Raw genomic sequence first — 144,179 nt, 5'->3', positions numbered from 1 at the left:
CATCCCATGAAAGGTTCCTGTTGTTGAAGAGGAGCCAAGAAAAGAGAATGGATTTGAGAGGGCAGGGGGCTTTCCAGAGTTTGATCGGAAAGATAGAGGGAAGAGGAGGCTGGACAGCAATAAGGACAGAGTAGATATTTCGGACAGAAATGGGACGAATGGTGTTATCAGTAGACCAGATGAGTCCATCCTTGGTACCTATTTGTAGGATCCCTCGGCCGGTGAATCTGGCAGTGAAGGTGAGCCAATGGGGGCGGAGGGTGGGGGGGATGGCTAATTGAAGATCAGATTTCCAGAGAGGTTCGAGAGAGGACCAAGAGTCAATAAGAGTGTTCCAGGTGAAAAGGCCCCTGGAGTGAAAAAAGGAGAGCAAAGGCGGAGGAATCATGGATTCTAGGTTGTATAAGGTGGGGTCTATACCAATGAAGACGCTGGAACCAGAGAAAAAAGTCCATTTTAGATTCTTCAGGAAGAAAGGTTGGACTTTTTTAAAGCTGAGCCAGATAGGGGACCCGGTCCTAATTCCAAGAGAAGACCTTCTAAGCCAATAAACCAGGTTCCTGCCTTTGAGGTACTTTTGCCTGATTAATGAACTCCACGGGCTGTTCCCGTAAATACCCCTGTGTAGAGATTTGCAAATGAGAGCTTTTCCGAAATGTTTCATGTTGAGAAGACCCCAGCCACCTTTTTCTTTTGGTCTGGAAATATGGTCCAGCTTGACAAGATGAATTTTGGACTATATAGTTAAATTTAAATTTGGATGTACATATTAGTGTATATGTCAGAGTGTGCATTACTTTGCGATATTTAATATTTACCATTCAAAATTGTGTGATATCCAAGGGGCGAACTATTTGGCGTCTCATCAGATCTTAAAAGAATAGTGTTTGGGTTCTGGTCTTTTTTAAACGCTCTATTCAAATTTCTGCTGGTTTAATAATTTTGTATTTAATTTCCGTGGCATGGCACTGGTTCAATAATTTTGCATCTAATTTGTGGCATGGAGTTTATGTTTCGTCAGATTTATATGTTTTTTTTAAAGTTAAGTTCTAATAATTTTATCTTTACTCTCCCTGCCATGGAATTTACAATCCCAAAGTTTCTGTTGGTTTAATAATTTGGTATTTAGATTTGCAAGGGCAGATGATAATGGATTAGTTTAGGTTCTTTTCTTTGTTGAAACAGTGATGCCTGAAACGAACTTAGTTGAATTTGTCCATGTGTACATTGGTATGGTTAGGTGTTAGGTTAGACATCACATATTATATGATAAAATAGTGGTGTTACACTGCTTTTATGGATTTATATTTAGACAATAATTAAAGCTTATTTAAAAATATTATTGCTATACAATTTAAATAATAATTATAAATTATATTAATTAGCTAATTATTATAAGAATATTTTTTTTGGTATAAATTAGGTAAAAAAATTTAAAAGAATAATATTTAAATGATTTTTTAAATATATTTTATATTTATAAATTCTATGATGGAAGTTACAAAGTGAAAAAAGAAGAAGAGGAAAATGAACACTTACACTATTTTACAAATAATAATAATAATAATAACACCACCAAACAATAGGTTTATTTTAAATTAAAATGTATAAACATTAAAATAAACATAAATATAATTTCTATAGTGAGTTAGTTTTAATTAAAGCTAGGATCTAATGCATTAATTGTCATCTTCAAAGGTTGATCTTGCTACTTTCGAAAATGCAAAACATATGAACTACATGTCTACAAATGTCTTTCTCATACAACTTTTCCAAATTAACAAATCTATTGGCCTCTCTTTGCACCTTTTGGGGCAATTGCTAGTATATATATTTAAATTTTTATTATTTAAATTTTAAAATTTTTAAAATATTAATTTATTTACATATTTAAATTAAATATCAAAAAATTATAATTTAAAAAAAACTATATTAATATAAAAAATTCAAATAAACATTTCAAATAATTAAATGCTTAGAATTCGTTTTTTATAAACTCTCATGTAATAAAATCAAATTCTATAAACTAAACATTTCTTGCTTTTATAAATGTATGAATCGGTAAAATTAGTATCCAATTCCTTAAAACAAGCATCATTTACATTAATAAATATGTGAAGGGTAAAAAGTTCATTTTCTTTGTTTTTGGTTACCATATCATGTATTATTTAAAAGTTCATCCTTTTTTAGTCCTCACCGCAGGTTCGACTGGGACTATTGTAATCGATATCACGATGTTAAACATTAATTTAGTTGTTTGTTAGCTTTCCTAGTCACTTATAAGCAAATTTTTTAAGCACATATGGTTTCACGAACTTATTTGGCCTCTTCCTGAGGCAAACAGAGGCGACCATATATTATATGTGTTTTAAAGGTGTTTTATTAATCATATAAGTTCACAACGTAGACTAATACTAACATTAGTCTCAAGTGTTTAATGCTATGTTATATGTTATACTTGTTTGGGTAATTGGCTATGACTTATACCTTGACTCTGCCTTATAACTGCCACCTGCACACCATGCATTGCCACTTATAATTCCAGTTTCACCTAATGTTCGGTGCCCTTCACTTTTCCTCGCAACCTTCACTTTTCCTGTTCTTTAGGCTTCTTCAAGTGGATAGGCTTCTAAGGTGGATACTTCTTCAGGTGGATAGGCTTCTTCAGGCTTCTTCAGGTGGATAATCAGTAACTTCACCATTTTGGTGCTAGGCTACAAGGGATGAGAAAGGGCTCCTCAGTTTAGTTCTCTATTGATGTAGGCAACTTTCAGCTACTTTCATGGTGGCCCTCATTAACATTCTCATTGTGGGCTAATCAATAACTTCACCATTTTGGTGCTATGCTGCAGGGATGAGAAAGGTCTACTCAGTTCTCCATTGATGAGAAAGGGCTACTCAGTTCTTTGTTGATGTAGTCATATGTAGATGTAGGCAACTTCAACTACTTTCATGGCGGCCCTTTTAACATTCTCATTGTGGGCTAATTGGCTGGCGTGAGACCGGCTTGGCAGTTCTCTGTTCTGTTCCATTTCGATGTCTTGGGCAACCTCAAGCCTCATTTCTTCTTTCATGGCGACCCCATATTTGCTTTGTTCCATTTCTATGTCGTTCTATTCCATTTTGATATCTTAGGCAGCCTCAAGCCTCATTTCTTCTTTCATGGCGACCCCATATTTGTTTTCTGCCTCGTGTGGCCTCTTGTAAGGAAATAATTTTTGTGTCATTTTTGCATCCCTCAACTAAAAACTCCATCATGTATCGTGCTAGATTTTGGTGAAAGGTAAATCCATGTTCCTCAGATTTATGTAATTCTACATCTAGACCATGTCTTCCTCATGGACTTCTTCTACCATGATAGGCACTTGAAGTGCCCCAACTTCTTGTACACTACCTTTTTCTCTTGTTTTTCTCCTGCAGACTACACGGGGTGCGGATTGGAACTGTTTGAGGGGAATAAATGAATTGGAGGCTAGAAATAGAGAACCTCACCTCCAATTTTGTTGGGCACATGCTCTCCCTTTATTGTTGCGCCCTAGCCTTTTTCCCAATATCCATGTATGGTTTCTTTCACTGCAAAAATTATGGTTTCTTTTGCTGCGAAAATAAGAAATTTCGACCAAACGCTTTGGATATGATTTCACGAAAAGTAGTGACAGATCCCATGCTTAGTTGCAGAGATAGGAATTCCATGTCTAAATGAATGTTGATGCATAGATGCGGCTGAGGGTAAGGAGGGCAGAGTTTTGAGATGACCCATAGTATGTTCCAATGCATGAAATGATGAGACACATGCCCTCATGCTAGGTCCCATTGTGTTATGTGTCAAATTAATTTTGTTATGTCGATAATGGTTACTTACTAATAAAAAGATGGTCAATTATAATGTATAAAGTTTAATAAAAATATGGTCAATTGTAATGTATAAAGTTTAATAAAAAGATGGTCAACTGTAATGTATAAAGTTTAAAGTTTGCATGGACTACATGTGCCTCACCGCAAGAGCAAAGGGGATGGAGAAAAGGGTTGGGCTGTCCAAAGGAACTTGAAGGGATTGTTTCCCTGACTCCTCATTTTCATGACTAGTTAACTGGTGAAGGTATGATGTATGTCTTGAGAATGTTGATGGCATGGTGAAGGTATGTTGTATGTCTTGAGAATGAGAATTTTGATGGCATGATTGACTCTTTTCTTTGGTTCTTGGAGAAGTTTTTTGGATTCCCCTATATATATCATAGAAGAGCTAACAATACCAATCACTTTGTGCAGAAACACTTTTAGATCCAATAAAGTCATTGAGGCCTACTGTAACAAATGAAGTCATTGAGGCCTACTGTAACAAATGAAGACAAGGAGATTTCAGAGTTTCAGGAGGAGCTTGTTATATTTGTTGCACAGTTGATTGGGGATGACATGCTCAGAAACTATTCTGAGTTTGGGGAACATATGATAGTGTGAGTTTGGGGAACATATGACAGTGAAACAAGCAAATAATTACGTAGAAGATGTAGTTGCACGTTTCTTCGAAGTTGGGAGTTTGGCCCTAAAGGCTGGGCCAATGAATCGTCGTCATTCAAATGAAACCTACCCTAACAAGCAAGAAGGCAAGACCACCATTTACTCCTGCACAAATGCAGTCTTCTCAACTCAATGAATCATGTACATTTTTCTCAAAGGCATGCTAAAGCATTTGTAGTGGCTCATTGTTTCATAAATACTAAACAAGTATTTTGAAATACCAAGCTTCTCTGTTGTGCGAGAGGTGGGCCCTTGTATTTCTTTCCCATCTTATATTTATCATGTCAAGTAGAAAACCCAATAATATGATGTGATCTCATAAGTTATGGATGTCTATAATCAATCAATCCGGCAGTGCCATTTATGGCTATCTATAATCAATCAATCCAGCATTGCCATTTAGATTGGACGTAGCTTGGTTATCTTCTAATATCCATAGGATTGATTGCAACCATCCCTAAACCATTCCTACAATATGTGTTATGCTCCAAACATCCGAAATAGAATCAAAACCCCGGGTCAGGGCTTCATCAATCGTACATACATACTTTGGGTGCGTTCATCTAGTGAAGCCGCATTGGTCTGAATGTTGCTTGGCCTTTGGCCAGCTATTTTGTTATATACAGAGAGAGATTCAATAATGTTTTCATTCCTAGTTTTTCTTGCTCTTTAATCTTCTAAGTATTTTATATGTATTAGTGGCGTTATCTAATTGGTATTTGTTTCTGCCCTTTGCATGTTATATTTAGACACGAGAATCTAATAGTCTAGCAGAGAATCTATTTATGCAGAAGGTTTTGTTCTAGTTGCAGTTGAATTTTGACAACATAGTCACATAGAAAGAAAACATTAGCAGCAGTAGTTGTCAGCTCATTGGAGTAACTTGCAAGAATCAACACTCTCATTGAATTAGATAAGTGAGCTAGAAATTCAATTATCCAAACGTATTTTAAATCTGAAGGTTTTAATTAATTAATGTTGAAATTTGACTAGATGTGTTGAAAGAATGAGATCTAGAATGCCAGCAAAGCATCTGGGGAATTCAATTGGTACAAAAGACATTATAGCAAGCCTAACAGCTCCCAAACTGCACGACCTTCAAGGTTTGGACTCATCACTTTTCGCTACATATGGGATGCAAATGCTGGAACATTTGTACTTAATCTACGAGCTGCAAGAATTGCTTTGCATGTTCTTTGGCTTGGAATTTTGTTGGTCCCAATCTCCTTCATTATTCTTATGAAACAGTTTCCTTACTCTCAAAGTTTGTGGTTTTCAGATATATATATATCAAAGCAAGCCGACTTGCTAGTTCTATCCTTTGCCAAAATTGGTAGTGCATAAAAGCAACATATTTGCCAATTCATCTTTTGTTGAAATTGATTGTACATATCGTTTTCAATGCGTAAGTTATTGCATATTCTATATAGTGTTGAATATTCTTATTTGTAGCTATATGCATGGTTTCTTAGTTAACAATTAGAATGGACTTATCTTAACCCCACTCTCAATTTATCAAGCATTGAGAGGGATATAAAAGCATCAAATTCAAACCTATTGTTTAAAAGATCTGGTGAAGATGGATTTAGGTGGGTTTTTTTCCCTCTGTATTTATTTTTTAAGCAGTAGACAAGGGACATTTAATTTTTATTTTCCCTATTATAAGTGTTACATCAATATTTTAAAGTAATTGAAACGGTTAGCTCCGTGCAATGATATAAACACAATGACAACTAGACTAACTCTAATTTCTGTCAAATGGCTACAACTATTTTTCTTTCTTTCTGAGTTGGAATGCTTTCATGGTTGATTTTCCACTGGAAAGATCCTGAAAGGTTCCCTTTCCACTTTTTCCCCTTTTAAAAAATTTATTTGTTGAGCTACTTGTACAAGATGATTAAGTGTTATCTGACATGAAAGCAATAATGTAACTAAGTTCATGTTCTGCACCAGAAATATTATTTTTTCCTCTACTCTTCCAATATCATTTTCCGTTGATGTGTTAACAACTAATCTCTTTGTCTGATCCTAACCTGGACCTCCTCCCAAGATGTGGCTCTTTTCTCAATTTCCTCATCTTCTCAAGAATCATGGGAATATGGCCATAAGATTGTTTCTTGGGTAGCATGTTGAGCTACCAATCATGCCTTCTAAATATTCCATCTGCTAATCCATACTCCAACATAGCATGAGCCTCCATCCTTGCAAACACAGAGTTTAAGAGGCCATAATGGCTAATGCACATTGAATAGCTTATAAATATTTCTAGCTTCTCCTTAACTAGATAGACATTGAAACCATATAGTATTGTTTGCTAGGCTATATCCCTGAGCACCAGTCTATTAGGCACGAATTTGGGGAGCAGGTGTGGGGATTTTATGGCTCCATATATTATGATATACATGAAATCCCTTTCAATTTACTAATCCCCTATGTTACTCAGAACTTTCATGGCCTCATCTGAGAATCTTGGAGCAAGCTTGCCAAAAATTAGTGAAATACTTGGGTAAAGAAGGAAGCACAGATGAGTGAATATTTCATCTTATACTTCTTTTCTCCGAGGTCTTTATAGTACACGTGTACGGGAATGTTGGATATGCTCCATGCCCATGACATTCCCAAAAAAGGATTGTGAGGACAAAGGGAGTAAGGGCTATGCTATTTTACTATGATGATTGCCTATCTCAAGGTATGAGAGAGGATGGTTGCCCAATTTCAAACTAGTCCCTCTTCCACTATGGTATATATCAAAGGCACCCAAGCTTCTTTAACATGCATTGCATCTGGTTCTCCATAGATCCTGCTTACCATGGCAACTGCATAGATGTATGGAACTCGAAGATGAATGGAAGGGTAGACGCCATCATTTCTTCCTTGAAACTTTATGCCTTCTGCCCACCACTTACTCAGTCTTTTTAGAGTCTCTCTTGTCTTATTAAAATATTGCACCCAGGCAGTGGTCATGAAGACATCTGGCCTATAGAACTTGTACTACTTCTATAATTTAATAGGTTGGAAAGAGGTTATGGTTCTTCCTTGGTCATTCACTCTTGTCCTAGCATCTGTATTAGGATGATTAAGAATCCATTCAATTCTTTCTGAGCAGGGCAAGTGTGCTGCTATGATATTAGGAAATACATTTTCATCAATCTCTCTATCATCAGGGTCAGCTGAAGGAACCACTCGTGGGTCATCTTCATCTTGAAATATTATGTATATTTCTCCCCATCCAGAGAAGCTTTCTAATCCTTAAATTGGTTGTTGTGTCCCTAAATGCTAGTCTCATGGTTGTTGTTGTGGCCCTGATGACTGCCCAACAATTGGTTTCTTTTTCCTCTATCTACTGCTTTTTGGAGCCATAGGTTACCTGCTTTCTTGCATTTCAAACAAAAAAAACATTTCTTCATTTCATTAAAATTAGATTTCAACAAGTTCAGTAGGTGTTTGGAGGGGTTCCCCGCTGGCATTGATTTCAGTTTTAAACTAATGGCAGACTTGGGAAAGAGAAAAAAAAAAAAAAAAAAAAAAAATCTTTTTAAGGTCAGTCTCCCTGTCTCTAACTGCCCACAATTATTTCATACATATTTCAAGGATATGGCAATGAAAATTTGGTAAAGGGCTTAGCTAAAACTAGCTAGGCAGATGCCTAAATGTGCATTTGTAGGTTATTTAAGAATTAGCCCGCAGGCTTACTTCTGAGTCTCAAATGCTTCGTCATTGTTCATGTGAATATTTACAAATTAATGGCACAGGAAAACCACAAAAAAATGACTACACAAGCATCACCACTATTCCATCAAAATTATGTGTTAATATGCTTCACAGTCATTGGGGGATACGTTGAAATGGGTCAATTCCTAAGCTCAACCAAACAACAAATTCTTTCTCAAAGACACAACGTATTGATCATCGCCATTCCAACTCTTTTCCAAGCTAAAATTCACTATTGTACTTATTAATGGCAGTCATCAAATTTGCACAAAGGCTTAATAGAGGAGTTCTTCTTACCCATGGAAATCGTGGGTCGATGATCCTTTGAAGCTCCCGTGTGACTCGTAGTAACTTCTGTTTGTAGCACTGGCAGTATTTCTATTTGTTGGACCGTGTGCTGTCAATGAAGCCTTAGCTATGGAAGAGGTTTGGCCATGAAGTTAAGGTAACAATGGGCAAGAATTTACTTCAATAATTGTGAAGATACAGGGTGTATGGTGAAGATTTAGCACTTAGTGAAACTCGAAAAATATGTGCATTTAATGCTGAGAATCGTGCTTCGGGGAAGAAGAAAATCTCAGATACAGAGTGTTGAAACAAGTGACAAAACAAAATTGAGTTTGTGTACTCTTCTGATAATCCACCAGTCAAAAGAATAAATTTATTTCTAATCAATATTTTATATGTATGGCATTTCTGGCCTGGATATGTAAAATCGTTAGACTGTCATACAACTCCCAAAATATCTAACTATGTTGTCATGAGGAAAGTTGTAAACAATGATGATTTATGTTGAATATAGTGTTTTACCACCCATTCTCTTGTTTGCTGCAGGCCTTGTTTTTTTCCAGTTGTCTGAGATTATAGTGTTTTACCACCCATTCTCTTGTCTGATGCGGGCCTTGTTTGCTTCCAGTTGTCTGAGATTATATATGAGTTTCTGAATTTTAGAAATGTGTTTTCCCCCAATTTATGGTGAAACTCTACTTAAAACTTGTCTCTTACATTGTTTGACCAACTTTTATCACCCTTTTCTACCAATATTAACTCCTCTCAAGAATCACAAAACATTCAAGGGTCTCAAAACAACTATATTGTGTAATGTCCACTGTCATTGCATTTCACCTACAGGATAGGTGTAATAGTCGTGGTTTTCAATAGGGACGATAGCTAAGGACAAAAGAAATATACAATATTTACCTTTAATATTCATTCGATGATTTCATGATCCCTTTGCTGCATGCTTGCACCATACCTCTGTAAAATAATGTTTCTCTCATCACTTAGCAACAACCAAAAATTGAGTAGCCAAAAATTGAGTTGCCATTTTTAAGCAACATTGGTGAGATTAGAGTGATGAAACCTATTTAACTGCTAAACTATTACTTGATACCAATCACCTAAACACTCATGCTGAAAGGAAGTATGTTTTTTCTAAATATATTGATACCTCCTAAACCATATTGTTTTGATCTCATGAATTAGTTGTCAAGTCAATCTGAAAGGGGATAATTTGTTTGGTATTAACATATAGTTCTTCACCTATATAATCTATGAAGGAGGAGCTTGTTATACTTGTTGCACAATTGATTGGGGATTACATGCCCAGAAACTATTATGAGTTTGGGGAAGATATGACAATGAAATAAGCAAATAATTATGTAGAAGAGTTGCACGTTTCCTAGAAGCTGGGAGTTTGGCCCAAAGGCTGGGCTAATGAATCTGTTATGATTCAAATGAGACCTGCCTTAACAAGCATGAAGCATAGCCACCCTTTGCTGATTTTCACGTTGTCTTCACAAAATAGAGTGAGTTACTCATATCACCCTTTTTCTACCAGTATTAATTCCTCTCAAGAATCACAAAACATTCTCACAAAACATCTATATTGTGTAATGTCCATTGTCATTGCATTTCACTTACAGGATAGGTGTAATAGCCCTGGTTTTCAATAGGGAGGATAGCTAGGGATAAATGAACTATACAATATTTACCTTTAAGATTCATTCAAGGATTTCATGATCCCTTTGTTGCAGGCTTGCACCATACCTCTGTAAAATAATGTTTCTCTCATCACTTAGCAGCAACCAAAAATCAAGTAGCCAAAAATTGAGTTTCCATTTTTAAGCAGCATTGATGAGATTAGAGTGATGAAACCTATTTTTAACTGCTAAACTATTATTGAATACCAATCACCTAAACACTCATGTGTGAAAGGAAGTATGTTTTTTCTAAATATCTTGATACCTCCTAAACCATCTTGTTTCGATCTCATGAATTAATTGTCAAATCACTCTGGAAGGGGATAATTTGTTTGGTATTAACATATAGTTCTTCACCTATCTAATCTATGAAGGAGGAACTTGTTATACTTGTTGCACAGTTGAATGGGGATGACATGCCCATAAACTATTATGAGTTTGGGGAACATATGACAGTGAAACAAGCAAATAATTATGTAGAAGAGTTGCACGTTTCCTAGAAGTTGGGAGTTTGGCCCAAAGGCTGGGCTAATGAATCTGGAATGATTCAAATGAGATCTGCCTTAACAAGCAAGACGCATAGCCACCCTTTGCAGATTTTCACTTTGTCTTCACAAAACAGAGTGAGTTACGATCTAGATTTGACTTTGGCTGACTATCTTGGTGTTTATTATATGCCTGGGTTTTCCGACACTTGGGCTTGCCAAGCCTCGCAGCTCCCTGCTCAAAATAAGAACTAACTACAATCCAACCTCGCCTATTTAATAAACTTATCACATTCTTTATAAAAAGTATTCGTGAATGTTTAAATTTGTATGTTATGTTTTTTTTCCAATAATCATATATATATATTTTTATTATACTAATATGTTATAATAAAATATTTATTAAATTGAAATTTAAAATAAGAAAACAACTTTATTTTAAAATTACTATTTTTATTTGTATTGATTTTTAATATTAAAAATTAAATAAAACAAAAATTTATTATCATAATGCATTGAATCTCTCTAATTTCAAATACACTATATTTGTAATCAATCAATATAGTATCTAATTACCGACCATGTTAAAATTAGATTAATATTAATTAACCACTTCAAAATCTCATGTCAAATACATGTTGTTTAATTCCTATATGCATGGTGTGTTTTATACCCTAGATTCTTACACCTCTAACTTCTTATTTTTTTTTACATATTTTAAAGTACCACATATTCCATGTCACAATTCACAATTGATTCCCAAACTTATCACATTATTATAGTGTCATTGATAAACTATTTATTTCTTCAACGAATAGTACCCCGAGTATTTATTACTGGAACCATTGTGAGACGAGTATTTATTGCTAATCGAAAGTCATGTATAAAAGAGTAAAATCTTAAACAACTATCGAACAGAAAATTTAAAACAATAAATTAGTGCCATGCGTATTTTGTTAATCAAATGTGATGGAAAAAAAACAGATCATAAACCATTATCAACGAAAACTTTAAAACAATAAATTAAGGTGACCTGCATGATGCACATTTTTTTTATGGGAGAACTAATAGTTTTTTTTAAGATAATAAAATTTTTATAAATAAATGGCACGTGATGGATGTTTAATTATAATAATAAAGTTATAATAATCGCGTAGTTTATGGGAATTTCAGTTATATTTAGAGAAAATCTCGAAATGATTTTTCTAAATCCAAGTGATAATTGTTAAACTTCAAAATTTTAGGTGTTTTGGACATTTTTGATGGTGCTAAATCTATTTCCACCATCAAAAACACAATTCAAACATAATAGTTATGGTTGAATTAATTTTATATTATTATTTTTGTTTTTGAGAGATAAAAAATTTAGAAAAATGTAATTTTTAACTTAATTTTTTCTAAAGGCAAAATTAACCTATAATAACATTTTTTTTATGCTTTAAAAATATTCTAATATTTATATAAATTATTACAATTTATATTATTATAAATTGCATTCGCTTTAAAAAATATACTAATATTTATATAAATTATTACAATTTATATTGTTATAAATTGAATTCTTTATATTCATCATAAATATTATGTGATGATATTGTAATATATAACAAATTATTGTATTTTTTATATTTATATTATTTCAAAATTGTAATTTATAAAATATTAAATATATATAATAATTTTTTTGGAAATAAATATTAATATTGATTTTATAAATTATTACCATTTATATTATTATAAATTGAATTCTTTATATTCATGATAAATATTATGTGATGATATTGTAATATATAACAAATTATTCTAATTTTTATATTTATATTATTTCAAAATTTATTAAATAAAATGTTTGGAAATATATAAATTATTACCATATCAATACTTTATATTATTATAATTGATACGAATCAGGTATGAGTTTTTGTTTGTCTGCATCTGACCAATAAGCGCAAGATCTGAGTCCCCACAGCAAGAGTAAGTGGATGGATGCATGAAGTTTACGTGCCCAAAACAGGTTGACGCTTGGTTTTTGCATGCCCAAACATGTCATCCCCACAGGTGCCTGTACTCCCATATTTGTTATGTCCCTGCGAGTATTGTCGGTTTTGGCTCACTCCCGCTCCTTCCAGCCTTCTAGGCAGGAAGACCGGTAGCCTCTGGTCTTGGAGTTTCATCTGACAGCCTGAATTTTTGTCCTTCCGTTTTCACTTTAACAGTTCAGGCTCCTTTTCACTTGTTTAGCTTTGCCTTCTCACCTGTTGTTGGAGATTTTTTCCTTTCGGTTAGCTTTCTGTGTGGGGGTACTGGTTAGCATTTGTCTCCATGTTCCATTACTTCACTCTGCGGTGAAATATTATGTTTTGGTTTGCGAGGACTTTCGCTGCTTGGTTTCGCGGTGCTCTTCGCTCGGAGAAACGCTCGTTTTTAGCAGGTCAGTGAATTTTTGAATATCATAACATCTCATCAAATGATAGCGATTATTTTCCTTTGTGGAATCTGGATAAAAATTTAAAGAATAAAATTCTGATGTGGAGTATATTTTTATCCATTTCTAAGAGAGAATATTAGCATTTATCTAAAGTTTGAACACTGGTTAACTGTTTAAGTCTTAAGTCTGAATACTGGCATTTTGTTTAAAGACTGAACACCTCCCCGGAGGTCTGTTTTGGTATTTTCCTCAAATTCACATGTCAGGGTCTGTTAATCTAGGTTGGTCGTGGGTATCTATTTACAAGTTAAAGAATTATTTTGTCATATCCAAACCTTGTTCAGACATACGTTTCAAGATAGGTCCTTGGTGGTGTGTTTATGAAATATGTTGCTGCTGTATTGTATGTCCCGATGTTTCATCCTGAAACTCACTCCAAAAGCCAAGATAGACTCTGTTTTTCTTTGATGCTTGATGCATGAGGTGAAATTTATCTGATTGCTTGGGATGGTCATGTCATTTTTGACGCGGCTTCCCTCCCTTTCTCCTATAATCACTCCATGTAGATGACTGCACTTCGGAGGATTGGTAGTTTTCCTGGCTGAGATCTGCGTGCTCCTTCGACATCTCCTGCCTCTTGGTTTTTCCGAGCCAGAACCCACTTCTCGAGGACCGGAAACCTTTCCCAGTATACACTTCTACTTTTTGGGTCAGTCTCAGGCAGAGGATTTGAGATTCAAATCTTATGGGTTTCAGGGATAATGGTACTTAGGGGATGATGTCAGATCTTCTGGGACAATAGAAGCCGTCGTTTTTTGAAATACCTTTCATTCTGTCCTATGCTACCTCATGTTAACGTCACTCACCTTTAATTCTTGAAGACAGCTGGCTTTTTTGGAATTTGCTCTCCTCTTGGAAAGGGAGCTTCTTATTCTCGAGGTTTCCTTTTGTCAGTCCTCACTTCAGGTAAAGCCTTGTTTCCTTCTTTGGGTCATTATTCTCTGGGTAATATATTCAGAGGGGGTCAGGTCACATTTACTGCCTGTTTTATTGCCCGATCCGAAAGATCTACTTTAGGACTTCTCAGTACTCCTGTTAAGACAGGGGGTGGACTTTTGAAGTATGGACTTTGCGTCAGACGCATCGGCCACGGAGGCCATGATCCGTGCAACTATTCAAGCCGAAACCTGCCAGGGTGTCGCCATGTTGTCAAATGACTGGCAATCCACGCTGGCTGACGTGATTGTCCGACCTTCATTACCAACTGATGACATGGATGGCGATGGCCTATCAAGGGCGAGAACAACTCGGGAAGGCAACCAAAATGATTTCCAACAAAGGGAATATGTAGATTGCGAGCCTTCGAACTGTTATAAAAAGAACTTGAAACCCGTCAAAACTATCCCTCCGCCAGCGGCGATCAAGTTAGACAGTATTTACTTGACCGACCGCATTGCAAGTTTACAGGAATATGCTCTGGTTGGCCGATGGCACTTTCCAGAGATGGATGACGCCAAGATGCGAAAGTGGCTTGAGCTTCAATGGAAACCTCTGATTGGCTATACTCCCATTGTAGCTAAACTGATGAAAGAATGGTATTGTTTTCATTTTCTGAGTGCTAGCGACCTGGAAGCCATTCAGAATCATCCATGGGTACACGGAAGGAGTTTTCTTGCACTATATAAGTGGTACATTGGTTATAATCCGTTGAAGAATACTCCTACTAATAATTTGATATGGGTCAAACTCCCTGGCCTTCCCTTGGAGTTGTGGTCGAAGGAAACTTTAACAGAGATAGGAAATGCCATAGGAAGATGTGTATATGTTGATCCTAGATGCCTGGGGGAAAAAGACAAACGTGTAGCCTGGATTCTCATAGAAAAAGCTTATAGAGGAGGGTTTCCTGACCACATCGAGATATCTTGGAGGGATTTAAAAATAAATCAGAGATTGGATTTCTGGGGAGTCCCCTTCAGATGTTCAGCATGCCATAGGACGGGACACCTTTCAACTGCCCTTGACGCCCTGTTCTTAAGAACCGAATGCATCATGGAAAATTCCAGTCTGCAACAAATAAACATAGGATGAAGTCTCTATCCCCTAGAATGGCGAAGTTAACACCCACAATAAGTTTATCTCCATCAGAGTCTGGCGACCCGCAAAGGGTTATTAATCTTGAAGATAATTTTCATCAAACCCCACCTTCCTTTCAGAAGTTAAATCCTCAGGATATAACTTCTCCATCAATATACCCACAGAGTCAGAGTATCCTGCCTGAAAGTTCGAGAAGGTCAATCACCCCATCTGATAAAAAGACCTACAATCACTTTTGTATGCCCCCCCTAGAACCTGCTGCTGATAAAGAAATCCCTCTTCCTCCCCCGGTCCCTCAGCCATACAAAGATTTTAATGTGGACTCCCATATTACTTTTATTCCATCTTCCTCTTCATCACCAAAAAAGGAAATGACTCCATCTGAAAAAGGAAAAGAACCTATGGTTTCGGCTACTCCTCTTAACTCCCTCGTTTCTTCCCCAACAAATTCGATTGGTAGCGACCTGGACTATCTCCTAAGCAAGAAATCGCTTGAACTCAGACCCCTAACTATTCATAAACTGGGGAAGCCATCCTCTCCTCAAATAAGCCCAAACTCTGCAAAAAACATTACGGTGAGAAGGAAAAATAACAGGGGTAGTAGACATTTTAGGGGAAGGGTTGATGGTGCAAGCAGAGGAGTACGAAATCTTTCCCTTAACAATGTAAACTTTGAAACGGGAATTATAAACTCAAAACGGGAACTCTGGCCAAAAAACGCCGAAAAAAACATAAAAAAAGTGCTAAAAATGAAAAGTGTTGATGCTGGAATAACACCTTTTTTTTTCTAGGGTAAATTTTCAACATGTTTTAAAAATGGCGGTGGAAACCAATTTTTGGTGCAAAAATTGTCCAAAAAACACCTTAAAAACGAAGTGTTGATGTTCGAATAACATTTTTTTTTCTCAATGATAAATTTTGTGCAAAAAACACCCTCAAAACGAAAAGTGTTGATGGTGGGATAACAAATTTTTTTTCAAGGGTGAAATTTCAACATTTCAAAATAATAGCATAAAATATTTTATCATGACCCCAAAAAACATTAAAATTTCAAAAAAAATAAATAATAAAAATTAAAATTAAAACAATGAAAAAACACAAAACAAAAAAATAAAAAATAAAAATATATACTAAAAAAAAAACAAAAAAAATCAAACATCAAAAATAAAATCAATCATAAAAATGTAAAATGTAAAAAAAAAAACCAAATTAACCTATAAAAAATAAAAATTAAAAAACTAGAAAAAAAATTACAAATTATAAACAAATAAATAGTAAAAAAAACATATCTAAAAAAAAAACAAAAACAAATATGTAAACCATAAAAAAATTTGGGAAAAGAAAAAAAAAAAAAAAAACACATTAAAAAAACTATAAAATTATGTAGGTAACAATAGAAAAATTAAAAAAACATTAACAAAAAACTAAAAAAAAATGAAAATTAAAAACAAACTAGATTTAAAAAAAAAAATGGAAAATTAACCCAAAAAAATTTAAAAACTAATGAAATTAAGATTAAAATGATGATTACTTAAAAAATAAATGTAAATATATATATATATATATATATATATATATGAGACAAAAAATAAATAAAAAATGTTAAAAAAAAATTGTTTCAGAAACCATAAAAGAATTTGGGAAAAAAAAATAAAAAATTTATATATATAAATTTAAGTAAGTAAACATAGAAAGATTAAAAAAATCATTAACAAAAACTAGCGCAAAAAAAAAAAAAAAAAAAAATAACTAGATTAAACAAAAATTTTATTTTTTTATTTTTATTTATTTTTTTACAAAATTGGTTGCTTGATATATTCTAAACAAAAATAAAAAATTAACAAAAATAAAATTAAATTAAAAACTAGTAAAATTAATATTAAAAACATTTAGAAAAAACTAAAAAGACAAAAATAAGATCAAATTATTAAAGAAAAAAACTAAAAAAATATCGAAATTTTAAAAATATAGGTATTTTCCAATTAAAAAATAAATAAAAAATTAAAGAACATTTTCAACTTACAAAAAAAAGTCTTTTTGATTTAAAAATAAATAAATAAATAGATTTTTTTTATTAAATTTTCATTATTTATTTTAAAACAAACAAAAAAATTTAAAGATAATTTTTTTTTTTAAATAATTTTTTTTGAAAGAAAAATTTCATTAAACAGTTGTAATAAAAATTATTAAATTTTAATTTATTAAAAAAATTTAATAAAAATTAAATTAATAAAAAAAATTATTAAAATATTTTAATAAAAATTAAATTTGAATTTTTTTTTTATAAATTTTGTTTTTAAACAATTATTTATTTATTTCAAAATACAAATCATAAAAAACATTTTAATTTTCTTAAAACAAATTCAACTTTTTTATTTAAAATTTAAAAAACTATTAATTTTTTTTTTTAATTAATGTACAAAAAAAATAATTATAAATATGTTTACTAAAAAATTAAAAAAATATTATTAAACAATTTTTTGTTTTTTATTTTTATTTATTAAACGAATTTTTTAAAAAATTATTAAAATTTTTTAATAAAAATTAAACTATAATTTTGTTTTTATTAAAAAAATATATATATATATTGGGCCCCCGGCCACGCCACCACCGGGCGGCGCGGCCGGGGCCCATCGCCCCATGGCCCTCCCGCCGCCCGGTGGTGGCGCGGTCGGGCGCCCATCGCCCCACGGCCCTCCCGCCGCCCGGTGGTGGTGCGGCCGGGGGCCCAGGGCCTGCACGGAATCGCCCCACGCCCTCCCATCGCCCGGTGGTGGCGCGGCCGAGGCCCAATATTTTTTTATTTATTTTTTTTAATAAAAACAAAATTACAGCTTAATTTTTATTAAAAAATTTTAATAATTTTTTTAAAAATTCGTTTAATAAATAAATAAAAAAAGTAAAAATTTGTTTAATAATATTTTTTTTAATTTTTTAATAAACATATTTATAATTAATTTTTTTTGGTACATTAACTTTAAAAAAAAATAATAATAATAGTTTTTTAAATTTTAAGTTAAAAAATTAAATTTGTTTTAAGAAAATTAAAATGTTTTTTATGATTTGTATTTTGAAATAAATAAATAAATGTTTTAAAAAATATATATAATTTTTTTTTAATAAAAAAAATATTGTTTAAAAAAATGTAAATTTAATTTATTTTTTTTTAACATAAAGTGTAGGTTTATTTTTATTTTTTTTGAAAATATAAAATGTAGTTTTAATAATTTGTATTTTTAAATTAAAAAATAATAATAATAAAAATTGTTTAAAAAAAATTAATTTTTTTTAATTAAAGAAAAGATTGTTTAATTTTTTTTTTTAAATAAAATATGTATATTTAATAAAAAATAATTGCATTTTTGCTTTTTTAATAAAAAATAACCATTTTTTTGGTTTTTTTTTTTATAATTTAAATTTATTTTTGTTTTTTTTTTAATATTAATTTTACTAGTTTTTTAATTTTTTTCGTTAATTTTCTATTTTTTTTAAAGTAGTTTGTTTTTATTTATTTATTTTTTCTCAGTTTTCGCTGATGTTTTTTTTTAATTTCTCTATTTCTACTTATATATATATATATATATATATATATATATTGATTTTGTTTCTTTTTTCCAAATTCTTTTATGGTTTGTGAGATAATTTTTATTTTTTTTTACATTTTTTGTTTTTTTTAATATTAATTTTACTAGTTTTTTAAATTTTTTTCGTTATTTTTCTATTTTTTCTTTAAACTAGTTTGTTTTTAATTTATTTTTTTTTTCCTAGTTTTTGTTAATATATATATATTTTTAATTTCTCAATATTTACTTACTTAATTATATATATATATATATTTTTTTTTTTAATTTTTTTTTTTTTTTTTTACCAAATTCTTTTATGGTCTATGAGATAAAAAAATTTAACATTTTTTATTTTTTATTTGTCTTTTTTATATATTTTTTCATATTTGTTTTTTAGAGACAATTATTTCATGTGGATTGAAAATTTAATTAACGATGTATAAATATGTAGAATATCGAAAATGCAAAATATCAACCTTCTTCTTTAAATATGCAAATAAATAAAAACCCCATTACAAAAAAAATAAAAATAAATAAAAACTAGAAAATATGAAGAAGAAGACCACTTCCAAAATTATTAAATTTACGAAATAATTTTTTACATTTCATACATTAGAAAATTTAAAGTCAAAAAATAGATCTTTTAAAAAATGGGTTACGAAATAATTATTTACATTTCATACATTAGAAAATTTAAAGTCAAAAAATAGGTCTTTTAAAAAAAGGGTCTGATGTAGAATAACCATTTTTTTAAATTAGCATGAAAATCACTACCATTCTCAAACACAATGTACATAAAAAAAATGAAAGTGCAAAAAACTATGCTCTAAAAAAAACATGTGTGTTCTGCATCATCCATTTTCAAAATCGAGTCACTTTTTTGCTATCTCTACAAAACGGGTAACAGTATCAGTTCCCATTTCAAAGTTTACATTGTTCCTTATAGATGTTCCTATCATTGATATGTCAGAAGAAGGGCCTCTTAGAGTAAGTATGGCTGAAAAGACTCCTCAATGACTTTCATCATATCTATGAACATAAGGGGTTTGGGGGCAGACCAGAAATTTTTGGCCCTAAAGAATCTTTTCTATTCAGAACAGCGTAAAATCATTTTAATCCAAGAAACCATGCATAACACTCCTGTATCTATTTCCTATTTCAGGAAAATGTTCCCCACCTGGCATATGACTGCTTCAGAAGTAAATGGCCTTTCTGGGGGCCTGGCGGTTTTATGGGATCCTGATTGGATCAGAGCAAAAGCATATAGATGCTTTGCGAGCATTCGCATCTCGGCATCAATTAGGGGGAAAGACTGTCCTATCAACATTCTGAACATTTATGCTCCTTACAAAAACAGATTACCATTTTGGGAGAAATTATTTGCATCAGAAATTTTTGATATTGAGTTTTTGATGGTTGCAGGAGATCTAAATGTCACTTTAAACTCTGATGAAACATGGGGAAACAGCAGGAAAAAGGATTCTCTTGTAGATCGCATCAGATATGAGCTATTACACAGGAATCTTGTTGACATAAGCCCTCCCAAAATGCTTCCGACATGGGACAATGGAAAGATTGAAGGGGCATATATAGCTAAAAGACTTGATAGATTTATCCTACATGTTAGCATAATTGATAGGTTGGGCATGCCATTCTCATCAATTGGTAATGTGTTTATATCAGACCATAGACTGATACTTCTAAGTTGGAGAGAAAAGGGTTTCAGAAAAGGGTATTCATTCAAATTTAACAGGTCATGGTTAGAAGAATCAGAGTTCAATGAAGTCATAATAAGAACTTGGAAGGAGTTATCATCAACAGATAATATGCCCCCTTTTTTGACCTTTAGGGACAAGCTTTCTTCCATTAGAAAGGTTGTTAAAGAATGGCAGTATAAGAAAAGGCAACTGAATAGAACGGCCCTTTGGGAAATACAAATGGAACTGGACAGCATCTCTGGAGTTCTGGCTGCTCATCTACTCCCTTTCAATATGAGATGTCGTATAAAGGAGCTTCAAAGGAAAAAACAAAAAATTCTGGAGCAGGAAGAAGCATTTTGGAGATTAAAGAGCAGGGCTATTTGGCTTAAGGAAGGTGATAAGAACACAAAATTTTTCCACAGGTTTGCAAGCTCCAAACGTGAAAAAAACTCTATATGGAAGATAAGTGATGGTAAAGGGGGCTTTCTATACTCTCAACAAGACATCTCAAATGAAGCTATGAGATACTTTGAAAATCAATGCAAGAGATTTGGGGATTGCATGATACAAGACATTTTATGGGGCATTGATTTATTCCCACAAATGTTTGATGATGAACAAAATGAGTGCCTTTTCCAGCCAATAACAGAGGAAGAGCTATTAGAAACCATGAAATCTTTCAAGAGGGATAAGTGTCCTGGCCCAGATGGTTGGACAATCAAATTCTTCATCCATTTTTTTGATCTTATAAAACATGATCTGCTAAGGATGGTAGAAGGCTCCAGAATATCAGGTAGCATACACTAGATAACTTCCTCCACTCAAATATCTCTCATCCCAAAGAAAATGGAAGCAGAATCTTTTCAAGATTTCAGGCCAATATCCCTCTGTAACATTTCCTTCAAAATCATTTCGAAAATTATTGTTGAAAGAATCAAAGTAACTTTATCAAGATTTTTAAAAGGAAGAAATATTTTGGACGTTGTTGCAAGCACACAAGAAAGCTTGGATGGCTTTTTAAAAGGAACAAATATTTTGGACGATGTTGCAAACACACAAGAAAGCTTGTTTTCCATGCATACTAAAAAAAGTGAAGCAGTCATTTTCAAAATTGACCTTCGAAAGGCATACGATTGCCTTGATTGGGGTTTCATCAGATGCTTACTTGCAAAGATTGGATTGAGAGCCAATATGATAAACTGGATCATGGCATGTGTTGAGAAGGTGAACTATGCCATCATTATAAATGGGATTCCATCCTCTTATTTTCTAGCTGCCAGAGGACTGCGCCAAGGCTGCCCCCTGTCCCCCCTATTGTTTATCTTGGCAATGAATTCTCTAAGCCTCCACATTAACAAGGCAGTTAGTGAAAACAGGTGTCGCCCACTGAAGATTTGCAGAAACAATTATATCTCGCATAATTTATTTGTAGATGATATACTTATATTTGGAATGCTATGCAAACTCACCTGGATATGCTTATATGACATCCTAAAAAGTTTTCAAAAGGCCACAGGACTACAAATTAATGAATCCAAGTCAGTGTTCTTCCATAATGATGTCAACTTGGAAATAGTAGAATGGTTATCTTCGCTGTTCGGGATAGAGGCGCGGTCCATTAAGCATGGAATAAAATACTTAGGATTCCAGTTAAAAGCGAAGGGATACTCTAAAATGGACTGGCAATGGATAATAGATAGGTACTATAAAAAGATATCAGTATGGGAATACAAATGCCTATCAATGGCAGGAAGAGTTATTTTAGCTCAATCAGTTCTAACACAACTTGCTGTATACTGGGCTCACTTATTTTTTCTTCCTGCAAGTATCATTCAGAAGATGAATAAGTTAACTGCAAACTTTATATGGGGTGGCCAATCAGAAAAAAGAAAATTTCACCTATCTAAATTATCTGATATCTCTTTGCCGAAGAATTTTGGTGGATGGGGCCTTCTGGACCTGCGGACCTTTGGAAAGGCACTCTTATGCAAATCACTGTGGAGAGGGATTTATGGAGAGGGTCCCTGGAGCAACACAATAAAAAAGAAATATATGGGCAGTAAGGATATCTCATATTGGTACAGGTTGGGAAGGATTGGATCCACTTATGGGTCAGCAATATGGCTGAGTTTTCGCAAGATAGAAAAGTATTTCTTAAGGAATTTAGCATGGAGTTTTCAGTCTGGTAGCAGGATTCTCATTGGAATAGATCCATTCCTGAGCGGACAGGAGGAAATCACTTTGCCTGAGACACTCCTAAATTTTTTCCATAGGAAAGGTTTTTTCACTTGGGACAAACTTATTGCAGAATGGCAGGGCCCTTTCCCTCTTTGGAAAGAGGCTGACAATATGGGGATGTCGGATATTTTAGCACGGCAATGGAAGAATATCAGAGACTGTTTGAGAAACTGTGGCATATATCGCTCTTTAGAAGCTGATGTTCTTATCTGGAAAGATTCAAAAGGAATCACCCTGGTTCGTGTAAAGGACATTTATCAAATCTGATAGGTTTAAAGATTGCTCTTTCAAGTCCAATATTCCCAACAATTTTTTGGAAATCTAGATGTCCTTCCAAAACAATATTTTTCTCATGGTTGGTCTTCCACAACAAAAACTTATCATGGGAAAATTTGAAAAAGAGGAGTTGGCATGGACCGGGTCTCTGTTTAATATGCAAATCCGCTGAGGAAAGTAACTGTCACATGTTCTTTAATTGCCAAAAAACTCAGCAATTATGGCAAGCTCTGGCAAATATTTATGGATTCCCTCATATTTCTCATGCATCTACAAAAGAAGCATTCCTTTGGTGGAGCGAGCAGAAGGAATCCTGGAGGCCTATAATTATTATCACCCTATAGTGCACATGGAGATGGAGCAACAATATTATCTTTAAGGACAGTAAAGAGCCTTTCATGGAAATTCTACAAAGTATTGTATCTCTTTATGACTCCTTACCAGAAAAGAGACACAAGCAAAAAAAGTTTAATCATAAGGAGCATGCACATGATCAGACAATGCTCCCAAGAGCGTATTTCGATAGTGCTGCACAAAATGGCTCTTGTGGTTGCGGGGTACACATCATCATGAATGAAAATGTACAATATCTCATTTCCTGGAATGGGGGAAAGGGTTCTAATTGCAGAGCTGAGGCGATGGCTCTCGCGGGCCTTCTAACTTTTTGGCTTTTCTTTAACATTTAGTCCGTTTCAATTTTCAGAGATTCCAAAGTCATGGTTGATTATGTATCAGGAAAGAACCATATTAGCAATCCTCACCTTGTAGGCTGGATGGACAGAATCATATTCCTTTGGAGAAGGATGGAAGGATGCTCCATCCAGCACATTTACAGATCACAGAACCAGCAAGCAGACATCTTATCAAAGGAGGGTCTTCTATCGGAATCAGGTATCTGGAACATGAAGGTAAAATCTGACGAGGAAATTTTCTCTATCCAGGAATTTTCCTTCCCAGGTACTTAATTTCAAATCTTGTTGAATCCAGGTATGCACTGTCATTTTGTTCCTTTTGCCTCTCTTCTCCCTACTGAATATTTTGTTTATGTATGGTCGAAGTATAAATTGAAATTTCTGAATAGTGCTGCTTCTCCTCAGAGAATCTTATTCTCCTATTTTCTCCTTTATGAGCTATGTAAAATCTTTTATTTGCAACTTTTTGACAGCGCAATAGGCTGTCTATCTTCTTGGAAATCTTATCCTTTTGCTGGGATTATGCTTCCCATCACATCTAGATATTTCTGGCACAGATTGCTCCAGCTACAAATAGCCCTTATGAAGAACTTCCTGTCAATGTACTATCTGTTCATTATATATCTTATATAATATAATTATGCTTTTTTCACTTTGAAAAAACAAATTATTGTAATTTTTATATTTATATTATTTCAAAATTGTAATTTATAAAATATTAAATATATATAATAATTTTTTTGGAAATAAATATTAATATTGATTTGAAAACAAGCTTATGATAATTGTAATAAACTTTTTTTCACCCTAAAATTTTGAGAAATCAATTGAAAATACATTTATGTGGGTTTACATTTTATTGAATGTAAAATTCTTTAATTTTATGAGGAAAAGCTATATATGGTGGATAGATATTGTCTTTTTCATAAATCAAATTAATATCTCCATGAAGGATGGAATTTAATAGTCAAATTGTTGTTCATGGTTTATTTTGGTTATCAAATGACAATTTTTTTTATTATTGAACATGAGTTGTAAAACATGTTTTTTAAAGTTATAAAATAATATTCCTAAATATTTATTTATAATCTTAAAAAATATAAGATATTATTATAGATTTTGACTATGTATAATTAATTATATTTCCATTTTCTTTCTAATTCCTTGTTTTGATTTTACTTTTTTTCTTCTTCTAATTTTGGTTTCCACTCTCTATATGTACTTATATAAACTTCCATTTTCCCAAATCTTCATAGATATTATATTATAATTGTACGTCATTCATTGAAATTACCTTACATTTCTATTCGAAATTATACTTATACTCTTTATTCATTTAAATACATTTGCTGAGATAAATTGATTTGTATTATTAATTCATATTAGATTAATATAATTAATTTTAATCCACGAAATTTATTGACATTAGAGTTATGAAACTAATTTTAATACATGGTTTTAGCATATAATTCATTTCAATGCACAAATAATCCATTAATATAACTAAATTCAATTTATGTATGGTCGAAATATAATTTGGAAATTCTGAACAACCCTGGTTCTCCATAGAGGATCTTATTTTCCAAATTTTGTTTTCTTTTTGTAAACTTTATTACAGCTCAAAAGGCTGTCTATCTGGATGAACATCTAAACTTTTTTGTTTGGGATTATGCTTCCCACCTCTTTTCAGATATTTCTGCAAAGGATTGTTCATGCTTCCGTTTTTGCCCCAATGAAGTTCTATCTGTCCATGTATTATCTGTTCATTATATACTTTATATAATATAATTACGCTTTTTCGTTCCTGAAACTAAACTCGATTTAGCAAATGACAGCGTAGGAGTTGGAGAGAAATGGAATACCTCTTCGAAAAAAATAAGTGGTCAAAAATATGTTTTCTAAACTTCTAGACACATCACAAGAGGCAGATATATAAAATATTTAAGTGTCAAATACGATTAAAATGCCAAACGACAGGGATTTTGGCCGTCAAATTCCGCGGGCAAAGAATGATAATAAAATATTTAATCACGTTTTCGAAATAAGTGGTCAAAAATACTGCTTCTAAACGCATATCACAAGAGCGGGTTATATAAATATTTAAACGTCAAATACGTTAAAAATGCCGTATATCCCGTCAAATTCCGCGGGCCAATACTGAGATCTTATCTCTGTTCTGTAATTACTCTGGCTTTCATTGGTGACTGTGACTGGAGTTTATTGCTGGTCGAGTTCTTCTATGCTGAAGAGGGGTCAAGATAATCAAGTAGAGGGGTTGAGTTCATCTGAGTTATTTCGTGGGTGGGACCCCAAGTCATTTTGTTGTTCTGGGCCGAGTTTATCCATATAAATTTGCTCGCGGGTACTCCTCTGTAGGACGAGTTATCTCTGCGTATCTGGACGTGTTCACTTCAGAAAAAGGACATATATACACTGCCTTAACAGGCCTATTATCTGCTGTGTTTATCAGCCCTCTTATACAGTGTATTCAGCGTGTCTTTTATTGCTGGCTGAGTGTGAAGATTTATTATTATTGGCTACACATATATGTATACCTCCTGGTCAGCGTATTACTGAAGTTGTGGTTGCTGAAGTGCAGTAACGTGAGGCCTGTATAGGTTTTATTCATGGACTGCTAAATGAAACCAGGTTCCTCTTTTCCTTGTTCTGTGTAATCTTTCAATGGTTCAGTCAATGAATGATCACGCCTCTTATGTTATTTGTCAAATTACTGATTCGATACTAGCGCCAATCTGTTGTTAAAAGTGTGTTTGGAAAGCCCTTTTTTTTTATTTGTCAGCTGTTGGGGTATTATTTGGGTACTTGTTGTTCACTGTTCATATACATTTAAACCCAAACATCAAAAGACATCTATAGCAGTATACTACTAATCTGTTTGACGAAAATCTTCACTGATAAACTCATCAAAACTCAGAAAACACAGTGATATTTGGGGTGATTTCCAAGCGAGAGTCTTACATTAATGGTGCCTCCCCATGCAATGAGGGCGGCCAAGAAAAAATATAGGAAACCCCAAGTGCAAAACGAAAAGCCTAATCGCCAGAGCCAAATTTTGTAAACATATCGAAAGAAAGCTTTTCAAACAAATGATCCTTTCGATTGCAAGTCACATCTTGCATCGCAAAAGCCACTTTTACTACTGGTATTGCAATGTTCATACGGCCGGGTCATCTTAGGAAGGTGAATGTTTCTTTGGTTTTAACAACAAAATTTCCCTTTTCTTGAGAATTTTGTTTTTGTGCGGCAAGTTTGAATGAATGGGTTCTGTTCATGAATTTTAGTCGGTAGCTACAATTTTGTTTTTCATGCTGCATATTTGAATGAATGGGTTGTGTCCATGAATTTTAGGCAGTAGCTATGATTTTTTTTAGCTTTTTTCATTCAATTGTGTTTAATTCAAAAATTTAATTATTTGTTGTTTAAATATTTGTTTTTTCTGCAGTCATCTAAGATATGATCCTTTTGCTTGCGAATTGCATCTTGCATTGCACAATCCACTTTTACTACTGATTCGGAAAGGTTTAGACTTCATATGGTTGGTCTGCAAGGACTTGGAGTTAGGAAGTTGAATGTCTGTTTGCTTTTTAACAACACATGTTTCCTTTTCTTGAGCATTTTGTTTTTATGCTGCATGTTTGAAAGAATGGCTCCTGTTGATCAATGTTAGGTAGTAGCTACAAATTTGGATTTAGCTGTGCTTACTTTGGTGATTGGTTTGTTATTCAGCTTGATGGTAAACTCAAAACAACAAATTTTCTCAAAAGAGTCCACAAAGTTATGTCGAGTCTGCACTTGTTCATTGAGACAAGTGGACAATGTTGAACACATTCACCCTAGCCAAATTACCAGCCAACACATGAGTAATTCATGTGCAGGGACTGGTTATGATGCAAGTAGTTTTCTGGTATAAGAATGTTCTGCATAAGGACTTGGGATTGATTTGGAGCTGCTAAATATCTCCTCTAGTCTGTTTTTGAGGCATGGGTGTTTTTCTTTGCTGAGCAAGCTCTGGTAGACTTTTGGGGCTTGTTTGGCTTTACTGGGTCCATGGACAAGGGTGTTTGGTTAGTTTGTGGACGATTTCAGAATCAAAGTTGTATCAGGACTTTGGAGGTTAATGACCATATGGAGCACAAAGACAGGAGGTGTGAATTGATTTAGGTAAGGCATTTGAGATGACTTATGGGATTAGCAGATTGCCTATGAGAATCTAAATGCTCTTTTAAAACTGTCTTGGATAGCATAGATGTTTAAAAGGATGGAGTTTAGATTGGCGGTACTCTGAAATTTTATGCTCATTTGTGTAGCTTTTTCTCAAGATTACTAAAATGTAGGCTTTGGTATATAGGAAAGCAAGTTCCTCAAATTGTTTTACGTGTATTCTCTTTTTTCTGACCCACCAAATTGCAAGGTCAGATTTTTGTCACTGTAATGCCCAAACAGTGTCTAGTTCATTTTTCAACGAAGAAGATGAAACACTTGTAAATTACTTTAGAACAAGCGGAAAGTGAAATAATAGAATTGATAAAAAATATGTTGTTTTGTAAATGGAACAGTTTGACTCTCCAATGAACATACTCTGATCTGTATTCCCAAAGGAAGGACCCTTTTTCTGAACCTGTTATGCATATTGTAATTATGTGTTTTTGTTTGATGATTAGTACTACAATTAATTAAGAATATTTTTAAATTTGGATTTACATTCAAATATGGTTTTTATCTAACTGCTTGTCGGCTTTGATGATTAAGGCTCTAATAATTTCTGTGTTATCTCACCTACATTTATTTCCTCATTAGTGATTTCTAGCTGGCTTAAATGTTCATGTTTTTCTAAATGTTCTGATGGCTGGACCATTTTATTGCAGATGGCAGTAGAAAATAGAAGAATTTTTGTAATTTTCTAGAGTGACAGTTTGCTGAAGAAAAAAGAGCTTGTTCCAACGATTATTTTGAGATAGCCAATCTTATCCAGCCATGGTGTCTGCCTGTATAAAGCTGTGCAAGCTATTCCCTATCGACATACAAGTTGGTCAAGGAAAGAGGTGATCAGTTTAAACCATTTTAGCTTGCATGATAAAGCCATTATTGCTTCCGCGATCACTCGAGGTTTCAGTTCAGGCACTGCTTCTTTTAGTCAACCTTACAATGAAGTTTTCTCAAAGTTTCTATTAATTAGTTCTCCTCATGCAAAATGGACGAAACTTATGGCCAACTGTTTGACTCTCATGAATAACATTAAATCATAACTTTAGAAAATGATACATGGGCATAATCTACTATTTGATTCTCATGAATAACAATCATAATTTTAGAAACTGATACACGGACATAATATGAAGAATGTCTTAGATATTTGATAGATTGGACATGGTTAAAGATCCACACCTTATGCAATTCTTGAGATTATATGTGACAGTATTGTGGAAATGTGGGAGGAATGAGCATGAGAGAATAAAGGCAAGAGATAATGCGGAGAAATACAGGACAGATTTTGTTGTTCCAAGCTTATTTGACAGCAGGGGTTTCCATTTGCAATCCTGACAGATATCTGAACCCATGACCTGATTGTCAAAGATTAGAATTTCAAATTGACTTGGCTCAAAAGAGTTAACCATATGGATAGAGGAATAACAATAAAAGTACTTTGCACCTAATTTTGGTGGGCATATATATATATATATAGATTAGTGCTGATGGCTATTTAGAAGTATTAGATGGCATTTGTAAATACTGTACATAATTTGGTGTGAGTTTTGTATTTATAAAATACAGGACAATAATTCGATTTATCCACCTTTGTTTATTTTTTGTCTTATTAGTGGTTATTTTGTGATGTAAATTCAAAGTCTAACAGGCCCCATCCTTACTTATTTTTGATCCAAGTTCTCTTTTCCAGGGGGCCTGTGCTGTAGTGACCAGCCTGTTTTTGAAGCCTGGATTAGAGGTCTGGATAAGTTAACTGTAGCTTGTCTTTGCTGGATTAATGAGCCTAATTAGAGTTTAGTGGGGATATATATATATATATATAGATGTGACAAGATCCACACCTTATGCAATTCTTGAGATTAAATGTGACAGTATTGTGGAAATGTGGGAGGAATGAACATGATAGAATAAAGGCAAGAGATAACGTGGAGAAATACAGGACAGTTTTTATTGTTCCAATCTTATTTGACAGCAGTGGTTTCCATTTGCAATCCTGATATATATCTGAACCCATGATCTGTTTGTCAAAGATTAGAATCTCAAATTGACTTAGGTCAAAATCGTTAACCATATGGGTAGAGGAATAACAGTAAGAGTACTGTGCACCTAATTTTGGTGGGCACACACACACACACGCACACTGATATCTATATATATATATATATATTTCAAGTGCTGATGGCTATTTAGAAGTATTAGATGGCATTTGTAAATACTGTACATAATTTGGTGTGAGTTTTGTATTTAAAAAATACAGGACAATAATTCGATTTATCCACCTTTGTTTATTTTTTGTGTTTTTAGTGGTTATTTTATGATGTAAATTTAAAATCTAACTGGCCCCATCCTGACTTATTTTTGATCCAAGTTCTCTTTTCCATGGGGGCCTGTGCTGTAGTGACCAGCCTGTTTTTGAAGCCTTGATTAGAGGTCTGTATAAGTTAACTGTAGCTTGTCTTTGCTGGATTAATGAGCCTAATTATAGTGGGTATATATATATATTAGATGTGACAAGATCCACACCTAATGCAATTCTTGAGATTAGATGTGACAGTATTGTGTAAATGTGGGAGGAGTGAACATGAGAGAATAAAGGCAAGAGATAACGTGGAGAAATACAGGACAGATTTTATTGTTCCAAGCTTATTTGACAGCAGTGGTTTCCATTTGCAATCCTGACAGATATCTGAACCCATGACCTGATTGTCAAAGATTAGAATCTCAAATTGACTTGGGTCAAAAGAGTTAACCATATGGATAGAGGAACAACAGTAAGAGTACTTTGCACCTAATTTTGGCGGGCATATATATATATGTATAGTAGTGCTGATGGCTATTTAGAAGTATTAAATGACATTTGTAAATACTGTACATAATTTGGTGTGAGTTTTTATTTATAAAATACAGGACAATAATTCGATTTATCCACCTTTGTTTATTTTTTGTTTTATTAGTGGTTATTTTACGATGTAAATTCAAAATCCAACAGGCCCCATCCTGACTTAGTTTTGATCCAAGTTCTCTTTTCCATGGGGGCCTGTGCTGTAATGATCAGCCTGTTTTTGAAGCCTGGATTATAGGTCTGTATAAGTTAATTGTAGCTTGTCTTTGCTGGATTAATGAGCCTAATTAGAGTATAGTGTTATATATATATATTACATGACATTTGTAATTACTGTACAGATTTTAATTTGCTTTGGTATTAAAAAATTACAGGAGAATGATTCAATTTAGGTGGTTTGTGCCTATATTTTTGTGTTCTTAGTGTTTATTTTATGATGTAATTCAAAATCTAAAAGGCCCCATCTTCACTTATTTTTGACCCTAGCTCTCTTTTGAATGGGAGACTGTAGTGTAGTGACCACCCTGTATTTGAAGCCTTTATATATATATATATTACATGACATTTGTAAGTACTGTACAGATTTTAATTTGCTTTTGTATTAAAATATTACAGGAGTGATTCAATTTAGCTGGTTTGTGCCTATATTTTTGTGTTCTTAGTGTTTATTTTATGACATAATTCAAAATCTAAAAGTTCCCATCTTCACTTATTTTTGACCCCAGCTCTCTTTTGAATGGGAGACTCTAGTGTAGTGACCACCCTGTATTTGAAGCCTTTATATATATATATATATATATATATATAAAATAGCTGATCGCTATTTGTAATACATGACATTTGTTAGTAATGTACAGATTTTAATTTGCTCTTGTATTAAAAAAATTACAGGGGAATGATTCAATTTAGCTGCCTTTGCCTATGTTTTCATGTTCTTAGTGTTTATGTTATTATGCAATTCAAAATCTTACAGGCCCCAGCTTCACCTATTTTTGACCCAAGCTCTCTTTTGAATGGAAGACTGTGTTGTAGTGACCAACCTGTTTTTGAAGGCTAGTTCAGATGTGTGCATATGTTAACTGTAGCTTGCCTTTGCTGGATTTGATGAGCTTAAACTCTTATGAGCTTTTCTTATTTGTAGTTAATTTTGTTCTGTTATTTGTCCAGCAAGGAACAGTACAGTTATGGAGAGGAATTGTCTCAAAGTGGGGAGAAGTTGGTTAATATCCTATGTATCCCCAAGGATTGTGTTGGGTCCTTCGTTTTGGGGAACTAAAGAACTTAGATGACAAGCTGGAAGGCTGATGACATTTTGCGGAGATAGCCGTTGGAAAGCTGTGAGGGAGACAACTGGAAAGGAGGAAGGAACCCGCTGAGAACTAACAGTTGCGGAGGAACGGCGGAAGTAGGCAGCCACAGCCGAGGGGAGAAGAATACTGACAACCAAGCAATAGAAGCAGCCGAACGAGGAAGAAGGCAGAGCCTCCAAGAGAGAACTGGCAGTCCAAGCAGGTGCAGAAATATAAAGAAGGACGAGCGGAACAAGAAAAAGAGGAGGAGAGTACTGAAATGCTGTTGCGGAGCTGTTCGAGCCGCACTGTGTCTGTTGTCTTGGTTAATGTGGTTATGTATTGATCTCTCATGGTAGTTTTGTGATGTTGATAAGAGGCTCTCGAGCCGGATGTAATACTATACTGCTGCATGGATTAATAGAAAAGGGAGTTTGTTGGGATATTTGTATAGTGTATGGATGGTTACATGGTTTCTTAAAATTTTTAATATGATCATGTCTGTATTGTATTTATCCTCTGTATGTTCATGATCTGTTGCGATTAGATGTCTAATTGATATAGTTCGGGGCTCTTTGACTCCTGCATCCCTCATGTGACTCTAGCCCGATATTGGACTCCCACCCCCCATTTGACCAGGGTCACGACACGCCTCGGGTGAGACTTGTGAAAATGCTGGCGTTATGCTAGACTATAGCGGAGCTTTGCTGGTCCTTGTGCCCGGACCTGGGGTCTCAACCCTGTTAATATTTTTGCGCCCACAAATGGTCTGTTGCCGGGACCTGAAATTTCAAAAAGGGGTTTGGAATATGGTATCGAGGATCTTTAAGAAGGAGCTGTAAGACTGGTGGCACGAACAAGTGGAATGGTTCGTCTCTCAACAAGCTCAACTCCATCGACAAGGTGTGGAGAAGTTGAAGGAAGAGATCCTATACGCGGAACTAACTAGCAATCAATACGAGATTTTCTGGTGCAAATTCCTAGAGGAGCTCTACAACTAGTTGCGGAGAGTGCAAGTAAAAGGAAAGACAAGCAAACAAAACCGATCTTGCCATACCTAGACTCGAGCGGATTTTGTCAAGCTACATCGACTTGACACAGATCTGACGCGAGCTGTGGATTTCTGGGTGCAGACCACGCTATAGGGATACATTATTGAGTTTGCTGTAGAGAGTCATCAATCCTTTTCGAACGCTGAGGCCATGTTCAGGTTAGGATTGAGAGGAAGACTGCTAAGGAAAATCCCGTTGTGGGTTAAGGCTCTAATGGTGGAGGAGAACTTGTTGGTGTTTCAAAACCCGAACATGGTAGCTTAACCGCTGAGTACTGGGGGAAGGACTTAAAGGGAGGGGTGCTACTAAGCGGGGAACTATGAGAATATTGAAGAAATGGACGTAGATGACTTTTGAAAGGCTGGGGATCTAAGGGCGCGGATAATTGAGAAATGGCGGGAGAGTGCTCTACTGGAAATTAATAGACGACAGAAGAGTTTACACCAAGCAGGAGCGGTGTTAGGAGGTTTAAAAGAGGAAGAAAGAGCGGAAGTTGGTTCATCGAGAAGAGCAAAGATGGCCGTAACGACTGTGTGGGTCAGGAGGGTGACAGGAAGCCATCGCCGCCAGTGGAAATGGAAACGTTGGATGGAATGGGATACACAGGCTCCAAGGAAGGCTTGGATGATGATATGCACTTTGCCATGAGGAGATTATTTGCAGAAAATGATGCATCCACTGTAAGCAATGACTCGCCTCCCCATAGCTCAGGTAGGTAGATTCCCCAACCTTCCCTTGGTACTCTATCATAACCCTGATAAATTTTTGTTTAAGTCAATCAAAGTCATAAGAGTTCACAGTGTGCATGCTACCTACAAAGCTGGTGCTGGTAGTAGTAGAACTAGTAATAGTAGTGCTAACTTACAAGGATCATTGCAGCTTGGGTTGCAAGGATTTATACTCCTCTCACAAGTTCAGTCAAATGTGGTGGGATCGTTCACCAAATATCCCAAGTTCTCTAGTAAAGGGAACGATGATGTAGAGTAGCATTGGTATCTGTGCGAAGCCATTTGGAGGGCCTGCCAGACACCTGATGCTGTAAAGTTAATTGAATTCCAAACCACTTTCAAAGAAAGAGCGTTCAGATTGTTCATTAAGTGGCTGGAATTGCACCAAAATCCAACGGTAGATGATGTCAAGTGGGAATTTGTGCAGGAATTTGAGCTTCCTCAGACCAACCAGCAGGGGTTGTTTGAACTATGGGAAATCAAGCAGCGGGAAGGAGAAACTGCTTGGCAGCTAATGCAAAGATTCAAGGATGCGATTGGCAAGCTGAGCTATTCGATAGACCCAAATCATCAATGGCATTGGTTCATTACATCATTATTGCCACTTACCTGCACACTGTTGACTCAACAGAAAATTGATACGCTGCAAGACGCTTTGGAGCAGGTGACTCAGATTGAGGCTATGGCAGGATATCCACATGAGTATCGGGGGGGGGGGGTGCAACACCTCATGACCCGTCCATATTTGGTCTGCAACATCAAATTGCAAACTTGACAGAGAAGCTGAGGGATCTACAACCAGCGCGACTGAATGTATCGTGTACTAATTGTCTGGTAGAGGGCCATCTTGCTACAGAGTGCCCAAGGTTGCGGGGCCCAACCACTACACCTACACCAGTGGGACCATTTGGATCTACCCCCACTGCAGAAGTTGCATAGATAGGGACGCAAGGATTATACACAAGTCGCAACCAATTTCATGTGTTTCCAAGTCAATAGAATTCAACACCGAGTACTGTGAGATATGCAGAGGATATGGGCATCTCCCTCGTCTTTGTCTACTATAGAAGTATTCCAACGTTCCAAACAAAACCTTTTGCAAATTCTGTGCTTCACCAACTCATCATATTGATTAGTGTAGAGCACTAGATGCCCTACCTGATTGGTTGGACCGATTGGCCTACCGAATCAATGAGGCTCCTCGAGGACAAGGAGGAGGAGGAACAAGGGGAGGCAGGATATGAGGTAGAGGCCTGATTCGTTGTTATAATTGTGATCAGGAAGGGCACGTTGCTCGAGATTTCCCACTACCCAGAATACCAAGGTGCTTTGAGTGCAGGGTTAACATGCATGCAACAAAGGACTGCCCAGAGTTGATTGCTAGATGGGAAGAACGCAACCGCCAAAGGGGAGCAAACTTAATCAATGCGGAACCAAGGCTGCGAGAGACAACTCCCCTCTCAAACATCAACATAGTCATTGAGGGAAAAAGACTGGAGTTGACATGGGAGCCACTGAACAACCCAGGATTATAAGACCGACTTCACCAAAGTGCTCATTTGACCCTGAATAGCAGAAGCGATACTACAAGGAAGCTGCAAAAACTTTTAACAATAAAAGATGTAAGTTTTTTTAACAATAGAAACTGCTTCTATTTCTCGGCTGTTAGTATTCTTCTCCGCTTGGCTATGGTTGTGTTCTTCCGCGATTCCTCTGCAACTATTAGTTCTCAGCGGGTTCCTTCCTCCTTTCTGGTTGTCTCCCTCACAACTTCTGAACAATTATCTCCGCAAAATGTCATCAACCTTCCAACTTGTCATCTAAGTTCTTTAGTTCCCCAAAACAAAGGAGCCAACAGGTCCCGACCACAGTTCATTGACTCGTCCTCGAGTCAATCTCTTGCCGAAGTTGTTGATGCTACTGGTGCTACTGATGCTTTTGGTGCTGTTGATGCTTCTATGCTCCTTCCTGCATTGCTTCCCCTTGGCTGGTCCCTTCAAACGAAGGACCCAACTCAAGAACAGATTCGATGGCCGCCTTTTTGAATTGAGTGTAGGCGTTGAGTGCTTCTTGCCATGTGCTTGTGAGAGTCGTTGTATCTGCTTGGTCTTGGCTGATTAATCTTTGATCCGCTGGATTTGGTTCTCGAGATCCTTCACCTGTGCTAGAATCTCCTTTTGCTGGCACTTGTCCCTGGTACCCCTAGCTTCATTGAGCAGGTGATTGACACAGGTGTGTAGAGGGTAGAAAGGCTGGTTCTTCTTTGCTAGACAGCCAGACCAGTCATGAACTTGTTGTAGAAGGGTGAGAGCTTCTTCCACGACATTGATGAGTGAATCTTTGAGGTCTGCTGCATTTGCTAGTTTCTGCTTGATCTCGGCTGGGTACTGGGTGGTAGGGCCTGACAGTGCCCTTTGGGTGTCAACAAGGTTTTGCTTGAGCTCGCAATTTGTTGAGATCAGATCAGCACATGCTGCTTGAATGTGATCACAACATTCGACAAGGGTACAGGCAGAAAAATATTTTGGGGCATTAAGCACTATTTCTGAGATTGAGGGTCATAGTACTTGGAACTTTTCAATTATGTAATCAAGCTAACTCTGGAGATGTTGATTTTCTTGGAGCAGGTGATCACGTTCTGTGGTGAGGGTAAGGATCTGCTGTTGTTGTTGCTCATGTTCGGTTGCTAGAACGTTGTGCAACACCTCTGCTCGGCGTGCAACTAGTTCGAATAAAATTAAATAGTTGGGTTGAGGACCAGTGCTGGAGATCATCGTGGCTCATTGTTGATGGTTCAAGAAACCGACTTTGCAACGACTGTCCACTAGCGACAGACTTCTTAGAATGCCCCTAGGGTGATGTGGCCTGCTGCGAGGGTTTGACTGTCGGCGGATTGGTATGGATGGGGCGGGGTGGGATGGTACTGAGGAAGGGGAATGAAAGGGCAACGATACTGTATGGATTGGAACGGAAAGGGGAGGGGTAATTATCTGTCCCGTGACGGTGAGTGGACCCAACTCAAACAATAAAGATAACATGGACATTGGAGCGACTTCTGTGATAGTAACTGCAGTAATGGACTGGACAACGGAGTCGACCTCCATTTCTGTTTTTGTTCCTAGCAGTGTTCCGGAGGGTAAGGTGTCTGAGATGGTGGCAGATGTGGAGGTTGTACGAGGTGATGGATTGTGTGATCGGGGTGATGCAATGGAAGTGGAAGGTGGATGTTCTTCGAGAATGGGTGCCGCAGTATATGACTGAGGTTCTTCATCTGTAAGATCAACAATTTGGGTGGAGGTGGTCGTGTTCTTTCTCTTGGACTAGGTTGGAGATTTTGTAGGTTTCAGTCGTCGGGGTTCAGGGATTTCCGGTTTTGACTGGAAATGGTGGCCCACTATAGGGAGCGAAGCGACGAGGGGAGCACCAATCACAAAATCATACAACCTTGAACTTTGAAATTCAAAGAAAGTGGGGAACGGATCTATTGAGACTCCGATGCTCACCTTGGTTTCCTTAATAGAGTGCGTTTGCAACATCAAGGAGCCTTATACAATTGGAACCAGTCATCAAGAGGCTCAAAACATATCATTTGAAATGGACAATGATATGCCTTAAATGTAGGGTTGATTGGTCAAATCAAAGCCAATACAAATAAAACAATTTTTCATGAATATAAATGCAACAATCGATGTTGTCTTTAAATGTTTAATTTTCGAGCTGCTTGACCACACACTTGGCGCAAATGTCTCTCCCAGTAGTGGCTGTGGCACTGTCACACCAAACAAATATATATGCTTCCCCTCTCGAACTTCTCCGACGATCCTTGGCTAGGAATTGACCTCCGTGTGGAAAGCTTCTTCAGTCAATATGAACTTTTGGGCCCTCATTTGAAATGTGTCAGGATGGACACATTTCGGCCGTATCCAGGTATTGCCATGACTGATGCCGAACCATATTTCCAACGAGTAATCATCCAATAACATCTTTGGGACCCTTTCCATGGCCTTGACGAGCTCCAACATCTTCTTGTACCATCCAGTAAAGGAGGCCTCGTTGATTTCTTTGTTGCTTGTGTCCCCCGAGGTTCACCAAGGTGTATTCCGGAGGGCGAGTGGTTGGTCTTCCACAATGAGAGCCAATTACTGACCCTCTAGTGGGCACCATTTCCACATGGCTAGTGTAACAACAATATATCCATAAATGAAGTGAGTGGCTCCCTTTATACATCCTTGCAAGCCTCAAACAACTCTTGAAGTAGAAAACTGCACCAGTTCAACTGTGCGCCTTGTACACAGTTCTCCGCCACTGAAATAGTATCCATTGTGCAATCGTTCCTTGAGAAATGTCGCATGAGCTTCCCGACAATAATATAACATCCGAATTTGACATTAGGCGTGTTGATTGGTTCTATTAACACACCCTTGCCCCCTCTCTGGGTATTGTACTTGTTATAGTAGTTATCATTCCCCGTCTTCCTCGCGTTGGAAATTGTTTGAAATGTAGTGGATATAGTGACCCCAACAACAGATAGGCCTGTGAGCCTCTGAAGGTCAACCACATGTATTGGATACTCCTTGTTGAGCCATAACAATCCTCCATGCATCCAGCTAATAAGAAGCTTTGTACACTGCATGGCGGCTCCCGTCGTCCCAAACATAGGAAGACTCCTTAGGTTCAGCAACGTTGACCTTTGAATTCCCTTGAAGTCCTCTGCAACCTTGATGGATTGACTTCCATCAACCTTGACTACTGGTTAAGTGCTAGAAATTGAAAGGAGTCTGAGAGGTTGTTGTCAACAAGCACTGCCTTATCATATTTTCTATAGAGAGGCTCTCTCTTCGCGATTCTTTCATCGAATCCGACCTTTGGGACAAATATCACAACCTTCGTCATTGTTTTAGAACAACATTGATATACACAAAACATAAGGGGCTTGAACTTGGGCTTGAGACAATGGAAATTGGAAACAAACTCCAGATTTGGCAATTCTATCGCCTCAGCTCCGAGTTCTGAAAAACTTATCGTTGCGATGCAGATCAAGTAGAAAAGATCGACACGATGTTTCTAACTAGACCGCTTAACTAATTACTATGACAACTTTCTCCACTAGGTCTTAATTGTGTTAACTGATGACGGTTGAGCTGGACTTGACTCAGATGATGCAAAACTTAAAAAGGAGCGTGTAGTTGATGGGTAATTATGGCGATGTGATGGGAGGCTTTTAGGAGTTGATGATGGGTATTATGGGAAAGATTTAACACAAATTTAAACTGACACTGGGTATTGTTGCCTAATTATTACGAATACGACGCCTGACACATGTGGCTCCCCGACCACAATCAGTTGTGGTGGGGTGGAAATACCTCCGCAACTGGAAGAGACCTGACAAGAGATTTATTCTAGACTGACTTCAACTGAAATAGATGACCAACCAATTTAACAGACACAACTAATACATGACAAAGAACTAATTGCCTCTACCTAATCCTACCTATGGCCTCCTTTTGGAGATGCATCAATTTGGGTGGAATTGTTTGATCCCTGGAACATGACCCGTCCATATTTGGTTTGCAACATCAAATTGCAAACTTGACAGAGAAGCTGAGGGATCTACAACCAGCGCGACCGACGCGACCGAATGTATGGTGTACTAATTGTCTGGTAGAGGGCCATCTTGCTACAGAGTGCCCAAGGTTGCGGGGCCCAACCACTACACCTACACCAGTGGGACCATTTGGATCTATCCCCACTGCAGAAGTTGCATAGATAGGGACGCAAGGATTATACACAAGTCGCAACCAATTTCATGCTTTTCCAAGTCAATAGAATTCAACACCGAGCACTGTGAGATATGCAGAGGATATGGGCATCTCCCTCGTCTCTGTCTACTATAGAAGTATTCCAACGTTCCAAACAACACCTTTTGCAAATTCTGTGCTTCACCAACTCATCATATTGATCAGTGTAGAGCACTAGATGCCCTAGCTGATCGGTTGGACCGATTGGCCTACTGAATCAATGAGGCTCCTCGAGGACAAGGAGGAGGAGGAACAAGGGGAGGCAGGATATGAGGTAGAGGCCTGATTCGTTGTTATAATTGTGATCAGGAAGGGCACGTTGCTCGAGATTTCCCACTACCCAGAATACCAAGGTGCTTTGAGTGCAGGGTTAACACGCATGCAACAAAGGATTGCCCAGAGTTGATTGCTAGATGGGAAGAACACAACCGTCAAAGGGGAGCAAACTTAATCAATGCGGAGCCAAGGCTGCGAGAGACAACTCCCCACTCAAACATCAACATAGTCATTGAGGGAAAAAGACTGGAGTTGACATGGGAACCACTGAACAACCCAGGATTATAAGACCGACTTTACCAAAGTGCTCGTCTGACCTTGAATAGCAGAAGTGATACTACAAGGAAGCTGCAAAAACTTTTAACAATAAAAGATGTAAATTTTTTTAACAATAGAAGCTGCTTCTATTGCTCGGCTGTTAGTATTCTTCTCCGCTTGGCTATGGTTGTGTTCTTTCGCCATTCCTCCGCAACTTTTAGTTCTCAGCGGGTTCCTTCCTCCTTTTTGGTTGTCTCCCTCACAACTTCCGAACAACTATCTCCACAAAATGTCATCAACCTTCCAACTTGTCATCTAAGTTCTTTAGTTCCCCAAAACAAAGGAGCCAACAGGTCCCGACCAACAGTTCATTGACTCGTCCTCGAGTCAATCTCTTGCCGAAGTTGTTGATGCTACTGGTGCTGCTGATGCTTTTGGTGCTGTTGATGCTTCTATGCTCCTTCCTGCGTTGCTTCCCCTTGGCTGGTCCCTTCAAACGAAGGACCCAACTCAAGAACAGATTCGATGCCCGCTTTTCTGAACTGAGTGTAGGCGTTGAGTGCTTCTTGCCATGTTCTTGTGAGAGTCGCTGTATCTGCTTGGTCTTGGCTGATTCATCTTTGATCCGCTGGATTTGGTTCTCGAGATCGTTCACCTGTGCTAGAATCTCCTTTTGCTAGCACTTGTCCCTGGTACCCCTGGCTTCATTGAGCAGGTGATTGACACAGGTGTGTAGAGGGTAGATAGGCTGGTTCTTCTTTGCTAGAGAGCCAGACCAGTCGTGAACTTGCTGTAGAAGGGTGAGAGCTTCTTCCACGACATTGATGAGTGACTTTTTGAGGTATGTTGCATTTGCTAGTTTTTGCTTGATATCTTGGCTGTGTACTGGGTGGTAGGGCCTGACAGTGCCCTTTGGGTGTCAGTAAGGTTTTGCTTGAGCTCGCAATTTGTTGAGATCAGATCAGCACATGCTGCTTGAATGTGATCACAACATTCAACAAGGGTACAGGCAGAAAAATATTCTGGGGCATTAAGCACGATTTATGAGATTGAGGGTCATAGTACTTGGAACTTTTCAATTATGTAATCAAGCTGACCTCGGAGATGTTTCTTTTCTTGGAGAAGGTGATCACGTTTTGTGGTGAGGGTAAGGATCTGCTGTTGTTGCTGCTCATGTTCGGTTGCTAGAACGTTGTGCAACACCTTTGCTCAGTGTGCAATTAGTTGAATAAAATTAAATATTTGGGTTGAGGACCAGCGCTGGAGATCATCATGGCTCATTGTTGATGGTTCGAGAAACCGACTTTGCAACAACTGTCCACTGGCGACAGACTTCTTAGAATGTCGCTAGGGTGATGTGGCCTGCTGTGAGGGTTCGACTGTCGGCGGATTGGTATGGATGGGAGCGGGGTGGGATGGTACTGAAGAAGGGGAATGAAAGGGCAACGATACTGTATGGATTGCAGCGGAAAGGGGAGGGGTAATTATCTGTCCCGTGACGGTGAGTGGACCCGACTCAATCAATAAAGATAACATGGACATTGGAGCGGCTTCTGTGATAGTAACTGCAGTAATGCACTGGACAACGGAGTCAACCTCCATTTCCGTTTTTGTTCCTAGCAGTGTTCCGGAGGGTAAGGTGTTTGAGATGGTGGCAGATGTGGAGGTTGTACGAGGAGATGGATTATGTGATTGGGGTGACGCAACGGAAGTGGAAGGTGGATGTTCTTCGAGAATGGGTGCCGTAGTATATGACTGGGGTTCTTCATCTGTAAGATCAACAATTTGGGTGGAGATGGTCGTGTTCTTTCTCTTGGACCAGGTTGGAGATTTTGTAGGTTTTAGTCGTCGAGGTTCTGGGATTTTCGGTTTTGATTGGGAATGGTGGCCCACTATAGGGAGCGAAGCGACGAGGGGAGCACCAATCACAGAATCATACAACCTTGAACTTTGAAATTCAAAGAAAGTGGGGAACGAATCTATCGAGACTCCGATGCTCACCATGGTTTCCTGAATAGAGTGCGTTTGCGGCATCAAGGAGCCTTATACAATTGGAACCAGTCATCAAGAGGCTCAAAACATATCATTCGAAATGGGCAATGATATGCCTTAAATGTAGGGTTGATTGGTCAAATCAAAGCCAATACAAATAAAACAATTTTTCATGAATATAAATGCAACAATCGATGTTGTCTTTCAATGTTTAATTTTCGAAATGCTTGACCACACACTTGGCGCAAATGTCTCTCCCAGTAGTGGCTGTGGCACTGTCACTCCAAACAAATATATATGCCTCCCCTCTCGAACTTCTCTGGCGATCCTTAGCTAGGAACTAACCTCTGTGTGGAAAGCTTCTTCAGTCAATATGAACTTTTGGGCCCTCATTTGAAATGTGTCAGGATGGACACATTTCGGCCATATCCAGGTATTGCCATGACTGATGCTGAACCATATTTCCAACGAGTAATCATCCAATAACATCTTTGGGACCCTTTCCGTGGCCTTGACGAGCTCCAACATCTTCTTGTACCATCCAGTAAAGGAGGCCTCGTTGATTTCTTTGCTGCTTGGGTCCCTCGAGGTTCACCAAGGTGTATACCGGAGAGCCAGTGGTTGGTCTTCCACAATTAGAGCCAATTCCCGACCCTCTAGTGGGCACCATTTCCACATGGCTAGTGTAACAACAATATATCCATAAATGAAGTGAGTGGCTCTCTTATATACATCCTTGCAAGCCTCAAACAACTCTTGAAGTAGAAAACTGCACCAGTTCAACTGTGCGCCCTGTACACAGTTCTCTGCCACTGAAATAGTATCCAATGTGCACTCGTTCCTTGAGAAATGTCGCATGAGCTTCCCGACAATAATATAACAGGCGAATTTGACATTGGGCGTGTTGATTGGTTCTATTAACACACCCTTCCCCCCTCTTTTGGGTATTGTACTTGTTATAGTAGTTATCATTCCCCGTCTTCCTCACGTTGGAAATTGTTTGAAATGTAGTGGATATAGTGACCCCAACAACAGATAGGCCTGTGAGCCTCTGAAGGTCAACCACATGTATTGGATACTCCTTGTTGAGCCATAACAATCCTCCATGCATCCAGCTAATAAGAAGCTTTGTACACTGCATGGCGGCTCCCGTCGTCCCAAACATAGGAAGACTCCTCAGGTTCAGCAACGTTGACCTTTGAATTCCCCTGAAGTCCTCTACAACCTTGATGGATTGACTTCCATCAGCCTTGACTACTGGTTCGGTGTAGACCTCTCGCTTAAGTGCTAGAAATTGAAAGGAGTCTGAGAGGTCGTTGTCAACAAGCACTGCCTTATCATATTTTCTATAGAGAGGCTCTCTCTTCGTGATTCTTTCATCGAATTCGACCTCTGGGACAAAGATCACAACCTTCGTCATTGTTTTAGAACGACATTGATATACACAAAACATAGGGGGCTTGAACTTGGGCTTGAGACAATGGAAATTGGAAACAAACTGCAGATTTGGCAATTCTGTCTCCTCAGCTCCGAGTTCTGAAAAACTTGTCGTTGCGATGCAGATCAAGTAGAAAAGATCGACACGACATTTCTGACTAGACCGCTTAACTAATTACTATGACAACTTCCCCACTAGGTCTTAATCGTGTTAACTAATGACGGTTGAGTTGGACTTGACTCGGATGATGCAAAACTTAAAAAGGGGCATGTAGTTGATGGGTAATTATGGCGATGTGATGGGAGGCACTTAGGAGTTGATGATGGGTATTATGGGAAAGATTTAACACAAATTTAAACTGACACTGGGTATTGTTGCCTAATTATTACGAATACGACCCCTGACACATGTGACTCCCCGACCACAATCAGTTGCGGTGGGGTGGATATACCTCTGCAACTGGAAGAGACCTGACAAGAGATTTATTCTAGACTGACTTCAACTGAAATAGATGACCAACCAATTTAACAGACATAACTAATACATGACAAAGAACTAATTGCCTCTACCTAATCCTACCTATGGCCTCCTTTTGGAGATGCATCAATTTGGAGTGGAATTGTTTGATTCCTGGAAGGGTTTCAGGCGTGCATCACTCACCCATCCGGGCAGTAAGACACCATCCAGTTGCGCAAGCTTGACTGCTCTTGATTCCTTCACTTCTGCAATAATAAAAGGTCCCAACCAATGCATCTGCAACTTTTCGGGAAACTTCAAGAATTTGCTATCATATAGTAGAACATGTCCTCTGGTCGTAAATGATTTTTGTTTAATATGCTTGTCGTGCCATGCCTTCTCCCTCTGCTTTTCGACCATTTGATGGAAATTTGCCATGAACCTAGCCTCATCCAATTCCCAAAGTTCCTCCAACTGCTTCAGAAGTGATTCTTCCTCCATCATATGAGTGGCCCGCACAATGAAAAGGTTGGGAATAGTTAATTCGGTAGGTATTATAGCCTTTCGTCCAGATACTAGTTGGAAAGACATATGTTTGTGTAAGCGTTTAATAGTTATGTGATAGGCCCATAGAGTAGATGGCACCCGCTCATCCCAATCGTCCTTGTTGGCCGAGCATATCTTGGTTGGTCCCCTCTCTAAGATCTTGTTGAAAGCCTCCACTGAGGGTGATACAGGCTACTCCTATGGTGTTGTAACATGAAGTTTTGGAGTAATGAGGCAACTGTTTCATTAGTGAAATGGGTCCCTTGATCACTAGTGAGGCTTCGAGGGAACCCAAATCGGGTGATGATATTCTCAAAAATAAATTTGGCAGTGGTATCTGTAGTACAATCTTTAACTAGTGCGGCTCTTGCCCATCTGGTAAGGTACTCTATGGGGTGATGATATATCCGGTGTGGGAGTGGTGTACCAACAGATTGATAGGTCCTATAAAGTCAATTGCCCATTTCTCAAAAACTTGTAGCGCTCATATTGGTTGCAGAGGCAGTTCATCTCGGTGTGATGGCTTTCCAACCCTTTCGCAAACATCACACCTTTTGGCATATTGCCTTGCATCTCTGAAAACTCTGGGCCACCAGAGCTCCGTCTGCAATACTTTCCTTGTGGTGGCCTTCCCTCCAACATGACCTCTTGCAACCCTTGAATGACACTCCCACAATACATCTTGCCTCTCGTGGTCTAGGACACATCTGCACAATACTTGATCAAGGCCTAATTTATACAGTTGCCTCGCAATTAACTGATAATCTGTAGCACAGACAACCATGTGTCTCCGTTGTGTTGTTGTGTATTCCTTTGGGCATTTACATGTAGCTAGAAAAACTGATAACTTGTAGCACGGACAACCATGTGTCTTCGTTGTGTTGTTGTGTATTCTTCCGGGCATTTACCTGTAGCTAGAAATGTTGCTATATCCTCCAAGTAGTATGGTACAACTTCAACTCGAAACAAATCGACGTCTGGCAACTGATCATCAATGGATCCTCCACTTTCACTTGACTCTAGCCGAGAGAGGTGATCGGGCCCCACATTCAGTCGGCCTGGCTTGACAATTACTTCAAATGTGAATTCCTGGAATAACAAAATCCATCTGCAAATCCTACCTTGAAAACACTGCAATGAGTTCAAGGGTTTTTGCAAGGAGATAGGAATCAAGAAATAATAATAATAATTATTATCCAATTTTAAGGTCATGGCCAAGCCCGACACCACATTGGTGTATGAGATCCCCTTGTTTGCGGGACAAGGGACCCACCTTTGCGCAGTGATTTGATTGCTAAGTCGACGAAGGCATACATACTCTTCCTCTTCTCGTTTTGAATCTGTGACCTTGTAGGAAGAAACACATGCTCTTAACCATTAGGCCCACTCAAGCTATATCCGTAGTAGAATGTTGTGGCAGAGAGGAAGAACAGGGTTATAGTCGGAGTAACAAAGGCAATGATCCGTGATTAGGATGCCTATGTTCTTGTGGGTGGAGGCTTGTAACACAACAATGTACCTACATAATATGATTCCTCACAAGGCAATGGAGGACAAGACTCCCGAGGAGGCATTTACAGGAGTGAGACCGATGGTGAGCCACCTTCGCATCTTCGGTAGCCTAGTGTATGTCCATATTCTATCAAGAAGAGGACTAAACTAGAGCCCTCATTTGAGCAATGTTTTAAAACTTCGACTCCAACTCGGCCGAGGATCGACTCCTACTTCGACTTCGACTCGGTATCGACTCGGCCGGCTCGATTTCAATGACTCAGTCGTTGTAAAAAATACATTAAATATTTATTTTTTTAATAAAAAAACATAATTTTAAAGATTTTAAACATAATTTTAAAGATTTTCATTCATGTTTCCAAACACACAGCATTATAATATAGATGGAAGACAACATATGATCAAAGTAGGCTCATGAACCAATCCATTATATCAAAATGGCACCCAGTGCACTGTCCAATGGCAATACATAGTCAACTGTCATACATGATCAAAGACTCAAAACAAAAAACACATAACCAAGGAGGCTAGAAATGGCCTCTACAACAAAAGTAAACTGTGACCAGACTCCAGTACTAGTACTACTGGCTAGTAGCTACTGCCAGAGGAGCCAAGATCATGTCAATCAATCTCTGGATCATCATCAGAGTCAGACAGGGGGCCCCATGGCTCCTCCTCCTCATCATCATCTCCAACTGCAACTGTAGAAGTGGTACCACTAGCAGGTTGTGCAACTGCAGCAGATGCAAGCTGAGATAGAGTAGATATGCGGCTGCGCTTCTGTCGTGGCTGAGCAGAGGAAGCACCTGCAACTGGAGTCCTTGCTGGCTGTGAGACTGAGGCTGGTGGATCGGGATCTGCATTCAACTGAACAACATGTTCAAGTTCAACTGATGCCTCGATAGCTAAATCTAAATCAAGATCCTCCTTAGAATCAAACTTTGCTGGACGACTCTCCACTACCCAATCTGATGTTGGATCAATATCTTCCAACACAATGGGATCTGAATCAGGGCTTTTGTTCAGCAATTGGTTTCGTCTGAGCTGGAGGTTGTATTGGACATAAACTAGATCATTTAACCTTTTTTTAATCCAAACGGTTTCTCCTCTTTGTGTGAATCCTCTCAAAGACAGACCAATTGTGCTCACACCTAGTTGCACTGCAAGTTTGACTCAAAATACGAATTGCAAACCTTTGCAATTCAGGACAATGGCCACCAAAGGCCTCCCACCATTGTGCTGCAAAAAACATAGGAGTGTAATGAGTTAGCTCAACAAAATTACAAATTATATCCAACTTTCAAATTATAAACGATTTAACAAACTTTAAAAAAAAAGTAAAACTATTAAGAATTTGAAAATTGAAATTTTTGTTTACCTGGCTCATCTGCTTCTCTTGCAATCTTTGCTAGGTTCTTCCCAAAGGTACTCGAGGCATTGCTGAAGGTTGTGACCTGTCGGTGTATCTCCAGCTGATCAGACTCCAATGGGATCATGCGATCAATGCAATCAATCAGTCCATCTCTGACCTCCCCCCTCAAAGCTCCTGACTCCTTAGCTTTATAATGATACCGTGGGTTCAAAAAATACCCGCTGCATGTATAGGGCGATGGAGTTGATTGTTCCATCTTTCATCAATGATTGCCCAAATGGGCCCATACTTTGCCACTCTATCCTTGTATGCCGTCTTTATTTGCTCATTTGCTTGATCCATCGCCTCATAAATGAAGCCCATAGCCAGCCTTTCCCCATCCACCCACCGCAACACCTTAACTAGTGGCTCAGCAAGCTTCACAATCTCTGCTGCGTTTCTCGAAAAAGTTTCTTCATAGACTTTCTTTTTCAATTCTTTGCCTTCCGGTTTGTTAGATCAATTGCTTTGATTCCATTCATCACTGGAAAACATCTTTTGCAAGTTTCTATGTTGGGAAAGCATAGATTGCAATGTCAAAAAATGAGTAGCAAATCTAGTGATGGCAGGCCTAATAATATCCTTGCCCCCAGTGTGTTTCCTCATGAGGCTCAAAATCAATGAATGATTGTAGATAAATTTTGTTATGCTTTTGGCATGATCTACAGTGTTTTTGACCCAATCTATTTTTCCAATATCCTCAAGCATGAGGTCTATGCAATGTGCAGCACATGGGGTCCAAAAGATGGTCTTGTGTTTTTCCTCTAACAGTTTACCAGCAAGAACATAGTTAGAGGCATTATCTGTGATGACTTGAACAACATTAGCCACCCCCACCTCCTCAACAACCTGATCCAATAGTTGAAACAACAAGTGGCCATCTTTTACCTTATCAGATGCATCAACTGATTTTAAAAACATGGTTTCCCGTGGGCAGAAGACAAGAAAGTTTATGATGGTACGATTTCTTTGATCAGTCCATCCATCTGACATGATGGTACATCCTGTTCTTGCCCATGAATCCTTGAAATCTTTCAAATACTCATTAATGGATTGAATTTCTTTCTGCAAATGATACCTCCTTAGCTCATGCATAGTAGGGCCTTTGAAGCCTTTTCCAGCAGCATGTAGGGCATCAAACATAGGCTCATAATATGGTGAACGAGAAGCATTAAAGGGGATATCAGCATCATACCACCATCTAGCTATGTACTCACAAGCAGTCTCCCTCAATTCTTTCTTCCAATGGTCATCTAAAGTGGGCTGCATTTGACTTTTACTAACTTGAGGACCATGTGCATCTGATGGAGAGGAGGGAGTGAAATAACTTTTGATAGTCACATCACCCTTTTTCATTCTACCCTTTCCCTTATCTTGAACAGAACCAAAAGAGGGAGGAACATATCAGAAAGGGTTGGATGCATCAGTTTGAGGGATAGAGGAAGAACCCTCAAAATCATAATTAGGGTTGGTAGCCATCATTTTTTGTATCTCCCTCTTCCTCCCAATTTCAGCCTCTATTTCTCTTTGCCTAGCCTTATCTTCTTTAAATTTCTCAAAGCTGGCCAACAATTGCTTCCTAATCTCCCCAATTTCTGGTGAGGTACATGGAGTAATTTGGCCTCTAATCCCTGCCAAGTGTTGTTTCAGCCTATTAATGCCCCCAGGACCTTCCTTAATTTTCCTATGGCAAAATTTGCATTGTATTTGACTATCAACCATTTCAACATATGCCCAAGCAGGATCTCTCGCTCTAGGTGCCAATTTTTGACTAGGAAATGAAAGCAAATTCAATGTTCATTTCTTTCACAAAAAACACTCTCTAGGCTTTCTAGATATGCACCTAAAATTTAATAAGCAAAAACAGATTTGTAGAGGTGAAAAAAAATACCTCTAGGCACAAACTGCCTCCTCAAGCTTGCTTTAAGAATCAACTCCTCAATGCTGCTCCAAAAACAAGCTCAAGAACTGCTCACTAACTCTCAAAGAAGTTCTCACTCAAATGCATGAGATGGCTATGAGAGAATAAGAGTATTTGAGCGTGTTAAATAGGGTTTGGGAGGGGGAAATGGACCGCAAATAACATTTAACTAATTCATAAAGCACACTGGAGTCCAAACCAATTAGCAAACACTTGAAAATTTCATGAAAAATATGACAAATCGCTGTTTTAATGGGGTTACAGGTCGCAGGTTATGACTCAGCTGAGTTATTGCGGAAACGGCCGAGTTGGCCGAGTCATGGATAACTTGGCCGAGTCATGCAATAACTCGGCTGAGTCAGCCATGACTCGGCCTCCCGAACTGTTTCCTCCACCGAGTCACAATTTTTTGCATTGAAACGGATCAACTCGGCCGTTTCCATTTCGAATTGTCCGAATTTTAAAACATTGCATCTGAGAGAGAGGTTTTTGTTGCATACAGTGAGATCTCAAAAGACTACAAGGTCTACACTTCAAGGCAAAGGAAGATAGTAGTTAGCCAGGATGTCAAGTTTGAGGAGGGTAGGACCTTTAGGAGTTTGCATGAGACCAATCCTCTAGTGTCAAAGGATTGGGAGAAAGAGGATCCCAAGGTCAAGTAGGGACCAATAACACCAATGAGAGGGTCACAACCTTCTGATTAGGAGGAGCGAGATGTTCCTTTGAGCTCTACTAGGAGGAGGCCAAGATGCGTTGAGCGGACCTTGAGGGATGAAAAGGAACATGTAGAGGCTCCTAGTAGGACCTTTAGGGAAACTAGACCACCAACTAGATTTTCTAGTTATATTGCCTTGATGAGCACCATTAGTGAGTCCCAACCTTCTACCTTTGAGGAGGCAACAAACTAGTAGGTTTGGAGGGACACCATGGTTGAAGAGTATAGTTCTAGCATGAGAGATGATGTGTGGGAGATAGTACCAAGGCTTGAGGGGAAGTTAGTGGTTGCTTTTCGATGGATCTACAAGATAAAAAATGCAATAGATGGCAATGTCGAGAAGTACAAAGCGAGGTTCATGGCGAGAGGGTTCTCCCAGGAGGGAGTGGATTATGAGAAGACATTTGCATCTATCACTAGATATACATTTATTAACACAGGTATATCTATTGCCTTAGAGATGGGGTGGAGGGTTCATCAAATGGATTTGAAGACTGCCTTCCTCAATGAGGCAATTGAGGAAGAGGTGCATAGTGAGTAGCCTCAGGCATTTGAGGTGCATGGGAGGGAGTCCCATGTATGTAGACTGAAGAAGGCCTTATACAGACTTAAGCAAGCACCTCACGCATGGTACTCCAGTATTGATGGTTACGTACTTGGATTGGGCTTCACCAAGAGTGAGGTGGACTCCAACTTGTACTATGTACCTGTTGATGGTGAGCCGTTTATCTTGGTATTGTATGTTGACGATCTCTTTTTGATAGGATTGGAGAGGCTCATAAGGATGTGTAAGGAGGACCTTGCTTCAAACTTCAAGATGAAGGATATTGGATTGATGCACTACTTTTGGAATTGGAGGTGTGGTAGCAACTAAGAGAGATTTCCTTAGGACAGAGCAAGTATGTAGTTGATATCTTGAAGAGATTCAGGATGGAGGATTGCTGGACAATGTTCCCACCCACAATTACCAACTTGAGGAAGCTTAATGCTTCTAAGGGTGAGTTGGTGTATCCCACATTGTACAAGTAGGTGGTCGAGTCGTTGATGTATTTGGTTAATACTAGGCCAAATATATGTTTTGCTATGAATACACACAACCAATTCATGATGGAATCGAGGTATTTGTGTAGTACAATGGACTTTGGACTGAGATATGTGAGTTGGTGGAGTGCAGTTGCAGGGCTTTATAGATTCAGACTAGGCTGCGAGTGCAATGGATAAGAAGAGCACATTTGGATGTCATTTTAGCTTGGGGTCAACATTGATCTTGTGGTTTAGTAAGAAGCAATATCTAATGGCACTTAGCTCAGTAGAGGTCAGGTACATGGCAATGAGTTTGGTGAGTTGTGAGGCGATATAGCTTTGCAAGATACTCTTAGGTTTGTTTGGTCTTGAGATGGGGCCTACAATGATTCATTGTGACAATCAAAGCTGCATCAAGCTTTTGAAGAATCCAGTGTTTCATAATAGGTCTAAGTATATAGAGATCACGTACCACTTCACCAAAGATAGGGTCCAAATAGGTGTTGTGAGATTGTAGTATGTTTCCATAGGGTAGCAGGTAGCATATATTCTCAACAAGCCTCTGGTGAAGGGGAAATTTGTTTTCTATAGAGACAAGATTGGGGTTGTGAAGAATCCCTTCCTTGCTAGGAGGGAGTGTTGATTTTGTATCTTTAGAGGGTATTCTGCATAGTCTTGTGTCTAGCATGCAAGAGAAAAAGTCCTCTTTAGGCGGTTGTTCGAGAGGAGCAACTAATATGATCTCGTTCTTGTTTTTTTAACTTAGGAAAGAGTACATTTTGATTAATTATTTAATTAATGTTGAATTTGCGATAATGTTTATCTAAGTATAAATATTAAATTATTTAAGTGGCTTAGATCTAATCTCCACCATTGATCTAACAATGTTGGGATTTAATCTTATTTGCCTATCACTTTGGAGATTATGGATTTGGCCCATGGAGAAATTATAAAGAGAACCTATGGAAAGCATGAAGATACATTGCTATTATTGAGAGAGCAATTTTATCAAGGAGTGAGAGACTTCAACACTAAAAAGAAGGGAAAAGGATTGCAACAATGAAATTTCAGGAGCAAAATTTAGGGAGGCCGATTCTAGGAGAGTGAGGCCGAAATATCTAGGGGCTGATTTTTCTCATGTGTGACAAGGGCATACAAGAGGAGGAGGGGTTGATTTGTTGGTGAGGGAGGCCGAATTCTCCAAGGGCCAACTTCTTCTCGGAGGGTAGATTTCCAAGGGCTGAATTTCTTGAGGCCGATTTCCAGGTTCCAACCAGTTGTGCTTTTTTGTGTATTCTTTGTGGGACTAGGCCCTAATTTTCTTGAGTCATATAAAGTGAAGGGAGATCGTTTTGGACAGAGTTTTCTGCGATTTATTTCCCTATTTTATTTTCGTTGCAAATTTAATTTTTGAAAGTTAAAATAACATTGAATTTATTCTCCAACAATTTTCAGATTTTAACATGGTAAAGAATAGGGTATAAAATAATTGTTGAGGTATAAATAAATCAAACTTGGTATTGGAGATTTAACATGGTATCAAAGCAGTATAAACTCTATGGGGGAGATCATGCAACACAAAAGTTCTACAAAAAATAAATTAGTTTTCTAGCATAATTTCTATTTTGCAACTAGGGTTTTGTGGCTGAAATTGATCTAGTGAGATGGCATCATCAAGTCTGATATTTGAAGACAGGTTGGGGGCATAGATGGAAAGTCAAGGGTCATTCCCTTACAGTTAATAAGACTTCAAAGAAAGAAAAAGGAGTTATCTTTTTGGCATTGTAAGCTATCATCATATTTTAATAAAGAGACTGTTGTTAGCTTGTATATTTGTACTATCATAGAACTATATTGGTTGCGGAATATTCTTTTCTTTTATGGTTCTCTTGGTGCTTGTCGGCGGGAGCATTTTAACTTGTAGCCATATGTCTTGTTTGTGAAGTTTATTCTCACTTATCTTATTCTTGCTAACAATTTATGTGAAGGAGGGAGTTTCTCGACATTTTGTGGACTATTTTTGGTTCCTACAAGTCTTGTATTTTGCATATACTTTTTCTAGTGGACTTTTTTGCCTATAATGGTATATGCCTAATTATGTTTGAACTTTACTTGGTTAATAACTGGGTTCGTGGCAAAGAAGTGATTCAAAACGACAACATTTCACTTTAGTAAGGATTTGGGAGGTTTTGATTTGGATTCATTAATGACAATGGTGGATATTCTCCTAGTATCAGTTGCATCTTTAGGCCTTGTTCTTTGATCGTCCAGTTAGCTGCTTTTGCATCTCGCATTTGCTGCACTTCACTCTCCATATTCACCCTGTTACTGCTCAACCTAGTAGGGGACCTAAGGGGAATCCCTAAAGGGTAAATGGTAGGCCAAGGGCAACAAATGGAGTCTTAGCCCACTATCACCTTAGCTAAGGCTCCCCCCTTCTATTTACGGACTTTCACCAATGGGAGGAGATCTGATATGTATGGAGTCACTAAGGAAGGATAAGTCAATGGATATGAGTGACCTAGACCCTTTCCAAGAAGGTTTTGAAGGATGAAGCTTGCTTGCTTTCTAAGCAAGGTATTATGTGCTTCTAGGGAAAGGAAGAGGATTTTGGGGGTTAGGTGTATGAGAATAGGCTTTGAAAGGAGTTCCCTACACCCTAAATCCTTGTTAAAGTTGGTATCCTGGATGGTTCTTGAAGAATGGTCTTTTGAACGAGCGGACCACACAGGGCCAAGTGGAACTGGTCTAGGGTATGAGGAAGGTATGAAATAATCAATGATTTTCTTACCCTAGACAAGGTGGGAAGGATCAAAGAAAACATTTCACTCGATGCTGTTTTGACCCTGGGAAGTACTAGCCTTGGGGATGGTAGGGTAAGTTTTGGTCCCGAAGCTAGGACTTGGCCTTTCTCCTAACTCCACTATCGGAATGTCTTCAAGTTTGGAGGAGGGCTAGAGGAAAGGCCAACGCAAGAGACCCTAGGAGATTGAACTTTTTCAGTGGCTAACTTGTCGGGAAATTGATGCCCTAAGCACCCCAATGTGGCTAGACTTGGGAGAAGGTGAAAGAATAAGTGTTTTGGTGACCACCCTTGGTAGATCAGTGCCTTAATCCTTAGGAGAATGGAGTCTATGTTGATTATGTGTAAGATTTCTTGGTTCCCAGTCAAGGAAGCCTCAAATTACTTTACAAACCCCTCTAGGTCAAGTGAAAGCAATCTTGTTTCTTTATACTTCAAATGTACAAGAGGAATGGCTTATCAAGGTCAGATTTACCCCTTGGAGATTTCGCTCATACTACATGGGCCAATACATGGAGAGAATGTTATAATAGAGACAATCTCACAATATTAAGTAACAATTTGCATGCAGTAATTAGCTTTAAAACAACAAAAAACCCATCCAACATATGTGACAAAAGTAACAAGAATAACATCAAAAATTCGTACTTACATGCATTAGAGTATATCCAACCATTCACAAATGAAAATAGAGAAGCTCCAAGAGAAGATAGACCAATAACCATACATCAAAATTCATCCATAAGTGCTCCAATTCTTCTTCTATAAAAAAGTGTGAATTTCTCTAAAGAAGAGAGAGATCCAATCCAAAGTGATGGTGAGAAATGATCTCACCTCACTTGTATTTATAGTATATACACACATAAGGAGTTCAAATTAGCCTCCTTGGCCTACATAAGCCCCAAAAATAAAATAATGTGCTAATAATACAACTTTTGGTGACAAGCCCACTAAACTAGCTCATGAATGAAAAGATAAGCCTCTCAAGAGGTCAAATAATAATATATGCATGTCGTAGGGCCCTCTAAGAGGCCTAATGAGGTCCATGGGTGCCATAATGAAGAGAAGGACCCTCAAAAGCAGTGGACAAGGGGGTGGCCCCTTGTGATAACCTATGGTGCTCCAAATGACATATGGGGGCACACAAGTGTCCTCATGGGTCTCCAAACAAATCGAAGATGCTTGTAGGTTTCCCTCAAGGGCTAGGATGATGGTGTAGGTGATGCCACATCATCGTGGAAGTCTTAGATTATCTGCCAAGTGTATGGTGTAGATTTGGGGCCCACTGGGCATGATGGATCAAGTGCATCCTCCTCATCCAATAGGTGAACCACGAGCAATCTCTGAATGGCTGTGGGGATCCATGGAGTGTACTCTGTTGCTATGGAGGCCCATGGCTCTCAACGCTCACCCTACATGTGCCAATGTCACCCTCTGGAGGATTAGGACCTCGTATAGGAAGACCAAATTCCAAATGGAAAGCATCTGCAATCTTGCATAAGATCTAATGCGTCCCCTAGCCTTCCAGTACAACAAGTCATTAGAGAAATCGAGTAAATGAGCTTACCTAATCATGGACCACAGGTGGGGACTTCATAATGGCCTGCCCTTTCATAATGGGCTTCAGGATGTGCCAATGTCTCCTAAACTTCAAATGGGTTAACCAAGCACCCTATTAGGTGGTTTTTACCTCTAAAGGGGATATTATAGTCAAGGTACATCCTTCAAAAGGTGGTGGCATGTGATAGATAGGTGGATGAAGTAGGGGATGAGAAAGGGCAGCCTTGGGTCACATGTTGGAGTACAAGGGTAGCTAATAAGAGGGAAGCCCACACTTGGGTTTACAATGTGTAGGAAGAAGCAATTGTGGTACATGAGGTGCCTCGATCTTGATTTTTCCACCCTTATTTATATGCCTTTTGCCTTTTTATGATTTTCTTTGATTAATTGCTTGGGGCTCAAGGGGTTAGAGCATGATGTGTGAGATATAGCAGTGGAATCCCCCCTTTTAAGGTGGGGCGGTTCATCACCCACCAGAGGTTGGGATAATCATGGTTTTCTATATGATGAAGAATGCTCATAGAACCTGTAGGAACCAGGGTGTTGGCCATGATAATGGGGTAGAGCTCATGTATTGGCTTTTGCCCATGTGCTAAAATGTTTTTGTCTCGACCATCTTTTGCATTTTGTAGTACTTTTCCTGTTAAATGTGGCCATATATGCTTTTAACTTTCTTTTCAGCTGCATCAACCTCCGAGCTTCATTCTAGGCCATGACCCAAGGTGTGGGCAAGGGTAAGGGGCAAGCTAACCCTATGTGGACCCAATGGAGGGATGTAGACCCAGGCGGGAAAAATGATGAATGGGGAAATAACGGATGCAAAGAGGGTAATATAAGCGGATAAGGGAGCGGGACCACGCAACCAAAATCGGTATTTCCTGTGAAATATCATCCCTGAAACCAAATGGTCAATAAAAGAGATCCCATAGGACTAAAATCCAAGGTTAATCCCTAGAAGGGTTCTAGGGTACAGAAGCACAGACCTAGCCCATTCCTTCCGCTGAATCCCCCCATTAATCCATGCCCAGAAGTGTCCATGATAAACAAACCACAATACTCAATTTCAAAATGACAAGGCATACCTTTAGATTTAGGAGGCCCACCTTCAAACATAGGATCATGGCAGATGGGCGAGAGACCACATGGCTGGCTTAGGTGGCGGAGAAATGGCACAATGAGCTAGCTGATGGTTGCCGACTAAGGACCATCTTGGAGAATTTTTTTCTCCTAGGGATATTACCCACAAAATGGTGGGTAACACACCCCATCCTCATTTCTATTTTAACACTTACATTTGTTAGTTTACATTAGATTAGATAAAGAACATTAGAATAACTTACCTTGCATACAACACTTGGGTCATAATTAGAGGGATTGCCATTTCAATATGGGAAGGTCTACTTGGGCCCTTTTGTCGAGTAAGCCTATGTGGTTGATGAGGGTTATTTTCCCGTGTCTTGTTCGACATAATGATAAATCAGTTTAGAAAAAGACTAATATTTGGATTCCATATTAGCTCTTCTTGAGTGAAAGAGCTTGAGGCATAATTTTGACTAGGATCAATAATATTATGATTATTTTTATTTGAATTGCTTTTAGTGAATGTTGTGGGCTTGTGGAATCAATTCTTATCTAAGCAATTCTACTAGGGGGGAATTTAACATGTCAAAGGACTCTAGGATGTCAAATTTGGCCCCATTCACATGATACAAATCATAGGTGGGGTCAAATCAGCCCATGAAGGGCAATCATGTCATAAGTGGGAGCCGAACTTGGGTGGGGAGGAAAACAATCCCTCACTTTAACTACCCAAGCTAGACCCCTTTGTCAAATAAAATGTATTATGACTATGACCTTTAAACATCTTTTTGCATTTGCTTGCAACACCTCCAAAGGTAACTTATTTGCATGATCATCTTGAGAATCACAACAATAATTGCACAAATGTGTAACCATGCCAAACCATTGGTCAAAGATGGATTATTGGGAGACCCCTTACTTGAATCATTGCATGCATTGAGCATGAAATCCACAACAAGCATTGTATGGCCTAAGGCTACCTCAACCAATTTGCCATTGACATGCATCAGGTTGGAGATCTTAGTGCTTGATTGAATGGCATGTGAACTTGACAAATGTGGAGAAGTCAATGTTGAATGGGAGGCTAATGAGCCTCACTACAAGTTGATTTGGGTTTGACAATATCTATAGACCAATTTTTAAATAGAATTGAAGCCACTATCTCCCTTGAGCTTGGGGAACATGCAATTGTAGCTATTGATGTACTTAATGAATGGGCTAGGAAGATTGCTAAGGAAGTCCATTTATGGTGTATCAACTATGTGACAATGAACCTCAAAGCTATGAGGCCTTCTTAATTGGATCCACCACTGTGAGAGCTACTACCTTGGGGGAGAGATGCGAGCTCTATTTGATCATTGGATGCACCTAAAAGCTTGTTATGTTCTATTGAATGCTTTTTAGTTTTGGCATGTTTGTCAACTCTCCCTAAGGGAGTGCCCATATGGCATCCTCTTCTTGAGGAAGGCTTGGGCTTCTCTCGCTTTTTGAGTGTATTCTTCTTCTTGTAGAATTCACAGATAATATGCCCATATTGACAACAAACAAACATCTAAATGGGATGCCTTCATAGTTGATCTACTTCTTCTGCTAAGAAGCATTGCATTCCAAAAAAATATAATCTGGGAATTGGGATGCCCTCATTTGTTGGCATTAGAACCAAATATTTGGGGCACTGTCCTTTGCTAGGGTTCTCAGGTTATCACATTGAAAAACACCTAATTTGTTGCCGATATTCTTCATTACCCTTGGATTGTAAAGAAGGAGAGGTAAGCTCGAGAACTGAACCCACAAATACAAGCTACCCCTCTAGTTGTGCTTGAGTTAAAATAGTCTTTCTATAGCAATAGAACTTGCTCCAAATAATTGAGAATTCATGTCCCTCCTCTCCAAAACTAAGTTTAGGTTTGTTAGATATTCAAAGAAGAAAGAAAACGACCCGTGATAGAGAGGATGGATTTTTAACTTGCCCTTGGAAATCAATGCCCACATATTATTGATCATATCCATGGAGCGAGCTTAGGTAGTGAAGGTTTTGTTGGCTGAAATATCTAATTAATTCATCTTCCAACGCCTTTATAGATTTTGAGAGTAAGTGACAAATGTGAGCCATTGTTACAAGCTCCCTCCCTATATTATGCTTTGAGAGTTCCTTGGCACCTTCAACAATCCATTCCATTAGAAAGGAACCTTAATTTGTTAAAATTGGCAACTAGGGCCAAAACTCCATGTGGGTCATCTTATTTATGGCAGCTTGATCCCTCTCATTGAGAGGTGTAGGATTGCTCTAAAGATCATCCAATTCCGATAAGTATTTATGAAGATATGAATTTATTTAGATTATGGACAAATTGTTAAGTCGACTAGCAACTTATGTAGGCTCAGAAGCCCAACCGACATGTCTATTCAACCTCTACATTTTTAGTATAAATAGAAGAGGACTTGAAGTCATTTGATACACTAACTCTTCATGTGATCTCCTCCTCTCCACGTCTTTGGGTTTTTGGTGAAGGAGAGACGCATAGAGGATACGCTGGCCTATGTACGAATGATGCCCTAGATCTAAACGCAGAAGCCCTAGAAACTGTCATGGAGAAGTCTATACGCAACAAGAAGGCTCATCATTCCGTCTACAATTGATGCAAAGGAGACTGTGCTTGGGGGCAAAGAAAAGGAGACAAAGCTATCCACAGTGATGCCCTAGCAGTAGTAAGCCGCAGGCTTAACACGCAGAAATCTTTGCATAAGGGAGCCGTTGTTAAGGAAGCCGCAGTCTCCGCAGTAAGGTATTGACTGCACCGTGGTGCAGTCATGGCACTCTCAGCATCTTGTGATGTTCTATGATCTGGCAACATGGTGTAGTCATGGCACTCTCAACATCCTGTGATGTTCTCTGATCTGGCAGCATAGATCAGGCAACGTAGATCAAGCAACATGTGATCTGGCGGAGTAGATCAGGCAGTGTGTATTGAAGTGATGATTCTCGGCATAAGGACGCAGTCACCATGAATAGAATACCCTCGGCCTTCACACATCTATGATATAGCTGTAGCTGATCTATTATAAAGCAGTTATGCTACAACGTGAAGGATCCGTGTTAATGCCACATAGCTGTAGGTGATAGCGTGGTAAAATCCAACGTTGTTTATGGAAAGAAGCAGTTTTGACACCAGATCTCGGTGGTTCTTCTGTAGCTGCTTAAGCATATTGAATAACAGCATGAAGATGATCCAAGTAACGTATCTATTGCATAATGCAAACAGTGATTTGAATTACAATAAGTGACAAGGGTAACATCCCTGCATCTATGTCTTAACATTCGGATCTGTATGGGCATATTACATGGCCTCGACATACTTGTAAGGATCTCGGTTGGATGAAAATCTCGGATGAAGGGACTGAGTTATCTCACACAGCAGTCCTGAAATATAGATCTCGGTGAAATCCTTATGGCAGTACAAACATCTTGTACAGCAGTGACGTGGAGTATTAAATGATGTTCTAATATGCAGTCACAATGATCATAAGCAGTAATGTTTATGATGGTTACAGTCTCAACATAATGAGAATGATAAGGATGAACAGTCTCAGATCATGATGATGAATGATGCAGCATGATGGGCATGGGCAGCATGATGATGGGAGCAGATGGGAGCAGCTCAGTGACTAGGTGCAGCACAGTGACGGGTGCAACATGAGTACAAGCTGCAACACTATGTTAGGTGAAGCCGTTACCTTGGAGAATCAGTTGAAGCAGAATGTCTTCAACTGATCTCATGTATCATCATGATAGAAGATCATCTATGCTCATATCTAGACAAGTCAAAGTGTTGACTTCTGTTGTAAATGTACTATCTCTCTCTCTCTCTACTGAACTTTGAAGAACATAAAAGAAGAATTGATCAAGGGTTTCCTCACATTGGGGTTTGTCCCTGGCTAGTGCCATATCTTGTGTCCTCTTGTCTTGGCTTGTCTTTTGCGATTTATGTTTATGTTCTATCTGCAGTTTACTTTAATGTTGATGTGATTGCTAATCTGGAAAAGATATTGAGCTAACTGTGAAAATTCAAATAAATTGCTCTAGCATAGAACATACCTAAAAGTAACATAATTGAAGTCAAAGTCTATAAACAACATTTTTGCCCCTTGGATGCTGCCATTGAAAGCCATAACATCATGCAATCCTTGCTTTCGTCATCAAAATCCTTAGTTGCTTACCATCCTACTCTTTTGGTTCCATCTTTTCGGAAAAGTTTTGGGCTATGCCTAAAAACAAAGTAGTGTTTGTTCCCAAAGCAAAGGTTACACATGGGCTTGACTTTGATCAAGTTACCTTTGTTTGGGTCATAAGATCATTTAATAAAATTCCTCTCAACCACATTTTTGACCACTACCTCAAAGTGATCCTATGGTTCCCATATATATGTATGTATGTATAAGAAAGAAACTGGGGCACAAAATTTTCATATCATTCATGAATCTCGGACTTGGAATAAATCCAAAAATAGAGTTGCCCTTAAGAGAGGTCCAAGCCCTCTATAAGAAATTAGTGTTAGCATTTTGTTTTGTGTATTTTTTTGTAAGTGTTTTTGTTTTTTGTTTTCATTCATTTTTAGTGACCTTTCACGCCATTTGAAATGATTGGTACGTTAATGAAAAAATCCCACTGAGACAAAAGATATGTTGTTTGAAACGGTTGATATGTTGACCAAAACAACCCATTGAAACAAAAGATATGCTGTTTGAAACAATTGATATAACATTAAAAAATTTGAAATGCCATTGAAATGCTTCAATGATGTTTCTTAGGTGTTTTAGACAAGGATACATTTTCAAAACATCAAAACAGGTTTCCAACACTTCAAGGTGGAGTTTTTAGTAACAGAGTGTTGGAATGATAGGAAGCTTTAAATCATGAGTTGGTGCTCCAAGATGATGCAACTTGGCTTATCGAGTCGCTGTTGGCCAAGAAAACGAGTGGACATTTATTAGAAGCTATGTTCCTTGAAATGAGAAGGAGAAAACAAAAGCCAAAACACCACTAAAATGTTCTAGTCATGTTTCAAAGATGTTTTGATATAGGGAAATGTTTTCAAAATGTTGGAATGAGTTTCCAACGCATCAAGGTAAAGTTTTTCGTAACATAGTGTTAGAGTGATAGGAAGCTCTGATTCCTGAGCAAATAACTCCATGATAATGTGACTAGGCTTATCAAGTTGTGAACAACCAAGACATCTAATAGACAATTATTAGAAACTGTTACTAGAAATCAAAAGTACGAAACAAAAAACATGTTTAGAGCAGGGAACATAAATTCTTCATTTTTGAGATAAGAAATATTTTAGGTATTTCAAATAAATATGCAAGAATAATTAAAATTTGTAACTGGCAATACTCATCATACAAGTTTTTTTGCAAATCATTCAAATTCATAAAATTAAAAAGTGATCATATCAATATTCATAACAAAAGCTAGGGCATCAATAACATGATTTATGTTCACAACATGAAGTTTGTAACAATGCAAATATCAAAATGTTCACTGTGTAGTTCATGAATGATAAATTAGTTTGCGAAGTGACTTATATTTGTATTCCAACTCCTCACTCTTAACAATCCGAGTTAGATCCTGTTCATAGATCAATAGTATTATGGCTAAGATGTTCTAACATATCTTTGCATTTACTTTCAACACATCTGAAGGCGTCTCATCCTCACTATCATCTTAAGAATTGCCATAATCCAGTAAAGTGGGTCAAACCAGGTCTGTCTATTGTCAAGATAGAAGGTGAAGATTGAGTGAGCCTTCCAAATATTTAACCTTTTGGAAGGAAAGGTGATTTCTATTCACATAATGAATGGAGGGATACTCAACCGAATTTTGCTCACATGCCAATGGCTAGTCACATCTTTAGGAAAATGGGAATGGTGTGATTAACATTTAATGATAAAAACTTGAATAAGGAACTTACACTATATTTCTTTTAAATTTAATGAGACTAGAAGCCAATATATTAATGACACGTCTATGGATCATATCTGTCCAACTATCTCAGATAATAGACGCTCTGGAATCCCCCAATTCTATCTAATGTAATGAAATCTTTCAATGTGAGCACTCTTTTCCCCCCCAATATTGGTGTCCTCATTTTCTCAAAAATAGGTGTGTGTAGTCTCTGGGTGTATCCTTGACCAAATTGTGTGCCATATTCTTGTTAAATGAAGTTAGAGGAGGAAGGGTTCAACTAGATTTAGCAGGTGTACTAAATTTGGTAGAGGGACCCACAAGTGGGGCCAAGGCTCACTTTTTTATTATTCCTTGACCTAGGAAAATGTAAATTTTCCTATAGTCAATAGTTCGAGCGATCTCAATTGTCCAAGGAGACTTAATCTCAGCCCTTTGTGGGACTGGTGGGCCTAGGTCGATTTCAAAGAGGTAAAAGGGCACAAACTCAGTAATTATGCACTAGAGAGATTGGTGTTCTGCTCAACAAAGACAAAGGGTTTTCTGTTCAATGACTAGGGCTTCAGATTAGTGCAATTAGACGTAGAAAGAGAGGCCGATTCAGCCTCAGATCTTTTCCAACCAGCGTAGACTTCTTCTAGGGGCCGCATTCAGTGCGTAAGAGGGTCGTATAGGCCCGTGCGAGTTCGTATAGGGTGCAAATGAGAGGTCGAGTTGGTGTGAAGGGCGCTAATAAATTGTGCAGAGGGTTAGATGAGTGAAGGGAGGCTTTCCCTCATGTTTGTAATAATTTTTCTGAAGATCTTTGCTAAGCATAATAAGAAGAACACCAAGTTTGTAGGTTTTCCCCAGTTTGGGTTTCCTGGGTAGATTTGTTGTGTATGTTTTTATGGTGTGTTTGTCTTCATTTGTTCCTTATTTCTGCTGCATGCTAGTCAGTAAACTTAGTATATTTGTGGGTTAAAAGTTAAAGTTCAGATTTCAATTCTTTGCTTTGTAAAATTCACAAATTATATAGCTCGGTTTTAAGAATTTGACCAGTAGAATGTCTTACCAAGATTTGAGACTAGAGCACAGTTTGGAGGGAGCAACGAATTTCTGTTCATGGAAGGAAAAAATTCTGTGGTGCTTGAGGAGCAAGGTGTGAAGGAGTTTGTGGAGAACCCACCAGCCACACCAACTCACCCCCAGTTGGTTCCGCATAACAAGAATGATGCAAGATCGAGAAGGATCATTCTTGAGGGAGTCAAAGGCCACATTGTGCCACATCTTTTCGGCAAGAAGACTACTAGAGATATTTGGACAATCATTTTGAACCTACCAAGACACAAGTGAGGCCAAAAAACTCGCGCTGAAGGACAAACTCAGAAATATCTGGATGGGCAAGTCTGAGCCCATAATTTCTTACCTCTCTAGGTTCACCTAGGTGAAGGACGAGTTGGTCAGTGTGGGAGAGATAATACCTGAAGCAGACATGGTGAGTCTTGCCCTATTAGGGCTTCACAAATCATGGGATAACTTCCAGGACGTAGTGAGGGACAGAGAAAAGCTTCTAGATTGGGAGTCGTTGTGGGGTGACTGTGTTTAGGAGGAGATTTAGAGGTAGGCTAGTTCTAGAGCTCATGTTAAGCATGAGGACAAGGAGAAATTTTCCCTAGCTGGCAAAGCCAAGAGCAAGAAGAGCGCAAGAGGGGCTGAGTCTAGCTTCAAAGGCAAGAAAAAAAGAAGGATCTCAACAAGATGAAATGCTTCTAGTGTCATCAGTTTAGACCAGGGTTACAGGGGAGCACCCACCCCCTAGAGTCCGCTCCCAGAGCGCTCTCACTTAAAAATAATTCGCTCCTTCGTTTTTTGAGAGCGAACAAGGGAGCGATCGAGGAGTGTTCGCTCTCGTTCGTTCCGGGAGCGATATTTTTTAGGTGGGAGCAGTCGGGGAGCGATTGCTCTCGACTTCTCCCGCCTAAAAAAATCACTCCTAGTGGGCGAAAAAAGCACAACCATGCGGAGGGGGGTTTTGGAGGGAGGGGAGGGGCAAAAGAAATAAAAGGTCCTCCTCCCCTCCCACAATTCACCATTTGCATATGAGAGAGCAAGGAGAGGTATTTTGGAATTGAAGCAAGAGTTGAGGAGGAAGATTGAGAGGGTTACTTGGGAGCTTGAGGAGCTTGCAAGGGAGATTGGAGCTTGGGATTGAAGACCAAAGAGGTAGGATCTAGACTCTAATCTAGCATTTGTGTTTTTTATATGTTCATTGTTAAATGAAAATATTCTCTCCTTTCTTTCAAGTTTCCCATTCCCATTCTTCCATTTTACTGCAGGTAAGAAACCATAACTCCACCAAAGTTCAAAGAATCAAAACTTCAAACATCATGGCTACATGGCTTGGTATTCTCTTGATGTTGGTTTCCTTTTTTGTTATTATGGTGTTGGAGAGTAGGAGGGTTGATGAAGAGGATGAAGAAGTAGGTAGTGGTGGATTTGAAAACCCAGGAAAGGAGTACCTTGGTGAGGAGGAGGAGGAGGAGGAGGAGTGTGGAGATGACGAGGGCACAAAAACCAAATTAGACGAAACCCCATTGTGGAAATATGTTTCTAGGCCCGATGGAGGGAAAGGGGGTGGAACCACTAAATTTACATGCCTCCATTGCAAAAAGACTTACACAGGTTCATACACCCATGCCAAAAAGCATCTCTGTGGGAAAATGCCATGGGATGGAAATAAACAAATAGGAATCAAAACTTGTGGAAGTGTGTCACAACATCAAAGAGCCAAATACATAAAGGAAGAGGAGGAAGCCCAATATAAATCTAAAAGATCAAAGGGTGACTTTGAACATGACACCACTAGTCCACATTCACATAGACTAAGAACTCCATGAACATCCTCCCATGGTAGTGGATATGGAGGCACATCCTCCCATGGTAGTGGATATGGAGGCACAGGAACAAACATCCCTTTAAGGCATAGAACCATATAGGATTTCTTTGACGAAGGGTGTAGGAATGATGTGGATTAAAAAATTTACCGGTTTCTCTATGCATGTGGGATACCATTCAATGTTCTTCACTCACCTTATTGGCATGAACTGGTTTCTGCCATTATGATGCCCCTAAAGGATACAAGAGCTCTACGTATGACAAGGCTAAAACTGTGGGACTTGATCATGAAAAAGCAAAAATAGAACATACTTTGGGTAAAATGATAAGCTCTTGGAATGACCATTGTGTGTCCATTGTATCTTATGGCTGGACAAATGTAAAAGGCAAGCCATTGAGAAGTGTTCTTGCTGTGTCTACTGGTGATGCAGTCTTCCTTTCAGCGTATGATTACTCAGAAAAGTTCAAGACTGCCATCAACATTGCAGAACCATTACTTCAAACAATTGAAAGAATTGGGCCATACAATGTCATCCAAGTCATCATTGATACTGCTTCTAATTGTAAGGCAACGCGAGCAATTATTGAGGATAGATACCCCAACATATTTTGGTCTGGGTGTTTGGTTCACACAATGAACCTTTCGATGCATGATATTATTAAGAACAAACACCCTCAATACAAATGGATTGGTGATTTTTACAAGAGAGACAAGAGAATGATAACATTTATTACCAATCATAGCAATACCCATGGGATTTTTCGCAGTCACTCAAGTTTGGCGCTGTTGAAGATGGCGAAGATTAGATTTGCTAACTATTACCTCACCTTCAAGTGCCTTGTGAAGGTAAGAGAGTCATTGACTAGCATGGTATCAAGTCAACATTGATAGGTATTAAACAACAAGGCTCCAACCTTAGTTGACAAGCAAGGTTTTGAAGAGGTGGAGAACACCGCTCTTGATGGTTTGTTTTGGGCACGTGTGAGGGAAGTTTTGCAATTCACCAAGCCCATTTATAACATGATTCGTTTTGCAGATACAAATGCACCAGTGATTGGGGAGGTGTATGAGCAAATGGATAACATGTTGGGGCAAATAAAAGATATTGTTTAGGAAAAAGATCCCAACTTGTATGATATTATTCACAAATTTGTGTGTGCATAGTGGGATAAACTTAATGTTCCACTACATGCCTTGGCATATATCCTTACGCCAAAATACTACTCTCCATCTTGGTTGGGCAAACTTGCACCTAGGGGTGGGGTTAGGGCCAAACTCCATACAAATCCAGAGGTACAAAATGGGTATATGACAACATTAGACAAGTTGGTCCTTGACAAGGAGGAGTGTGCTAGATTGCGTCTTGAATTAGGCAGATACTTCACTAGCACTGGAGTGTTTGGTTCTTTGCATGCAATGGAAGATATGGACAAATTTGATGCTATGACATGGTGGGATGTGTATGGTGGCCAGGGAATTTTTCCAAATCTGGCAAGAAAAGTCCTTTCACAAGTTGTAAATACTTCTTCTGTAGAGAGGTGTTGGAGCACCTATAGCTTCATCCATAATGTGAGAAGAAACAAACTCAATGAAAACCAGGCAAAAAGCTTGGTTTATGTGCACTACAACTTGAGGTTGTTGAGTCATTATTGTGATTGGGCTCGAGATGATACATCATATACAACTTGGGACAACAACCCAGAGGAAAATAATTTGGAGGATGGTGCTCTACATCTAGAAGAATTAGAAACAAAACTTTTGAAAGTTGATGAAGAAGCAACAACAACCATGCCACCCCCATCATCCAGTAGCAGTGCTCGAGTTCGAAAATCTTTGCCTTTGCTGCCGCTACCTCCATCTTACATATACATCTTCATGTGGAGGTATTGTGCCTTCTCGTTTTGGTCATCCGACTATGTGGGAGAGACTCCCAGTAGACCATCACGACCTTCCCAGAAATTAGACATTTCTTGTGGCAAGAGGCCCAAACATTAGCAGTGGATAATGGATTTACCTGTATTTTATAGTTTCTAGTAGTTTTTATAATTGTTGACTCTTTCATATTATTATGATATTTTTTGTAAACAATATATGACAATTTAAGTTTGAAGTTGGCAATTTTAACTCATTCGTAATGAATTATGAATATATTATATGATGCGTCGTGAAAGTTGAAACATTTTATTTCATGTTAGATATTCTTTGTTATCGTTTGGTTACTTGGTAATGATAATGGTTACAAGTTACAACTTTTAGTGATCAATGATGATAAATGTTATATTGAATTTTAAAAGCTTGAAACTTTAAGATTGATGAATCATGAGACTCGATATGTTGTATGCTACTAACTTTTGGACATGGTTGATGAAGATTATAACTTCTATATGATTGATGTTATATGGTTCAATCCATGTTTTTATGCTTTTTATATCTAATTTATCATTCTATATGTTTTTGTTGGCATATATGCATCAAAATATATAAAAATTCTCTCCCAATTCGCTTCCGAACCAAGAGCTTTTGAAAATGTCGCTCCCCGCTCCCGCTTCCACTCTTGCTCCCCGCTTCCACTCCCGCTCCCGCTCCCAAGTAACCTTGGTTTGGACAATACGCCACCAAGTTTCCTTAGAGGAAGAAGGGGTCCAAGAAGGACCAAGTGGTAGCTTCGGTAGAGGTGGACGAGTTTAGTTCCAGGTTGAGAAGGAGTTCTCGCTCATAGCTTGCATGGAAAGCTCAATAGCCAACAACATATGGTACATTGATAATGGAGCATCCAACCATATGGCTGGGAAGAAAGAATATTTCTACTATTTGAAGGAGAAGGACATGCACTTTCACATTGAGCTAGGAGATGATGGCAGGTACTTGACCAAGGGCGTGAGTACTGTCAGATTTTAGAGGGAGTCTGGTAACCCTCTTCATTTCAAGGATGTCCTTTATGTTTTAGGTCTTAAAAAGAATCTTGTTTTAGTTTCAGGCTTTCAGCCCTAGAGTACAAAGGTTATGATGTTATCTTCAATAGGAGAAAGGCATTCCTCAAGCCCTTAAATTATGGAGCCATGAAGTAGATTGGAGTGAAGGTGAAGAACCTCTATAGGCTACAATTTGAGATAGCCATGACCTTGACCAGTAGAGAGGGCCGTGAGCAAGGCCGAGACCTTGGGGTGCTATAGCATAAGCATATGGGCCATATACACCATGGAGCATTGAAAATCTTTAGGGAGATAGCCACAGGGTTGCCATAGTGCAACATGGACATCCTTTCCCAACAATGAAAACCAAGCCAAGGGCATCTTGGACTTGGTTCATTCAGATGTATGTGGTCCATTCTCTTCTCCATCCCTCATGGGAAAGAAGTACTACATCACCTTCATTGATGACCATTCGAGGAAGACATGGATCTTCTTCATGAAGAAGAAGGATGAGGTGTTCTCGAAGTTTTAGGAGTTCAAAGCATTGGTGGAGAACCAGATAAGAAAGAAGGTCAAAGCACTGAGATTAAATAACGAAGGGGAGTATCTCTCCAATGCCTTCAAGGATTTATGTGCCAAGGAGGGCATAAGGAGGGATCTCACCACACCGTATAACCCTCAACAGATCGAGGTGGCAGAGCGCAATAATAGGAGCATTGTTGGAGTGGCCAAGGCCATGTTTCATGACTAGGGATTACCTTATTTCTTTGGGCAGAGGCATGCAACACTATAGTCTTTTTGTAGAACAGGAGTCCACATAAGGTTCTTGGACGAGTTACACTAGAGGAGGCATTCATTGACAAAAAGTTGGATGTTTTCTCACTTATGTATTTTTGGTGGTTTGGTCTACTGCCACTTGCCCTCAGAGAGCCAGAAGAAGCTGGAGTCTACAACAAAAAAAAGAGGCATTTTCGTGGGCTGCAGTGAGACGTCTAAGGCGTACAAGGTGTACGTACTAGCATTGAGGAAGATAGTTATCAGGCGTGATGCCAAGTTTGGGTAGGAAAGGGCTCTCAGGAAGTCCTTAGAGTGTGAGTAGGCTACAACGCAGGTTAAGGAGTTGCAGGCTTAGTTATCCCCTCAGGCCATGCCACATCCAACAATTGAGTAGGACAGACAACAGTTAGTTGAGGAGGCAGCATAGGAGTAGGATGAGAGAGAGGAGCGAACAAGGCCCACTCCAACAATGATACTTAGCACAGGCAAAAGAAAGTCGAAGTGGGTTGATCAGTTGATTCAAGAGGCTTAGGACAGGGTTGTGGCACCCAACTCCATATTTAGGCAGAGCAAACAATGACAAAGATACACAATTTATTTGGCATTGATAACTGAGGCTTTAGACTCAGGGCCTTCTAGTTACAAGGTGGCAACTTCCCAACAGGTTTGGTTTGATGCTTTGGTGGAAGCGTACTCTTCCATCATGCAGAATGATGTCTAGGAGATCATGCCAAGGCCGAAGGGCAGATTCGTGATTAGATCTAGGTGGGTCTACAAGATTAAGCATTGAGTTGACGGGGGCGTGGAAAAGTACAAGGCTAGATTCATAGGCAAGGGGTTCTCTCAGGTGGAGGGCATTGACTACGATGAGACTTTTGCACTCATGGCTCGCTATTTGTCCATTAGGACCATATTGGCACTAACAGTGCAGATGGGGTGGATGATCCACCAAATGTACATGAAGACTGCCTTCCTTAATGAAGTTGTTGAGGAAGAGATTTGCATTGAGCATCTAGAGGGGTTTGAGGCACATAGTAGGGAGACATGTGTGTAGGCTCAAGAGAGCTCTTTATGGGCTTAAGCAGGCCCCATAAGCGTGGTACTCTCGCATTGACAACTATCTTTTGGGACTAGGCTTCACCAAGAGTGAAGCTGACCCCAACCTATACTACATTGTGGTTGGGGGTTAGCCTCTCATTCTTGTGTTGTACATAGATGACCTCATACTGATATGGGACGAGAAGCTCATTAGTGACTGCAAGAAGGATCTTGCAACAGAGTTTGACATGAAGGATATAAGGCTTGTGCACTATTTCCTTGGGCTGGAGGTATGGCAGGATGACAGATAGATTTTCTTGGGACAAGGCAAGTATGCTCTAGAGATTCTCAAGAGGTTTCACATGCAGGAGTGCAGGCCCATGGTCATGCCTCTAGTGACAAACTGGAGGAAGATAGATGCTAGTAGAGCGGAGCAAGTTGATTCTACACTTTGTACACAATTAATTGGTTTGCTGACGTGTTTTGTGAATACATGACCTAATATTTGTTATGTAGTGAACCAGTTGAGGCAGCTCATGATTGAACCTACTAAAGTACAGTGGGTAGCTTCCAGAATCCAAACATATACTTAAGTACCTGTTAAAATTGGCAACTAGGGCCAAATTCCACTCTGGACAACTCATTTGATGGAGATGATGATTGCATTGAATTTCTCTTTTCGAGAGGACCAAAATTGACCTAAAGATCATCAAATTTGGACAAGCAAAAATGTGGTTTTGAATTTATGCCCACACATGTGCAAATTGTCAAGGTCAGCCACATCATCATGTAGGCTCATGAAGCCCAAGAGATATGTCACTTCACCCTCAACGACTTGTATATATATATAAGTGACCTCCAACCTCATTTGGCACCTCACTCACTCACTCATTCTTCTCTCTCCTTCTCTCATTGGTTTGTATATCTATTGGGCATATCTTTTTTCTCTCACACGTGGCAAGGAGGATGAATTTTAGAAAGAATTACAGGGTTGGAAACTTCAGATTTTCTTGCAATTTGACCAGTGTTGACCTACGTTGAATTTGACTTTCTAGGCAAATTTTGACTTCGATCTTTTAGGAGGATCTCTGTCTCAACAGTCCACATTTATTGGCACAAAAACCGAGGCTTTCTGTTGACTTTGACTGTGTGAACTTCAGACCTGCAGCTAGGGTTTCTGCAGCAGATTTGACTTTGATTTTAACAGAGTTTAAGGAGGAATTTTGGGATTGTTTCAAGGCATCTTGACCATTTGATTAGGTCGCATTTGACCAAGGTTGACCAAGCTCTTTTGTGCACTGTTTGCTGCTGCACCATTGACTGGTTAGGGGCCAGGGATGATTTGACAACTGTTCACTGAGAACAACATTGCAGATTTTGACAGGGATGTTTTTGATATCTATTGGCAAGTCAATTTTGACTTTTTGTTCCTTCTCTCTGCTGAACATTTGATATAATAATAAGAAGAATTGATCAAAGGGTTTTCCCCATCTTGGGTTTTTTCCCTAACATCCGCCAAATCTAGTGTCCTCGTCTTGGCTTGTCTTCTGCGTTTTTATTGTTCATGTTCTATCTATAGTTACTGTCAATGCGATTTATGGTTGATGCGATTGCTATTGGAAAACTAAATTGGAAATTGTCATTGGGCGGCTAAAGAACATTGAAGTAATTGTGCTAAGCATAGAACTTGTTAACTAAAATTAACATAGTATCAGAGCCCATGTGAAGACAAAGCCCAAGCAAGAGAGAGAAAAGCAATCGCTAAGAGAGATTTGTTAGACAAACTATTGGACAAGCCTCAATGGCTTGTACATCTTACTTGAAGACTGAGGATAAGCTCAAAGGAAAATCTGACTATTATGCATGGAAGATGACTTTGGGCATGACTTTGTAAGAACATGATGCACTGGACTATGTGCAAGGAAAAGTGGTGGAGCCTCCTTCAAATGCACCTGCTACTGCGAAGACGAAGTATAAGGAAGGTGAGGTGAAAGCTAAGAAAATTATCATAGACCCCATTCAAAAGCATTTGGTTGCCTATATTTTTGATTTGGGAACATCTAAGGAGATGTATGATACGCTGGTTGGGATGTTCAAAGTGAACAATGCAAACCAAATACTCTTTCTCAAAAACAAGTTGAAGAATATCAAGATGGATAAAGGGGAGTCTATTGAAACCTACTTCATGAGAATAAATCAAATCAAGAATCACCTACTATTTATTGGAGAAGTTATTACTGACAGGGAGCTCACTCTCATTGCACTCTGAGGTGTCCCAAGATCATGGGATGTGTTTAACACCACCATTCTCAATAATGACATGATACTTGGTTTCAATGAGTTATTGACTAGAAGCACTCAAGAGGAGATTTGGATGATGGAGAGAGACAAGCCTTCAAATGGAAATGAACTTACTACTTTCTTCGCTCATGCAAAAAGGAAGAATAATGTTGTTCCAAGAAGGCAGGGTCAAGGATTCAAGAAGGGTATATTTATTGGCTACAGTGAAAATTCAAAGGCATATAGGATCTATGTACCTGGTCAAAGAGATGTGGAAGTAAGTTGGGAAAGCTAGAGATCTCCCTATCCCATGGAAGGACAATGATGATGCTATAGAAAAATAAGATGAACCTCCAACAAATGAGCCCATGCCCGATGTTGATGGTTTGATGGATCCTATTGATCCACCTCGTGGTGATACCTATGCTTCAAGGAAACGACCCTTCACTCAAAGATACTCTTGAATATGTTGAAAGACATATTGCTCCAAGAGGGACATTTCGTGAAAGTAAGAAGCCGAACAGGTACCAAGGATATTTCGCTGCTATGAGTACTATTGTTCAAGTCGAACCATGCACATTCGAAGAAGCCATAAAGCACCAAGTATGGAAGGATGCGATGAATGAGGAATATGAATCTATCATGAAGAATGATGGATGGGATGTGGTACCTAGACCCAAGCTCAAGTCCGTGGTCACCTCAGAATGGCTTTACAAAATTAAACATGGCGCTGATGGGAGTGCTGAAAAATATAAAGCCACGTTCGTTGATTGAGGCTTCTTTCAAAAGGAAAGAGTGGACTATGACGAGATATTTGCACCAGTTGCCTGATATACCACTATTTGATCTATTATTGCTCTCGTTGCCACTTAAGGATGGAGCTTACATCAAATGGACGTTAACACTGCTTTCTTGCATGGCTCGTTTAACGAGAAGGTCTACTTAGAGCAACCTCAGGGGTTCAAAGTTCAAGATCGAAGGACACATGTATGCAGGTTGAAGAAATCCCTCTATGGGTCGAAGCAAGCCCCTAAGGCTTGGTATGAGAGGATTGATGGCTTTCTTATGACACTGAGATTTACAAGGAGTTATGTTGATCAAAACCTATACTTAAAGGTTGAAAAGGACATGCCTCTCATTTTAGTCCTTTATGTTGATGATCTCTTTCTGACTGGTGCGAACCCTCTCATTTATCAATGTAAGAGGGAGTTGACTTCTGAGTTCAAGATGAAGGACCTAGGATTGATGCACTATTTCCTAGGCTTGGAGGTTTGGCAAAAGCTAGGTAAGATTTTCCTTTCTCAAGGAAAATACATAGTGAAGCCACTCGAGAGATGTGGGATGTTGGATTGCAAGTTTGTGTCTACTTCGATGGAACTCAACTTCAAGAAGATATGTGGAAATGTTGCTGGGCCCGAATTGGCAAATCCTTTCGAGTATCGACAACTTGTGGGAGCCTTGATGTTCTTGGTAAACTCCTGTACAGACATATGCTTCGCTGTGAATACATTGAGTCAATTTATGGTTGAGCCTCATCACATACATTGGATTGCTGCTAAGAATCTCTTAAGATATCTCTGTGGCAAAATCAACTATGGGCTGAGATACACTACTGGGAATTTGAGGCTACATGGATATACTGATGTTGACTGGGTTGGCAGTGTGGTGGATTGAAAGAGCACGTCAGGATGTTGCTTCTCATTGGGGTCTGCTTCGATTTCTTGGATGAGTAGGAAGCAAAAATCGATTGCTCTAAGCACCATCGAGGCCGAATACATTGCAACTAGTATGGCCTGTTGTGAAGTTGTTTGGTTGAGGAAGTTCTTTAGTGAGCTATTTGAGCACGTGCTGGATACCATCGTGATCTATTGCGACAACCAAAGTGGGATTCGCCTTTCAGAGAATTCCGTGTTCCACGACCACTCCAAGCACATTGATATTAGGTACCACTTTATCTGAGATATGGTACAACGGGGAGCAATAAGGCTCCAACACATTAGGACCGATGAGCAGGTCACTGACATCCTCACAAAGCCCTTGGGGAACGTCAAATTCTTAGCCTTCCGAGAGAGACTTGGAGTCGTGGAAGGACCCTCTCATGAGGGTCTTGCTTGAGTTGGACACTGAGCTCTGGGAGCTCCTGGGGGCTTGGGGTACTTCTTGGAGCTATGAGCGACCATAGGGTGAGTGGTTCACCTTCCCCTATAGGTGCGTTGTGTACAGGGTGAGTGGTTCACCTTCCCTTGTGATACCCCATGATGGTTGACATGTGTGTAGGGTGAGTGGTTCACCTTCCCCTATGATTGATGACACATGTGTGTAGGGTGAGTGGTTCACCTTCCCCTACGATTGATGATATATGCATAGGATGAGTGGTTCACCTTCTCCTATGGCATATGAGCAAGATGAGTGGTTCACCTTCTCCTGTGGATGCCCCAACATACATCCTACCCATGTAGTTCGAGACTCATGGGAAGTACCTCTCATTTGGCCAATGAGTTGGGAAAAGTGGATAGGGACCATATCAGTGTTGTTAAAATCGCGATAAAATCGCGATTTTTTCAGCTTGCCGATTTAATCGCGATTTTTATACGAAAAAATCGCCTATTTTTTTTGCCGATTTTTATTGGAAAAATCGCGCTTTTTTCAAAAAATCGCGATTTTTTCGAAAAAATCGCGATTTTTAACGAAAAAATCGGGGGGGATTGGGACAGCGCGATTTTATAATTTTTTTTTTGGTTTTTCATTTGGTCATTTGGGTTTTTTCATGCAATTTTTTTTGAAAGAAACAAATAATTTTTGAGTGGGGCAGCTTAATGATAAAGTCTAGGCCCTAGTATGGATATGCTATTCATGGTAATGTTAAATTCTTAAAGTAAAAGTGACATTCTCCTTAATCTTCATTTTCATCCTTTTACTTAAATTTTTAACATTACCATGAAATGACTCAGGATGTTTGAGAGTGGTTCCAGCCTCATTGGATTTCATATGGAGAAAGTAGAATTTTAGATTTCATTTAAAATCCAGCAGACTTATCAGTTTTTCAGGATTTCAGGATTGGGAGATTGTAATGTTTCCAGGTGACACCACCTGCTCGGGCTACCCCTGCCACCAGTAGAGGACGTGGTCTATCTCCTATAGCTCCTACTTCTAGTTCTTCAGCTTCTAGAGCACATCAGACTCCACTGCCATCTCCACCAGCACAGGCACCAACATCTACATCTAGAGGGAAAGGGAAAGCTGTGGCATTTTCTCGCAAGAGGGGCAGAGGAAATCAATAGGATTAGACTTCATTTTATTGTCTATGACATTATGACATGATGAGATACATTATCATATTTTTTGTTGATATTTTGAGGCTGAGTTGGGACTCAGGAGTCAGGACTTACTATTCAGGACATGATTCAATGTTATGTGTGATTTTAGCGCTAGAAATGATATTAAACATCTTATATATTAGTTTTTTTATCATATTTATGTGTCAATGTATTTATTTTATGTTGTAGATGGTTTAGATATTAAAAAAATTGAAAAAAAATGAAAAAAAATGAATATTTTTGTACCAAACGATTTTTTCCCGCTTTTTTCCGATTTTTTCCCGATTTTTTCCGATTCGTTCCCCGCGCCGATTTAATCCCGCTCGCGCTTTTAACAACATTGGACCATATCACTACATATGGATGCATTGTGTACTACCGTACTCCCTATGTCTAGGATGCATGGTGTTCAACAACTTGATCTGGGATCAAGTCTGATTAGGGTTCTACTCGTGGACTGACTTTTGTCAGTGGAGAGTGGTGACATCTTGTGATTCACTCTCGATTGATTCTTCTTCATTATCTGTATAAGTGTTCAACAAAGTAGAGATGAGATACAAAGATGATACATGACGATAGGATGGCATGATGATTGATGATGATGGATGGATTGGCAGGTGGAATTCTCCCTAGTTGAGAGGGAGTGTTAAAATTGGAAACTAGGGCCAAATTCCACTTTGGATAGCTCATTTGATAGAGATGATGATTGCATTGAATTCCTCTTTTCGAGAGGACCAAAATTGACCTAAAGATCATCAAATTTGGACAAGCAGAAATGTGTTTTTGAATTTATGCCCACACGTGCAAATTGTCAAGGTTGGCCACACCATCAATTTTGACTTTTTGTACTCTCTCTTTGCTGAACATTTGATATAATAATAAGAAGAATTTATCAAAGGGTTTTCCCTAGCTTGGGGTTTTTCCTTGGCATCCGCCAAATCTGGTGTCCTCTTGTCTTGGCTTGACTTCTTTTATGTTCTATCTTACAATTACTGTCAATGTGATTTATGGTTGATGTGATTGCTATTGGAAAACTAAACTGGAAATTGTCATTGGTCTGCTAAAGAACATTGAAGTAATTGTGCTAAGCATAGAACATACCATTGTTAACTAAAATTAACAGTACCTCAGAGGCACAATTGATTATGGGCTGTTGTCCAGATAGGTAGATGGAGTGAAGATGGAAGGCTTCACAAATGCAAATTGGGTAGGGGGTTCCATGGACATGAAGAGTACTTTAGGTTGCACCTTCAGTGTTGTGTCAACAACTATTTCCTGGTTCAATAGAAAGTAGAGATCTGTTGAATTGAGCTCAGTCAAGGCTGAATACATGTCTGCCAAGCTGGCAGCTTGTGAGGCCATCTAGTTGAGAAAGCTGCTTGTTGGGATTTTCAGTCAGAGGTTGGAGCTATAGTCATGCAGTGCGACAATCAGAGTTGCATTAAGCTCTCAGACGATCCAGTGTTCCATGATCGCTCAAAACACATAAAGGTCCGGTACCACCATATGTTCAGAGGGGCAAGATCAAACTTCAGTACATTCCTACAACAGAGCAGACAACAAACATATTGACTAAGGCTTTGCCTAGAGGGAGCTTTGTCCATTTCAAGGACAAATTGGGTGTAGTTCAGAACACCTTCCTCTCTAAGAGGGAGTGTTAAATGAAGTTAAAGGAGGAAGGGTTTAGTGAGATTTAGTAGGTGCGCTAAATTTCGTAGATGGACCCACAAGTGGGGCCAAGGTGCAAAAATAACTTTTTATTATTCCATGACCTAGGAAAATTTAAATTTTCCTAAAGTTAAGAGTTGGAGTGATCTCAGCTCTTCGTGGGACTAGTGGGCCCAGGTCAATTTCAAAGAGGGAAAAAGGGCACAAAATTGGTCATTATGCACTAGAGAGCTTGGAATTTTCCTAAAGTTAAGAGTTGGAGCGATCTCAGCCCTTCGTGGGACTAGTGGGCCCAGGTCGATTTCAAAGAGGGAAAAAGGGCACAAAATTGGTCATTATGCACTAGAGAGCTTGGTATTCTGCTCATCAAAGAAGGGTTTTCTGTTCAGTGACTAGGGCTTTGGATTAGCAGAATTAGAGGCAGAAAGAGAGGCTGATTCAGCCTCAAATCTTTTTCAGCCATCGTAGACTTCTTCCAGGGGCCCGCATTTAATGTGAAGAAGGGATGTACAGACCCGTGAGAGTTCGTGCAAGTTGCAGAAGAGAGGCCAAGTTGTTGTGAAGGGTGCAAATAAATTGTGCAGAGGTTTAGCTGAGTGAAGGGAAGTTTTCCCTCACATTTGTAATCATTTTTTTGAAGATCTTTGCTGAGGATAATAAGAAAAACACCAAATTTGCTGGATTTTCCTAGTTGGGGTTTCTTGGGTAAATTTGATGTGTATGTTTTTGTGGTGTGTTTGTCTTCATTTGTTTGTAAACTCAGTATATTTGTGGGTTAAAAGTTAAAGTTCAGATTCCAGCGCTTTGTTTGGTAAAATTCACAAATTAGATAGTTGAGTTTGAAGAAAACTAACACTTCCTTCAATAAGAAGACCTACAAACATAGAATGTTATGCGATTTGCAAAGAAAAGCCTTCCAACTGATACATCGACATATGTAAATTGTAACATACCCAATACCCTCCCTACCATGTTGTGGATATGGAGTACTTCCTGAAGCCTCCAAACACACACCAACTTTGTGCTTTGATACCACAACATAATTACACCAATTGGCATCCCCTGTTGGACGTTAGAAGATTAATCTTTCTTTTAATCCAAATCTTTATCTTATGGTCATAAATTAAACATGCTGGCATATTCTTGTCGTCACCTCTACATCAATGGATAGAATTTCTAATATTAACTACCTTGGATGTCTAAATCCATGTTTACCTTTTCACATTTACTTGATACAATTATGAAATTACCATGCGAATTATCAAATAACAAATGGCATCATGTGGATACACAGGTTTATAAAAGGGGAAAAATGATACTGATTGGCGTATATCAACCACATTTGCTAATGTGGTTGTGCTAGCGTATATGATTGCAAAACTAAGCATTAGCCAACTTTCTTACATGTAATTCATGGACAATTATAGAATAACATTGACCATAACCAATTAACACACTTCCCAAAAATGATAAAACACAGATCTTCTCATACATTAAATAAACATAGCTAATACGTGGGCAATTGCAGGAGTATTTTTTGACAAAAATTGAAGAGAACAAAACGTGGAGCAGAGGACTTGCTCTTCTCAGTATTATAAATCACTTAAATAAGATTACATTGGAAACACCAGTAATAAATGATTGGAGTTAAACTCGACTAAACTGGACTTAACTGAAACTGAACTAGGACACTGGGAGGGACGGTTTTGACACCTAACAGGTGGTTGGGATTAGGTTCTCCAACACTCCCTCTTAATTACAACCACATAAAAAATTCAATTAAGATACATGCTAGTCTATGTCTCAGCTAGGTTTACAATTTAAAAATTGACTTCAACTTTTCTTCTTCTCTTTTTCCAGATCCTATAGCCTCTACACTGTTTTAGTTCTTTCTTCTTGTTGTATCCTTCAAACCTCAGTTTCTTCATTTGTTGATGCAGGTCTTCCATTTTCCCAGGTTGTCTAAGCATATCTTGGACTTCTTCAAAAAACGAGTTGTATGTTGGCTGCTGCCACATATTATCTTCTGTTGTGCGTTTTCATCATCAATGCGTTGTAACATGAGACCATAATACAATTTCATCTCTTCAGGACTCCAATACTTGAAAATTTCATTGATGTTCTCATCATCCAAGATGTCTTCAACATGCATTTCTGCATCTTTTATGTAGAGTTTATGAAGACATGGTGTTGCAAGCCATGTTTCAAGAAAATTTAGTTGTTCTTCAAAATCATTTTCTGTACCTGCACATTGACATTGGAAATTAAAGTATTACAAATAACTTAAATAAGATTACATTGGAAACATCAATAATAAATGACTGGAGTTAAACTCAACTAAACTGGACTTAATTGAAACTGAACTAGGACACTTGGAGGGACGGTTTTGACACCTAATAGGTGGTTGGGATTAGATTCTCCAACACTCCCCCTTAATTACAACCACATAAAAAATTCAATTAAGATACCTGCTGGTCTATGTCTCAGCGAGGTTTACAATTTAAAAATTGATTTCAACTTTTCTTCTTCTCTTTTTCTAGATCCTATAGCCTCTAAACTGTTTTAGCTCTTTCTTCTTGTTGTATCCTTCAAACCTCAGTTTCTTCATTTGTTGGTGCAGGTCTTCCATTTTTCCAAGTTGTCTAAGCATATCATGGACTTCTTCAAAAAACAAGTCGTATGTTGGCTGCTGCCACATATTATCTTCTATAGTGTGTTTTTCATCATCAATGTGAAGCAACATGAGACCATAATACAATTTCATCTCCTCAGGTCTCCAATACCTGAAAATTTCATTGATGCTCTCATCATCCAAGATGTCTTCAGCATGCATTTCCGCATCTTCTATGCAGACTTTATGAAGACATGGTGTTGCAAGCCATGCTTCAAGAAAATTTAGTTGTTCTTCAAAATCATTCTCTGTACCTGCACATTGACATTGGAAATCAATGCTAAGTTTAAAAACATCTACAAAACCACATTGGTTTTGTTCTTTCTGCTCTGCAATGAGAGCTTCCTTCTGTTGCACTTCCAACTCTGCTTTTGCCTTTGCCTCTGTTTTCTCTTTATGGGCTTCTTTTTCTGCCTCTTCCTTAGTTTCTGTCTTTGTCTCTTCGACTTCTTTACTAACCTGTGTTGCTGTAAATAGGTTGTCTTCCACTGACTCACCAAATAACATCATGTCAATATGATGTTTTTGTTGTATCACCTACAACCATACATCATTAGCCAATAATTCTTCATCAAAGATTACATCAACAATATTAATTGCTGGATTCACCATAGTATTGACTTCTCCAATGACAGTTTCACTGTCATTAGCAAACTTTGTTGCTGGGTTCACCAAAATTTCATCAGCAAGTTCTGTTGTTGGTTTTACCAAATCTTCATCAGCAAGCTCTGTTGCTGGATTCACCAAACTTTCATCAACAAGCTTCGTTGCTGGCATCATCATATTATCATCAACAAGCTCTGTTGCTGGAATCAACATATTTTTATCAACAAGCTCTGTTGTTGGAATCCCAAGTTTTCATTCACCTGTGGCTATGCACAGTGGGGTTCGTGAGCATCTACGTGTTCCTTCTCTCTTGCTTCTGTGACTTCTTCACAGACGTCATCCACTTGTGGTTAAGCATAATGGGATTCATCTTCAACTTCAATGCTCCCCTTTACACGAAAACATCTCTCAAGAGTATCCCAGGCCTCCTTGGCTGTCTTGGATTCTGAAATCAGGGGAAGAATGCTGTCATCTACAGATTCTTTTATGCATTTCAATGCAAAGGCATCCTTTTGCCTCTTTACTTCCAGATCTAAAAAGATCTCAAACATCTATTGTTGTCGCTTTGACTTTCTTAGCCTCTTGGCTTTTCCCATTTGTTGAGTGTTGGCTCACTACGACTCAACAAGCAAAAAATATGTAGACTCCAAGCAAAAAATTTGTAGGCTCGTTTGTTTGTGGAAGCCAACACTAAACAAATGGGAAAAGCCAAGAGGCTAAGAAAGTCAAAGTGACAACAAGAGATGTTTGAGATCTTTTTAGATTTGGAAGTGAAGAGGCAAAATGATGCCTTTGCATTGAAATGCATAAAAGAATTTGTAGATGACAACATTCTTCCCCTGATTTCAGAAGCCAACACAGTGAAGCAGGCCTGGGATACTTTTGAGAGATGTTTTCGTGTAAAGGGGAGCACTGAAGTTGAAGATGAATTCCAATATGCTTAGCCATAGGTGGATGATGTCTGTGAAGAAGTCGCAAAAGCAAGAGAGAAGGAGCACACAGATTCTCATGAACCTCACTATGCACAGCGATAGGTGAACGAAACCTTGTTGATTCCAACAACAGAGCTTGCTGATGAAAATGTGTTGATTCCAGCAATAGAGCTTGCTGATGACAATATGGTGATGCCAACAACGAAGCTTGCTGATGAAGATTTGGTAAAACCAACAACAAAACTTGCTGATGAAATTTCGGTGAATCCAACAACAAAGTTTGTTGATGACAGTGAAACTGTCATTGGAGCAGCCAATACTGGTGAATCCAACAATTAATATTGCTGATGTAATAGGAATTATTGGCTAATGATGTATGGTTGCAGGTGATACAACAAAAACATCATATTGACATGATGCTATTTGGTGAGTCATTGGAAGACAACTTGTTTACAGCAGCACAGGTTAGTAAAGAGGTCGAAGAGATAGAGACAAAAACTAAGGAAGAGGCAAAGAAAGAAGCCCATAAAGAGAAAACATAGACAAAGGCATAAGCAGAGTTGGAAGTGCAACAAAAGGAAGCTCTCATTGCATAGTAGAAAGAACAGAACCAATATGGTTCTGTAGATGTTTTTAAACTTACCATTGATTTCCAATGTCAATGTGCAGGTACAGAGAATGATTTTGAAGTACAACTAAATTTTCTTGAAGCATGGCTTGCAACACCATGTCTTCATAAAGTCTGCATAGAAGGATGCAGAAATGCATGTTGAAGACATCTTGGATGATGAGAACATCAATGAAATTTTCAGGTATTGGAGTCTTGAAGAGATGAAATTGTATTATGGTCTCATGTTGCAGCACATTGATGATGAAAAACATATTACAGAAGATAATATGTGGCAGCTGCCAACATACAACTCATTTTTTGAAGAAGTCCAAGATATGCTTAGACAACCTAGAAAAACGGAAGCCCTGCACCAACAAATGAAGAAACTGAGGCTTGAAGGATACAAGTTACAACAAGAAGAAAGAGCTAAAACAGTTTAGAGGCTATAGGATTTGGAAAAAGAGAAGAAGAAAAGTTGAAGTCAATTTTTAAATTGTAAACCTAGTTGAGACATAGACCAACAGGTATCTTAATTGAATTTTCTATGTGGTTGTAATTAAGGGGGAGTGTTGGAGAATCTAATCCCAACCACCTGTTAGGTGTCAAAACCGTCCCTCCAAGTGTCCTAGTTCAGTTTTAGTTAAGTCCAGTTTAGTCGAGTTTAACTCTAGTCATTTATTACTGATGTTTCCAATGTAATCTTATTTAAGTGATTTGTAATACTTTGATTTCCAATGTCAATGTGCGGGTACAGAGAATGATTATGAAGAACAACTAAATTTTCTTGAATCATGGCTTGCAACACCATGTCTTCATAAAGTCTGCATAGAAGATGCAGAAATGCATGTTGAAGACATCTTGGATGATCAGAACGTCAATGAAATTTTCAGGTATTGGAGGCCTGAAGAGATGGAATTGTATTATGGTCTCATGTTGCAACACATTGATGATGAAAAACACACTATAGAAGATAATATGTGGCAGCAACCAACATACAACTCTTTTTTTGAAAAAGTCCAAGATATGCTTAGACAACCTGGAAAAATGGAAGACCTGCACCAACAAATGAAGAAACTGAGGTTTGAAGGATAAAACAAGGAGAAAGAGCTAAAACAGTTTAGAGGCTATAGGATATGGAAAAAGAGAAGAAGACAAGTTGAAGTCAAATTTTAAATTGTAAACCTAGCTGAGACATAGACTAGTAGGTATCTTAATTGAATTTTTCATGTGTTTGTAATTAAGGGTGAGTGTTGGAGAATCTAATCCCAACCCCCTGTTAGGTGTCAAAACCGTCCCTCCAAGTGTCCTACTTCAGTTTTAGTTAAGTCCAGTTTAGTCGAGTTTAACTCCAGTCATTTATTACTGCTGTTTCCAATGTAAACTTATTTAAGTGATTTGTAATACTTTGATTTCCAATGTCAATGTGCAGGTACAGCGAATGATTTTGAAGAACAACTAAATTTTCTTGAAGCATGGTTTGCAACACCATGTCTTCATAAAGTCTGCATAGAATATGCAGAAATGCATGTTGAAGACATCTTGGAGGATGAGAACATCAATGAAATTTTCAGGTATTGGAGTCCTGAAGAGATGAAATTGTATTATGGTCTCATGTTGCAGCACATTGATGATGAAAAACACACTATAGAAGATAATATGTGGTAGCAGCCAACATACAACTCGTTTTTTGAAGAAGTCCAAGATATGCTTAGACAACCTGGAAAAATGGAAGACCTGCACCAACAAATGAAGAAACTGAGGTTTGAAGGATACAACAAGAAAAATGATCTAAAACAGCTTAGAGGCTATAGGATCTGGAAAAGAGAAGAAGAAAAGTTGAAGTCAAATTTAAAATTGTAAACCTAGCTGAGACATAGACCAGTAGGTATCTTAATTGAATTTTCTATGTGGTTGTAATTAAGGGGGAGTGTTGGAGAATCTAATCCCAACCACTTGTTAGGTGTCAAAACTGTCCCTCCAAGCGTCCTAGTTTAGTTTCAGTTAAGTCCAGTTTAGTCGAGTTTAACTCTAGTCATTTATTACTGATGTTTCCAATGTAACCTTATTTAAGTGATTTGTAATAATGGATCTTGCTACTTCTTCACAAGCTTTTTGAAATTTCTGCTGCTCTCTCAAAGAGTCTTACGCTCTCTCTTTGCTTCTTCGCAGTAGGCTTCTTCAAACTTCCGCTGCTCTGTCAAAGAGTCTTATGCTGGCTTGCCTATTCTCTCTGCTTCTCTCTCTTCACTCATGTTGTTGCTCTCTCAGGGAGTCTTATGCAAACTACTCTGATCTCTGCTGCTCTGTCAAAGAGTCTTACGCAGTCTAAGCTCTGATACCATGACAAAAATTGAAGAGAACAAAACGTGGAGCAGAGGACTTGTTCTTCTCAGTATTACAAATCATTTAAATAAGATTACATTGGAAACATCAGTAATAAATGACTGGAGTTAAACTCGACTAAACTGGACTTAACTGAAACTGAACTAGGACACTTGGAGGGACGGTTTTGACACCTATCAGGTGGTTGGGATTAGATTCTCCAACATTTTTATACATTTTTACAGCAGCTTGCATTAACAATTCTCTTCCGAACATATATTTACAATCCTTTTCAAAATTATGGCCCCATTTATTGGGGGGTTCATATGCCCAATACTTCTCATTATATGAGGTAGATAATTTTATTAATGTCTGACAAATGACCACAAAAGTAGGTCAGTGGGACTAAAAAGTACAACTAGCATGAATACAATGTGGGAGTGCTAGTGCAACTCCTAGAAAATGCTGAAAATAATACAAGAAAGAAATCTATATAACATCGGAACATATGTATAAACCTGTGACAAAGGTATGGTAATATAAAACACTAAGTGAGTTTGTCCAAGAGTGGAAAGGTGGACAATTCAATCTAAGAACCTGTCAAGAGAGAGTGAGAGAGGGTGATCGGACAATGAGGCTGATGATGTCAAGGTCTCCCGAGTCTAATGGCCAAGGGATAGGGGGGTGAATTGGGCACTGGCTCAGTGTCAGAGTCTTCTGGAATCATCAAGAAGCCTGGCTGCACAAGCCAGTGGGAATTAAAGCCTAGGATCTGAGGTCATAACTGCAAAATGATATACAGTACAGAGACAGAATTAAACCCTCTGTATTACAATTAATGGCTGTGAGTCGTGACAGCTTCCAGACAGCATATGATCTTCAGGAGGGATGTTACATATCTCTCATTATATCCCAAAGATGATCAACTGATGGATGACCGCAGTATTTGAACAACACTACTGCTGGGACTGGCCTGCATTGGTGGGTTGACTGGCAGTTGTAGCAAGAGGGGTTTTCAGTCTTTGAACTTCTTGACAATGTTTTACTAAGGACACCTTATCGGAGCTGGAGCCAAGAACATGGTGGGATATTTTGATTTTCTCCCTTTTGCCAATTGCAATTAAATGCTTTCTGACACATGCAATTCCCTTGTTTTTTGGTTGCTTGCAGTAAGAGCATATCCAATGCCTTTATCCTATTGCCCCAATTGGTCAATTGTACAAATGAGTAGACTATATAGCAGTCCATGATCTAGTTTCAAAGGCTATTCTTTTAAATTGAGATTAGTTTGCCTTCAGTTGGCAGCGCTTTTTGTCTTTTGTGATATTGATGATTTGGGTATTTGGGCTTCCTGCCATAATATTTGATTTGACAGTGCAAACGATACACATCTAGAAACATAAAAAGCCCAAGAAAGAAAGCTTTCAGTTTAAAGCCAACCTGGTGCAAAGATGTCCAAAATTTCTATATTGTAGAGTTTGATGCAGGTCAAAATTCTCAAGCAATATTGTAGAGTCCAAGGCTCCAACTGTGTGACATCCTCTTGTCCAAACAAGTCCAAAGTGGAGGGTTTCTGCTTAGTTCTTACAGCTCAGTTCTGCAGTAAAAGAGTGCCACAAATGATGCAGTTGTAGTTTTGTAAAGGGAACTATAGTGTTTTTCTTTTGCACTAAACCAATTTACTTTTCATCATCTTTCTTAAGTATGTCTTTTTCTTTTCTCCTTTTTGTTTATTTGAGGCCTTTTCTGTTGGCCATTTCTTGCAGGATAGAAACCTGGAAGAAACGACCAGTAGAAATGCAGACTGTTTCTTAGAAATGGGTTCCTGTTCAGAAATGGGAAATCAGAACAATTTTCTGGCATGGGTTCTGTTTTGGGACGGTTTTCTGCCAGAAACAGCCCCCTCAGATGCAGTTGATGGTTAACATAGAATAGGAGGGTCTAATGCACCAAAACACAATGTAATAGTCTAGGGTAATTTTGTACTAGGGTTGCATAGGTTTTCACCCAAATTTCTCTTTTTTTCTGTCAATATGTAGTTAAACGATACTGGTCACTTCAAGTTGCAGAACGATGAATGGACTTGGGTTTCAGGGCAGAGTCTTTATTATCAAACAACAGTTAAATTAATACAATAGTGTGTTGTTTTAATGAACAACATTAGAATCTCATGACACCAGGAATTGAACATCATGATGTAACAGTCAACAGTCGTAATTGGACCCGACAGTATAGTGTAATATCGTTAAAACCATACAAAGATTCTAGAGATTCTTCCAATATAGTTTATGTTCAGACAGAATTCAACTCAGAATTTATACCCTAACCAGACATTCCCAATTGCTGCTAATTCTTTAGATTCTATGCAAAATTCTATATCGCTCAGGATCTGCGTATTACTCCAATCTCGATCCACTTCAACAGGTCGAAACCTGTCTTGTCTGACTCAGCTACAGGTCCCGTGTTGCTTTTCTGAAATTTGGATGCGACCCTGTTCTCAATTCTGCAGACGTGACGGGTTGACAGCCTCAATTCCACGCACGAATTTACAGAATATTATTACTATCTTGCACCGGCAAACAAAGGTTACGATCTGTTACTAAATTCCGTAGACTCGACTGGTTGTGATGGCTCAGTTCCACATACAAGCTTCCCGGACGTTATTATGGTTCCCGATGCTTCCAAATCCAACTTCGTATGGCCCACACCTCTTCAGGTATCCTCGCACTGGGATAGATCACTCGCATTTCTGTCAAGAAGTCTTTGATATTATAGGATTTTTACTGTGTGGCACTCAGGAATCCTGTACTAGTTCAGACAGATGACTTTCAATCAGAAAGGATTGATTAGCACTAAACTCTCTCAGAGTCTTTGCACTGGATTAGCCACAGGTTCGAGTTAAAAACTTAAACCACAGGGTTCTGCTTGCTTCAGAATAGGGTCCTAGATGTGCCCAGAATTGGGACTGTAATGCCACTGCGTCTATGTTTCAGGAAAATAGGACTTGTTCTGTCCACAGTTAGGAGGTCCAGAAGTGCACTATTTTTTATACCCTCAGGGGATCCGAATATTTCAGTAGGAGCTGCACTTAAGATTCTGTCTTACTTTGGTTAACCTGGACCAGAATTCCCTTCACAAGCCTGTTCAAGTAACAACAGAAACCCTTGCTGTTTTCAAATGATGTTTCCTGTGCCAAAATCAAGAAGCAAAATCACACAGAATTCACTCTTTCTCCAGAGGATATTCCTATGCCAGAACTTTGCTGTCCTCCCATAGTATTTACTGTGCCCAGAACAAGATCAATCCAACAGAAAATTTCGTTCTTTTTTCAGAAGTTACTCCTCAGCCAAAACAGAGATAAATGAGAGAGTGTTGTCAACTAGGGTGGAATCTTTCACCACCGAAATTGACAAAAGGAAGGGCGTTTTAAAACCCTCAGAGTCTCAGGCTCAAAGAAAAGCAGAGATAAAATGATTCAATCCAATGATGCCTCCAATGAATTCAACCCTCTTGTATTTATAGATTTCCTGGAGGGGATTTTCTCCTTAATTGATTGAGTAAAATTCACAACAAACCCAAACTTTGGTTTTCTTTGTCCAGCTGCCCAAAACTCACCCACACATTTGGTATTTTGGGGTTTTCCCCTTTATCCAGGACTATAGCCTACGAGGATGGAGAGGCCACTTTGTCTCTTGAACAATTAATTTCTCAGGAACATCACAGCCCCCCCTCCCCGACATTGCTTGTCGACAAGCAATGGCATGTTTGGGAGCTGCATCAATTCCATGCTGTCTGCAGTTGGTGGTATCCAACTCTCATAAATTTGAGTCTGCAAGTTTGTCTCTTCCCCAGTCTTAGTATCTATCACAAAGGTATTATGAGAGCAGATAATATGCCTGCTCTTGTTTTGGAAAAGGTATACAACCTGAATCAGCTTTTCTAATTCCTCTAATATGATCCCGCCAGCATATGATTTTTATACCAGGAGTTTTCATGTTGGCTGAAGAAATGTAGGAGCCTTGTAAAGAAGATGGTTATTATTCACCTCAGCCAAAGGCCTCTTATTTTGGTCTATTCCTACTACTAGGTTACTCTGTACTGTTGGTCTTGAAGATGCTCCAGGGTTCTTAGTTTGCACAAAATGCTGGAATACTGGACCTGCTACCTGCATTTCTATTTGTTTCAAGGCACTTACATGAGGAACCCCTTGTTGAAACAAGTCTGCTCTAAGCATGCCTTCACCCCTAATGGATTCCCTGAGATTTCTCTACAAATTTCTTCCACAGTTGTTTGATTCAACTGTCCTGAATGTAGAGTTCAAACCTGCTGTTGGTCTAAAACCAGATGGTGTAATATCCTGAAAGCTTGTATGAACTGTACTCTTACCATTGCTCAGTAGTAGTGGCAATTGTCCTTGTAACCCCATTTCCTTTACCAGTCATTGCTCCATAAGTGACAGTCCATTGCTTCCTCTACTTGACTGAATAAGGAATGGTTGGTAATGATAACTGTCAGTCCCACCCAAATTTGCTTGTTGTGCATCTTGAAAAGGAAGCATTACCCTTGCACTGGGCAGTGCCCTCATATTTTCCAATATAGCTTCTTGTTCAAAGGCCACTGTAAGGCTGCTTAACTGAACTCCCCTTTCCTGTAACAAAGAAAAATGACTGAAAGCTTTGTTTGACCCACAGGAACTGCATATAGAAGATGATACATGAACCTCAGCCTGCAAGCCTTTGGTCATTCCCAACACCAGAATGGAACCACCCTCTTGTTGAATAATATTTGAGTATTGAATTTATGGTATAGACTGCGTTATCCCATGAAGTAAAGTTCTAGATCTCATCTCTAGTCTGGGCTGAATTCCATGAAGTCTTCCACCCAAAAGTTCTGAAACAGAATCACGTGAAATTGCTCCTACTACATTTCGAAACAACGCCCTTATATGGCTTACAAGCTCTAAATTCTCTATCATAGTTTGTTTGAACCAAGTTGAACAACTCCATACGGTACTGCTGCTGTAAATGCAACTTTCTTTATTCCAGCTGCAAATTGATTCTTCCATTCAGTGGGATACTCTAGATTTGGACACATCCATTCTGTGAACCAAAGGAAAACCCTTTCTGGAAGTAGTTTTCTTGAAATGCCCAACGATGCTTCCCAGTAGATGCAGTATGTCCAATGATACCTTCTCCAAGTAAATACGTCTGGTTTGACATCTGAGTAATAAAGGATTGCACTTGATCCTTCATAGAACACCCATCTGAACCATGGGCTTCATAATCAAGTTGATTTCCTCCAGTATCCCAACCTTTGAGCAGTGAGTCAATCGCCGCTAATCATCTTCCCATGTCAGAAGCAGTTTATCTTTTGAGGGCATCCCATTATCAACTCTAATTCCTTTATACTAAGCTCATCATCTTTTGACAGATTACCTGATTCAGATGCTCTAGTAATCCTACCATTTGGAACTTCCATTTTTTCTATCAATAATGAATAGTTAATGTTTTGTGCAGCCACTGAGATTTAATCTCCTGTTCATATTTATGATTGGAGGCAATTGGTATACTGTCATCAGCAGTTGCTTGAATGAGCCCATATGTATTTACTTCAGGTTTTCATTTATTTCTCATACTGGGTCCCCGGTTCTCATTGGTAGTATCTTTTACCTCGGAAATGGTATCAAGATCAATCTTGTCCTTCACTATATTGGCATATAAAGCTGAGATACTAGCTGCAATAGGTTTCCTAACTGAATCCATGCTATTTTTATTTATCATCAAAAGCAACAGCTGTTTCAATAGTTCCACTTCCACAATCAAGATGTTTTCCCAAATCTCCCTCATCTTCACATCTGGGGGGGCGGGGGCATTCGCTGTGGCAGCTAAAGTTGGCAATCCATCACTATCTCCATCCTTTTCAAATAACTCGGGCTAATTGCATACCTTTCTTTTAGGGGGATATAGCCGTGTCCATGCATTTGCTTTTTCTTCAGTTTCTCTTGTAATTTGATTTTCATGCTTTTGCTGATCATCAATATCACTTGATTTTCCTTTCTTGCAGCTAGCCCAAAAAGCATTCCATTTACTTGCTTTCCGCTGTGTGCCCCTTCAATTCAGATGTTTGATTCGTCTTGAAGGACACGGTTGTGGCAGCGATTACATTCTGTTGAGTAGGTTGCCTTAAGGTGCCCTGCCCAATAATTGAAATTGATGGCCATCGAAACCACCAGAAACAACTGGTTGTGTGCCTGATCAAAATTACCAAATGAAAATACACCCTGTGCCTGCACATGATTTGGTGATTGAAGGCCATTGAACAGAGGAGTTGACTTTGCAAGGCCTGCTGACTTGCTCTGTGACAACATTGTTGGTGTGCTGCTAGAGATCAAGTTGCTCTCTAAAGCAGGAATGTTTTGGCCAAAATTTGGAGTTGAAGATTGATTCATCCCAAATGACTGAGTACTTCTAAGGGGTGTGCCCTTATCATTAGAGTTAGAAGAGTGATCTCTTTTATTCTTTGCCCCCAACTTCTTTAATTCCTCACAAGCCCTTCTGTTCCAATATTGTAATTCTTTCCTGGTTTCCGCATGCTGCTTTTCCAACTTCTGGCAAGGTTCTGCATACTCCTCACCGAATATTGTTTCCCATGGTTCCATCTTTAAACATCCTCCAGGCTGGCAGAAGAGCCAGCTCTGATATCACTGTAATAGTCTAGGGCAATTTTGTACTAGTGTTTCGTAGGTTTTCAACCAAATTTCTCTCTTTCTTTGCAACATGTAGTTAAACAATACCAGTTCCTTCAAGTTGCAGAACAATGAATGGACTAAGGTTTCAGGGCAGAGTCTTTCTTATCAAACAACAGTTAAACTAATACAATAGTGTATTCTTTTAATGAACAACATCAACATCTCATGACACCAGAAATTGAACAGTGATGTAACAGTCAACAGTCATAATTGGACCCAACAGTACAGTGTGATATCATTAAAAAGACCACACAAAGATACTAGAGATTCTTCCAATAAAGTTTATGTTCAGACATAATTCAAATCAGAATTTATACCCTAACTAGACGTTCCCAATTGCTGCTAATTCTTTAGATTCTACACAAAATTCTATACCACTCAGGATCCACGTATTACTCCAATTTCGATCCACTTCAACAGGTCGAATCCTGTCTTGTCTGACTCAGCTACAGGTCCTGCGTTAATTTTCTGAAATTTGGATGCGACCCTGTTCTCAATTCCGCAGACGCGATGGGTTGACGGTGTTAATTCCACGCTCGAATTTCCAGAATATTATTACAATCTTGCACCGACAAAGGTTACGATCCAGTTCTAAATTCTACAGACTCGACTGGTTGTGAGTTGTGACAGCCCAGTTCCACGCACAAACTTCCTGGACGTTATTATGGGTTCCGATGCTTCCAAATCCAACTTCGTATGGCCTACACCTTTTCAGGTATCCTCGCGTTGGGATAGATCACTTGCGTTTCTGTCAAGAGGTCTTCGATATTATAGAATTTTTACTGCGTGGCACTCAGGAATCCCGTATTAGTTTAGAGGGACGACCTTCAATCAGAAAGGATTGATTAGCAATTTAGCACTAAACTCTTTGTTAGTCTCTGCACTGGATTGGCCACAGGTTCGAGTTAAACCACAGGGTTCCACTTGCTTCAGATTAGGGTCCTAGACGTGCCCAGAATTCAGACTGTCCATACATAGGACTCATTCTGTCCACACTTCGGAGGCCCAGAACTCCACTATTTTTTATACCCTCAGGGGCTTCGAATATTTCAGGAAGAACTATACTTAAGATTTTGTCTTAGTTTGGTTGACCTGGACCAGAATTCCCTTCGCAAGCCTGTTCACGAAACAACAGAAACCCTGAACCCTCACTGTTTTCAAATGATGTTTTCTGTGCCAAAACCGAGAAGCAAATTTCACATAGAATTTGTTGTTTCTCCAAAGGATATTCCTATGCCAGAACTTTGCTGTCCTCCAATTGTATTTAGTGTGCCCAGAACAAGATCAATCCAACAGAAAATTTTGTTGTCTCAGAAGGTACTCTTGATCCAAAACAGAGAAAAATGAGAGTGATGTCAACTAGGGTGGAACTTTCACCACCGAAATTGACAAAAGGAAAGGGGCCTTAAAACCCTCAATGCCTCACGCTCAAAGAAAAACAAAGATAAAATGATCCAATCCAGTGATGCTTCCAATGAATTCAACCCTCTTGTATTTATATATTTCCTAGAGGGGATTTTCTTCTTAATTGATTCGAGTAAAATTCACACCAAACCCCAACTTTGGGTTTCTTTGCCAAACTGCCTTAAAAATTGCCCACACATTGGGCATTTTGGGGTTTCACCCTTTATCCAGGACTATAGCCCACTGTGTTGGATAGGCTAACATTACACACAATTAGACTTAAAAGTTGGGGATTGTCAATGAAAAGGTTGCATTCATTGCATGAAGAACAATAGATTTGTAGCTAAACAACTTTAGGTTGCATTGCTGGATGGAGTCTAATAAAGAGGAGGCTTGTATAGTAAAGCCACAATTGGAGTTTGTGGTAGTTTTTGTAGCATCTGATGTGTTCTAGCCAAATACTTGGTGGAGAGGCTAGAATACATGAGATTGCCATAACCCAGAAATCATTTATGGAAACTCTACCTAAAGATGACTTAATTAGATTATTAACTGATTTTTAAATATTCCCCAAGTTTAAACTTTAGAGAATATGGTTAATTAATAAGAATTAATTAAGTCAAGGTGAGAATATTCTAGAAACTCACACGGATCGACTTTAAGATAATCCTAGCCCTTGATTAAGATCTAATCTTGGCCGTTGGAGTCCCAAAAAAGGATTATAAGAAGAAGTTGATGGACACTTGGAGAAGACGCACCGACAGTTCGATTTCCTTGGCAGATCGATTTCCAGAGAGCAACAACAGTTGCCAGAGAGCCTGAGATCGAAGCAGAGTCAATGAGGGGTAGAGACAGTGATTAAGAGGAAGTTTTCCAGATCCGGAGAGGCTGCAACAAGAGGCTGAGTTATTCCCAGCGGGGTAGCGTAGAGGACTCAACAGTTGCTTCAGAAAAGCAACTTGATTTAGCTGGAGGAAAATTTGTTTTCAGTTCTAGAGGCCGGGTAGAGGTTTCAGAAAGCTAGAGAAGCGATTTCCTTAGCATAGACAGACAAAACGACTTCATCAGAGGCAGTTTTGAGCTAGACGTGATAGGGTCTGCGCAAAGGCCAGCGTAAGGGTTCTAGGAGGACGAGTTTCTGAAGGAAAATTGTGCCGAGGTTGCTTGTGGAAGAAGGGTAATTCTCTTAAATAATTTTGGCCAGATTTTCTTGTTGTTTGGATTGCCAGTTGGGCATCCATAGATTGTACTCAAATTTGATTGCTGCTTAATAATAAAAACCCTCAGCTGTTGCACTGGTTTTCCCAAGTTGGGTTTTTTCGGGGACATTTGTCCAAAAATAACGGTGTCATTTTTATGTGTGTGTGTGTGTGTTAGAATTTTCTTAGTTTCCAACACTATTTTCTTCCGCAGTTTTATTTGTGAAGGTTGCATTGTGATTTATTTAGTGTTTCCGTAACAAATAAATTGTTAAATTAATTAACAATTAGAAGAATAATTTCCAGTTGTTGCAATAGGATTTAAGTTTTGAAATTTTCACATGGTATTAGAGCGTGAGTAATCAACTGGGAAGCTCAAAAGCGGAGGTGAGAATTTCACTGTTCAGTGGAAGCAACAGGCCGAAATTCTCAGAGGCAACAGAGTACCTAGACAGGCAGGCCGAATTGCTAGGGCAAAAATTCGATTTTCAGTTGCAGGGTTCCAGAAAAGTCGAATTGCCCGGGTTAGTGATTCCAACAGTCATAGGGAGCAACTGCAACTCAAATTTTCGCTGAGTAGATTCCTTGGTTGGACGCAGAGGGTTTTGCAGCAGCAAAACCAACGTCGGGTGGAAGGGAAAAGCACACACAGTAGAGGGAAAAATTTTCTCAAGGAATGTCGAGTGTCAAAAGTTCGATTTTTCCAAGCAGATTGGCAGTAGCAGCTAGCAAATCCTCACATTCCAGAAGGGAATGTGAGTAGCAAAGCAACAGTTGAGCAGAGGGAAAGAGGGAGTTTTCAACTTGATCAGAGATGGCCACAACAAGGCTTAGAGATCAGGATAGGTTGGATGGAGCTTCCAACTATGTCATCTGGAAGGCTAGGATGTCCTTCCTTCTAGATGAATATGGCCTGAAAGCCTACATAGATAATGTGGTGGCAGTTCCCCAAGATGCAGATTAGCTGAAGGAATATAGGAAGGAGATGGCACGGGCGAAGAGGATGATTTTGGATGGAGTCCGAGATCACATAGTCTCGCATATTTTTGGCAAGAATACTGCCAGGGAAATGTGGGTAGCTCTCTCCACGCTATACCAAGGTACTTCCGAGCAGCGAAAGATGTTCCTGGAAGAAAAGCTGAGATGCATCAGGATGCAGAAGGGGGAAGGCATAGATCCCTTTCTCACCAGGATTCAGGAGGTCCGAGACCAACTTGCAGTTGTTGGGGTAGCGCCTCAACCATCAAAGCTAGTGAGGTTGGCACTGAACAGTGTCTTTGAGGATTGGCAAGTCTTTGTCCAAAGTATATTGGGCAGAGACATGCTACTAGGATGGGACAAAATGTGGGTTGACTTACAACAGGAGGAGTTGAGGCAGCTCTGTTAAAGAGCTCCATTAGCGGCAACAGTAGCAGTGGATCGAATAGTGTGAAGGAGGAGGAGAATGTGGCCCTAGCATCTAAGGGTCCCAATCAGGGGCAGGGGGAGTAGAGGAAGAAGAAGAAGGACCTATCTAAGGTCAAGTGCTTCAAGTGTGGCGAGTTTGGCCACTACAGTACCCAGTGTCCTATCAGAAAGAAGGATAAGAAAGAGAAGTAGGGCTAGGTGGCAACACACGCTGAGGCAGATAGGTTGTCCTCTAGGTTGGAGGAAGACTTCGCGATGTTCGCCGATATACCTCTAGGAGTGAGGTGGGGTGACTTGGTGTTGTAGCCCCAGAGAGCTATAGAGATGGGCAAGGTCCTTGAGGAGTCCACCTCATGGATCATTACCTTGCTATAGGGGCCCACAATATTCAGTAGCAGGATGGATCAGTGTCAGGAGATGCAGTCAGATATCAGAGTGACAGTTGCGTACTAGTAGCAGTCAGGTGCTGGGGAGCACAGTGCAGAGTCAACAACAATGTAGATTCTTCAGTGACAATGCAGAGGCTAGTAGTAGTCAGGACTCATGAGACAGATGAAGTAGACACATATGATTTAGTATTTCGGATGCTTCTCAGTTGTAGCAACAATAGATGAGAGGGAGTTGCAGCGTTGGCAACAGTACAACAGGGTCAGTAGCAACACAAATGCAACATTAGAGGTGTGCAGTGGTTGGTGGGCAATGGCAGGAAGTCATAGTGGCTAGACATCAACAGCGTGACAGAGTGGTACAGAAACATGGTGTTGTAGCAGGGTGTGCAGCACTAGAACAGAGTCCATGCTAAGAGGGAATGTTAGTTTTTGTAGCATCAGATGTGTTCTAGCCACAAAACTTGGTGGAGAGGCTAGAATACATGAGATCTCCATAACCCAGAAATCGTTTATGGAAATTCCACCTGGGGATGGCTTAATTAGATTATTAACTGATTTGTAAATATTTCCTAAGTCTAAACTTAGGGAATATGGTTAATTAATCAGAATTAATTAAGTCAAGGTGAGAATAGTCTAGAAACTCACACAGATCGACTTCAAGATAATCCTAGCCCTTGATTAAGATTTAATCTTGGATGTTGGAGTCCCAACAGATGATTATAAGAAGAAGTTTATGGTCCCTTGGAGAAGACACACCAACAGTTGGCAAATCGATTTCCAGAGAGTAGCAACAGTTGCTAGAGAGCCTGAGATCGAAGTAGAGTCAGTGAGGGGCAGAGACAGTGATCCGGAGGAAGTTTTCCATATTCGGAGAGGTTGCAGCAACAGGCCGAGTTATTCCCAGTGGGGCAGCGTAGAGGACTGCGTAGTTGCTTCAAAAGAGCAACTTGATTTAGCTGGAGGAAAAATTGTTTTTAGTTCCAGAGGCCAAGGAGAGGTTCCAAAGTGCCAGAGAAGCGGTTTCCTCAGTAGAGACAGGTGGATTGCGCATCCATAGATTGTACTCAGATTTCACTGCTGCTTAATAATAAAAGCCCTTAGCTACTGCACCGGTTTTCCCAAGTTGGGTTTTTTTTGGGGACATTTGTCCAAAAATAATGGTGTCATTTTTATGTGTGTGCGCTAGAATTTTCTTAGTTTCCAATGCTATTTTCTTCCATAGTTTTATTTGTGAAGGTTGCAGTGTGATTTATTCAATATTTGCCATAACAAATAAATTGTTAAATTAATTAACAATTAGAAGAATAATTTTCAGTTGCTGCAATAGGATTTCAATTTTGAAATTTTCACAGTTTGCCTCAGGAAATATGATGGGCCTCAAACCCACTTGTCTCAGGATTGTTGATGCAAATATGCAAGAGACCAGATTGGAAAGAAAATTTGGACTACATAATTAACTTACCAGTGTCATCTGTGCCAAATGGGCTTCAAGGGTATATCTCTAAGGGGAGGATTATAGTGTTGAATAGACATATAGAAGAAAACAACCCCAATGTACACCTGAAAGAGACAGTAAAATTCAAGGAGATGGACTTACTTAAGTGTGTCCTACTGGTTGCTATTTTAAGGAACCTGATATATTGCTCTGGCATGTTACATATGGCACGAGCTTTAATTTGACCCATGTTGGATGACATTAATCTTCATTGATAAATTTTAATTTTAGTGAAATGGACTTTCTAGGCTTAATATTTGCCAATATTGCCTCATTGTGCAATGGTTAGAACTTCATCTAGAATGTATCTGTCTTTTACTTGATCTTTAGTTGGTATTTTGTTTTTAGTGGGTTTTCCAGTTTAAGCTCAGTTAAGCTTCTTTTCCTATATTATATTACATTGCAAGTTTCTCTATTGAATTCTGCCAACATTTTTTGAGGGCAAAGATTGTAAAACTTTGAAATATCTGGCAAATTTGGACCAACTTGGACTTAGTTGAAGATAGCAACACTTTGTTTGTAGTCAAAGCATGTGTGAAAATATAATTTAAAATCAACTGCACAAATGTCCTTAATCCTACTCCTAATATAGTATTCTTAATACAGAGTTGGGGAAGCCTTCCACAACCCCCCCTTAACCAGTGTCATCCGTGCCAAATGAGCTTCAAGGGTAAATCTCTAAGGTGAGGATTAGTGTTGAATAGACATACAGAAGAAAGCAAACCCTTTCTATTGAAGTCTGCCAACTGTTTTTGAGGGCAAAGATTGCAAAACTTTTATGACAAATTAGGACCAAATTAGATTTAATTGAAGATAGTAGCACTTTGTTTGTAGTCAAAGCATGTGTGAAAAATATAATTTAAAATCAACTGCACAAATGTCCTGAATCCTACTAATATGGTATTCCTAATACAGAGTTGGGGAAGTCTCCCACAAACCACCCCTCTCGCCCCGTCCACCAGTGTCATTGGTGCCAAATGAACTTCAAGGGTAAATCTCTAAGGGGAGGATTATAGTGCTGAATAGACATACAGAAGAAAGCAAACCCTTTCTATTGAAGTCTGCCAAGGTTTTTGAGGGTAAAGATTGCAAAACTTTGAAATATCTGACAAATTTGGACCAAATTAGACTTAGTTGAAGATAGCAGCACTTTGTTTGTAGTCAAAGCATGTGTGAAAAATATAATTTAAAATCAACTGCACAAATGTCCTTAATCCTACTCCTAATATGGTATTCCTAATACAGAGTTTGGGATGCCTCCCACAAACCCCCCCTCCGCCCAATAGTGTCATCCATGCCAAATGAGCTGCAAGGGTAAATCTCTAAGGGGAGGATTATAGTGTTGAATAGACATACAGAAGAAAGGAAACCCTTTCTATTGAAGTCCACCAACCGTTTTTGAGGGCAAAGATTGTAAAAATTTGAAATATCTGACAAATTTGGGCCAAATTAGACTTATTTGAAGATAGCAACACTTTGTGTGTAGTCAGAGCTGTTGGAAATAATACTGAGAGGGGGGGGGGGGGGTGAATCAGTATTATTAATTTCTTTTCAATAAATTATCCAGATTTATGCTTTAAATTATTCTTCTGAAATTGATAATTAACTTGTATGTCAGTACCATAAAATGATGAACAAGAACAGTTAAAACAGATTGTCACACAACGGAACACCAGATATAAGGTGGAAACCCAATGTGGGTGAAAACCACCTGCTGCAATATGTCTCTATCTTCTTTCAAATAGAATTTCTTTTACAATGAATTTGTACTGGTGCAGTCCTTTACCAGTACGCAGGCTGCAACCTGCAGAGGGCTACAACCCTCTCTCGTTTTCCAGTCTCTCCTGGAAGGGAGCTACAACCCCCTACTTCGTTCAAGGACCACGTTTCATTAATTTTCAGACTGGATCCAAGAAGATCAAATGGTCATCAAGTATAAACAAATCTTCAGAATTACCCAGGCATCAGATCAATATATATTTTCTTTATACTGCAGATCTTTCAAAATCACCCAAGCGCCAACCCAAGCACTAGATCAAAATATAAATAAATGCTCGATCTGGTCACCCATTAAAACAGAGGTTGTTTATGTCGAAATCAGAACACAATGCAGAGGATATACATATAACAGTTCACCCGGAGGCTAGACACAAGACAAACCCAATATGCGCACCCAGAACCTGAACTGCAATACACCTGAAGCAATGCGATTTCTCTCGAAGAAATGTCTGAACTTCAAGCCTGCGATCCTTTTCTCTGTTCTACGCGCATTCTCCTTGATCAGTAATTGCTCCTTAACCGATCACAAGAATGCCAATCAATTCTCCCTTAAGATCTTCAATTCATAATCGATACCTTGCCAAAGGATCTCTTTTCTTCTTATATAGTCATGCTTTTGACAAAACCAAGAGTCAAAACCAGAGAATCCGAAATCCTGAGGCTCGCTTGCTTTGACCGATGATAGCGGGAAAACAAGTCCAAACAACAAAAGGCGGACTTTAAACATTATGCACCCATAACAATAATATATTGGGTCCGCTCCTTATCGCTGTATAACATCGTCTATTTGCCGATGGCCGATCTGATGGATCAGATGCGATATGGCCATTAACCAGCCTATATATATATATCGGGTCCGCTCCTCATCGCTAACAACACATGCCCGTGTCATGGCTTATTCCCGACTTCTGATCCGATGGATCGGATGCGACATGCCCATTAACCCTCTTTTTTATATATATCGGGTCCGCTCTTTTCATTGCTATCGGCGATTTGAAGAGGGAGGCTTTTATAAACTGTGCGATGGATGCAATATATTATAAAGTCCCTTTAAAGTTCCCATCGGGTCCGCCACTTCTTATCGCAATCGGAGGATTGGGGTGGGCGACCCTTTATGCATTGCGGATGCGATATTGTTATACACCAAGATTTAATGCCACCATCGGGTCCGCTCGCAATCGGAGGTTTCAACGAAGTCACATAGCCGAACCCCCGACGCGCATATATGCCGAACTGCGAATGCGATATTATTATAAGCCAAATTTGATATGCCATCGGGTCCGCTCGCAATCAGAGGTTTCAACGAAGTCACATAGCCGAACCCTCGATGCGCATATATGCCGATATATATGTATTAACACATATAACTATGATTATCCGCCGAAAGGGGGAAATGCTATTGTTTATTATATAATACATATATATATGGGTTTTAAGCGCCCAAACACCTCCCGATAATATTAATATGAGAAAGAGCCTCTATTGCTCCGATAAGCTCCCAATGGCTCAATGGTTCCGATAAACATATGTAAATGGCCCCTCTTCTCTCCTCTTGGCTCTTCTTGTCCCCATCAAGATGTATATAAGAGAAATGTCCGTCTGTGAGAGGGTTGCCATCAAGTTCAACACATGTCCATAATGCCATAATGCCAACAATCTCCCCCTTTGGACTTGATGGCAACAACACCGACCAAAAAGCACAAAAAGCACTCTCCCCCTTTGACATCAAGGGCAAAGGGCGGATATCTGCTTCTCCTGACTATGTCTCCCCCTGAGAGCTTGCTCCTCCTGATTTCTCCCCCTGAGGACCTGTTCCGCCTGATTATGAACCGGATTCTGAAAGTGACATCAACTTCAGAGTTTTCTGGCAACCATTTTATTCCACAGCAGTTGGCGACACCATGTTCTTTATGACAGAAAGTTGAGCTATTCTGGCTATGAATAAAACAGAGACCGCCCTGTTTTTCCCTTCAGCTGGTGCCGTTAATTGAACTTGGCACCTTTATTGCCATGGATATTGAGACAACGCCCTGTTCGCTCCTACTGAAATCAAATATGGTGCACGCCTTATTTACAGTTCATCTACCAACATATTACTCCTGTAATACTATAATGCCAACAATGAATTATGCTCCCCCTGAACCTTGTATGCGTATACCCCATAAGAATCTCGCGTACAAGCACCAATCTGAGAATTAACAGCAGGATGATGCGTCGACAACCCCCAGCTTTTGCCTGAAGTATTCAAAAGTCTCCCTGGGCAATGGTTTGGTAAATATATCAGCCACTTGTTCCTTAGAAGAAACATATTCCAACTTGACCTTTTGTTCAAGCACTTGTTCCCTGAGAAAATGATACTTGATCGGTATGTGCTTGGTTTTTGAATGCATGACTGGGTTCTTTGAAATGCTGATTGCACTTGTATTATCATATAAGATGGAGATAGGTGGAGTACAAGTGATTTGGAAATCCTGTAAGGTTTGCATCATCCAAAGAAGTTGGGTGCAACAAGATGCAGCAGCTACATATTCTGCTTCAGCTGTAGGTAATGCAATTGAACTCTGTTTCTTGCTGAACCATGATACTAATCTGGAACCCATAAAGAAAGCACCACCACTTGTGCTTTTCCTGTCATCCACACTTCCAGCCCAATCTGCATCTGTGTAAGCATGAAGTGTGAGATCTGTGTCTCTAGGATACCATAAGCCATAGTTTTGAGTTCCTTGAAGATATTTGAAGATTCTATTTACTGCCTGAAGATGAGTTTCCTTTGGATTTCCCTGAAATCTTCCAACTATTCCAACTGCATGCATGATGTCTGGTCGGGTACCTGTCAAATAAAGTAGACTTCCAATCATAGATCTGTAGGTTGGTTGATGAACTGTTGCTAATTCATCATTCGCACTAAGACTGCATCCTGTAACCATGGGGGTACATACTGGTTTTGAATCTTCCATGCCATACTTCTTCAAAATCTGCTTGAGGTACTTTGTTTGAGACAAGAAGATATCGTCTTCATTTTGTTGGATTTGCAATCCAAGGAAGTATGTCAGTTCTCCTAGCAGGGACATTTCGAATTCTTTCTGCATTACCAAGGCAAAGCTTTGACTCATAGCTTCTTCATTGCTGCCAAAGATAATATCATCTACATACACAACAAGTATTAGCAACTTGTCATTTTCAATTTTTATATAAAGATTGCTATCTGCTGATCCTTTTGAAAAACCTTGTTGATGAAGATATTTGTCCAAACGGTAGTACCAAGCCCTTGGAGCCTGTTTAAGACCATAGAGAGCCTTTTTCAATCTGCATACAAGATTTGGATCATTCCCAAGAATGAAACCATCTAGCTGCTCAATGTATACTTCTTCTTCTAAGTCTCCATTTAGAAAAGTTGATTTCACATCCATTTGAAATACTTTGAACTTTTGAAAGCTTGAGAGAGCAAGGAACATTCGAATGGCCTCAAGTCTTGCAACAGGAGCAAACGTTTCTTCAAAATCTATTCCTTCTTGTTGGGCATACCCTTTACACACCAGTCTTGCCTTGTTTCTAATTACCTCCCCATTTTCGTTCAACTTATTTTTGAAAATCCATTTTGTTCCTATGACATTCTTATCTTGGTCTAGGAACCAACTCGCAAGTGTTGTTCTTTTCGATCTGTTCAAGTTCTTTATCCATTGCTTTGACCCAACATTCATCCTTGCATGCCTCTCTTACATTTTGTGGTTCAGTGGAGGAGAGTAATGCCAAATAGCTTGAAGCTTCTGCGGTTGATCTTCTTGTTTGTACGCCTACCTCTTTTTGTCCCAAAATTTGAGATTCTGGATGATTCTTCTGTACATACCTGGATGGAGTCTTCTCTTCTATCATTATCTGTTCTTCGGGTGCCTCTTGAGGTTCTTTTTCTTCATCATTGGTCTGATTTGGAGGGTAGTCTTCATCTTCTTCGATATTTTCATACCTTACTTGCCTAGGAATGTATCCCTTTTCATCAACCACTACATCAATGCTGTCAACAATTCTTCCAAGTCTTTTATTGTAACACTTATATGCTTTGCTGTGAGGAGAATAACCAAGGAGAATGCCTTCGTCTGCTCTAGGCTCAAGTTTGCCAAGCTGTTCATCAGTATTCTTAATATAGCATTTGCTCCCAAAAATTTTGAAGTGCTTTACCGAAGGAGTCTCACCATACCAGAGCTCATGCGGAGTTTGAGTGCTGTTCACTCGGACATTTGTTTTGTTGAGAATAACAACCACAGCAAATGCAGCTTCACCCCAGAAGGTTGCGGGAGTTCCAGACTCATCAAGCATAGCACGAGCCATTTGTTGGATTGTTCTGTTCATCCTTTCCACAACTCCATTCTGCTGAGGAGTCCTAGCTGTAGAGAATTCCCTTCTTATTCCATGTTCTTCACAGAAATCGAAAAACTCATTTGAGGTAAATTCCCCTCCTCTGTCAGACCTGAGGCACTTAATTTTGTAATCTGATTCATTTTCAACCAAGGCTTTGAAAGACTTGAACTTTTCGAATGCTTCGTCTTTGTGCTTCATAAGTCCTAACCAAACCATCCTAAAGAAGTCATCAATGAATAATATGAAATATTCTTCTCCTCGAGGTGACCTTGTCCTAAATGGACCACATACATCTGTATGTACCAGCTCAAGAGGCCTGCTAGTTGATCCTTCCTTTTCAGGAAAGTTAGTTCTGGTTTGCTTACCAAACTGACATGATTTGCATATTGTGTTGTCTGGAATTTTGATGTGTGGAAGACCACGGACTGCCTGGTATTTGCATGCTTTCCTTATTTGTGAAAAGCTTAGGTGCCCCAACCTCCGGTGCCATAACCAATGTTCATCGTCCTTGCTCAAATAGCATTGTTGTTGTCCTTCTTCAAATATGTATAAATTATTTGGAGTTCTTCTGTCTTTGATCACTGTTTTTCCTGTATCGAGATCACGAACACTACATCCATTTGATCGAAATATTACCTCTGTTCCTTGATCGCACATCTGACTGACACTTAGTAGATTATGCTTCAAGCCATCAACATACAAAACATTTCCAGCCTTGACCTTTTCTTTCAACTGAGCAGTGCCTTTTCCTTTTATGGTCGCAGGAGTATCATTTCCAAAAGAAACCTTCTTTCCCTTTTCTAGAGTAGTATATGATTCAAGTTTTTCTTTATCACCTGTCATGTGCTTCGAACATCCGCTGTCGATAAACCATAAATTTTCCTGTCCTTCTGCATAAAAAGCTATTCCACATCTTTCTGGTTGTGATTCCTTCATTCTCCAAGTTCTGGCATTCGGGCTTTGTTCCTTCTGAGTTGTCTTCCGAAACCTGCTCCTGCATTCAGATTCTTCATGACCGAAGTTATTACAAATAGAACATTCAATTTCACTTTCAAGGGCGGAAAAATTGTTATAGGTCCTTTTCTTGATTCCAGACATACTTCTTTGTTTATGAGCTTCTCTAGTCATGATTGTCTTATAGGCAACACATTGAGCTGCTTTGTGACCAAAGTTATGGCAAGAGAAACATTGCCCATTGAAGAAACTTCTGCGATTATCAAATCTGTCATCCAACCGATTGTAGTTTCTACCAACATCCATTCTTGAGGCAAATTGGGAAGATTTTACCTGTGGCTGGTTGTAGCTTCTGTTTGTAGCTTGCCTCCGATTTTCTTGATAGTTTTTGTTCGTTCTTGAGATAAACTGTCCCTGATTTACTTGATGATTTCTATTAGGCCTTTGCTCGCTCCTTCTTGCTGCATCAAGATAACTTTTGGAGGTGGATGCTTGAGATGCTTCTCCATTATATCCCAGACCTGTCTTGATTAATGGAGAACGCTGCACATTGATGATCTCATCCAGAGTTTCAGATCCTTTAACAAATTTAAGATTAAGAGCTTTTGTCTTCTCAATCTTTTTTCTAAGGCCAACAATTTCACATTCCAATTTTTCAAGATGTTTTTTTCTTTCAGCTAGTTGACATTGCAATGATTCAATAATCACATTTTTCTCTTCTAAGCAAATTTTGAGATTAGACATTTCTTCATAAAAACCCTCTTCATCTATAGCATCCATGTAGTCATCATCCTCAAAAGCCATTAAGAGTTTATAGTCATTACCTCGTTCATCTTCGTCACTATTTGAGAGTCCATCACTATCTTCATGAGTGTAATAGCTTTTCCTGTTAGCATTCTGTTTCTTGTTCCATCTAACAGGTTCCTTTCCCTTGTCATTCTTTTCTTTATGAGGACATTTGGCAGCATAGTGACCCACTCTTCCACATGCAAAGCATTTGAAAGGTAACTTACCTCGGAATCGTCCAGCGCCCCGTTGGAGATTTTTGACAAAATTTGATTCTTCTTCTTCTTCTGACACGTGTCCTGATTCATAGTATTCTCCTTTGCCTGAAGCCTTGAAGGCAGCTTCTCTCCTGTCTGATGGACCTCCTTTCCTCATTTCATAAGCAGTAAGAATTCCGTGCAGCTGTGACATTTTAAGACTTTGTAGATTCTCCTTTTCTTCTATTGCAGAAACTTTAGATTCAAACCTAGGTGACAAAGATCTTAGAATTTTTTCAACCACAACAACCTCTTTTATTTCTTCTCCCAAGTTTTTCATACAATTAACAATCTCATCTACACAAAGAAAATAGTTAGCCACACTTTCATCATTATACATCTTGAGATTTTCATACTGAATCCTGAGGGTTTGAAGTTTTGCTCGTTTTACCTGATCATCTCCTTCATAGCTTAAGACAATCTTGTCCCATATTTCTTTTGCTGATTTTAACTGCATAACTTTCACAAATTCTGATTGAGATAGACATCCTAGAAGAGTATTGACCGCCTTTGCATTTGTTTCATATTTCTTCTTCTCAGCTGGATCTGTAGGAGTAGCTGATGGAAAAGTATACCCTGTTTCTATGATGTCCCAGACTTCTGTACCCAGAGATTGAAGATAGGCTGTAACTCTTACCTTCCAATATACGAAGTTTGTCCCATCAAAAATAGGTGGCCTGATTGATGCTTCCCTCTCGTAGTTGCTCATGATGAACGATCTCCTTCAAGCGATCAAGCTTCTTCAGAAGGACCTGCTCTGATACCAATTGTTGGAAATAATACTGAGAGGGGGGGGGTGAATTAGTATTATTAATTTCGTTTCAATAAATTATCCAGATTTATGCTGTAAATTATTCTTCTGAAATTGATAATTAACTTGTATGTTAGTACCATAAAATGATGAACAAGAACAGTTAAAACAGATTGTCACACAACGGAACACCAGATATAAGGTGGAAACCCAATGTGGGTGAAAACCACCTGCTGCAATATGTCTCTATCTTCTTTCAAATAGAATTTCTTTTACAATGAATTTGTACTGGTGCAGTCCTTTACCAGTACGCAGGCTGCAACCTGCAGAGGGCTAAAACCCTCTCTCGTTTTCCAGTCTCTCCTGGAAGGGAGCTACAACCCCCTACTTCGTTCAAGGACCACGTTTCATTAATTTTCAGACTGGATCCAAGAAGATCAAATGGTCATCAAGTATAAACAAATCTTCAGAATTACCCAGGCATCAGATCAATATATATTTTCTTTATACTGCAGATCTTTCAAAATCACCCAAGCGCCAACCCAAGCACTAGATCAAAATATAAATAAATGCTCGATCTGGTCACCCATTAAAACAGAGGTTGTTTATGCCGAAATCAGAACACAATGCAGAGGATATACATATAACAGTTCACCCGGAGGCTAGACACAAGACAAACCCAATATGCGCACCCAAAACCTGAACTGCAATACACCTGAAGCAATGCGATTTCTCTCGAAGAAATGTCTGAACTTCAAGCCTGCGATCCTTTTCTCTGTTCTACGCGCATTCTCCTTGATCAGTAATTGCTCCTTAACCGATCACAAGAATGCCAATCAATTCTCCCTTAAGATCTTCAATTCATAATCGATACCTTGCCAAAGGATCTCTTTTCTTCTTATATAGTCATGCTTTTGACAAAACCATGAGTCAAAACCAGAGGATCCGAAATCCTGAGGCTCGCTTGCTTTGACTGATGATAGCGGGAAAACAAGTCCAAACAACAAAAGGCGGACTTTAAACATTATGCACCCATAACAATAATATATCGGGTCCGCTCCTTATCGCTGTATAACATCGTCTATTTGCCGATGGCCGATCTGATGGATCAGATGCGATATGGCCATTAACCAGCCTATATATATAAGGTCCGCTCCTCATCGCTAACAACGCATGCCCGTGTCATGGCTTATTCCCGACTTCCGATCCGATGGATCGGATGCGACATGCCCATTAACCCTCTTTTTTATATATATCGGGTCCGCTCTTTTCATTGCTATCGGCGATTTGAAGAGGGAGGCTTTTATAAACTGTGCGATGGATGCGATATATTATAAAGTCCCTTTAAAGTTCCCATCGGGTCCGCCACTTCTTATCGCAATCGGAGGATTGGGGTGGGCGACCCTTTATGCATTGCGGATGCGATATTGTTATACACCAAGTTTTAATGCCACCATCGGGTCCGCTCGCAATCGGAGGTTTCAACGAAGTCACATAGCCGAACCCCCGACGCGCATATATGCCGAACTGCGGATGTGATATTATTATAAGCCAAATTTGATATGCCATCGGGTCCGCTCGCAATCGGAGGTTTCAAAGAAGTCACATAGCCGAACCCCCGATGCGCATATATGCCGATATATATGTATTAACACATATAACTATGATTATCCGCCGAAAGGGGGAAATGCTATTGTTTATTATATAATACATATATATATATATATGGGTTTTAAGCGCCCAAACACCTCCCGATAATATTAATATGAGAAAGAGCCTCTATTGCTCCGATAAGCTCCCAATGGCTCAATGGTTCCGATAAACATATGTAAATGGCCCCTCTTCTCTCCTCTTGGCTCTTCTTGTCCCCATCAAGATGTATATAAGAGAAATGTCCGTCTGTGAGTGGGTTGCCATCAAGTTCAACACATGTCCATAATGCCATAATGCCAACAAGAGCATGTTTGAAAAATATAATTTAAAATCAACTGCACAAATGTCCTTAATCCTACTGATATGGTATTCTTAATACAGAGTTGGGGAGGATTGTAGTGTTGAATAGACACACAGAAGAAAACAAACCCAACGTACACCGGAAAGAGAACAATGAAATTCAAGGAGATGGACGGACTTATGTGTGTCCTACTCATTGCTATTTAAGTAACTTGATACATTGCATTGGCATGTTATCATATGGCACAAGCTTTAATTTGACCCATGTTGAATGACATTAACCTTCATTGATAAAATTAAAATTTTGTTTTTAGTGAATGGACTTTCTAGGCTTAATATTTGCCAATTTGCCTCTCATTATGCAATGTTTAGAACTTTGTCCAGAATGTATCTGTCTTTTACTTTATCTTTAGTTAGTATTTTGTTTTTAGTGGGTTTTCGAGTTTAAGCTCAGTTAAGCTTCTTTTCCTGTCTTATATAACATTGTGAGTTTTTCTATTGAAGTCTGCCAACTGTTTTTGAGGGTGAAGATTGTAAAACTTTGAAATATCTGACAAATTTGGACCAAATTAGACTTAGTTGAAGATAGCAGCACTTTTTTTGTAGTCATAGCATGTGTGGAAAATATAACTTAAAAATCAAATGCACAAGTGTCCTTAATCCTACCCCTAATATAGTATTCTTAATACAGAGTTGGGAAGCTTCGCTGCCTCCCCAATGCCCAACACTCTCTCACACACACAAAAGTGAGGTGTGATTATAGTTTAAATGAAAACTTGAATGGTGGGCCAAATATATGATATCTTAGCGCATGTGGTCACTTAAGCATCTCATTTTTTCTTGCTATTGTGTCATGCAGACTCTAATACAATTAGATGTGCTGTAATATTCTTATTACAGAAGTGGGAAGGCCTCCCCCCTCACTCACAAAAATGAGGCGTGTATAGAGTTCAAATGAAAACTTGAATGGTGGGCCACATATATGATATCTTAGCGCATGTGGTCACTTAAACATCACATTTTTTCTTGCTATTGTGTCATGCAGACTCTAATATTTGACCTGCAATTATCTGTGCTGAAATATCTTCAAAATGTAGAAAATACCTATCCATTTTTTTCCTTGAAATCTTGTCCTTTTAAGAATTGAAATTGACTTGTGTGAATACAGGGAAAGCAGAAGATGGAGAGCAGCAAGAGCAGCTACTATGCAAGATGTACATCTTCCTATGCGAAGCTTTGAATTGAAAAATAGGTTGGTCTACTTGTTTGTTGTTTGGTATGTTTGAGAAAATTTATCAACTGTAAATGATTGGTGCTATTATTTGTTTCTGTTTCTCTTATAAAGGATTCATATCAATAACACCACGTGTGATTACATCCAGTAACTTGGAAGTTGAACTTATGATATCTATCTCAGCCTGCACTTAAATTCATAAGATTACTGTTATGCCAACGAGTTCTAGAAATGTCTATCAATTCCCCCAAGCCAGCCCCCACTTCCCTTCCTTTAAGGATGCCAGTGTACAATTCTTGTCATTCATGCTGGAAATATTTATCTTATGGATAAGACCACAAGTGCGACTAAACAAGAGAAGATCCTAATGAGAGGGGTAGGGGTTTATAATGTTCTTTTTTAAATTTTCATGCCCTTTATCATGTCAAATGATGGAAAATGTTTTTGCATTTAAATTTAAAAGGTGGTTTGTAAGCACAAAAGAATAATGACCAAGTAAAGCCTTTATTGAGGAATATAGTGGTCCATTGCAGTGTTGCAAACACTGTGAACAAATCGCAATAACATGCGAAGTCACGATTCTTTCTGGGTGCCGATTTTATCGGCCTAAAAATCACTGATTTTCATGTCCAAAAAAAGCGGGGGAAATTGCAATAAAATGGGGATAATATTGGGATAAAATCATGATAAAATCGTAAAAATCATAATAAAATCACATACAAATCCAAAAAATTGTTGTAAGTCACTTTTTTGATTTTTTGTATTTTTTTGTATTTTTTTTTAAATTTTGCTAATGTTTGCCGATTTTCAGCTATATTTTCCCGATTTTTTGATTTTTTTCATTCTCCAGACCCTTTCTGTTTTTACTGATGCTGATTTTAGCAACATTGGTCCATTGTCAGTTTCACGTTTCCAACATTTTTAGTTATATTGCTTGTTACTTATTTTATGACTAATTAACGTCTGCCATTAAAACAGTTCTTTAGATGCTATATGCTCTCCATTCTGTAATGAACAAAATTCGTATATGCAGTGGAAATCTTCAGAATACTTCGAAGACAAAGACATCCATTGTAGGACAAGTAAGTGTATATTGAATATTATAAAAGAATTGATGTAAGATGATTACAATGAGGATGAGGGCTTGCTTATATACCCTAGGCAGGGACCTCTTCACCAATGATTATTTCCTTAGGGACATACCTTTTCATTAATTACTAATTAATTAATAATTACCTTTTCATTAATTACTAATTAATTAATCATTAATAATTATTATTGTCATTTACATTATTTGTGTTATTTTTATATATATTTAATTCGTAACATTGCTTTCCTCTTCAAAAAGCTGTCCTCAAAGCTTACTGATGAAGGATCAGATCTCTTCTATTATTCGAAATATCTTCTTGCTTTTGGACTTTCATCTTCCTTGATACAAGACGATATGATGCTCTGAGTGATAGACAAAATTGTCGTACTGAGAATGGATCGGACCATCCTAGATTAACCTTCTGTGGAATCTTCTGATCATTGGAATTTTGTGATGAATTGTTATCATAGGATTGGATTCTGCAAACTCTAGTATTCTTTGGAACAAAAATCTGTTGTTTGTGTTCTGAGTGATATTGGTATTCAAATTGATTGGAAAGTTTGCTCTTGTGATTCAGATGTCGATAAAAAGTTCTTCTAGTTGGACTCTCCCTTATTATGTTCGTGGTAGTTTCTTGAATTCCTTTAGGTGTTGTTGTTGTTGAGTTGGTCACTGAATCATTATTTGGAAAGTCTATTGTTTGAACTGCAATTTCTGAATATGTCGTCACCTCAGTAGGTTTAGCCTCTGCTTGGGTTACTATTTTGACTGGATTGGTATTTTTTTCTTTATCTTCAACTTGCACTGAAACGACTGGAGACTTCGATACTACTTCTTGAAGTTGTTCTAACTTATCATTTAGTGACTTCTTGTCACTTTTAAGCTTCTCTATTTGTGTAAGGCTTGGTTATGATTCCTTAGACGTGAAATCTCTTCGTTTTCTGAACTGTTGATTTTGTCTTTAGTATCTTCTTTTTTATCTTTTAAATCTTTGATTTGTTCTAATAATTTTTGATTAAGTGTTTTTCGGCACAAGTTTTTTTATTTTTATTTTTGATATTTAAATCTTTGTTTGATAGAATCTCTTTTAATCCCTTCTCAGAACTTTCCTTTTCTTGTTTTAGTCTTTGTTTCTTAACCTTGGACTTTTTGATCTGTGAAAGTAAGTTCTCATTGTGGTCCCATAGACGCCAAATTTATTTGTTGTTTTCTATTGATTTTTCATGAAACCGATCTTCGAGATTTTTATATTTCTTATCTGATGCTTCGTTCTTTTGTTGAAGTTTTGTGATTTCTTCCTTTAATCTTTTTATTTGTGTCTAGGTATTACCTTGATATTCTTCCAAAGTAAACAATATTCGACATTTTGAACAAAGTATTGTGTGATTTTTAAAAATCAACAAATACTGATCTTCTGTTTGACAAAATGGACATTTGGTCTAAAATGTAGAGTTATGTATGGGATCCATAGTTTTTTCGTTCATCTTCGAATTAGACCCCATTTGTTTTTTTTCTTCAAAAAATGGACTTCTTAGAAGGAATATTTATTTTTTACTTTGTACTTTGGAACTTACAAACCTTTTAATCAACGTGAACTTTGAAAAATACTCTTTTATACCTTGGTATTTTTTAAATAATAATATTATTATTATTTTTAATTAATTATATAATATATAATAATATATAGTTATTATATAACTATATAATTGAATTAATTATATAGTTTGTAGTTATTATATAACTATATAATATAACAATTGAATGTTATGAAAAAAAATTGAAACGGGCAGGTTGATGGAATAATCGTGACCGTATGATGTCACAACGTTTGATCGTGGAGAAAGGACTGGCAAACAGAGCCTATCGGATCTCATGGCAATGATTGGATGACGTGGCAACGATTGGACGACGACGGGACGATGAGCGACAGACAGGAATGAAGGAGCCAACGGCTAGTCGGGTTGTCAGACGGAATTTGCGGTGGGAGTGGGTGAATCAGCAGATGGGTTATAGCGGAGGTGTGTGGTGGCTCAACAACTTGCTGGGAAAATGACCGAGCGGTGTTTCAGGTGACATAGGACCGCGGGCAGTTGCAAGGATGAGGCAGGGTATCATGCAATTAGTTGATAATGGTGGCAGGGTTAGTAAGAAGGCGGAGGCAGGTGATGGATGACATAGTTTTTTTGACCGGTTCACACATTAGCAGATGGGCTCCAGTGGCGAAGGCAACATGGATAGGTGACTGACGACGACAGAGGCCCACGGTGGTTTGCAATTATTATTATTTTTTGTTACAATTTTTTTTTTTAATTAAATTCAGGAGCCCCCTTTTTTATTCTCTGTAGTCCTTGTATTTGTCTTTATATTTTTTTCAATATATATTGACTCTCCTTGTATTTGACTTCATATTTTTTTCAATATGTTGACTCCTTTTTTTTTCTAATATATAATCTATTTTCCTTTTTGTTTTGTTTTTGTTTTTGTTTTCTGTTTGTTTGTTTTTTTGGAAATATTTTGATTTTTTTTTTTTTTTTAATTATTAAATGGCCAAGGGCTTGACGACGAATTTGGTGGAATGGAGAACCTCCAACTATGCTTGAATTCTTGACCGCAACAAGGTTGATGAAAGATTTGATGTTGGCCAAGCGCTGGATCAGACGTGGCTTTGATACCAATGTAACGAACAAAGTTTGTATACGCAGCAGAAATCTTCAGAATACTTCGAAGACAGAGACATCCATTGTAGAACAAGTGTATACTGAATATTATAAAAGAATTGATGTAACATGATTACAATGAGGATGAGGGCCTGCTTATATACCCTAGGCAGGTGCCTATTCACCAATGGTTATGTCCTTAAGGACATACGTTTTCATTAATTACTAATTAATTAATCATTAGTAATTATTATTGTCATTTACATTATTTGTGTTATTTTTATATATATTTAATTCGTAACAAATTCCTCTCATGACTCCATATGCAAAAAGAAGTGAATGAATACATAATTATTTACCACAGAGTTGTAAGTCCCTTTATATGCATAGATAAGATAAGCTAAGACCATTTTATTAATGTTAACTTCTGAACTCAGTAACCTGGCAATTTATTTCCTAGCAGATTTATCACAGAGACACCGAATAAAAGAACGACAGGGATCTTAACAAAACTAAACAACAGAAGCAAATAAACAACTAATCTCAATCACACATTACACAAAATTTTTCTGCGTAATCATATCAGTTCTTTATTAAATCTTCAGAACTACAAGGGCTCCCTTACTGGGATAATGGCCTTGTGCAGAAATTATATACAACAAGATCTTGTATCTGACCTAGTTGATTGAACCCTGCTTGGCATTTTTGGATCTCCCCTCTTGCCCCGTGCAACTTCCTTGAACCCAACACACTTGGATGGAAGTCAAGTTGCACCCAACACACTTGGATGGAAGTCCTCCACCCACACACTGATGTCCTTTCCTCAATGTGTGCTCATTCAACGTTTCTTTTTCCTTAGCCTAGCATTCCTTTTATAAGTTTGAGTTATGACTGAATCCACAACCCTAATCTCCAAAGTGATTGAGGGTTGATATTAGATCTCATCTCACTTAAGATCAACGGTTGAGATTCATCTAATTCACTTGTGCAAAAGCCTTTGCATTTTATTAAATTAACTCACTTTTGTCTCATAAAAAGAAATTACTCTAATAACTGAAGTAATTGCTAAGGTTAAGTGTGTATTAGGCAAATTCTGCACATCTACACAATTAGGCCTGTACAGAAGTACCTGCCCAACCTACAGACATCAATAATTAATGTCCAACAATGACCACAACAAAAGTAGGTCAATAGTACACCAGTGCAAGTACAAAAGCATCTGTTAGGTCTACGCTGAAAGCAGAAATTAAGATGTATGAACAAACTAGAAACTAAGCATAATAAATATTATGTTAATGTCCTTTCTGTGTTTTATATCACAACTACAAGCATATATCCATTCACTTCCAACTTGAGGATGAACAACAGAATGTGGTTTCCTGAAATAAGTGAAACTACTATTTTACTTTTGTCCCTAATCTGGACCTTTTAGTGTTTTCGTTCTTTGAATTTGTTTCTTAGTTGTGTTCTATGATAATGTTTAGAAACAAATGACGTGAAAAGTTCCAATATTAGAGACCAAAATAACTGCCACAATTTAGCAGCTGTACTTATTTAAGGAAACCTCATTTTGTTTTTCAGCTTCGAGTAGGCAGGCATATGTTTATGATTGTGAGGAAAGAGACGGGATGGATTTCAGAAATAACGCCAATAAAATAATGGATTGTTTATGTATATAGGTTTAGTCAACTAGCTGCCTATCACTCGGTAATAAATAATTATTTAGAAAACAAATTATAAAATCTGTGCTACGCATAATGCCTTGACCCATCTGCTATGAAGAGTTTTTTTGTTTCTTAGTGATGTGGAGAGTCTGTATATATATTATACGGACTAAAATTATGTAACATGACATGCTTTGGCACCCATTTAGGTAAATGCCTATTTGTTTCTTGTTAGATTATTCCTAATTTGAATTGCACTGCAACAATAAAACAAGCTAGTACCTCATTTGCACTTTGTTATCTTCTCTTGTTATTTGCTGTGTATAAGTTTTGGAGATTAATCCTACTATGGTTGATTCAACGTTCTTTTTTCCTTTGTTTTTACAGAACTCAAGTCAATGAAATAAAAAAACTCAAGTTGATTACAGCAATTAAGACACCATATTTACCAGACGGACGTTTTGATCTGGAAGCTTATGATTCTCTGCTAAATATGCAAATAGTAAATGGTGTCGAGGGTGTTATTGTTGGAGGAACAACTGGGGAAGGGCAGCTAATGAGTTGGGATGAACATATTATGCTAATTGGACATACTGTCAATTGTTTTGGTGATGCAATCAAAGTCATTGGAAATACCGGAAGCAATTCAACAAGAGAGGCAATACATGCAACAGAACAAGGTTTTGCTGTTGGAATGCATGCTGCTCTTCACATTAATCCTTACTATGGAAAGACATCACATGAAGGATTGGTGTTACATTTTAGAAGTGTGCTATCAATGGGTCCAACCATAATATATAATGTCCCTGGCAGGACTGGACAAGACATTCCTCCATTAGTAATAAAGAAACTTGCAGAGAGTCCAAATTTTGCAGGTGTTAAAGAATGCGTAGGAAATGACCGTATTAATGAGTACACAGATAACGGTATGGCTGTCTGGAGTGGAAATGATGATCAGTGTCATGATGCAAGGTGGAACCATGGAGCTAGAGGTGTCATCTCTGTTACAAGTAACTTGGTTCCAGGTTTGATGCGCGATCTTATGTTCAATGGGAAGGATGAATCTCTGAACAAAATGTTATTACCTTTGATGGACTGGCTCTTTTGTGAGCCTAATCCGATTGCTCTTAATACAGCTTTGGCACAACTTGGTGTAATACGGCCTATATTTAGGTTACCCTACGCTCCTCTTCCTATTGGGAAAAGGATGCAATTTTGCAATATTGTTCGAGATATTGGCCGCGGAAATTTCGTTGGAAATAGAGATGTTCAAGTTCTAGAGGATGAGGATTTCATTCTCTTGGGTCGGTATTAGAGGTTGAGTTTTGGATGAAGCAGCAGTTCAACTACATGATATATTCACAATATATTATTTTGCCTTGTGCATGCATATCATTTTTGATTTTGTTTGAGCTGGACTGAGGCAATATCTTTGAAGATTTTGTTTCTGTGCTTTAGGGATTTACTTAAAGTTACATGGTAGTCAACAATGGTTATTGGACAAACCTATGTATGAGTTAATTTCTACTGTTATCTGTCAACGAAGTTGGTACATGAAGAATTCACATACATTTCGGCTGCATGGTTGCCAAATTATTGGTCATTTGCAAGTTGATGAATTATCTCATCTTTCCACCAGCAATTTGAAGCCTGAATATCATTAATTGATAATATTATTGCTATGGGCCTTTTTATTATCGGAAAACAGTGAAATCATACAAGGTCTGTTGAAAGTATAGGGCTACGTATGTATGATCTTTTTGTTATTTTCTATTTTTACTTGTCTATCGCATTTACATGTTTGATTTTGTATTTTGAAGTTTTGAAATAATGGAAGGTTTAATATGACATTAGTAATAATATGCAGATGATTGGTACACCGAATGACAACATACGATCTCTTAGAACATACAAAAGAAGACGTATATGTGGGGATTTCTGATTATGGTTATGTTGTTGTTTCATTTGGAGATATTGGCTATTTCTGGATGGGTCTCTGGTTTTGTATTTTCTAGTTGCCAATAATATTTGCTTTACTGGCACCTATCTCATGGCTCTCCACTTGTGATCCTGTCCTGTCATAGAAATGTTGTTGGTATATTTCATTGATTTCCTTTATTGTTTGCTGCAACTTTCTTGAATGATCGACCAGTTGTGGATTTCTCATTGTTATATTATCTCTGTTCGCTCATGATTAAGTTAGGACTAATGTTACCAAGGGGATTCTTGAAAAGTGTTTTCATTTACATGTGTCATCACTAGGTGATACTTGTGTAATATCCCTCCCCTTAATAATAAATAATAAAAATAATAAATAATAAATAATAAATAATATTAAATAATACAAAAATAATAATTCACTTAATAATAAATAATAAAAAAATAATAAATCATAAAAATAATAAAATATAACTGTTAAATAATAAATGATATTAAAAATCATATAAAAAGAAATAAATAATAAAAATAATAAAAATAAAAAATAGTAATAACCATATTAAAGCTCTAAATAAGAATAAATAGAAATAAAACAAGAAAACTATCAAAAAGATAGAAATAAAACAAGAAAGCTAAAAAATCAAAAGAAAAGTAAAGAAATAAAACAAGAAAAAGTTGCATGCAGACACATGGAGTGTGTGCATGTGGTTCCCCTTCCAATGTGTTGTTCTATTTAATAGATGGTGAGGAAGATGGGAGGCATTCCGGCATTCCATCATTCCGAGATTCTATCTTCATTCTCTTGGGAGAATGGTATACTAAGACTTAGGAGTCACTGGCAGTAGTACGTTGATTGAGGGCTCGGGGGTGGCCAGTTGTAGCAAGACGTTGCACAATTGAGCCTACGGTTGGGTGGAGAGTCGTCCCCAAAACCTTGTTGCAGATAGCAGACTTCAACCGAAATCACAGGTAAGTGTTCTAATCATAGTTTTGAACTTGAAGTTAATTAGTTGAATTGCATGTTGAATATCAATTACATGTTTACTTCGGGCTGTTACATATGGTATCAGAGCTTTGGCTCAACCCTTAAGGCCTATGGGCATCTTAGAGAATTTTTTTTTTTTTTTTATGTGTTGGAATTTTTAACTTGACTTATTTTAAAGTTACAGGTTGATTACTTCCAGGAAGCCGCATATTTTTCTACAAACCCTCACTATGCCGTAAATTTTCTTATTTCAACTTTTTATTGGCTTTGGTTATTATTTATAAGTGTTATGACTTAGAATACAAATGAAATACTATAACATGCTGATCGCACCTTTTAAAATATCGATGATAGATTTTGTTCTGTATCTTGTCTTTATTCAATATCATAAGGAAATTCCATAGTATTATCTTGAGGCAAGCTTTGGATTATGGTATGTACTTACCCTTGATTTTCCTCTGTTTCTTCCTTCTATTCGCATTTAAATTCAGCTTTTCCACTAATAGTGAGAAGAGATTCTTTTCATGAAATTGAATAAAGCGAACACTATTGTATATAGGTGAACACTGGTACATGTTTATGGCAAATAACTTCCATGATAACTATTTTTCGCTTTGAAAGACAATCAGAATTAAAAATAGTTTATACAGTGAGAAGGTTCACTAAAAGCTGATCATATGATATAGAAAGACAATCAAAATTAAAATTTGTATTATACAGTGAAAAGTTTCATTAAAATATGACAGAGAGAAAATCAGAATTAAATATAGTTTATATGTTGTAAATATTGTTACAGGGAAAGAAATATGTGGTGAATATTATCGCCTGGGCCAAATTATCTGAAAATGTGTTGTTCTGTAAACATTGGTTTTGGGTAAATAAGAATCGAGTTCACATATAGTCCAGGATTTGGTAGAAAAAAAAGAACCATCAGGAATATCGAAAAAAAGACTCGAGAGTTCTTCGAAACGCTAGACAATGAGATTTAAATCTCGGTAAATATTTAGGATGCCGAGACCCTGAAAAATTCAAGAAAATCGAAAATATCAGAAGATATCAGAAAATGTTTACAGTCAAAATCAAACAGCAAAGAAAAGTATCGAGTAATAATTACCCTAATCATTTTCTTCCGAGCATGGAGCTCTTGGCGCACAGAGAAGTTTACTGTGCTCATCCTCGTTTGGTGAAACAGAGAAATTTATGCTCCTGAATTATTTCTTTCTTGGATACAGAACGACCTTTGAAAGGAAAGCTTGATTTTAGCAGATATCAGTAGGGTCAAAATAATGAGGTTCAATACTTCACTAATTTAAAAATCAGGGATCTAAGTTCTGATTTCTGTAAGCGCCGTTGCAGTTCTTTCGCTGCAATTAGTTTAAACCTGATACTAGTATTTAACTAATGACTTCAATGACTTGTGGCTAACATTAACCTGTTACTTACGCAATAACGTTAAGAGGAAGAACACACAGGAAGAACTCTAGCAAAGGTGACCGAGCTAGGTCTCACATCTGCCAGTTTTATTTGTTGAGATATCTTCAAAGTCTCATCATAATACGCATTGCTTGAATACCCCGCGATAATAGAACTCGAAGACACTACACCCATTTTTGAGCTGCCAAACGGGAACATGCCGGAAAAACCGTGGCAACAGACGACCACAGGTATCAGGATCGGCATCACACCCAATTGCTCTATTCCAAACACTCCAAATGCTAGATGAATTGTTGTTTTCCTGTTGATTCTCTGTACGATTTCTGTGTGTAGAAATTTAATATTTAACACCCAAATCAGATAGAGTTGTTTTCCTCTATAAGCCCATCTGAATCCGGTCCAATTTTGCAGGGAAACTTCATCACTTTACCAATCTATGACTGACATAGATTGATATGAATTCAAAATATAAGGGGCAGCCAAATTCATTTGTCAAGCACTCGACGATTTTTCTTCTTTCTGTCTGGCTTAAACAAGCTCTCTAGGTATAGCAGTAAATGCACCTTGAATAGGGCACGACTGTTGGGAATGACTATATGTATTGCATGATATAACTGTGCCATTTGATGATCTTTTAGGGTGGTTTTGGGTGTTTTAGATTCGCGTCCATAGGAGTAAGGATCGATATCAAAGCCATCTTCTCAAAACCCTAACGCTTGCAACATTCCGTTATTAGGTAATGCTTCTTCTCATGTTAGTAATTTGGTGTATCTATTGAGTGGCCTGTCGTGTCATAGTTACTTGAACAATGCAACACTGTTGTTTGTAGTCTGCCTATACCCTTGATATGGTGACCGATCTATTTGTTGTATTTTTGCAGCGATATGAATAATTCTTCTGTCACAACGCTGTTGTTTGTAATCTGCCTATACCCTTGATATTGTGACCAATCTATTTGTTATATTCTTGCAGCGATATGAATAATTCTTCCGTCACAACGCTGATCTGGTTTCATCATTACAATGTTTGATTTATTAGCAGCTTTGGATGCATTTAATACCCTTTGCATGCATTGATATACAATCTCATGGCATTGTTTATGATAATCTCTATGACTGTCCTCCTTTTGATATCATTTCCATACATTGTCTACTTTCGATATAATTTCCAATCACACAGTATTTTAATGCAATCCTTACTTGTTTTGACATAATATCAATCACAATATTGATACAATGTCATCACATGCAATTCATAATTAAATATATAACTCTGAGCATGTGGTTGGTATACAACCTACACAACATTTAAAATATACGCCTTTTCAATGATTAATATACGGCCTTTGCAGCGCTGATATATACACATATATAGCCTCCCATCACAACGTTGTTTTAATACGACTTTTAGCCACCGTCGCTTTGAATATGATATTCATTGCATAATTTTATATAAGGTTTGACATATTATCTTCACAGAAATCTGCTTGCGTTGATTTATAATACTATCATAGTATAATATGTAGCTTTGACAATTAGAAAATAGGTCCTCACACCATAACAGTTTGACCATTCAATTATATTTACTTTATATCGATCCACATTCAATTTAGCTTTAGTATCAATGATTATCACAGAAGCTCTTGGCCTCGTAATCGGTTTACTTTTAAAGGTTGCAAGGGTTTTAATGAATCTCCAGGCTATTCACTTTTAGTAAAGTTGTTGAGGACTCTTATAGCATTGTTCTCCCTTTGAATTTTTAATGATTTTATTCGATAGTGATCGATACTTGAAACATGAGAGTTATAGTTGTTTTGAATGGTTGGAATTTGTCTTTTCCTAGATTTTTACCATTGTCCTGCAGAAATTGGATTGATTTATGGACTCGATTTCTGCCATTGATATTTTTTTGGTGATACTATCATACAAAGTATTTGTTTGGAGGTTATGGTGGTCAATACTCATTTAAATTGCCTTCATCACCGTAGACATCACGCTGACTTCCTTGCCACTAGCATACTTGGGAATGTTCTTGAAAGGAAGAATTGTTGCCTTTCCTTTGTGTAATTATCTGTTGCGAGAAATTCATTATACAAATAACTTGAAAAGGCGTTTTTCGGTGTCACCAGATTGGCCTTACGCACATCACTCACCAGTTTAGCCTAACTTATATGAAGAACCTTGAAGGCGATCTTGCTCTCTCATACAATTCTAACTGAAACAACTTGTTTGCCATATCGTCTGATGCAATTATTTGGAGCTGCTATACGACTTTGAAAACCAATTTACCCAATTAGTGCTCGACATACATCCTCAAACTTTGCATTATCAGCTGACCCATCAAGCAAACTGTATAATGAACTCATGAATTTTGCATACAAATTAGGAGGTGTTATATCTTCCACATTCTTCCAATTCCGCTTTGCATTTAATGCATTCTTCTTTGTAGAGAGTATCTATTCATATAAAGTCTGATGCAGCCTAGAAAGCACATAATAAGTATCATTGCCATAGAAAACAGATCTCTTCTCTCATATGTTGCTTGAAGTAGTAGAGTAGAAATGCTCTGACAGAGGCTTGGCCAGGGACAGAAAGCGATCCATCACTATCCATCACCATTTCCAGATTCACTTCCTGAGATATCTTCACCACCATCAGAAGCATTCTCACTATCATCAACTGATTTGGGTGCACTCAGTTTAGAAGATCGTCTCAAATTTGGTTTTAGGGCATAATTCTCTTAATACTATTGTTTTGCGTCGGAAATTACAACCATACATATGTGACATTTGGTTTTAAAATTTGAAGGAGATGTTCTTCTTCGGATGGTTGCCTGAATTGATTTATTTTATGCTAATATTTTCATAGTCTAAAATATATTCTAGTGGGTGGTTTAGTGATTTATGGGTAACTACTGAAGAATTCAAATGACTGGCGCTTTATTTAGGAGTCACTACTTTTCTTTGTCGACTATACAAAATTCTCAAGAAGAGAAAAAGGTAAAATAATATATTGGTTGACTTGAAGCAAATGATTTCCTTGATCTTTGATTACTCTATATCCATTGATGTTTAGTTTCTACATCTGCTCACTGGTAACTAGCATAAGAAAGTTGTGTTTATATGGATAATTAATGCACTAAATAATGTAAATATTGTGCTATTGCATTTGTTTTATTTTATGCTCCACATTATTAACAATGATAAGGAAAAATCATGAGATGCAATTAAAAGTATGAAATAATCGATCAACTTTTGTTAAGCTCTCTATAAAAAGTCAATTTTCATAAATAACGTAGGAAAATATTGAAATTTCCTTAGTAGATGTATCATTGATGAATTATGTAATTGGATATGTCAAAGTATTGGGAGTGAAACAATGTTTTATAGAACGTTGGTAAGGCTAGTAATAGCTTAATTAGAGGTTAAGGCTCTAGATGTTGAAACTTGCAAATAAATAGACTACATCAGAATTGTAGCATACAAATTGTGTGATGAACTAATTAGGAGTGCTTATTTAGCTAAGACAGTTACCTTTATGGACAATCTAAATCATGTTTTATTGTTTAAACTTTATGATGCATCTAAATCGTACACTATGATTTTAGTTTAGTTAATTGTTATGATGTTGAGTATAATGTTACATGAGGTTTCGTGATATAATCGTAGGAGGATATGACCTTTCTACACTGCTATACAACTGCTTTGTGTAACAACTAATAAAGTTGAATAATAAAGAAGATCATTTCAATGGCCTAAAGGGTATGATAACATTAGATTAAATAAGAGAATCCATAATAAAAATGAGCAATTCAAGGACGATAAGTTATTATATTGGAAGAATAGTAGCAACATTTCAAGTGTAACATGTTTTAAATTGAGACTAAGGGAAAAATAAATTGTATCTATGAATATATGGTAGGAGGAAGTAAAGGATGTTTATGTCAAGAAGAAAATTCTCTTAATGATATTGATGATTGAACCGAGCAACATGATTGGTAAGGTCAAAGTGATGGCCTATATAAGTGTCATTATAGGAAGTTCTAAGCACTTGTAATCGGTGAGAAATGACAAATGATAAACTAGGAAAATGTTCCGAGGATGATAATTGTTTAACTTTTTGAAAAAGAAATACATGATGTAGACTAATGAGGAAACATTGAGCATGAAGTGTAGGAAGAAATATTGTTGGAAATATAGTTGGAAATTCTATAATGAGACTTTGATAAGGATTACATATAAATTGGCAAAAGAAGTGAGATTCAACTAATAAAGGGTGCAATTGAATAAATTTCACTCATGAGGGGATTGATCATATATTGTTACCTCATGCAAAACAACTTATTAGTGCGCGTCATTAGTATTGAAAGAAGTTATGGTCAAAATACAATGGGCATACCAAATCATTCATAGATGATAATGATGGTAGTGGTTCCAATCATTTCAAAGTCTAAACTGAATAATTAATGAGTGAAAATTAAAGTGGAAGAATCCCTATTCCAACTTGAACATGGGTGAATCTACGATAATAGAGATCAAGTGGAAACTTGATGAGAAAAGCAAATCTTTTTAGGATGAACAATGAAAATTATGCAACTAATGAATAAATCATGAGGGGGCAACAAGCCCTCATGCAGGTAGATTAAGCATAAAATAAGACTTAAATAGGGATGACCTCTTGTATGTGCGCTATTTGGTTAAGAAAAATATGTATAGTGATCATGGAATTTTAACTTGATATTGATGATTTAAATGATTATACAAATGGGAAGGAAGAAAATATGACGAGAAATTAAGACTCAAGATGATGAGGCTCATGTGAAATTTAACAATGTATTTAGATAATTATACCTATGGTGTAAATGGTCAACTTCTTAGTTGAAAGAAGTGGAAATGATTATTGAAAAACTAATTGGTGTCTTGATGAAAACATCACACTAATAACATTGATGAGATAACATAAATCCTAGATGGATGTTGAATAATCTTAGTTCATAGTTGAATGTTTGTAAAGTAAATGAAATTCATTTTTCTAATGAATCATGATAAGAATGCTTATAGAGTATTATTCTATATTTGATAAGTATTGAGATGTTTCATAATATGATGGTATGAGGGTGATCATGCCCACGTGGTTCATATTTATATACTGGTTACAATAGTGATGATGTATACTTATGATGAGGCATTATGATGTTATGTCAAGGTAAATTGACATATTCATTTACTACGTGATGATAGGTATTTAATGTTGAAAACTCATGATGGATATGATATGCATAACGTGGCATAGGAATTATGATGCTATAATATGAGGTTTATTGACATGTGGTTCATTTATTATGTGAAGTCATGATATATTTTTATTGCAAATATGTTGATGTTATAACTTATGATGGTATTTCATGAGGTGAAGCATGTGATACTTCCGTAAAAATTTATGACATGCATGAGCATGTAGTTCGTTATTATTCATAATGTTACGATTAACAATGATGAATGTTACATGATGACATGCAAGACTTGGCATGTGGATTATTTTCTATGATACTATGATGGTATAGCTAATGCATTGGTTGCATGTTGAGGTGTGATGATTCACAAGACTCCACAAATGGGCCGAGAGGGCCGGTTTATTTGATGATCTTGTGCGAGCCCATACGCATGAGGGAGAATAAGTAACACCATATGGGCTGGGGACAAACTCAATCAACACTACATATGCCAGTGGTTCCTTTGTCTTGTGTATAACTCTTAATGGATAGCTCTAGAAGAGCTATGGGACCATCTTGAGGAGACCAAGTGTCTGATGTTCTAGGCTTGGTGCCTGTTATTGGATTGGGATGCCGAAGTCTGGAAGGGATGTAAAGGACTTCGATGCCTGGAGCTGTGCGCCTTAGTAGTTGTGGAGGGAGTGGGCCAGCCTTGCCAGATGCCCGGGGTCATTGAGTACCGGACCAGATGCCTGCCTTGGGGCAGATGAGGTCTGAGTCAGGCGCGAGCCTTGGGGCTAGCCTTGGACTAGGATACAGACCGGGTCAGGCTTAGCCTGGTGCCGAAAGTGGGAAAAAGGATAGAGATTCCTTGAGATTTCCCGGGGTGTTGGGGACTTTCGATGCTTGCTGGTTATATTAGTTCAGCAGAGGGTGTTGGCAACATGAAGTTAATAAATAATAAATAATAAATAATAAATAATAAAAATAATAAATAATATTAAAACAAACTTAACTTCGGGACGAAGTTTTTTAAAGTGGGAGAGTATGTAATATCCCTCCCCTTAATAATAAATAATAAATAATAAATAATATTAAATAATACAAAAATAATAATTCACTTAATAATAAATAATAAAAATAATAAATCATAAAAATAATAAAATATAACTGTTAAATAATAAATGATATTAAAAATCATATAAAAAGAAATAAATAATAAAAATAAAAAATAGTAATAACCATATTAAAGCTCTAAATAAGAATAAATAGAAATAAAACAAGAAAACTATCAAAAAGATACAAATAAAACAAGAAAGCTAAAAAATCAAAAGAAAAGTAAAGAAATAAAACAAGAAAAAGTTGCATGCAGACACATCGAGTGTGTGCATGTGGTTCCCCTTCCAATGTGTTGTTCTATTTAATAGATGGTGAGGAAGATGGGAGGCATTCCGGCATTCCATCATTCCGAGATTCTATCTTCATTCTCTTGGGAGAATGGTATACTAAGACTTAGGAGTCACTGGGAGTAGTACGTTGATTGAAGGCTCGGGGGTGGCCAGTTGTAGCAAGACGTTGCACAATTGAGCCTACGGTTGGGTGGAAAGTCGTTCCCAAAACCTTGTTGCAGATAGCAGACTTCAACCGAAATCACAGGTAAGTGTTCTAATCATAGTTTTGAACTTGAAGTTAATTAGTTGAATTGCATGTTGAATATCAATTACATGTTTACTTCGGGCTGTTACACCTTGAAAGTGTTTTCATTTACATGTGTCATCACTAGGTTGTTTATTGCGGATATTGTTCCCTGGAGTCATGCAAATTTCAGATAATATTGAATAGGTCCAACACTATACATGCGCCATTCTGCAGGCACCTAAACACAAGGCAATCTTATTGGTCGCTTTCAAACAGGCTTTCTTGCTCCAATGCATTCAATATTATTTTAATTGTTCTACAGTGTGATATTGTTCACTGTGGAGAGGAAATTGTATAGAGGCTATCCTATGGCCACAAGCAGCGGTGCTTTGGGTGCACCACACGCACAAGTGTGTGTGTTTTTCTCTCTCAATTGACTTCTCATTTATAAAATAGGATATAAAAGATGCTGATTTGTCTAATTTATAACACGGGATGTTTGCCATTTTTATTTATTTTATTTTTTGATTTTTGATTTATATTTAAAATCCAGAAGATGCATTGATTTGAAATATGTTGTTTTCTCATTTTTGGAAAAAATCTTTATATTTCAAATAATGTAATATGTATAAAGGGAGAATGTCAAAAAAATAAAAAATGGCACTGTCATGCCAATTTCAGATAATACTAAAGAGGTCCAACGCTCTACATGCACTACTCTGCACCTAAACACAAGGCGATCTTATTGGTCCCTTTCAAACAGGCTTTCCTGCTTTAATGCATTCAATATTATTTTAATTGTTTTACAGTCTAGTATTGTTCACTGTATAGAGGCTATCCTACGGCCATTTGGCACAGGCAGCGGTGCTTTGGGTGCACCACATGTATACGAGCTCTATATATATAGTCCTCGCTTGATCGGCTTCTCATTTATAAAATGAGGTGTAAAAGATGCTAATTTATCTAATTTCTAACATGGGATGTTTCTCATTTTTATTTATTTTAATTATTTTGATTTTTCATTTATATTTAATATCCAAAAGATGTTTTGATTTGAAATTTGTTAATTTTTTTTGGCAAAATATTTATATTTCAAATAATGTAATAATATGTACAATTTGCATTTTGCAAGGGGAAAATGTCAAGAAATAAAAAATGGCACTGTCATGGGAAAATGTCAAGAAATAAAAAATGGCACTGTCATGGGAAAATGTCAAGAAATAAAAAATGGCACTGTTATAGGATGATAAAGTGGCATTAATATCTGTATCTTGAAAAACAAAATTTTAAAAAAATTATGAGGTGTTAAGCATAAAAAATCTCCACATTGTCTATTGAAATAAAACAAAACTATGGATACAAGGGCTAAGTACCATAAAATCACAAATATCATTAATTGTTGTTTTAGAGGGTGCACAAACATAAAACATATAATTGACATAAAATCAAGTGCAAGCCACAACGATTGCAAAATCTGTGTCATCCTTTTTGGGCTTGGGCTAACTCATTGTTTGCAGTAGTTCATCAATGACCAATGATCCTCATCCATTATCATTCTCCTTGAATGATTTGGCCATCGTTAAAATGACCAATAGGATGCATGGTACTTAATCATCCAAAAGTGATCGGGGAGTAAGTGATTGGGGAGTGGTACTTTTTTGACATTACTGAAAAGTTTGATTAACTTACGCAATAAAAACAATACTAAATCTAGTAGTGTAAACAAATCTACCTACGAAACTTTTAATTGGAAAAACTAAAGTGAGAGCTATAGTTCTATCTCATTGTATTAACTTCACAATTCATAATACAATATTTAGATTTTTTTTTTTTTAAACCATAATGAGTATATATATATATATATAAAACATGACCGTTCCATTCAAAATCGAGATTTTATGAGGTATTTTCAAGCCTACTAAGGGCTGTTGATACAACAATTGTTCCGCTTTCCTTCTATAAGAGTTTTAATTGTGGTTCTCACAAAAAATTCTCATTCCAGAGATCCTATAGCTATATATTCGACAAAATTGAAAAAGTAAATATTTACATTTGAAGTGTGTCATTCAAAAACAATTAGTAAAACTAGAGAGAGTACAGACTAAACATCCATTGGTGCTGGATTGTTCAGATCCAGGCCAGTGGATACTTCTTCATTGCTCCTGTTCAGATCCAACCCGATGGAGTCTTCTTCGTTACTCTTGCTGCTCTCCTCCATCTTGAGCTTCAACTGCTCAATTTGTTGCTGCAACACATCCACCTCATCTTCCAATTGGCGAATTCGTTCCTTCTTCTCCAATTGTTACTCCTGCATGGCCAGATTCTCCAGTTGTTGTTGATGGATGCAATGTTGCAACACCGCCAACCCTTCCCGTATCTCCAAGTGATCCTGCACACATTTGTTGCAGACTTGCCTATTGCTACCTTCGTTTAGAGAATTTCCCACCCTCGCCCCCCCGTCCTCGACCTGCGACGACCCCATGAGCCCGACAGGGAGCTATCCTCAGCGGTGTGCACACTCATATCTATCTTCAGACTACCTCTGGCTAGCTTCTCGAGGATGCCACAAACCCCACTATCCTGCCCTCTCGGCTCCAGATTACCCATGACCCACCGCTCTAGGAACCTGCCATCTTCTAAACCATCCTCCAAATCTAAAGAGTCCCCGAGGTTTTGTTCTAGAACCCCCTCCCAGTCAAGTGGACTATCAACACTCAGACCAACAACCTTCACACTAGCGACCGCACTCAAACAGGCAACCCTCTGTATATCAACACTTGAATAGTCCCCGAGGTTCTGTTCTAGAACCCCCTCTCAGTCAAGCAAACTAACAACACTTAGACCAACAACCCTCAGCCAAACCACCGCACTCAAACATGTAGCCCCCTGAAGATCAACACTCGAATACTCAGGCACTCCAGAAATCGCCTTGAGATCCTGCGCTACAACCTAGACCCAACAATTGATACTCAGAGACCTCAACTTCACCCGCCAGGCCTTCGTAGAGGCCACTTGAGCAGAAAAGAACCTTAAACCATAAAAATTGAACATACTGTTATTCCTTAAATAGAAAATGCATAACTGTGTGATGATGCAGTACAATGGAGTGGTACTGCTGGAGCTGTAATCCCGATGAACCTCCATAAATTCCCAACAATCTGCCATTATTTCCCAGCTCTACTCCTGGTCCGTCATTCTCATCCAAACCTTCCTCCCACGAGCGACTAAAGTGTTTCTGAGCATGGGAATTAATTGCTTCTTTGAATTCCCCATTAACTTGCTATCGCCTGAGATGGTGCATCAGCCTTTGCACCATGCTCTAGGGTGTGGGGGCTGGATACTCATGCTTTGTAATCTACCAGGCACAAGTACTGTTGTACCAGAGTGACGAACACAGACACGTCGCGATCGCAAGTAGAGGAACATCCAACAAATTTGGAATCCCTGTCTGAGACAATACTCTTAGGCAACCCATGCAATCTTACAATCTCCTTGAAAAACAAACTAGCAATGTGAGTAGCATCACTAGTTTTATAACATGGAATAAAATGTGCCATTTTTGATAAGCCCAAAACAAAATCCATACTTACCATATCCCAAGGCCTATCTGGAATTGGTAATGGAACATACAAAACTTGTGTTTTGGCTTTTTCCTTTTGCATATTGACAGACTTTGCAAGTTTTCACATATTTTTCCACTTCAGATCTCATTTTCGGCCAGAAATAAAATTTGTTCAACTCCTCATAAGTCTTACCTATACCAAAATGTCCTGCAAGTCCACCACTATGTTTCTCTTTGATTAAGTTCTCTCTCATAGAACAATTTGGTATGCACAACTGATTTCTCTTAAACAACAATCCATCTTGTAAGAAATAATCCAACCATTTATTCCTATCCATCAAAACAGGATTTTTACAAGCTTCAAATGCCTCTTTAAAATCTAAATCTGTCTCATACAATTCTTTAAGAAAATCAAAACCCAACACTTGAATTTGACTCTCTATAAGTAATGTATTTCTCCTACTTAAAGCATCTGCAACTTTGTTTGATTGGCCATTTATGTGCTTCAAGACAAAATGGAAACCTTGAAGATACTCTACCCATTTGGCATGTTTCTGGTTAAGCTTTGGCTGCTGCATAATATACTGCAATGCATGGTTATTTGAATAAAGTATGAACTCTTTTGACATTAGATAATGTCTCCACTTCTTCAATGACTGCACAATTGCATAAAACTCTTTATCATAAGAAGGATACTTCTTCTTTGAATCATTCAAATTTTCACTAAAATAAGCTACAGGTCTGTCTTCCCGACTTAAAACACCTCCAATGGCTTCTCCACTGGCATCACATTTCACTTGGAAAGGTTTACTAAAATCAGGTAGAACCAAAATAGGTTTTTTAGTGATCTTCTTCTTCAATAGCTGAAAATTCTTTTCTGTTTAAGTAGTCCATCTAAATGGTTGTTTATCTTTCTTTATAGTCTCAACAATAGGAGCATTGATCTTACTAAAATTCCTTATGAATTTCCTATAAAAACTAGCAAGACCATGAAAACTTCTTACCTCAAAGATACTTTCAGGTGAAGGCCATTCCATGGTTGCCTTGATCTTCTCTGGATCCATCTTCAATCCTTCAGTAGAAACAACAAAGCCCAAATACACTAATTCTTTTCATGAATGAACATTTCTTCAAATTCAGCAATAATTTCTCTTGCTGTAACCTTTGTAAAACATAATTCAGATGTCTCATGTGCTCCTCCTTAGACCTACTGTAAACTAATATATCGTCCAGATATACTATTACAAATTTACCAATAACCTCTTTAAGAACTTCATTCATGAGTCTCATAAACGTACTTGGTGCTTTTGACAACCCAAAAGGCATTACTCTCCATTCATACAATCCTTCATTTGTCTTAAAAGCAATTTTCCAGTCATCCCCTTCTCTTATCCTTATCTAATGATACCCATTCTTAAGATCTAGTTTTGTAAAATACTTTTCTCCACTCAAACAATCCATCAAATCTTCAATTCTAGGTAAAGGAAATCTATATCTGATTGTGATTTTATTGATGGCGCTTGAATTAGTACACATTCTCCAGCCTCCATCCTTCTTTGGACTCAACACTATTGGTACCGCACAGGGAATCAAACTCTCTCTGATTAGTGTTTTGTCAAGCAGTTCCTGAACCTGCTTTCTAACCTCTTCATTTTCTGTGGGATTCATTCTGTAACCTGCTTTGTTTGGTAGATTTGCTCTAGGAATCAAATCTATATGATGACTAATTCTTCTAATGGGTGGTAACTCATCAGGAAAATCATCAACAATGATATCACAATAGTTGTCCAACATTTCTTGAATTTCAATGGGTAAATCAGAAACTTTAGTAGAAGTCATTATTACCTTGGGCTTGCAAATTACAACAAAATTTACCTCATTCTCTTCAATCTTCTATAAGTATTCCTTTCCTCCTAGCAATAGAGTTTTTGGATCAATCTTCTTTCCTGATGCATCCTCTTCTCCCATAGGCAGGAATGTATGATTGACACCATATTTACCAAACTTGTAGGTGTTTCTTTTTCAAGCATGCATAGCTCCTCTGTCATATTGCCAAGGTCTTCCAAGCAATATGTGACACACATCCATGGGCATCACATCACATACAATTTTATCCTTATATTTTCCCAACTGCAACTCCACTTCACACTGTTCATTCACTAACAACTGATGTCCCTTTTGTAACCATGACACCTTGTAAGGTGTTGGATGTCTCATTGTCTTCAACTTCAATTTTTCCACCACTTCTGTAGAGACCAAATTATCAGTGCTTCCACTATCAATGATCATCTGACAACATTTTCCTTGAACCTTACACATTGTTCTAAACAAAGTCTTTCTTTGTGATGGTTCAACTATCTTCTTTGCTAGCTTGAGCAAAACTTTATTGACTACCAAAGATTCTCCTCTCTCTGGTACATTTTCTTCTTCTGTCACTGTTGCTGCTTCTTCCTCGACTTGAGCAACAATTGCATTCCTCTGATTTGTTCTTGCATTCTCTGGGCACTCAAAAGCTCCGTGTCCCAGTTTGTTACACCTGTAACATCTTACTTCTCTTCCTCTGCCTCTGCCTCCTCTTCCTCTAGAAAAACTCCCTCTGCCACCTGCATCACCTTCTGTGGCTGCATGCTAGGTTGAGCTGCTGTTAGCTCCATCTCTAGGTTCTGTAGATCTTCCTCTACCACCTTGACTTCCTTTTCCTTGGAAAGTACCTCTTCCTCTAGCACACTGCTTCCTCATGAGTTTTTCTTCAACTTTCAATACCATCTGATAAGCTTCTTCTACTATTTTAGGAGACAATATACTTATCTCATCTTGAATGTCCATCCTAACACCAATCACATATCTAGCCACCTTCTCATCTGTATCTTGAGTTTGTATAGCTCTTATACTTACCTGATAGAATTCCTCTGTATATTCTCTCACTGTCATAGACACCTGTCTAAGATTCTGCATCTGTCTGAACAAGGTTTACTGATAATTACTTGGTAGAAACTTACCTCTTAGCTTTGCTACCATCCTATTCCAATTTCTGATTGGTTGCTTGTTAAGACTCTTTCTTTCTGCTTGCACTCCATCCCACCAAAGTGCTGTATGTCCTTTTAGCTTGATGAAAACAAACTTTACTTTCTTCTCATCTTCTATTTCTTCATAATCAAAGAATTTCTCCATGCCATTAATCCAATCTATCAATTCTTTTGGATTCAATCCTCCTTCATATATTGAAACCTCAGCTTTTGGCCTAGCTGTGGATCTCAACATTGATTGAAAGAACCTCATCTCAGGAGTAATTGCTATAGTTTCCTCCTCTCCTTCAGTTTCAACCTCAGGCTCACTAACATCTCCATCATCTATATTTCTCCCTGCTGTTAATGCTTCTAATCTAGCCTGCATCTGTTGCATAACTTCCATCACCTCAGCATTTGCAACTAGTCGTCCTCTTCTACCACATCCTCGTCCTCTTCGAACTGTGAAAGCCATATTGGATTTCCTTCTCTTGCTTCTGAGATTCAATTTAGTGTCAATAGGTTGCTCTGATACCACTAATGGTGGCCTGGGTGCAGGCGATATTGACAAACGTTCAAACCCTGATACAACTTCCTCTAATTCTGGTGGAATCCCTTCATCTTCCTCAACTGGAGTATCAGTCATCTATTTCTAGAATGACTGTGTAATTAATATTTCCCCTTTTGCCGCTATAATCAATCCTTTTGTTGTTAATAGCCAAACCTTTCGTTATCGGGCACAATTTCATAACAGAGGCACTTAGCTCTATCGACCCTATTTTCCCAAAAGAAATGCATTAACATGCAAAATACACTATCGACAGGGTTATTCCATAATAAATGGACCCGAAGGTAATATAAACCATGGCTTAACAAACCTTGAATTCCGCATTATAAGGCTTGTTATGGCCACAACATATCAGAGCGTTTAACCGTGTCTTAGCCTTTTACAAACCCCGACCATACAACTAAACGGTTTTCATTTATAAATCAGGTCCACAACCCTCTATCAGAAAGACATAGGATCACATGGAAAATAACGCGCCAATACGAAAACCCAGACTTCAAATTTTATTCACCCACATTCATAATTATCATCGGCTCTTCTTCATCACCGTTGATCTGTCCAAGATCTAACGGTCTCAATATTCCCCGACCTTGGACCTGTTCCACCTCGGTCAACCGTCGATCTCACATCAACAGATCTGACGGCTTAAACACATATCGGGCGGCTAACCTGCACACTTGAAACCTACCCGATAAGTGGTTTCTCTCGCTCCCCACTTACCGCCCTTCTTCTGCCCGATAATCACTTGTGGCTTCTTGAAACTGCTTCGGGTTGTTAACTATTGGTTAACCTCCACGCCGAACACCGTTGATCTTCTCGGTCTCTGTCTGTGGTCTTCCTCCACAATCTCGGCCTTCCGCTTAATAAACTCAGGGTTTTATGATAAACTCAGTTTAAAAGGGAAAAACACAAAATTTAACACAATCGACACAGTTTTAACAATTTCACAAAAACACCATTTAAACTTGGAAATTAAAAATAAAACAGAGATTTCGAAGGAGACTATCCTTTGGGATTTGACAGAGAATTTATCATTCACATGCACAGAGACAATTTTCCCCAATTCACTAGATTTTCTCTTGGAAAGCCAAATTTCCTTAACAATAAAAATCATTTTACAGTAGCGTGAAAATTACATAAGTACTAGTTCATCCTAACAACCGAATCTTAATTCAAAGGCTAAAATTTATTAATCCTATCTATTCTGCGATGCATTCTCCTCGAGAATCTCCACTACAGCTAACTAACTAAAACTTATTACATCATGATCAAATCCTATATTCTAGCTCTATGCTTAACTAGAAAAACATGGAAATTGATGGCTAAAGGACCCTACTCCTTTGCTTGTAGATTTTTTTGTATTTTTGGAATAATTCTTCGAATTTGTCTTCAAGCCTTATGCTCCTGCATCACTGTACCTACCCAGTCCTTCGGCTCCCGATTTGCAACTCCTGCCTCTATCAATGCTCCAAGTCCACCTGGCCACTGAATCTTGGCTATTCAATATGCTCTCTAGTTGTGCCTTCCTCCATCAAGGCCACAACACATCGAGACTCCTGTCGAGTTGTTCACAACTCCACTTGTGAACAACTCTCGATTTGCCCATTGCTTCTCCTCAGCTACTCTGGGACTTAAACCAATTATGGTCTTCCTGTGCTGCAATGATGAAGACCAACATAGGGCACGGAGGGCTACCAACTATCACTGCAAGATGTCCATCTCCTACAATGAACACGGGCTAGGAGGATTTCCCTTCATTTGCTGTAGAAGTCCTTCTCCACATGCACGCCTTGGGCTACACAATCCTGCACCTGGTTGATCAGACCCTTAAGCTTATCAACAACTGCCAGGCTAGCAGTCACCTTTGTCCATAAAGGTGCCGCACTAAAGCTTCAACATGGACACTAACACGCTGTCCTCTGACAGACCATAAGTGGCCAATCTCGTCTACACTTGGTCTTCTCTAATGCTGCCCTGCAACAGTCCTCAAGAGACCAAGTTCATGCTATAACATCTGCTCCTAGCTAGGGCATCCCCACACATGGGAGATCCTTACACATGGCTGCCCACAGACTCCACCAATCTGCCATGTGTCCTCACCTAGGACACCATCAATCCATCGTACATGAGTCGATCTCCAACATACCTTGCTGCTTTCCTCTTGCCTCTTGATCTAATGTGACTGCTGTCACCTTGGCTGCTTGGTAGGCCTCCCAACAGTCCACATGGGATCCACTAAACAACTCATAAGGGCTGCTACAATCGGCACATCAAACAGATCCTTGCAAGAGTCAACCCTTGACCCAATACACCTCTAAGAATGTTGTTCACCACGCTGCACTATCTCTGTGGGATCTGTCACTAGGGCATCTGATCAACAGATCTGCCCCCTCTCCTTGACTCCCACAACTACCTTTAACTGATCCAATACTGGTCAATACAATGATCCAACAAACATCAAATGCTACTCCAAAAGGCATACATCAGTTCACTGTTTTAGGGCTCTCTGTTTGCTGCATTGTTGGACTGGTTAGGGCACTCTAACAACAGTCCTGACAACCTTCAAAATGTGGCCAAAATAGCCCTCCACAATTGCGGTTGCCTTTCTAAGAGGGGAGGAAAGCCTTGGCTGCAATGTTGGGTTGTTCCAACCCCATTCCACCCTTCAGCCTCCTCTTATCCATTGCGGCTTGCAACAACAAGCTGTCCCTTAGTTGCGACAACCCTTCTAAGGGCTATTCCTTCACCCAAACACCCTAAAACAGTCCCCCTGCCTCTCGGCCTCCAAGATCTGGGCTACGACCCTCTTCAACAACTCCTCGGCCTCCTGAAATAGCCTCCTAACACCTCGCTGTTCTCTTCTTGGCTTGCTGCGGCTAGGCAGAGAAGTCTGAACCCTTTCCTTGTGTTTGTTGCCCCAAAATGGATCCTAACTTGCTCAGAAAACACCCTAAGAAACTCGGCCTTCCTGCAAGGTTTACTTGGCATCCAAACAGTCACAAAGAGACCCAAACACAACCTCTTCTCCTTCGCTGGAATCAGCCCTAACCTGCTGCCCTAAAACAGAAGTAGTCTCCTCCTCCTTGCTCTAATCGAGTTCCTCTCCTTGTGCCTCCAAGATGCTTAAAATGTGATGAAAGGAGATTTTGGGGTATACCAATTTCCCCTTTCTTTGTAAATTTCGATCCTGAGGCCTATGGGTTATAGCCCACAAGCCTATCAGAAGCGTATTTGAGGCCTTAAGTCTTTAAACCGGGACCACACTTCATATCGGAATACACAGGAATTACACAGGAAAAACCCAACCGAGCGCTTAAACCGAACTTCAAATATTTATGCACCCGGACCTATATATCGTCGGGTCTGCACATCCGGTCTATTGGCTCCCGTTGCGCTCTCCATTCACCGATCTCCACCGTCCATTACTTTCTCGGATCCAACGGTCAATATTCACTCCGAATATTCAAAAAAGTCCGTTGATCCTCCACCGTCGATCTGCACTCAAAGGATCTGACGGTTCACAAAAATTTCGACTGGACAACTTGTGCGAGGATTAATCGCCCGATAAGCGGTTTCCTCTCTCCTCCTCACTGCTACGTGTCAGTCACTAAGAGGAATTAGGTGACTAACCTTCAATACCACTTATGGTTTTGAGGCTGCCAGAAATACCACTTTCACTGTTTAAACCCCGCTCTTTCACCATGGGATGGCCGTTGATCTGTTCCCCGATCCGACGGTTGATGTTCAATCGCAAAATCGCTATTGCATCGTCTCGTCGGCCGGTCCGATAACTTACAAAGGGTTTTCGCCGATGCGATGTTTTGGCGATCGCATGTCGCGACACCTTAAGACCTGAGGTCCGCCCTTCTTATAACAATCTTGCCGATGCAATATGATAACTCTGCTCCTCAGCGACTTGATCCTATCCGTTGATCACCTCGATCCAACAGATCTTGCGTATTGACTCATCCATTCCTCTTTGACTTGATTTCACTTATTTTGATGGACTTCTGTGTTAAAACACGGTTTTCTGCCACACTCTAAAAACACACGACATACCATACAATCATTGGATCGCCATCGATCCTTACAGTGATCGATGGTCGATCAACAATCTCGCAACGCAGGACTAACTCTATATATGAAATACACACAGGCACACAATTTCACACTGAACACACACTTTTCTATTATACACAACATAGTTACATTCCAAGGCATTTCAGCCTTAGGCACAAGCTCCCCTTTCGGTTACATTTTGGTCACTCTGTTCTCACGAATTTCTATTTGTCACTCTCTATCTATCTCACACACACAGACTCTCTTTTTATAAGAGATTACAACAGTCGTGGATCATTTAAGATGCACGATTTCTTCCCACAATCACTCAACAAACCCCTAAACTCTCTATACGCATACATGCATATGGCAGATTACATTTAATAAGTCTTCTAGAGACTTTATCCATTCCATCAAACTAGCTCTATTTAATAGAAATGTCCCCTGTTTAGCTCTGATGGTCCACGTCCTCCTTGCTCTGCTTTGGATTCCTCGTTTGATGAAGAGTGCCGGATGCTCCTGCATTAGACTCCCTAGGCACAAAAATTTATGACCTCCTAGTCATATGCTTCTCCTCATCCCTAGCAATTCTACCCACATCTCAGTGGAATTGCCTTCATGATCTTCTGTGAGATGCAATCAACCTCTGCAGTAATAGTGTTCCTCTGTTACACGATACCTCACCAAACTTTCTCCTCTGAGCTTAGTCTTTTGGCATCCTTTTGGTTCTCTCCTCTGGAACCAATTGAGCACACCTTGCTCTAGGTTGCTGCAAGTCTTCTCACCTTCCGCTGCCGCTATCTGTATGACAGTAAGACCACAAACTCTCCAACTTTAAACAACTGTACCTCCTTCTCCTTCTGCTTGCACTCTTCTTCCTTCTCGCAGGAAAACTTTCCCTTTAACCTTTCCCTTTCCCTGCTCTGATACCAAATGATGAAAGGAGATTTTGGGGTATACCAAATTCCCCTTTCTTTATAAATTTCGATCCTGAGGCCTATGGGTTATAGCCCACAAACCTATCGGAAGCGTATTTGAGGCCCTAAGCCTTTAAACCGGGACCGCACGTCATATTAGAATACACGAGAATTACACGGGAAAAACCCGACCAAGCGCTTAAACTGAACTCCAAATATTTATGCACCCGGAACTATATATTGTCGGGTCCACACATCCGGTCTATTGGCGTCCCATTGTGCTCTCCATTCATCGATATTTGATCGGATGATCTCCGTCGTCCATTACTTTCCTGAATCCAACGGTCAATATTCACTCAGAATATTCAAAACAGTCCGTTGATCCTCCACCGTCGATCTGCACTCAAAGGATCTGATGGTTCACAACGATTTTGGCTGGACAACTTGTGTGAGGATTAACCGCCCAATAAGCAGTTTCCTCTCTCCTCCTTGCTGCTACGTGTCAATCACTAAGAGGAATCAGGTGACTAACCTTCAATACCACTTATGGTTTTGAGGCCGCCCGAAATACCACTTTCACTGTTTAAGCCCCGTTTTTTCACCATGCGATGACTGTTGATCTGCTCCCCTATCTGGTGGTTGATTTTCAATCGCAAAATCACTATTGCATCGTCTCGTCGACTGGTCCAATAACTTACAAAGGGTTTTCGCCGATGCGATGTTTCGGTGATCACATGTCGCGACACCTTAAGACCTGAGGTCTGCCCTTCTTATAACAATCTTGCCGATGCGATATGATAGCTTTGCTCCTCAGCGACCTGATCCTGTCCATTGATCATATCGATCCAACGGATCCTATGTATTAACCCATCCATTCCTCTTTGACTTGATTTCGCTTATTTTGATGGACTTCTGTTTTAAAACACAGTTCTCTGCCACACTCTAAAAACACACGACATACCATACAATCATTGGATCACCATCGATCCTTACAGTGATCAATGGTCGACCAACAATCTCGCAATGCAGGACTAACTCTATATATGAAATACACACAAGCACACAATTTCGCACTGAACACATACTTTTCTATTATACACAACATAGTTACATTCTAAGGCATTTCAGCCTTAGGCACAAGCTCCCCTTTCGGTTACATTTTGGTCATTCTGTTCTCACGAATTTCTAACTGTCACTCTCTATCTATCTCACACACACAAACTCTCTTTTTATAAGAGACTACAACAGTCATGGATCATTTAAGATGCATGATTTCCTCCCACAATCACTCAACAAACCCCTAAACTCTCTATACGCATACATGCATATGGCAGATTACATTTAATAAGTCTTCTAGAGACTTTATCCATTCCATTAAACTAGCTTTATTTAACAGAAATGTCCCCTATTTAGCTCCGATGGTCCACGTCCTCCTTGCTCTGCTTTGGATTCCTCGTTTGATGAAGAGTGCCAGATGTTTCTACATCAAAATGACTCCACTCATCCTTAATATATAGCCTTTAAGGCCTCCAACGAGTCATTTGAAGAGACACCTCTATTTGATTTTCTCAAGCCGGCCTACTTGAAAAATCAATAATTACGTCAACTTCAAAAATTCATATCTCCCAAACGGAAACTCGAATTCAGATGATTTTCGATGCATTGGAATCGTCTTTGTGAGCACTATCATCCTCATCCATCACATGTCATGAAATCATCATGGTTTTGTCCCAAAACACGATGGGTGCCAAAACCCCCAAGCTTGGTCAAGCCCACAAGACCCTTTGTGGCGCTTTGACCTCCAACCCTTGAATGCTATGGCTTGGAGTACCTCCCAAGCTACACAAAAATAAACAAACAGGTCAGGTCCCACATGGATTTATGCGACAGGGGCCAAGGTGCAGGGGAATGAAGGAATCAGGAGAGGGGAACATAACAAAGAGGAGGAGAGGAGGGACGAAACAAGAGAAGGGTAAAGCAAGAAGAGAGGGGGGAGAATGGCGGAGGATAGGGATGGGGGGGTTTAATAGGAAAAAGGGGAAATGGAGGGAGGGGAAGGGCGGGTCAAAAAGAGAGGGAGAGCGAAGTGGGAGGGGGGGAAGAGGAACTTATAGGCTAACTTCATAAACCAAATTGCGTAATCCAAATTGCTAATCCTTGCTAACTTCTTAGCTAGACCGAGAATGACTTCCTCAACCCATAATTTGAAGCACATGAATGCAATTAGAGGATGCAAATCGTTCCCTCGACCTTGTTCACAATACTTCTTTCTTCGCTCAACTTGTAGGCCTGATTTGCCTGCTTATCGACTTCTTGATTATTCCCTCTGAAAATATGAAAAAATGACACTGATCGAAGGAGGGGATCAATCCTTGGGATCTCTTGATAATTTGATTTAGGATAATTTTTTTTGCTGATGAAGTATAGTTCATATGCCTAATGATCAACATGGAGTCCGCTAAGACTTGATTTTTTTTAATGCCCTTCTTTTGAGCCAATGTTAGACCTAGAATCAAGCCATAAGCTTCTGCTTGGTTGTTTATCTTCCTTCCAAGCCCCCAAGCATATCTATCCTCGATGATTCCTTTGGGATTAATGAGAATCCATCCCCCTCCTGGCACCCCAACAATATTTAGATATTATGCAGCATCCAAAACCTTAATATGTTAAGTTTGATAACAATTCATAATGCAATATTTAGATATTATGCAACATCCAAAAATTTAATATGTTAAGTTGGATTACATTAAAAACCTAATATTTTTCATTGAAATTGGTTTACAATAGTTTTAAAAAACATTGTTTGAAAAAACACAAAATGGACTCAATTATTATTGTTTTTTTGTTGTTTCCTTTTTTGTTTCCCTTTATTTGCCCCACTTGTTGACCATTTGTGCCCCCTAGATGGGGTTTGGTGGTAGGCGGGGCAAAGGGGATAACCTTACGAACTCTCTTAATATTAGGATGATACTAAGTCTACCTAAAGTCTATAACACATGTCAACAATGACCAATTTTCTTCTCTCTTCCATTACATGCACACATGATGACAAGATATGTTTTATCAACCCATAATGAGACATTTGAGATGGCACTTATGACCAACATCTAGAGTGTTTAGGTAGAACATAGTGTGTAAAGGGCCTTGCCCTTATACTCCAAAAAATCCATCAAACGAGGTTGAGAAGACATATTGGTTATTCTTAAATGTTCTTTTATTTTAAGTCTTCTAAAGATGGAATAAAATTTCCGCTTGAAGATATGTCAAGTTGCAACAAAATCCACCATCTATATTTGTTTATTGTTGAGCAAGGCATCTTCCCAATTCAATTGAAATGATTGGAAAATTGGTATAGGTCCTCCACCATTACCATGTAAATTGAAGTATGATGGTAAATATGACAATGTAGTCTTGACTTATTACAAGCAAGCAATAACAAAATCCTTCAACATCAAGTACTGCATTTGATAGAGCATTTACCCTAGTAGTATACGATCCTAGACTTTCAACGAGAATATTTTTATTTAGAGGGGGAAAGTAAATCTCCTATGCCATCTTTAGCTCCATCTACAATGCCAATACTATCTCCTTGTTTCAATGAGTAAAATGAATTGAACTCGGGCACAAAATTGGTGGAGACAAGTTATTCAACATTTAGGGCTTTTGTGGAGTCACTTTGCCTTCTTGGGTTTGCACCTTTGCATGCTTGTGTAGCAATGACAACAACAATGTGTACAAGTATGAAAAAATTTGTAGGGTTGAGAGCTTTAAAGGCCATACATTACACCTTTAGGTGTCACAATACAAACCGTGGAATCTTTTTGGTTCTTTACATGGAAGCAAGTGGTTCAAGAGTGATTTGAATTTACATTGATTTTTGGCATTGAAGTCTTTTCTTGACATCATGGTCCAATGATCTTGACTAATATTTCAAGCTTGAGGGCCTACTTCAATTGTGGAGCTTGAGGCTTAGGGCTTGCAATCATAGGCCTTTGTCATGCATATGTGGTTCTTAAAAAAATGGGGTAATTTAATACAGTGAATAAAAATATGTTAAATATAATTAGACTACTCTAAAAATCCCTAAAAGTTGACCTAACCACAAGTGTTTGAGTTGAGAGTGAAAAAGCCTCTGTGGTTTTGACAAATAAATTTCCATACATGTTGGGCTATATTGGGTAACTAGGAATAGGAACTCAATCTAGAGAGCATAATGTAGTCGAGTGAAGATCTTAAGTCAAAAGAACTCACTCCATTAAGAAAAAATGATGAAGACATTCTTGCAAATCCATAGCTCATGTTCCTGTAGAAATATGGTGATAGAATTGCAACTGCTCAATTTTTTTTAATATAAATCAAGAGACACAATTCTACCTCACTGCTTCACGGAAATTAATTCACGATTTAGAATGACATTCGCAAACATGCAATAAGAAAAACCACACATGCACAATATATTTCTAGGGGAACCCAACTGGGAAAAGCCTCTCAAGCCTCTTTGCATTAATAAAATGAATAGAAAATATATTACAATTACTAGCTCACTCCGAGCTCAACTTGTAATTGAATAACCTATCTCTCTGCTCAATGAGAATATCTGACCCAGACTTAGTCAATTTCTGCCTCTTCTTGAGCCTCTATTTCCTTGCGCAAATCCTGAAGAATTAGCCCCTATTTTTTGGAAATTTCCTCCAATTGATTGCGCAATTCCTAAGGCTTTATCATTTGACTGCATGCAACACTTGCACACTCAAACTAGTTTACAATTGCTTGTTACACTCCCTTTGAATCTCCACCACAGTTGAGGAACTAAAATTCCTTGCATGCATTAGCTATTTTGAGTTGATTGATTAATTAAATGGATGATCACCAAGTTAGACTGTTGTCCCACAAATGGCCTTTCACTAGTTCCATTAACTGTTAGAACTAGTTTAACTGAGAACAACTAGATATAACTGAGCTGAATTACTAAAATTTAACAATCACATATGCTTAATTGAATTCCAAGCCCTTTAACTTGATTTTACTGAGATAACTGAGTGACAAGAGCCATGTCACACAAGTTAACTGCCTCTAAGTTGTCCGCTGATGTGAAAATTCATTTTTTCTCAATTTGACCAAGGCAAAGTCAATTGAGACTTTTTTGCTACACTTCTCAACACTCCCACTTAGCAAGAAAGGGATTATCAACCACCCCTATCATGCACATGTCGAATTCAAACTTCCCTCTTGTCAAAGCCTTTGTTAAGATGTCAACATCTTGTTCCTCTGTCAGAATGTATTGTAGCATCATTATCCGCCTCTGCAGACAATCCCGTAAATGATGATACCAAATATATATATGCTTGGATCGATCGTGAAATATCATATTCTCAGAGGGCTTAATGCAACTTTTATTATCACAATAGATCACTAATGGATCCATCATCTGACCAAATAGTCCCACAAGTATCTTTCTCATCCAGATCGCCTCACATTCTGCTTGACTAGCAACCCTGTGTTCTGCTTCTACCGAGCTGAGCACCATAGATCTATGCTTTTTACTGTACCAAGAAACCACTACAAACCCAACACTGAAAATTCCACTTGATGTATTCTTTCAGTTGGATGAACTCCCTGCCCAATCTGCATCTGTGAAGCCACACAACTTCACTCCCTTGTCTGTCTGGACCATAATCCATATTGGGTAGTGCCTCTAACGTACTGTAAAACATGCTTAGATTCCTTCCAATACAATTTGTTTGGCTTAACCATAGCTTGGCTCAGCTGGTTGAGTGCATAGTACATATCTGGTCGTGTGTTCACAAGATACATTAGTGAACCCGCTAACTGTTGGTAAATGATAGCATCCACCTCTTCACCTGAAGTGGCATTCTCCTTCCTCCAATTGTTTGCTAGAGGTGTATCCATGGGTTTACATCTCTCCATTCGAAATATCTGAAATATCTCGGTGGCATACTTGCCTTGAGACACAAATAATTCTCCATCACCTTTCCATACTTCCAGCCCGAGGAAGTAGTGCATGAGATCCATGTCCTTCATCTCAAATTCCCTTGCAAGGTCCTTCTTGAAAGCGCTGATCAACTGCTCATCACCTGTCAATATTAAATCATCAACATATAAAACAATGATAAGCAATTTGCCTTCTA

At 38.4% G+C, this 144,179-nt stretch overlaps 1 protein-coding gene across 2 annotated transcripts; it reads left to right on the top strand.

The window, feature by feature from the left end:
• Positions 1 to 25,756: 25,756 nt before the first annotated feature.
• LOC149254047 (4-hydroxy-tetrahydrodipicolinate synthase, chloroplastic-like) lies at positions 25,757 to 116,410 on the top strand. Of its 2 annotated transcripts, none has more exons than XM_089460061.1 (4): positions 25,757 to 26,336; positions 28,574 to 28,750; positions 109,237 to 109,320; positions 115,101 to 116,410. In XM_089460061.1, the coding sequence occupies exons 2-4, from the start codon at positions 28,683 to 28,685 to the stop codon at positions 116,026 to 116,028; spliced, it is 1,080 nt and encodes a 359-aa protein (XP_089316187.1). In that variant the 5' UTR covers positions 25,757 to 26,336; positions 28,574 to 28,682; the 3' UTR covers positions 116,029 to 116,410. The 2 variants fall into 2 exon arrangements, with proteins under 2 accessions (XP_089316187.1, XP_089316188.1); XM_089460062.1 differs by lacking the exon at positions 25,757 to 26,336 and adding an exon at positions 83,698 to 83,839 and having other exon boundaries at positions 28,618 to 28,750.
• The last annotated feature ends 27,769 nt before the right edge of the window (positions 116,411 to 144,179 follow it).

This window comes from Pinus tabuliformis, chromosome 7 (genome assembly GCF_031772625.1).
Source record: "Pinus tabuliformis cultivar Carrire ecotype Pingquan chromosome 7, CPIR1, whole genome shotgun sequence".
NCBI classification, from domain to species: domain Eukaryota; kingdom Viridiplantae; phylum Streptophyta; class Pinopsida; order Pinales; family Pinaceae; genus Pinus; species Pinus tabuliformis.
The sequence above is the reverse complement of the archived record's forward strand: the minus strand, read 5'-3'. Positions and strand labels throughout refer to the sequence as shown.

Coding starts and splice junctions, on each gene's coding strand:
- LOC149254047 (XM_089460061.1), top strand. CDS start 28,683: ATGGTGTCTGCCTGTATAAAGCTGTGCAAGCTATTCCCTATCGACATA. Junction 28,751..109,236: donor CAAGTTGGTCAAGGAAAGAG/GTGATCAGTTTA, acceptor GTGTGAATACAG/GGAAAGCAGAAGATGGAGAG. Junction 109,321..115,100: donor AGCTTTGAATTGAAAAATAG/GTTGGTCTACTT, acceptor TTGTTTTTACAG/AACTCAAGTCAATGAAATAA.